The sequence below is a fragment of the Microtus oregoni genome, unplaced genomic scaffold (genome assembly GCF_018167655.1).
Source record: "Microtus oregoni isolate MIOR12 unplaced genomic scaffold, Mior012 000018F_ref0000195, whole genome shotgun sequence".
Taxonomy (NCBI): domain Eukaryota; kingdom Metazoa; phylum Chordata; class Mammalia; order Rodentia; family Cricetidae; genus Microtus; species Microtus oregoni.
In genome coordinates this window covers 28,923,489-29,067,667 of record NW_024543077.1, presented here as the reverse complement: position 1 = coordinate 29,067,667, position 144,179 = coordinate 28,923,489, and the positions used below count along the sequence as shown (strand labels likewise).

The 144,179-nt window shown below is 39.3% G+C and overlaps 2 protein-coding genes and 5 pseudogenes across 2 annotated transcripts; 2 read left to right on the top strand and 5 right to left on the bottom strand.

Moving 5' to 3' along the window:
• Window positions 1–6,158: 6,158 nt before the first annotated feature.
• Window positions 6,159–7,594, bottom strand: LOC121458798 (zinc finger protein 436-like). Its single transcript, XM_041668147.1, has 2 exons — window positions 7,240–7,594; window positions 6,159–6,760 (listed from the first exon to the last, which is right to left on the bottom strand). The coding sequence occupies exons 1-2, from the start codon at window positions 7,592–7,594 to the stop codon at window positions 6,159–6,161; spliced, it is 957 nt and encodes a 318-aa protein (XP_041524081.1).
• Window positions 7,595–50,411: 42,817 nt separating this feature from the next.
• LOC121458797 lies at window positions 50,412–52,393 on the bottom strand (annotated as a pseudogene).
• A 578-nt stretch (window positions 52,394–52,971) lies between these two features.
• LOC121458610 lies at window positions 52,972–53,407 on the bottom strand (annotated as a pseudogene).
• Window positions 53,408–94,572: 41,165 nt separating this feature from the next.
• Window positions 94,573–99,033, bottom strand: LOC121458796 (annotated as a pseudogene).
• Window positions 99,034–99,108: 75 nt separating this feature from the next.
• On the bottom strand, window positions 99,109–104,621 carry LOC121458795 (zinc finger protein 431-like). Its single transcript, XM_041668146.1, has 4 exons — window positions 104,610–104,621; window positions 102,234–102,357; window positions 101,983–102,043; window positions 99,109–100,828 (listed from the first exon to the last, which is right to left on the bottom strand). Exons 1-4 carry the CDS (start codon window positions 104,619–104,621, stop codon window positions 99,109–99,111), a joined length of 1,917 nt encoding a protein of 638 aa, XP_041524080.1.
• A 6,688-nt stretch (window positions 104,622–111,309) lies between these two features.
• Window positions 111,310–121,939, top strand: LOC121458794 (annotated as a pseudogene).
• Window positions 121,940–131,092: 9,153 nt separating this feature from the next.
• Window positions 131,093–140,330, top strand: LOC121458793 (annotated as a pseudogene).
• The last annotated feature ends 3,849 nt before the right edge of the window (window positions 140,331–144,179 follow it).

Here is a 144,179-nt window from a genome sequence, read left to right as displayed (position 1 = left end):
TTCAACAGAATTTGACAGTATTCACATTAAAATGACTGATAAAATAAATAATAAGAAATGTTAAATACCTTATGTGTATTTAAAGAAGTATTTTCATTCATGTTTTATAGATGTAATAACGTAGTCTAATCAGCAATCATCTGTTTATCTGACACCATAACTTAATGTTCTTTTCTTGTAAATTTTTTTGATCTTTATTGAGCTCTACATTTTTTTGCTGCTCCCCTCCTGCCTCTTCCCTTCCCTTCAGTACTCTCACAAGGTCCCATCCTCCCAATTTACTCGGGAGATCTTGTCTTTTTCTAATTCACATGTATATTAGAACTTTGTATGTCTCTTTAGTGTCCTCATGTTGTCTAAGTTCTCTGGGACTGTGATTTGTAGGCTGGGTTTCTTTGCTTTATGACTAAAATCCACTTAATGACTGACTACATGTGATAATTGTCTTCTGTGTCTGGGTTAGCTCTCTCAAAATGATGTTTTCTCGCTCCATCCATTTTCCTGAAAAATTCAACATGTAATCGAGGTTGGGATTCTAGTCTTGCCCATAAGAGTCCTTTCCCACTGAGTCATCTCATTGGTGCTCAAATTCAATTAGAAGAAATATTACAACAGTAGAGTCTTATTTTCTTTTCAAATTGTAAATGCAATTTCATACAACAAGAGAGGACCATGGGACAATTTGAATAGTCAATCTGCTATGCATGTGAAAATATTCTTACCAGCACAGATTTTTTTAATTTCTTCATTCTGAGAACAAGACATGTATTTATACTTTCTCAAAACCAAAATTACATGCCAGAAAATTGCATAATTTATTAAAGTTCATTGCCTCTAAGTCTGATAACCTGGCTTCTATATCTTGTTTACCCTAATACTCTTACGAATTTTTTCATATTTGTTGACTTCATCAGTTACTTATACACACTCCTACATCATCTCATTCACAAATAATTTTTAAACCAAAAGAAGTTTCTTTCAGTGTATTTGCAGTCAAATGACTCCCAAGGTTTAAGGACTAAAACTCACAACGTGGACGTAGATCATAGACCCCTGTTAGTTTTCCTATCTGTGCTACATGCACATCATGTCGCAGGTGTAGTCACAAAAGCACACTTCAAACATTTTTAAATGGATGGAATTGACAATGCAATAACAATGACTCATTATTTTGAACATATGAAATTATTTGGCCATTTAAATAATACAATTTGAAGAAATATTGTTATTTATCAAAACAATGATGTTCCCTTTTAAGTCTTTCATTATGTTTTTTTTTTTTTACTCAATAAGTCCTTTACAAACATTTCAGCTCAACATAGAGGTGCATGGCTCTAATCACAGAACACAGGAGTGTGGGTGGGTCCAATCTCAGTGAGTTTGATGCCAGCTTGTTCCACATAATGCATACCTGGCATCAATGGCTATGTGGACATATCCTATCTCAAAAACATCACAAAAGACAAAGACTCCCAAATTATGGAAGTTTTCCTAATAAAATCTGCCTGGAGTCAGACTGATTTCAACCAACATTTTAAATATTCCCTCACATAAAGAGAAGTCTCTTAACAATGAAAATAAGAAGCAATATACAAATTCCATTCACATTCCTTCCATTGAATCTTTGACAACCATCTATAGTGGACTTTATCCTTCAAGTGATAAGAGACAGAAGGAACAATGTGACTCCTCTACCTTAAGAATTATAATGACACATGTGGGACCTGGAGAGTTGTCTCAGGAGTACTGCTCCTCTTGGGTACCCAGGTTTGACTCATAGCACCATATCTGATTGGATAGAACTCCCTGTAATTGGAGGTCCTGGAGATCGGGTGCATTCTTCTGGCCTCTTAGGGTACAAAATGGGCAAATACTGAAAAGACAGATGTGTATTTGATTCTATATTTTAAATAGGTTTTCTTTATGTGCCTGTTACCTTAAAAAGGAATGAAATTCAACTTAGATGTAGGAGTTTGACCAGTGAGTGTAGCAAGTGTATCTCAGGTACTAGTGATGACCAGAAGACAGTGTCTACTCTCCTGTGACTGGAGGAACAGACAGTTGTGAGCTGTCTTATGGGTGCTGGGTATCAAAGATTCTCTGGATGAGTCACCAATGTTCTAAGAGCTGAGCCTTCTTTTCAGCCTCATGAACATGTCATTTATAACAGTAAGGTATAAAAGGCTGATCGAAGTTCATCTTAACTCATCCTTTGCCCAAAAGAAATAAAGGACTGATAGTATTGGAAACTAATTTAGTCTTTGTTCTTTTTTTTGGTTTTTTTTTGAGACAGGGTTTCCCTGTGGTGTTGGAGCCTGTCCTGGAACTAGCTCTTGTAGACCAGGCTGGTCTCGAACTCACCTCTGCCTCCCGAGTGCTGGGATGAAAGGCGTGCGCCACCATCGCCTGGCAGTCTTTCTTCTTAAAGAATTTCTGAGCCCAAATATTCCTCAACTGAGGGAAAAGTACAAAACAAAACAAATAATCAGGAAACAAGCTGAAAATGTAAGTCTTTAAAAGATAGTTGGCGGCCGGACGATGGTGGTGCATGCCTTTAATCCCAGCACTCGGGAGGCAGAGGCAGGCGGATCTCTGTGAGTTCGAGACCAGCTTGGTCTACAGAGCTAGTTCCAGGACAGGCTTCAAAGCCAAAGAGAAACACTGTCTCGAAAAACAAACAAACAAACAAACAAATAAATAAATAAATATAAATAAAAGATAGTTGGCTATTTAACCAAAGCAATTGGCCACAATTGGAACATAAATACTTACTATTCAGGTGTACCCATGCTTAAGTTCATTCTACGAGGTTGTAGATCATTCTTGGCTGGCCAGAAAGAGCAATCATGTTGTTATCATTTATTGGTGGCACCAATTAATGACAGTAAACACATCACTTTTATATTCAAAGTTTAAAATTTTCTCTTATCCTGACTTTTGTTTATAGACCATAATCAATCATCATGCATTTAAATAACTCAAAATTCTGAACTATCAAGAAATTGGACACAGAATTAAAAATGGGGAAAATACCATTCTGCAGTAGAAGTCAGCAATCATATCTTTGAACACAGAACTGTATGGTAAATTTCTGTATGATATAGTGCACAGTAGCAAAGAAGATCAGTGCAGTGACTAAGAAAGGACATTTCTGTGAAGGTGTTGAAGGTAATTCCCAATAATGCTATCTAGAAACTATTCAAGATGCAGTCATGTTGAATAAAAGACTAAAGGTGGGCTTCAGCCACAAACACATGACCTTAACTCCTGAGCATGTCTGTCCTGGAGAATCAAGTCAGGGATCCACACATTCTTTGATTTGCAGAAATACAGGGGTGTGGCCAGCAGGTTCATAACCTAGGCTCTCAGGTCAGAAAGAGAAAGAAGACACCATATGAGTAAACTTGATGTCTCTTTAAAGAACTGCCTATTTTCTGCAAATGCTGATTTAGAAAGCCATCTGTAATAGGAGGCGAGCCTCTGATCACAGATCTCCAGCATAGCCCACCAAATAAAGGCAGTTACCGAGAAGCTGCATTTGTCTATGTAGTTTTGTGTTTAGATTCCTTTTCCAAGGTATTTCAGATTTTATCTGAAATTTTTGGCCACACATTGGAATGCCATTTTTATTTTTTTTACTTTAAAAATTATACCTTTAATTATAGAATATTGTTAGGATAATACAGCCATAGACAAGACACTAGGATAACTGACCAATACCAACGGGATCCGCTCTCCACAACCACAGAACACAGGCACAGAGTGTCTGGATATGTGCAGGAGCAGCCAGGGGCCTGCAAACAGCAGGCATGCAAACAGCATTGGTGAAGTGTGACAGAGGCATGACTTCCACAGAGCTCAGCACTGGGAGTGGGCAGCGGATGACTGCAGGAGGGAGGGCACTCAGCTGGTGCAGACAGGTATGGGGAGATGGGAAGGCAATCAGAGACCCTCCCTGAGCCTTTCATCTACAAGGCAAAAGCAGCAAATGGCACACTAGCAAAACCTTTAGGCTGGAGGTGGTGTTGCAGGGCTGGGGGGATGGGGACCGGGTAGAGAAAGGGGTAAAATGAAGTTGGATCAGAGGTGCTGTCTTCTAAAAGCTACTCCCAAGCAGACACTTACAATGACTCAACCAAGTCATTGGCTACATACAGATGCCATATCTGAGTTTAGTTACCAAGAATACATAAGTCACCTAACGGTTAAAATGTGAATACCCACAGCAGGCTAGATGTCGTACAGAATAGAAACCACGTGCCTGCCCCAAGTTCATGCTCAAATGGGAGGGGCCAATCGGAGTGCTTTTCATTTGGTTGCTTTTGAGGCTGTCACTAGTGAATGACACGGTAGGTGTCACCCAGCTTCACTCACAATGACTCTGTAGTGAAAGCACTAAATGCCAAATCCCAAAGAACTTCAACAAAAAATTTTTTTGTTTTTTCCAAGACAAGGACTCTCTGTGTAGCCCTGGCTGTCCTGGAACTCTATCCTGTAAACCAGGCTGGCCTTGAACTCACAGAGATCTGCCAGCCTCTGCCTTCCAAGTGCTGGGATTAAAGGCATGTGCCACCCCCAATCCCCACCCCTGCAAAAAAAAAGGTTTCTTGAAAAAAAAAAAAACATGTTAACATTTGCAAGTCTGCACTAAGCACCATAAAATGCACTGGGCCCCATCCCCTTCCATCCCCAGGGGACGGAGTAAGCACCAATATCCGGGCTACTCATAATTCCTGCCTGGGCTGAGATAAAGAGAACTGAGGTACTGGGCGACACTGGGCAACTCTCACTGTAACTCTTTGTACCTGGAGGCGGGAAACACACTCCTCTTTAGGCTTATTCATTTCTTCTGATGAGGCCAAAGAGGTTTCATCACAGGAGAAGATAACTCAGTCTGAGAAAGGGCAAAGGACCTAACTGTCCAGTCATTGTCTCACAACTGATGGACACATACGAGCAAGAGTTTAGTTCTGTACAAAACCAAGCCTTACAGGAGAGTGCACGCCTGCGCACCAGTGTTCAAATTCTTTCCCATAACACAAGAAAAGTAAAGGAATTCTCTCACATGGAGTATGCCTACAGTTCTATCTTATGGTCTACATCACGTAAGAACATGCTGATTCTTAGGAATTCGGTCTCTGCTATTAGAATACACACTTCACTATACATACACATTCCTTTAAGCGAGCTATGATAAAGACTGGGGCGTGGCCCTATCAAACCCTAGAGTTAGCAGTACAAGGGCGAGTGACCTAACTGTTAAAGGTAGATGGCAAAGGACACAGAAAGGACTGTCGCTCCCTGGGAAGGGCTCGGTGCTCCCTTCCCTGAAGGAGTCAACCCACTTCTACTCCTTCCATCATCACCTGCGGTCCTGTCCTTTCGTAAAGGCAGTTTCCACACTGCGATCTCTAAAGTGATTTCTGAAGACAATTCATAAACCTGATTAATGACAGCATCAATGGGTATCTCTTGCTAAGGTCACCACCATCCAAGGGCCCTTGGTCCTCAACCTTGTACCCTTCTCCTTTCACACTGTGTCTTCGGGTAGCTTTCAAAAGCGTGCAAGCTATATACAAGTGAGAAACAAGGGAAGTGATTCAGTCACTGCTTTCAGCGTGCAGAATCCTGTGCACAAGAAGGCAAGGTACCAATATGAGCTACTCAAGGAAAAAGCCCTTTGGAAGGGAAGTGCATGAGCCCGGCCACTGCGGTGTGTGAACAGTGGCTACCCAGGACAAGTCCGCATGCCTTCTTCCAGAGCAGCTGCGGCCACCCTAGTCCAGTTCTACATTCCCACTACAGTCTTTTGGGGCCAAAGATACGAGAGGAAAAAACAACTTTTTAAAAACCTACTCCATTTCCAGGACTAAGCATCCACCAGCATCTTGTCCTATGGTCTTCAGCTTTCAAGTTACTAGGAACGGGGGCTGCTTCTGATGAAGCGATTCTTGTAATAAAACCAGTGAAGAAAACTAACTATTTTGGAGAAGGGGAAAACTTCCCCAACGCTGTGGGTCGGAATTTCAAAGGGGTCGTATTCTACCATGTTTGAAAACGTGGCCAACAATAAGGAAAGTCAATCTAAAGGAAGCTCACTGATATCAAATCAAATATAACTACCTCCACGAGTCATTTCTTACTCAGGAATATAGGACTTAGTCGGTATGGACTCTGTTGTGTTTAATAAGAGCTGAGCTCCGGCTGAAACTCTTGTCACACTTGGTACATTCGTAAGGCTTCACTCCCCTGTGAATTCTTTGATGGGTGATGAGGTTGGAGCTTTGTGTAAACCCCTTTCCACACTGCACACACTCGTAGGGCTTTTCTCCCGCGTGAGTCCTCTGGTGCTTAATCAGATCTGACCTCTCCCCGAAGCTTCGCCAGCACTCGTTACACTCATAGGGCTTCTCCCCGGTGTGAATTTTCTGGTGTGTGATCAGATGGGAGCTGTGGCTGAAGCTTTTCCCACAGGCCATGCACTCGTAGGGCTTCTCTCCCCTGTGCCTCTGCTGGTGCTGGACCAAGTGCGAGATGCGGCTGAAGTTCTCCCCGCACTCGTTGCAGTGGTACGGCTTTTCCCCGGTGTGGATTGTCTGGTGCTGAATGAGGTGAGAGCTCCTTCCAAAGCTCTTCCCCCACTCGTTGCCGTCATAGGGTGGCTCGCCCGTGTGTGTTCTCTGATGCTGGATAAGGTGGGAGCTGCGGCTGAAGCCCTTGCCGCATTTGTAACACTTGTAGGGTCTGTGTCCCGTGTGCGCTTTTGGTGTCGATTGAGGTCTGAAATCTGACTGAAGGCCTCCCCACACTGAGAACTGTAGTAAAAAGAGCAGCGGGGCTGCGTTCCCAGCACCCCGGCAGCCTGATTGGTTAGCTTATGCCCCGAAATAATTACACGGACACTGTATTCTTTTAATCACTGCTTGGCCCATTTCTATCTAGCCTCTTCTAGGCTAACTCTCGCACCTGGACTAGCCCATTTCTAATATTCTATGTAGCACAGCTAGGTGCGCTTACCGGGAAGATTCTAGCCTACGTCCATCCTGGGTCTGAGCTTCATCACATCCATCTTCCCGGGAGCTGGGAGCATGGCGTCTCTCTGAGGCGTCTGCTCTTGAGAGGAGAGCTGTGGAGTCTGAGCTCACTTCCTCTTACTCCCTGCGTTCTGTTATGTTTACTCCTCTCACCTATCTTCTAACCAATGAGAGCCAAGCAGTTTCTTTTTATTTAACCAATGACCTTCCTCCATCAGAGAACATATGTGATAGCGGATGCCTGTGTGAACTTCTTTGTGGGCCAGCAGGTCAGTGACCTGCTGGAGAGGGTAGCTGACCCACTCCTCTGCGGTCAGCTCTCCCCACTGTCTTTCGGACCTGTCCCCACTTTCAAAGACTTCTTCGCTTTCCAGGTTCTTCTCAGCATCCCCAATAGGCTCTTCGGACATGGTCACAAACTCCACATCTTCACTAAGCTCTTCTTTCGGGTTGTTTCGTTCTCGTTCCTGATCTGACAGTCCAGTGAGACAACATTTCCTTAATTCTCCTGCATCACGTCCCTGTAAAGGTCTCTTTGTGTAGGATCCAGAGGTCTCCATTCTTCCTGAGTGAAGTACATGGCCATATCTTCAAATGTCACAGGGGCCTGAAATCACACAATGCTTCCTCACTACTTAGCATCTAGGAATTTAGTCCCAGCCTTTCTTCTTGAAATTAGAGACATGGTTAGAAATGTCGAGAAGGCATTGGCATTAAGTCTGATCTGGGACCCAGCCATGAGCAGGGTGGCTGCCATCTCAGGCTCAAACGTTCGTCTCCTGGGACAGAGAGCAGGAAAAGTAGCTAGTAGACAACGCTGAAGGAGAGGAAAAGCAGGGAGCGAGGCGTGGCTAGAGGTCCTGCCCACTCCCCAGGGCTGGAGTTCAGGTCGCCACCAGGTATGCAGGAAGGGCCCAGGACTGGTCACTCTCCTCCTTCTCTGACCCCCGAGCGAGACCCGCTCTCTGCGTCTAGGTTAATACCAAGTACATGCAAGGCTAGAGTAAGGGAGGACAGCCCCTGGCTAGGTGCCCCCCAACTGGGGGTAAGGCGGATGCTATTAGACAGAGGCTTTCAACCCAGCCCTGCAGAACGCCTCTGCTCTTCCCGAATGCCATTTTTAAACAGTCTTGTTGCGGGAGGTCCTCCCACTCCTCCAGCCTATCACCGCTGAGGTACCAGCCCACTGGGGCGTGGTTTCTCTCCCTTTAAAAAAGCGGCCACTTCCCTCTCCTCTCTCTCTTCACTTCCTGCTCCGCCTGTGACTAGACTCCTTTCCTGGTTGCGTAGAGGGCTGTTGCCTGGGACAGTGATCTGTAAGTTTTTTCCCCTTTAAATAAATACCACCCTAATAATCATAACCCCGAATTGGTGTGGCATTGTTTGTGACTTACGCCTTCACAGTCTTTTCTTTCCTACATACCAGTTCAAAGTAACTACATTAAGGCTTTTAATAATTGAAAATTCTTGACCAATATATCAGGCTTATTACTAACTACCTGTCACATTTTTAAGTTAACACATATTCTCCACATAGTAAAACATTTATTAGCATGACACAATCTAGACATGCTCCCTCTGTCTCATGCCTATCTGCTGGCCAGTCATTGCTTTATTTAAGCAAATTGAGTGACAATTCTTCAGAGTATACAACAGAATAATCACCCCACCACAGATGTTCCTTGTACATGAGATTTGCTTTGCAAAATATTCAAAACCTGTCATGAAGCTGATATCATTTTTACATCAGACCTACTCAAAGCTGAGCATGTGTGTTACAAATATAAACCAGCATAAATAACCATAGAAAGACACAGTCAGAGCTAGCAATGAATTGTATGTACTATTGTATGAATTTGTATGTGCTATTGTACAACTGTGTGTGTATGTTTGGGCATTCTGTGTGTATATACTTGTGGAAATATAAGTATGTGATTGTATATATGTGTGTGTATATATTTGGAAGACAGAAGTGAATCTCTGGTTTCAGGCCTTTGATTTGATCAAACTTTTATTTTCTATTTCTTTTCAGATAGGGTCTCTGATTGCTTTGTAACTTTCCAAGTAGACTAGGCTAGCTGACCAACAAGCCCCAGGTACTCATTTGTCTCCATGTCCCTTTCCCATTACTAGTGTTAAAAGTCCTTGTGACTTTTTTCGTTTTCTCTTCAGCATGGATTCTTGGGCTCAAACTGAGTTCCTTCTTCTTACAAGAAAATCTCACCTGTCTTCTCAGGCCTCTCAACTACAGATATTCTGTCAGCATTGTTTAGTTTTGGTTTAGTTTGTCAGATAGTTCCATGTAGCCGTGAGATTGGACTCCAAGTGCTTTATCTCCCTACCTATCTATGTACCTATCAATCTGTCTTTCTAATTTTTTTGAGACAGTATCTCAAAGTGGAGCGCTCAAATTCTCCTACTCTAATTAATCAATAAATTCCAGGAATCTTCTTGTCTGCTTCTTCCCCTGACCTGGAATTACAGGCATAGGCATCCAGAACCTGACATTTTATTTGGGTGCTGGGAACCCAAAATCAGGTATCTAATTCTTGCACTACGGACTTTAACATCCCCCATGCCCCACTGCCCTCTCCTAGAAAGCAGATTATGAAAACAATGTGAACAGATGGATAGATGTTAGATAAACTGATGACACAGAATGGCTAGCAATTGTGAAGTCTAGCTTTAGTGCTTAGGAGTTCATTGCCATGGTTAGAGTTTGAAATTGAATTGAGCCCATAGTTCACATGCTTATTGACTTGTTTTTCCCAGATGGTGGTACCATTTGGGGTTAGTGTGATCTTTAGAGTATAGTTGGAGGAAGTAGGTCACTGGAGATGTGCCGTGCAAGTTATATATTTCCCTGGCCTTTCGTGTATTCCTTCTCTCTGCTTTCTAGTCCCCATGACATAAAGAAACTTCTCGGTAACCTTTCCAGTCATTGTGAATTTCTGCCTAATGGCACAGGACTAAACAACTGTGAACAGTTGTTCCCAGAAGAATGCCACACCTACACTGGGCCTTCTGCAAGAATAATCAATTGATTAGAACTTTTGTGATTCTGGAGAGGTTTGGATGATGTAGGTTTAGAGCATAATTATAGTTTATCTTAGATTATCTTTAGTCCCTTTAATAGTTATTTGTCTTAGTGTTCTATTTTCTGTACTAAGGGAATTTAAAGGACTTCTCAACAAAGTTATTGATTTGCAATATGCAGAAAAAGTAACTTTGGATATTGAAACCACATAATTAATACCAGATGATGTAGAATTGACTCCATTGTTTTTTCAGGTTCAAGATATAATCAGGAATAGGCTTTGTCTATATCTCACACATTAGATCCCATATGGGTCTGTCAGGTCCTCTAGCATAAGGAAATGTAGAAACTGAATAATATTTTTGGAAATGTGATGATGACATCAGAATTCATAAAAATATCATGTCAATAGCAGGATTGAAAAAGTTCTTTTCTATTATGTGGGAACAAGCTGTATAAACAACCACAACTGTGTTTGAGCACTAACAGAAGTCATGATTTTGTCTTTTTCTACTTCCCATGTATACTAGATTCATGTATGCCTCTTTTAATGTCCTCATGTTGTCTAGGTTCTCTGGAATTGTGAATTTTAGGCTGGTGTTTCTTCACTTTATGTCTACATGTTACTTATGAATTAATACATACAATTTTTCTTTCAGGGTCTGGGTTGCCTCAATCAATATAGTGTTTTCTAGATCCATCCATTTGCCTGCAAATTTCAAGATGTCATTATTTTACTGTGTAGTACTCAGTTATGTAAATGTAGCCCACTTTCCTTGTTCATTCTTGGGTCAAGGGACATATAAGTATTTTTCACTACCTGCTGCCTGGTGATTTGGAGGTAGCGCTCTCAGCTCTTTCTTTAGTACCAAGTCTGCGTGCACACCACCATGCTTCCTATTAAAGTGAGAACCCACAAAAGTGTATTTAACAATTTATTCAGGGTTCAAAGGAAAAATAAACTCAGAAATAGAGAACTAGGTAGATGCCACTGTTCTAGATGCTCCTGTCATGTAATTCTCCCAAGAGCTATGATGACCAACAGCCAGGATTGCACCAGCTCTGACTAACAAAGAGAGAACATAAACTTCTACTCCCTTTTTTTGGTCCCATTTACAGAGAAAAACATACCCATGGTAAGTCATGCCTAATTGTCATGGACTATCTAAAATATATCTCAGCTTGACCATGAAAATATACCTAATATAACTACAAGATGGATTATAATTGAAGACTACTAATTTATATTTCATGATATTCTAATTAGTTGATATAATAACTTTAAAGGCCTACACATTTGCATTGAATTGTTATATAAGGTATATAGGTACAATACTTTGATTGAGATTAAAAACCAATAATTTTCTAACAAAACAACTGTGAATTTGTATCAATTTACAAAAATCCATATCAATATAAACTGAGATTACCCAAGCACCACCCAAATAGACCATCCAAAGGAAATGCCTAGCATTCCAACCATTTTAGATAGGATCATCTGCCAGCACACACTCACCAGGACACCCCTAGGCAAATGTCAGCCAATCAGGGGTCCTGAATTTTAGAATCCCCTCATCCCCACATTTACTACTATAAAAACCAAACTCTAACTCAGCTCAGGGCTCTCCAGTTATTCCAATACACAGGACATGCAGAGAGACCGAGTTTGCAAACTTGCATAAAATAAAGGCTCTTTGCCTTTATGTATAGGATGTGATCTCCTTGTTGGCTTTTTGGAGACTTTGCAGATTTGGGTATAACATATTTATGTATTTCAGCATACATATTTACCCACACTTAACAAGGGTGAAGTTGGAAGGGAATTGTGGCAGGGATGGAATAAAGAAATAAAAAAGTGATGTATTTTCTTTTGATTAACAATTTTTAAAGATTAATTTTAAATTAAAAAGAGGGCCTAGATAGATGGCTCATCACTGGGTGTTTTCACAGAAGACCCTGATTCCATTCCTAGCACCTGCATGCTAGCTCACCATTTGTTCTGATTCAAGTCCCAGGTATCTCATCCCTTCTTCTGCCCTCTGTAGGTACTGTGCATAGGCACATGCAAGCAAAACACTATATAACTAAAGATTTTTTTTTTTTTTTGGTTTTTCGAGACAGGGTTTCTCTGTGGTTTTGGAGCCTGTCCTGGATCTAGCTATTGTAGACCAGGCTGGTCTCGAACTCACAGAGATCCGCCTGCCTCTGCCTCCCGAGTGCTGGGATTAAAGGCGTGCGCCACCACCGCCCGGCTTAACTAAAGATTTTTTAAGGTTAGAAAAAAGAAAAAATGAAATTCTCTACAGTGATGTCCTGACCTCGAGACAGACAGCAAGCCAGGTCTAGTTAAAATGGACTCCTTCTTACCTTGCATGGAAGCAGCTGTGGCCTTCTGTCTTGCCACCCTGCTCAGAGCAAAACCAGCTTTGCTCTGAGAGTAACAGAGATCATCATAACCGTTCATCCAGGAGCACTGTATAGAGGGCTTTAGGTGACTTTTCCTTGAAGTTTTCTGGTTTAGTGTTCTCTATCTTTTGTGTCTGTGAGATATATGGTGTTGGTACAGTTATCTTTTAGATTGATCATCAAGATTGACAATCAACTTTTCACAATGTCATCTACTTGAATTTCAAGTAAGACCTTATGGTAAAATATGAACATGCCAAAGACATTTCTTTCCGTTATTTGTCTAATTTAAATATGTTCCTAAAAGACTTCGTGGTAAGAATGTCCCTAAATATCAGTTTTTACATTGGAATCATGTTCACTAGTGGATTTGTTAATTTAGCATGCTTAAGAAAAGGAAGAACATATCATGAGTGTGTTCAGACATCCTAAGGAAAATCCCCATTCTTCCTTTGTTGAGGAAAAACACTGTTTTGAAAATAACTCCCTTGCACTTTGTGCCTCCAGCAAGAATAATTTTGTTTTCATTTCTTTTGTCTTGGCTGTAGAAATGGCTATTTTTGGTGGTCAAACTGACTACCTCTGGAATTAATCAATACACAAAGAATTAATTATACCTGAGAGAGATTTTACTTAAAGATTTTGGAATGGGAAAATCCTCCACTAATCTGGATAGCTTGAAATAATAGGACCCACCTTTAGCTGCTTGGTGGGCATGCACACCTTTAACACCTTGACACAGGAGCAAGAGGTGTGGGACCCTCACCCCTTCTTATCAAAGGGAAGAGAAGAAATTTCCTAGCAGAATGTTTTCTCAGGAAGATAGTGGAATTCCCCTCTCCCACCTGCAAGATTCCAAGCAGAAGGTCACCTAGGTCAGCCCAGCCAGCCACCTGGTACAGGCTGTTAAAGATGGCCTAACTCAAGGACAGTGGCCTTGCTCTAAGAACAAGGAGTAAGCTGACTTTACAGAATGGGAGGGAGCAAAAGTCCTTGTACCCTTGCCAAGGCAACATCAAAGATTCTCTTTGTAGTTAAGGCTTTAAAAGCTTACCCCACAGAGGAGATACAACTCCTCTCTACCTTGCTGTAATGGGGGTGGAGATGAGTTCCAAACATGTTTGCATTATGCTGATTAAACCTTGCTTATTACAGTCTGGACCTATCTGGTGGTCTCTCTCTGGTGGTCATAATCTGGGTACAACAAGAGGCACTGGGATTTTCTGAGTTTGAGACCAGTCTGGCCTACCGAATGAGTTCCACACCTACAAAGAAAAATCCTGTCTTGAAATCACAAAAGCAAGAAAATCTGAATCAAACAAGATTATGATCTAATTTTAACCTTCTCACCTTCTGGTAGCAGCAATTGCATATAAAGTACATTGAAGTAGAAAAGTCTCTTTTTTATCAACTTGCTCTGGCTACCAAGCTCATTCCTTTACTAGTACTAGAGACTACTTCTTTGAAATTTCGGTGAATACTTAAGATCAGTTGAGACATCAAGCCTCATGGGCTGAACAACTACTGGATTCTTCACTTGATCTTTGGGAAAAGGCTGAGAAGCAATCTACGGAATTCTTTAATTGTCATTTTTAAGTAGCTATTTTTAGACAACCTGAAACACAGCTTGTGAAACATTATACTAAGCCCACTTTTTACATACATGTTGAGATTCATTCTACCAATCCTGTTCATGTAGAGAATCTTGAATACTGCAGTTCCTTCTAGCGCCATTATTCTCTACATATTCCCATTTCCATGAACACTACTCTTTTTATTATTATTCATTTTCCTGAAGTTTGCTTCAAATTCCAGTAATAAAACCCATAAAGCAATGGAGCCATCATCCAGCCTTCTGATGGGGGAAAGATCAGTCATCTTGTTTGAGATCTGGTTCCTCCTTTTCTCTTTTCCGTTGTGTGAATCCCTGTGAAAACCATGTAAAAAATATCTTCAGTTCATCTGACCTCAGCATGAAGCCACAGAACTAACATCTCCTTTTGTGACCTTAAAACTCTCTTTAGCTGTTAATGTTCTGGGCATCTTTCCCCTGTGGGACAGGGAACCCCTACACCCACCTAGCACAGCACAGTGCACTGTACAAGCTAACTGGCCAGGTCGTATTCTGGAGGTAAAAGGGAAAGTTCCTGTGGAGTGCAAGATTATGATGGTGTCGGCTTTTATAACCGGGGCAAGTGCTATTGAAATGCATATCTCGGCCAATCAAGAAAAGATCTTTGACTCAGGTGGCTGGAGAGGCCCAAAGTCTCTGTGCTGTCTTGTGAAGCGCACTTCAGTCCTGTGGGAGGTGTTCTTGTCACTCAGGCCTCCCTCACTAGCCAATCAGGCCCTCCAGGTGACCTGCCAGTCAGATGTTGTGCAGGGCTCTTCCGGGCACCGCATTCAGTCTCGATTTTGCAGAGGAGCTGGCGCCATTTGTTTTCTGTGTTCCGGTGAAGTTACTGCTGCAGGAAGTTGATAAACTGAGAGCTTTGGCGAGCTGAGAAACCACAACATGGTGAGCAGGGGAACGCTGTCTCCAGATGGGGAGGAGCAGAGGGTGAGGTGCGGGAGACAGCATGGTGCATCCTCCCAGGATACGCGTGGGAACCTGCCGCCAGATTCTCTGCATTGTGAAGTCCCACGTGGTCCTGTTAATTCCTAGACCTAGGGACAGACCTCTGAATAACTTTACGCTTTGGGTTTAATCCGCTTAAAGAATTGGGAGCAGGGTGCTGTGTGTACAAACATCTTGTCAACTTCAATATGCCAAAGTCAGTGAAGCCTAGGTTCTTCAGAATCTTCTCGATATTGCGCACTTTGCATTTAACTTTACATACAATCTCCATTTAAGTTTAACTATGTGGATGGTATCAAGGCATCTCACCAGTTGGGTAGCGCAGCACTTTTAGCTGCAACGTAGAAGAGGAGAATTGGTGATATAAAGGATTTGCCAATGCCTTGGAAATAGTTCAGTCTCACAAAGTAGAATTAGCTGAGGGAGGACTGCCTCTTAATAACCCAAAAGATAAATGTGTTTTATTCAGGGCTGTTAGAGTTTAGGATGCTAGGGTACACTTTGCTCAACTGGGTTGTCCAGATATTTGGCTCCAAACTATTACAAAGAATCCACTGTTGATTCCAGATATCAAAGAACAACCTTTATCAAGCCTTTCAAGGAGGCATTACAGTTTGCCACTGTCAGTGTGTGAAGTGATTTCTCAATGAAAGTTATATTAATTCTAGAACAGCTGCATTTCCACCCTGTTAGAAAAATAGTTTCTGAAACAAGTTCTCTTATGTTGATGCAGGTGGCCTTGGTCTGCTGCTGTCCAGGGCAATGACCTTGCTGTCCTGTACACTAGACTTTCAAAACTCCTTTAAAAATGATTGCACCACCTCACAGTTTTAAAATTATAAATGAGAGTCATGTAGTTGACTATGCATTGCAGTTGCAGGGAAAGGATTTGCATGTGGAGCATTCCTTCTGTCCTCAGACTACAGTAGGAGGAAGAGTTTATTGAAGCTGGTGGAGACACAGTGCAGAAAAGGAGAGGCTGGACTGAGGGTGAAAACTTTCCTCCTTCATAAGTAGTTGAGGTTAGCTATGTGAAATCAGGTAGTCAACTGTAGATGCTCTATGAATGTCCTGATTGACCATTGTTTGCAGTCCACAGACCAGTGCCAAAAGGAAACTGGGAAAGGGAGTGACCTTATCTTTAAACCTAATTGCTATACTTACAGTAGTTCATCTACAATAGAAGATCTGGGCAAAATGTTGTGGCTCTACTTAACAGGACTTTTCTCTATTAAGACATTGATCTTTAGAGAAAATACATGAAAAATTTTTACTGTGCTCTAATACAAATCCCTAGTCTCTGCAGTATATGACCATAAAGTCTGTCCCAAGATTTCAAAATAGCTGGGCGATGGTGGCGCACGCCTTTAATCCCAGCACTCGGGAGGCAGAGGCAGGCGGATCTCTGTGAGTTCGAGACCAGCCTGGTCTACAGAGCGAGTTCCAGGACAGGCTCCAAAGCCACAGAGAAACCCTGTCTCAAAAAAAAAAAAAAAAAAAAAAAAAAACCAAGATTTCAAAATAGTTTTTGAGATGACAACTACATCATATTTACATTCTCCTTGCTGCCTCCAAGCCCTAAGATCCCTGGATTGTTTTTTAATTCCTGGTCTGTTCTATTTTAACAACAGTTATAGAGTAACCACAGTTACACTCTAACAGTAGTTACGTTATGAATGTGACCTGTTTGTCTGTAGGATTTTCCATCTCTGAGCCAATGGGATGCTGAACTGGAAAGTGGATATGTAATGGAATGTGCACACAAAGGACCCTGTGCTTTAGATGAGAAAGAGGATGTGCTCTAGTAGAGTGGAAAAATGTGTACTTAATACAAACTGTCTAAACTGGGGCCCTGTCTGCTGGGCTGGGAGGGCAGAACTGGATGGAAGGATTGTGCTGTCTGAGTCATTTGATCTCTGATCCTCCTGTAGAGGAGCTGCTAATAGTGAGAGGCTAGGCTAGGTGGCCCTATCCAGTGAGGAATTCTGAGCAGGGTTAGACATCAAGAGTACTAGTGGGCAGACAGTTTGTCAGTTCTTTCCATGATTCTCTTCTGTCTCTGCTGTAGGGGGTGGTAAGGAAGACCATAAGCAATCCTGTAATGAGTGGGGCATGTTCAGAGCAGTTCTGTTGAAATGTCATTTCTGCTGAGACTGGGAAGTACCATGAGATAGACTGCAGTTATGTTGGTCCATGTGGTTCATGTAGGCAGTGGTGCTTGTTCTCTGAGCCTCTTTGTGTATAGAAATACTGCAGCCCTGGAATGGAAGGAAATGATGCTGGTTGTATCTCTGTCCAGAGTACACACATGGGCACTGCTTTTGCTGTGCAGTGGGAAGAGAGATTAGAAAACTGAAGGTTTAGTTTCTAGAAGTTCTGAATATTGCATTCCAGTTTCAGGTTTGTGTTATAAAGATTACAAATTGTTTAGGACCTGGTAGAGCAATAGTAGAGTAGAGTGCTTTTAACATGGTGTTACCACTAGCTGCAATGGTGGGATCCAGTGAAGCTTAGTTCCAGGGGACAAAAGGAGTTTCTGATGTGCAGAGATTTCTCAGGTGTGCAGTGTGGTAGACAGGTAGATAGGGCACAATCCACATATTCTGCTCTATGCCATGTAGCAGAAAGCAGATTTTAAACAATTTTTAGGTTGTTTTGGGATTGAAAAGATTAATTAGATTAACACTTCATCAGGCATCTTAAAATATATGCTCAGTTAGCAGAAAGGAGGAATTAAGGCCATAAAGATAGGTTACAGAATAGATTATTAATTTTTACAGTTTTAAATGCTAGTAAAAAGGAAACAACAGCTGTGGGGAGACATTAGATAATAAAAAAGCCCTGCTAAATTAAACCAACCTGTATGGTTTAAAGATACATTGCATTCAGAATAAAAACCAAGATATGTATTAAATTGGGGAATAAAGTTATAGATACCACTTCAATCCTTAAAGATTAGCTTCAAACAAAAAGATCTCTTGAGACTGCTCTTCGGGCTGATGATGGAGGGGGAGTTGACTGGGGGAAGGGGGAGGGAAATGGGAGGTGGTGGCAGGGAGGAGACAGAAATCTTTAATAAATAAGTAAATAAATAAATAAATAAATAAATAAAAAATCCCTTGAGTAAAAGAAACAGTAGTTCATCAGAGAGCATTACCATTCAATCTTAACTAATTCGTAAGATTAACAGATGTCTTCCTTTTGATTAAATATAATTTCCAATAATAAATCTTCATAAAGGTAGGGTTCCGGCAGAGTTTTGTTTTGTCTTTACAAAAGTATGAAAACATTGAACTAAGGAATCTAAAAACCACTAGACAACTGAGGTATCTAAAAAATAACACATCATCCAAATAAAATATCCTCTTCAAAAGAATAAATTGGCCTAACAGTCACTTATTATAATCATGTTAGGTGTGTTTTCAAGGTGAAACAAAAAGACATTTTGTTTCCTTTTTTTTTTTTAAAGACACATTCCTCTGGCTTTCCTGGAATTCACTTTGTAGAACAGGCTGGCCTCTAACTTAGTGAGATATATCTGCCTCTGCTGTGAAAGTGCTGGAATTAAAGGCATGCACCACTATAGCCTGACAAAAATTTATTTTACAAACACAGGTGGTGTTGTTTCTTCATTTTAAATGTTGTTTGCTTTATACTTCCTGTTTACTCAGGGAATATTATATCCCTCTGAGTTCTCTGATGGAGCTAAAAGCTCAATAATTGTAATTATGCATGTTAACAAATTGAAAAAAAAGAATTAAAAAATGTATAATGCATATAAGGCTAAGAGGCAGAAACATTATTTAAGGTTAGTAATACCAGTTAGGATAAAAAGTACTTTAGGATAGGATAGATGATCAAACATTTTCTCTAAATTTACCAAATGCAAATGGATTGGACATTGTTAGTATAATTCTCCCCTTTATATCTTATATATAGTTAATGTATTTAGTGTATATAGCTTTACTGTGTTAGTTAAAACCTTCATTTTTAATTAGACAAATAGGGAAATGCGTGATATTTTGATTATATTCTGATAATAAAGCTTGCTTAGCATTACAGCAGAGCTAATCACTACCTGACCAAAATTTACCATAGAGGTTTGGAGGACTCTGGACAGATAGGAGTCAGGATTCCTAAGGCAGGCCTAAGAGAATATTAGCACTTTACTAACATGGAGAGACTGAAGAGGTGGTAGTCACAAGTTGCTGGTTAACTGCTTCTCTGATCTTTCAGTTTCTTACCCTGCTCTCTGACTCCTGATTTCTTATTGTTAAATGTCAATTAGACTAATGCTTCAGCAGGTACAGAACTTTCTAAACCCTTTGGAAATAAAGCCCATATACCTGAGATAGAGCCACAAGATTTGTCATTTGCCCTGCTAAGTTTTCATCTTTCCTTGACCCAATCTTCCCTCAGTTTTCCTCATTCCTCTCTTTCATTTGTCTTTTATTTATTCTTCTTTCATCTTGATTGCAGTGTTTCCTCCCACCATTGCTCTCTGTCCCAACCTTCCCCCAAATCTCTCTTCTTTGTTTAACTTTAGAGAAGAGCAGGTCTCTCATACATATCAACCGAATGTGGTGTCTTAATTAGGGTTTCTGTTGTGATGAAACACGATGACCAAAATGCAAGATTGGGAGAAAAGAGATAATTTGGCTTATACTGCCATATTGTTGTTCACTATTAAAGGATGTCATGGTAGGAACTTAAAGAGGGCAGGACCCTGAATAGATTTTTGTATGTTGAACCATCCTTGCATCTGTGAGATGAAGGATGACTTCATCATGGTAGACGATTTTTTTGATGTGTCCTTGGATTTGATTTGCTAGTATTTTATTGAGTAGTTTTGCATGTATGTTCATCAGTGAGATGGGTCTGGAATTCTCCTTGTTTGAATCTTTGTGTGGTTTGGTATAAGGGTAACTGTAGCTTCATAAAAAGGGTTTGGCAATCTTATTTCTGTTTCTATTATGTGGAACCCTTTGAGGAGTATAGTTATTACTTCTTGGTTCTGACAGAATTCTGAACTGAAACTGTCTTTCCATGGGCTCTTTTTGGTTGGAAGGCTTTTGATGACTTCTTCTCTTTCCTTGCAGGTTATAAGCTACCTTGAATTGTTCATCTGGTCTTGATTTAATTTTGGTATTTTATTGACTTCAGCCCTCAATTTGATTATTTCCTATCTCCTACTCCTCCTGGGTGAGTCTGCTTCTTTTTGTTCTAGAGCTTTCAGGTGTGCTGGTAAGTAACTGGTGTGAGTTTTCTCCACCTTCTTTATGTAGGCACTTAGCGCTATGATATTTCATCTTAGCACTGCTTTCATAGTGTCCCATAGATTTGGGTATTCTGTCCCATCATTTTTGTTGAATTCTACAAAGTATTTAATTTCTTTATTTCTTCCTTGACCTAGGGGTGGTTTAATAGAGCACTGTTCAATTTCCATGAGTTTTTAGGCTTTCTGTGATTAGTGTTGTTAAATCCTAAATTTAAAAATGGTAATCTGATAAGACTCAGGGGGTTATTCCATTTTTTTTGTGTGTCGAGGTTTGCTTTGTTAACATGTTTGTGGTCCATGTTAGAAAGGTTCTGTGAGGTACTGAGAAGAAGGTATATTCTTTTGTGTTTGGGTGGAATGTTCTGTAGATGTCTGTTGAGTCCATTTATGTCAAGACATCTGTTAGTTGTCTCATTTCTCTGTTAAGTTTCTGTTTGGATGACCTGACCACTGCGGAGAGTGGAGTGTTGAAGTCTCCTACTATTCTTGTAAAGCAATTTAAGCTTTAGTGATGCTTCTTATACATGCGTGGGTGTTCTTCTATTTGGGGCATAGATGTTCAGGATTGAGTCTTCATCTTGATGGATTTTTCCTGTTACGAGTATCAAGTGTCCTTCTTCATCCATTCTGATTGTCTTTACTTTGAAGTCTATTTTGTTCACTATTAGGATACCTATACATGTGTGCTGTTTAGGTCCATTTGATAGGAAAATCTTTTTCCAACACTTTACTCTTTGGCAATGTTTGTCTTTGAGGTTTAAGTGTGTTTCTTTTATAAAGCAAAAGGATGGATCCTGCTTTTGTATCCATTTTCTTAGTCTGTTCCATTTTATAGGTTAATCGAGTCTATTGATATTAAAAGATGTAAATAATGAGTGATTGCTAGTTCCTGTTATTTTTTATTGGTAGACAGTTATTTTTAAGATGACCTGTACCACAGCTTGTGAGACCTTGTCATAAGCCCAATTTCTACTAAAATGGTGAGTTCATTCTACACATCTTGTTCATGTAGTAATGTAGCTGTATGTTTTATTCACCAGTCCATGGAGGGAAATGTGCTGGCTAACAGCAGTGCTCATAAAGACATTCTTCCTGGCTCCATTATTCTCTGTGTATTCAAATTTTCATGAACACTACACTGTTTAATAATTTTCATTTGCCTGGAATTTGCTCTGAATTTCAGGAATAAACTTGTAAAGCCATGGAGCTATCACCCAGACTTCTGACGGGGGAAAGACCTTGTTTAAGATCTGGTTCCTGCTTTTTTCTCATGATTGTCTGAAATCCCTGTACTAGGTAAACTGTACCTTCAGTTCATCTGACCTCAGCATGAAATCACACAAGAAACATTTCCTTTGTAATGTAAAAATTCTCTTTAGTTGTTAATATTCTGGGCTGCCTTCTACCTGTAGGACAGGAAATCACTGCACCCACCTAGCACAGTTCCCTGTACAAGCTAGCTAGCTAGCCACGTTGTGCCCTGCAGGCAAAAGGCAAGATTCCTATGGTGTGCAGGATTGTGGCAGTGTCTGCTATTGGAGGCTCGGGCAAGTGTTATTGAAATGCCTATTTTTGCAGATCTAGAAAAGACTTTTGATGGGAGCAGAAAGGAATGGCCAGGAACCACTGTGCTCTCTCTTTAAGCAAACTATAGCCCTTTGGGAAGGTTCATCCCACTCAATCATCACTAGTCAATCAGGCCCTCCAGTTGACCTTCCAGTCTGAAGTGGTGCCGGTGCTCTTCCTGCTACCGGCCTCCATGTTAGGGTTTCCAGAGGAGCTGGCGCCAGCCATTTCCTGTGCTGTTGTGCCTTTGCTGCTGCAGGGAGATGATGAACTGATAGCTATGGTGAGCTGGGGAACCACAACATGGTGAGTGTAGGAATGTTGTCTCCAGATGGGGAGGAGCAGAGGGTGAGGTGAGGGAGACTCTAAGGTGCATTCTCCCTGGATCTGGGTGGGAACCTGTCACCAGTTTTCCTGTGTTGTGAAGTTCCATGCAGTCCTTGCTAATTCATGGACCTGTGGGCAGGCCTCTGAATAACTCTGCTGTGTGGGCTTAATTTGCTTAGAGAGTTGGGAGCAGAGAACTGTGTGTACAACGTCTTTCTAGTCAATTTCTGGAGGCATGATACATTCATGGAAACCAGTTGGCCAACTTGGAGAAGCCTAGTTTCTCCAGTATCTTCCTGACTTTCAGTAGTTTTCATTTAACCTTTGCATATAGTCATCATTAATTTCAAATTTGTGGAGGTCATCCACGGCGTCTCATGTGTTTGTAGCACTCCACTGCCAATGCTTAATGCATAGGCTAACAAACGCAGCTAAGGGAGGACTGCATGTAAAACATTCAAAACCTAAGGATGTGTTACCCAGGGCTGTTAGAGATGGAATGCTTGTGTACACATTTTTCAACAGGAATGTTCAGATATTTGACTTCAAACCATTTCAAAGAAGCCATTTAAACTTCTTGGCCCTTCCCCCATGTCAAAAAACAGGCCTCTAACAAGCTGTTCAAGGAGGCATTAGAGGGTCACAACCAACCTTAAGGCCTGGTGTGCCTTAAAAGTTCCCCTTTCTTTGTAAGAAAAGCATAGTTCTGCCAGATGGGCAAAATGACATCAGGTGACAAATATTTGAAAAGCAAAATACTGATTTGGTAAGGACTGACCTGGTCAATCAAGGTTTTCATTTAGGACCTCAGGCAGGGAGAAAGAACATTCTTGGAAGCCTTCCCTAAGGGCCCAATGTATTGATAATAAAACAGAGCTCCTTATTTAAAACCAGGAATATGTTTGGAAGCGCTGGTAATGCTCTGGCGATAAGCCCTTTGTGGAGAACTTTCTTCGGGTTCTTAGAAACCAACTCTTCCTAGCATATGGAGCTATGATTTTCAGTCCCAAAGCCAACTCTGCACGTAGGAAAGTTCTTGAGATGCCCTGTGTTCCCGTTGTGTAGAATTGTTTGACTAGCCTCCTCCTAAATTTTTTCCCATTGTGTAATAGTTTCTACTGACTTCATAAAATTCTTCCATTTCTTTCCATTTACTCCCTGGAAGTATACGAGATACAGGATGCTTTTCTTCTTCTCTCTTTTTTAGTTTTTGTTTTCTGGGACAGAGTTTCTCTGTAGGACTGACCTGACTATCCTAGACTGTCTTGACTATTCTAGAACAATCTCTGTAGACCAGGCTTGCTTTAAAGTCACAGAGATTACTTGGTTCTGCCTCCTGAGTCTTGGGATTAAAAGCCTGTGCCACCATTGCCTGGGAAGATACTACTTTTCTTAAGAAGCTTACAAAGCATAGGCCATATCTTCTCCAAGACATCCTCACCATAGCTTCTATCCTTTTTACATTGTACTTGTCCTGTCTTTCTCATCCCCTGTGACTTCACCTCAGAACCCTGTCAGTGAAGAATGCCCTGCTGTCTCAGGTCACCCTTGTACTTAAGAAATTATTCTGAGAATAACTTTGACGTGTAACTCTCCTGTCTGCCTAAATGTCTAGCCTGGCAAGTTGTCTGTTTTTATTTCAATTGTTCAAGGTGTAACCTCAAGCCTGGACCTAAAGGACACTCAAGGATAATAGCATATGTGGAACTCAAAATCTCTCTTAGTTTGCTCCTCTTTGAGTATTAGCCAGAGATGGATACATGCCATCATTAAACAGATTTTTCTTTATTAATTCCCTAAGTGAGTGAAGTGGTTTCTCAGTAGAAAGGCATATCAGTTCTAGAACAGCTGCATTTCCATCTTGTTAGAAAAATTGTTTCTGAGACAACTTCTGTTATATTGACTTAGGTGGCCTTGGTCTGTTGCTGTCCAGGGCAATGAACTTGCTGTTCTCTATATTACACTTTCAAAATTCTTAAATAAAAAGACTGTTCCACCTCACAGTTTTAAAGTTATCCATTTGAGTCATGTAGTTGACTATGCCATGCAGTCACAGAAAAATGATTTGTATATGGAGCATTCCTTCTGTCTTCAGACCACAATAGGAGGAATGGATTATTGTGTACACTGCAGAGGACACAGCATAGGCAATCAGGTGTTGGTGCCACCATTATGAGAAAGGACTGGACTGTGGTAGGGGGAGTGACTTTGTAATTTCTCAGTATGGTTTATTTTAATTAATGCCATGTTAATGTATACAGAGTAGATGGTGAGTGGTGAACACTTTGGGAAGGTTATCGTGAGCCAATAAACATTGAATTTGCAATTAGGAAACAATCCTATGAGGATATGAATGATCTTACTTGGCACAGTTATGTCAGTTCAGAATTTTGGGAAACAGGCCACTGATTGTAACTCTACTTGTCAGATTATATATCTCAGCAGCCATCATATGCATAGGAGCAACATCAATCTATCTCTTATTAATGATGTCCTCTCTCTTAGGGAAGGGCCTATTCTTTTTCACAGTCAGTATGGCAAAGTTTTTATTTAATCTTAAAAGTGTAATATTTTTTTATCACTTTTGAAATCACTTATTGGAATCATTTTCAAATATTTAATTTCAGTGTATTGCTGCTCTTATCTCTATTTGTTTCTGTTCTCCAATGTTCCTAAGTCATTAGTAATTGCATTTCATTTCTCTCACATGTTGTTGACTGTTGATTTCTGTGTAGAGCAATGTCTCCTATAGTTTAGGCTTGCCCCATGCTATATAATTGAGAACCATTTTGAACACCTAATCTCGCCTCTGATGCCTGGTGCTGGGAAAACAAACCTGCAACTTCTTCCAGGTTTGGCCTTGGCTAGCAATGAGAAAGAAAAATAGAACAGTTAATGAGTGTCTGCTGATCTTTCTGGATTTTATTGGGGACTAAGAAGAAGAGGGACCTGTGCAAGGATTGAGCTCATTGACTAACTGTGAAGCTGTGGAGACACAGTGCAGAAAGGGAGAGGATGGATGGAGGGCGAGAGCTTTCCTCCTTCAACAGTAGTTGAGATTACCTATGTGGAATCAGGCAGTCTGTAGGCCCATATTTCTGTATGGCACAAGAGCCATAAGCCTGGTCTGAGGTGGTCACGAACTCTGCAGTCTTGCGACTCCATTCCAGTCTAGGTAGGGAATCTATGTTGGACCCACACGGCCATCAACAGCAGTCCATTGTAGATGTGGTATGATTATCCTGATTGACCATTGCTTGCCATGCACAGACCATGGCAATCATGAATCTGGGTAAGTTACAGACCTTATCTTTAAACCTAATTGCAATATTTATAGTAGCTCATCCAAAATAGATCTGGGTAAAATGTTTTGGTGCTACCGAACAGAACTGTTACATTTCTGGATTAAGATTTTCATCTTTAGAGAAAATATATAGGACATCTTTAATGGGCTGTAATAAAAATCCCTAGTCTCTGGAAAACACAGCCAAAATGTCGGTTTCAACTTTTCAAAATGAGTTTTGAGATTAAACCTCTAACATATTCACATTGTCTTTCCTCCCTCCAAGCCCTAACATGACGCCTGTAGTAATTAGGGTGGCAGCGGGGCTGCGTCCCCAACACCCCAGCCACCTGCTGGGCTAGCTTATGCCCCGAAATAATTACACGGACACTGTATTCTTTTAAACACTGCTTGGCCCATTCTTTTCTAGGCTAATTCTCACATATTAATTTAGCCCATTTCTAATCATCTGTGTATGGCACCCCAAGGTGCGCTTACCAGGAAGATTCTAGCCTATGTCCATCCTGGGTCGGAGCTTCATCCCGGGAGCAGGGCATGGTGTCTCTCTCAGGCGTCTGCTCCCGGAGAGGAGAGCTGTCGAGACTGAGCTCACTTCCTCTTCCTCCCAGCGTTCTGTTTTGTTTACTCCTCCCACCTATCCTCTAACCAATAAAATGGGCCAAGGCAGTTCCTTTATTAGCCAATGACCTTCCTCCATCAGACACCAATTATTTTCTAATTCATGGTCTGCTTTTCTTTAACAACACTTACACAGTAATAGTAGTTATTATTTTATGACTGTTACCTGTGCTTGTCTGCAGGATTTCCCATCTCTGAGGCTGTGGGATGGCTGCACTGGAAAGCGAGTGTGTAATGGAATGTGCACACAAAGGACCCTGTACTTTGGATGAGGAACAGAATGTGCTCTAGGAGAGGGGAATAATGTGTACTAAATACAAAGTGAACTAGGGAACTGTCTGTAGGACTGGGAGGGCAGAACTCAAAAATCTCTGCTGAGTCATTTAATCTCTAGTCACCTTGTAGGGGAGCTGCTAATATCCTGAGGTCCAGCTAGGTGACCATAGTCAATTAGGGATTCTGGGAAGGGTTAACAATCAGGAATACTAGTGGCAGGTGGTGGATTCTTTCCATGTTTCTCTTCTGCCTCTGTTGTAGGAAGACCAAAAGCTATACCATGTTGAGTGGAAGGTGTTCAGAGCAGGTCTGTTGAACTGTCATTTCTGCTGTGACTTGACTGGACCATGAGACAGACTGTAGTCATGTTGGTCCATGTGGTTCATGTTGGCAGGAGCCCTTGTTCTCTGAGCCTCCTTTTTTAGAGATTTACAGGGTAAAGTGAGACTCTGGAGCCCTGGAAATGAAGAATATGATGCAGGTTGTATCACTCTTCAGAGTATCCACATGGGCACTGTTTATGTTGTGTGGTGGGAAGTGAGATTAGAAAACTGTCTAGATTTCAGAAGTTTTGAATATCTAATTCTAATTTCAGTTACCTACCTGGCAACTGGTAGGAAAATGATGATATTAAACATTTTACAGCAATACTTGTTTAGAAGGCTTTTAACATGTTTCTGCTCACCACAATGATGTAATTCAGTGAAGCTTAGTTCCAGCGGACAAAATGAATTTCTGATGTGCAGAATTCTCAGGTGTGCATCGTGTTAGACAGGTAGATAGGGTACAATCCACATCTTCTGCCATATTCCATGTAGCAAGAATCCATTTTAAATCATTTTATGCTTGTTTTGGGATTGGCCATCAGTGGGGCTGCCTTTCCCAGAAACCAGAAGAAAGCATGATGGGCAGGAGAGCCATTGAAAGAAATCTCCCCCACTGGAAATACAGCATCTATATCATGAGGCTTCTTTCTTTGGAAGACATTAGTAGCTTGGGGGGGTCAGAAATAACAGTTTAAGGATCACTTTGAAAAACCTTTGTGAAAGTTGTGAAGTTTGTGATTATTTAATTTCTGTTCACTTCTTATCAAAGGCAGCTGGGTAACATTGGTCAAGTTCACATTTTTCCTTACCTAAGTTTTCCTTGGTCTTTTGATTTAAACTTGACAATATTTCACTGCTTCTGTTCTTTGTTTCTCTCCAACCCTCAGATTCTTTCACAAATTCTATAAACATTCTTGATTGATGTGCATTTGTGGAAAGTAAAGAAGTCATATGAACCTGTTTTTTTTTTCTGTAATGTATGACTGTAATTTAACTATATTATTCATTTTCTTTAAAATGGTAGACCTTCACCAATTTTATTCAGAAAGTATTTTCTGTGATCAGTTTCTTAAGTTTTGGTTTTTGGTGCAGTTTACCTGGAGAGATTCATTTTTTTTTATATTAGATGCTTGCCTCTTTCCATTTCCTGGTGTATCTGTGTTTTATAGATGTTGCTATCTTCATATTTGAGTCTTTGCTATCTAAGTGTTGGTATGAACAATACATAATCTCCTTGAGTGTTCTTTTTTTTTTTTTTTTTTTTTGGTATTTCAAGACAGGGTTTCTCTGTGGTTTTGGAGCCTGTCCTGGAACTAGCTCTGTAGACCAGGCTGGTCTCGAACTCACAGACATCTGCCTGTCTCTGCCTCCCAAGTGCTGGGATTAAAGGCATGCATCACCACCGCCCAGATCCTTGAGTGTTCTTTGTGTTTCCACTGTGAATGTAGCTTTGTATTCAGCTTTCCTGTTGTAAATTGTTGGACAAACTCATTGGATTCCATTCATTTAATTGTGAAAATTTACCAGACGCAAAAACTTAATTTTGATGCATCATCTTCCTAAGGATCATTTATTTCTTTATTTCTTTATGATTTGTTTTTCTTGTTTTTATCAATATTAGATAGACTTGACTTATTGGATATAAGATTTCATGTGTCTTGGCAAGTGGCTCAGCACATATTCTTTTTGTGAGTAACCTGAGTTCAGATAGTTACACTCAAGATGGGAGGTTAATAAATCTCTACTATTCCCAATCCAGCAGATCTGACAACCTCCTTTTCTGTATGTCACCTGTATACATATGCAAGACATTCTCTCCCATACACAAACATACACAAGAAATAGCAATAACCTTGTTTGCAAAGGTGCTTGTGTCTTAAAGTCAGAGCAAAGGAATTTGCTTTACATGTACCCTGATTCTTCAAAAATCTGTTCTCTTGAAATTTCTTTTAAAAAGTTTTTATTTCCTCACTGGGAAGCAGACTTAGATTCATTCACCAATAGTAGGTAACAAAATGTTATCTAAGTTATCCTGAGACACATTATTTTTTATCATAAGAGAATGAAATGTTTTAATAAACAAAACTATTTTCTACAAAGTAAAACCATCAGAAGACTTCAAGTGAAGCTTCTGACTTTTTTAGAACAGCCCTTCTCACCCAACCCATTTTCTATCATTGCTAAAGGAGAGAACTGGAGTCTATAGGATGCCAGTGATTTCTTGGAGTTTGATTTTGATGAATATCTTGTAGTTCATGTTTAATGGACATAATATATATGTATATATATATATATTTGTCGATCTGTGCTTATATTGTATTTTATAATGGTGCCATCTATATTTTTTTTATTTTTTTGAACCGTAAATTTATTACATCATTCATTTTCTTGAAAATTATAGACCTTCACCAATTTGTATTCAGAATATTGCTTATGCTATTTGATCCTTAATTGTTCATTTATAATAGTTTCTGGGATAAACAGTTTTAGTTTTCACTTGTTGATCTTAGATGCTTACCCCTTTCCATTTCCTGGCATGTCTGTGCTTTCTAGTTGTTGCTATCTTCATGTTTGAGTCTTTGCTGTTTAGCTCATTGACCAGACTAATACATTGTCTTTGCTTCTTTAAAACCTTCTCATATATTATTGTGTCTGTGTGCTTATTAGCCTCAGCTGTCAACATGACAACATTCATTTTCTTGAAAATTATAGACCTTCACCAATTTTTATTCAGACAATTGCTTATGCTATTTGATCCTTCATTGTTCATTTATAATAGTTTCTGGGATAAACAGTTTTAGTTTTCACTTGTTGATCTTAGATGCTTACCCCTTTCCATTTCCTGGCATGTCTGTGCTTTCTAGTTGTTGCTATCTTCATGTTTGAGTCTTTGCTGTTTAGCTCATTGACTAGACTAATACATTGTCTTTGCTTCTCTAAAACCTTCTCATATATTATTGTGTCTGTGTGCTTATTAGCCTCAGCTGTCAACATGACAAAGCCAAGGTTCATCTGAGGGCACAACAATTAACCATGTGCTCAGATCAGAATGTCTGATCTGTGTCTGAAATACATTGTGTCGATTGACAATTGATGTTGGAAGATCTTCCACTGAGTTGTCAATGTCTCTAAGCAAGTGGGCTTGGGCTGATTAAGAGAGCTAGCTGAGCACAAGACAGTGACAAGGCAAAAGAGAAAATTAGGCAACAATGGTTCTGCATGTTTTGCCTTCAGTGATTAACTTGAGTTTCGATCCTAAGCTCCCACAGTGGTGTACTCTGACTTAGGCATAACAACCCAATAAACCCATTCATTTCCAGAGTTCTTTTGGTTAGATAATTTAATTACAGCAACAGAGATGAAAGTAACAACAAAAAATGGTGCCTCAAAAGGGATTTTGTTGCTGCAATGGACTTGGAAATATAGACTTTGGAAGAATTTTGAAGATATCGAGACTTTAGATGGCAAAAATCCAAAAGTCAAGGAAAGCTCTACACAGAGCGTAACTGACTGTTCTTGTAGGACCTGAAAGCCTGGAACGTTGACAGTGCTGGCAGGCAGTGGAGGGCAGGGTCATAGGATTTTAATGGGCAAAAAGGAGTTGATCTGGACTATCAGTCCTGAGAGATCTGTGTCTCAGGGATTTCAGGTTAAGTCAATGGCTACTGGGGCACAGCGTGACTTCCAGTTCCTGACAGATTGATGGACTCACTCACAGAGGCATTCAGGCTAATTTGTGTTTCTCTTTATAATCCCTTAGTAGTCAAGGAAGCTCAGAAGCTTTATAGGGCAACTGGTCTGAGACAATGAACTTGTATTCCCTGTATAGCTTACAATCTTCATGGCATCCAGGGAACCACAAATGTCTTGAGACCAGAAATTGCCATTAACTTCAGTTCTTGATAAATATATAAAAATTCTGATTGCTGTCAATAAGCTTCTTAGCATCATCTAGCTCTGGTCCCTCCAGCCCAAGTCTGTCCTCTTTCCTTGTGGGTTTATTAGGTGATATTGGTCTGGTAAGTAACTGCAGGTGCTTAGAAGACTTTATAAATTTTTTCCTAGAGATTATTTTTGTAATTCTTTGGCCCCAAATCTTTCTTAACATTTCCATATGCCAAGAAGGTTATTAAGGCACAATTATAGAGTAATAGACTGATATCTTCGAAAAATATTATTTCCGTTGGATAGTTATTACTGCTGACTGCATTAGGTCAACAGTGAAAAAGAAACACATAGAAAGGAATGAAAAGAAAGAAAAGCATTAGGTAATTTCAGATGACAGTCCAGTGGTGAAAAAAGAGGAACTTTCAAGGATTTTGCCCCATTAAAGGGAAGACCCTTGCTCTGCATTGAAAGCCAAGCAATGTACCTTACAGTGTAGAATGTATTCAGCTAATCTCTTAATTTATAGAAGGCATATGCAACAAAATTCCTTATCTCAGGGCAACATCATACAGAACCTGTAGTCAATTTTGTTCAACCTTGGTAGAATACCCCATATGGTCTGTCCAGCAGAATTCAGTTAGGGTTCCCTGGGAAAGGACACTGAGACTGAGGAAAATTTAGATCAAGCGAAGTGAAGACACAAACATAGGTTAAACCACTGAAGGCCATAGGACTGAAGGCCAGTACCAAACAGCTCCGAGTTTATTTCTCGGACAGCATATATACTGTTTTCAAGTAATGTTCAGTCTCTGAATCTGTTAAATATCTCCCTACAGTTGTCATCAATTGAGAAACAAAATCTTGAAACAATTCATCAGGTTTCTGTTTTATCTTAGACAATTCTTGTGTTTTCTTTCCAGTGCCAGGTAATTTATACAAGGCCTTTTTTTGATGGAATATTAAGTTGAGCATATACTGCCATGACAATTTCAACTGATGATTTAAGTCTTTACAATCACCATCTCCTGTTTGCATGTCAAACTTAATAGACATTTAAAAAAAATTTATGGTTTATTTAACTTTATTTTATGTGCATTGGTGTGAAGGCGTCAGATACCCTGCAACTGGATCTTCAGACAGTTTTGAGCTGCCACATGAATGCTGGGAATTGAACCCGGGTCCTCTGGAAGAGCAGTCAGTGCTCCAAATTACTGAGCCATCTCTCCAGAAGTAGACTGGCATATTTTGAGCTTCATTAATATTATCTCTAAGTTCACATACTCAGGGACATTCCTAGGCGATCTGGTAACAGCCTTGGGGTTAAGCCTTGTGAGTTTCGCTAAGGACCTGATGTATTGATAATAAAACAGAGCTCCTTCTTTAAAACCAGGAATATGCTTGGGAGAGCTGGTAATGGTCTGGTGCCAAGGCCTTTGTGAAGAGGTTCCTTCAGGCCCAAGAACTCAGCCCTTTCACCTTATGGAGCTATGGTTATCAGTTCCCAGGCCACTGTGCTCTTAGTAAAGTTCTTGAGATAACCTGTGTTCCAATTAAGTAGAATTGTCTGACTAACCTCCTTCCAAATTCACATAATATTCTTTACTGACTTCTTATACTTCTCCAATTTCTTTCCATTTCCCCTCTGGCTGTATCCAAGATGCTATTCTTCTTTTACTCCTTTTTTTTTTTAAATTTTTTGAAACAGTGTTTCTCTGTAGGACTGTCCTGACTATCCTGGAACTCACTGGGCAGACCAGGCTGTCCTTGAACTCATAGAGGTTTCTTGGCTCAGCAAGGGTATGTGCCATCAATGCCCAGCAAGTTGCTGTTTTTCTAGGGAAGCTTACTAGGCATCTGCAAGACCTCCCCACCCTAAATTTTAAACTTTTCCCATTTTACTTTTCCTAACTTTGTCATCCCCTGTGACCTTCAACTCAGGACCCTGTCACTGAAGCATGATCTGCTGATTCAGGTCACCAGTGTACATAAGAAATTATCCTGGAAATATACTTGCTCTGTAACTCTCCTATCTGTCTAAATGTCTAGCCTGGCAAGTTGTCTGTTTCTATTTCAATTGTTCAAAGTGTAACCTAGAGCCTATCCCCAAAGGAGGCTTAAGGACAACAGCAAATGTGGAATCTGTCTAGCTGGCTCCTCTTTGAGCATTAGCCAGAGATTGATGTATACCAACATTAAAGAGATCTTTCTTTATTAATCCGCTAAGTGTATGAAGTAATTTCTCAATGGAAAGGCATATTAATTCTAGAACAGCTGCATTTCCATTATGTTAGAAAAATAGTTTCTGAGACAAATTCTTATTTTGACTCAGGTGTCCTTGGTATACTACACTTTCAAAATTCCCCTAAAGAATGACTGTAAAACCTCACAGTTTTGGACTTAAGCATTTGAGTCATGTAGTTGACTATCCAATGCAGCCACAGTAAAGGATTTGCATATGGAGCATTCCTTCTGTCTTCAGACCATAATAGGATGAATAGTTTATTGTGTATACTGCAGGGGAAACAGTGGAGGCAATCAACTATTGAAGCCACCATTATGAAAAACGGTCTGATTGTTGTAGGTTCAGTGAATTTGTAATTTCCCAGCATGTGTTATTAAATTAATGCCATGTGAATGAATGCAGATCATTTGTGTGGGTGTACAGATTAGGAAGGTCATCTTGAGCCAATGAACATTGAATTTGCAATTAGGCCACTATCCTCTGCAGATGTGGTTGATCTTGTTTGACACAGTTATGTCAACTCAGAGATTTGAGAAACAGCCATTGACTTACTCTTATGCGTCAGGTTACAGATCTCAGCAGCCAGCATATGTATATGGGCATCATCAATCTATCTCTAATTAACGACATCTCCTTTCTTATAGAAAAAGAAGACTCTTTCAAAGTCAATATAGAAAATTTTATTTAATCTTAAAAGTGCAGTATTTTTGTCATTTAAAAATCACTTATTGGTGTCATTTTCAGATGTTTTCTTTGAGTATATTGCTGCTCTTGTTTCTGTTTCTGTTCTCCAACATTTCAAAGTTATTAATAGTGGGATTTTATTTTTTTCAAGTGATGTTGACTATTGATTTCTGTGTAGAACAATGTACCCAATAGTTTAGGCTTTCTTCATGCTCTGTAATTGAGAATCATGTTGAACTCCTAATTAATCTTTCCTCTGCTGCCTAGTGCTGGGAAAACAGTCCTGTAACTCCTTACAGGTTGGACCTTGATTCGTCAATGAGAAAGAAAAATAGAGTAGTTAATGAGTGTCTCCTGATATTTCTGGCTTTTATTGGGGACTTAGAAGCAGAGGGACCTCTGCAAAAGTTGAGCTCACTGACCAACTTGAAGCTGGTGGAGACACAGGGCAGAAAGAAAAAGGTTGGACTGAGGGTGAGAGAAGCTTTCATCCTTCATGGAATGAGCACCCAAAAGACCCTGCACTCTGGCTTTTTTTTTTTTCGAGACAGGGTTTCTCTGTGGCTTTGGAGCCTGTCCTAGAACTAGCTCTCTAGACCAGGCTGGTCTCGAACTCACAGAGATCTGCCTGCCTCTGCTTCCCGAGTGCTGGGATTAAAGGCGTGCATCACCATCACCCGGCGACCCTGCACTTTGCATGAGGAACAGGATGTGCTCAAGGAGAGTGGAATAATGTGTGCTAAATACAAAGTTTTTAAACTGGGGCCCTGTCTGCTGGGCTGGGAGGGCAGAACAGGAAGGGCTGTGCTGTCTGAATCATTTGATCTCTGATCCTCCAGTAGAGGAGCTGCTAATATTGTGAGTCCCACTGGGAGGTCCTAGCCAATGAGGGAATTCTGGGAAGCATTGGCAATCAAGCGTACCAGGGCCAGATAATTTGTGAGTTCTTTCCATGACTCTCCTCTGCCTCTGTAGTAGGTAGCTTTAAGGTGGACCACAAGCTATCCCATACTGAGTGGAGCTGGTGTATAGACCAGGTCTGTTGAACTGTTATTTCTTCTGTGACTTGGAAGGATCATGAGCCAGACTGTAGTTATGTTGGTCCATGTGGTTCATGCTGGCAGTGGCCCTTGTTCTCTGATCCCTCTTCTGTGTAGATTTAGTGGGAAAGGGGCGATTCTGCAGCCCTGAAATGGAAGGATATAATGCTGGTTGTATCTATGTCCAGAGCATATACATGGGAACTGCTTTTGTTGTGAAGTGGGAAGAGAGATTAGAAAACTGAAGTTCTAATTTCTAGAATATTGAATATCTGAATACTGCTTTCCAATTTCAGGTTTCTGTTCTAAAGATTACAAACTGTTTAGGAACTGCTAGAGCAATACTTGAGTAGAATTCTGTTAATGTGATTCTGCCACATGCCACAATGGTGTGATCCAGTGAAGCTTAAAAGGGGGACCAAAAGGAGTTTCTGATGTGCAGAGATTTCTCAGGTGTGCATTGTGATAGTCAGGTAGATAGGGCACAATCCACCAATTCTGCCATAATGCATGTAGCAGGAAGCAGATTTTAAATAATCTTTTAGGTTATTTTGGGATTGGACATCAGTGGGACTGTGTTTCCCTTCGACCAGAAGATAGATAGCACATGGATCTGGAGAGCTGTAACAAGAGATCTTCTCTATTTGCAAAGAGAACATCTATATCATGTGGCTGCATCTCAGAAGACAGATCTGTACCTGGGGTCAGAAACAACAGGTTAGGATCACTTTGAGATATCTTAGTGAAAGTTGAACAGTTTATGTTTATTTAATTTCTGTACACATAAAATCAAAGATAGCTGGTAGCATTGACCAATATCACACTTTTCCTTGCCTAAGATTACATTGGTCTTAGGATTAAAAATTGACTACTTATTCCTGCTTTTGTTCACAGTTCTTTCTCTTTAACACCTTTATTCTTTCACAAATATTGTACCCATTCTTGATTGATGGATCTTTGTTAAAAAATGCAGAAAGCATATTATGTGAATCTGTATAAGATTTTTTGTAATATACATCTGAAATCTAATATATTATTCACTTTCTTGAAAATGATGGACCTTCACCAATTTTATTCAGAAAATTTCTTGCATCATCAATTTCTTAAGTTTGAGTTTTGGGGGATGTTTCTGTGCAGATAATTTTTTTTTATCTTAGATGCCTGCCTTATTTCTTTACTTTTTTTTTTTGGTATTTCAGACAGGGTTTCATTGTGGTTTTGGAGCCTGTCCTGGAACTAGCTCTTGTAGACCAGGCTGGTCTCAAATTTACTGAGATCTGCCTGCCTCTGACTCCCGAATGCTGGGATTAAAGGCGTAGGCCACCACTGCCTGGCTTTACCTCTTTATTTACGTTTTGTTTATCTTGTTTTTGATTAATCTGAGACAGACTTGGATTATTTGATAAAATTTATTATGCATCTTGGCAGGTGGCTCAGCACATATTTTTTTCCTTGTGGATAACCCAAATTTAAACCTACATTCAAGTTTGCATGTTAATAAATGTCTACTATTCCCAATCCAAGAGATCTGACAATCATTGTTTTGTATATCACAGGTATTTTGTCTCATGCACAAACATACTCAAAAATAGGAATAACCTTGTTTTCAAAATTATGATTTATAAAGCAGTCACAGTAAAGCAGGTTACTTCACATGTACAGTGATTCTTTAAAAATCTGTTCTCTTGAAATTTCACTTAAAAAGTTTATGCTTCCTCACTCTGATACAGACTTAGAGGCAATCACCAATTGTAGGAATTGAAATGGTGTCTAAGTGATCCTAACAGACATCATTTTCTTTATCATAAGAAAATGAGATCCTTTTAGTAATCAAAACTATTTCCACAAAGCAAAAATATCAGAAGGTGTCAAGTGAATTTTGTGAATTTTGGTGGAACAGCCCTCCTTACCCAACCCTTTTTCTGTTATTAGTAAAAAAGAGAACTGGAGTGTACAGGATGAGTGATGGCCAGTGATTTTCTGGAATTTGATTTTGACTAGAATCCTGTAGTTCTTGTTTAAGGGACCATAATATATATTTGTAGGTCTGTCTTTGAGTCTTGTTTTGATATTGGTGCCATCTATGTTGATTTTATGGACCATTATCTAATTATATCATTAAAATTTCAAAAATAATGGACCTTCATCAATTTGTATTCAGAATATTTCCTCTGCTATCAGTTCCTTAAGTTTTTGTTTTGAATAGTTTCTGTGGAGTAACAGTTTTAGTTTTCTCTTCTTGATCTTAGATCCTTCTCTCTTTCCATTTTCTGGCAATCTGTTTTCCATTTGTTGTTATCCTCATGGTTAGGTGCTGCTTAAGTGGTTGACAGGAATAATACATTATATTTTTGGTTCTTTACAAACATTCTCATACAAGACTTTCTCTGTGTGATAATTAGCCTCAGCTGTCAATAAGACAAAGGCTAGGGTCACCTGAGGAATTTTCAATTGAGTGTGTGCTTAGATCAGAATGTCTGATTTCAGTCTGAAAGTGATTATGTTGATTGATGATTGGTGTTGGAAGAGGATTCTTTCACTGAGTTGGCAATGTCTCTAAGCAAGTGGGCCTGGGCTGATTAAGGGGGCTAGCTGAGCACAAAACAGTGACAAAGCATAAGAGAAAACCAGGAAACAATGGTTCCAAATGTTTTGCCTTCAGTGATTAACTTGAGTTCCTACCCTAAGCTCCCACAGTGGTGGATTCTGACTTAGGGGTAACAAATAAATCAAACTGTCCATTACCAGAGTTGCTTTAGGTTAGATACTTTAATCACAGGAACAAAGAAGCAAGTTCGAATAAAAATGGTACCATAAAAGTGGTTTTGTTGCTGCAATGGACTTAGGAATATTGACTTGGAAGACTTTTCAAGCTAACAGGACTTTAGATGGCAAAAGTCATAGAAAACTCTACACAGCTTAACTGACTGTCATTGTAGGACCTGAAAGACAGGAGCGTTGAGAGTAGTGGCAGGCAGTGGAGGTCAAGGTTATAGGATTTTAGTGGGCAAAGAACTCTGCAGGGAACAAAGGAGTTGAATTGGCCCATCTACTGTGAGAGACATATGTCTTAGTTATTTCACATTAATATCAATGGCTCCTTGGGCACAGTGTGCTTTTTTAAGTTGCTGACATGGTGATGCACTCCCTCAAGCAATGAGTCATTCAGGCTAATCTGTGTTTCTCTGAGTAATCCCTTAGTGGTCAAGGAAGTATCAAGTTCAACAGTACACTTCGCCACCATTGCCTAGCTTAATAGTGGATATTTTATGAGTTATTCTATTTTATTTTATATGTGTTGGTATGTAGGTATCAGATCTTGGGAAACTGGATTTACTTATATTTAGGAGTTGTCACGTGGGTACTGGGAATTGAACCCAGGTCCTCTCAAAGAGCAGTCAATGCTGTTAACAGCTGAGCCATCTCTCCAGCCCAAATCTATTCCTCTTAGGAAATTTACTTGACATGAGACATAGCTTGTGCAAGACTTCCCTAACCTGTTTTTGTCTTTTCTGCCTTATATTTTTCCTATCCTTCACATCCCCTGCAATCTCCATCTTGTAACTCTGGATAGAAATGTACCAAAATCAGGGTCATCAACTCTTTTAAGAGGCTAATGAAAAGCTTGTAAAAATGGAAGAAAAGTCTGACATCTCATGAAACTGTCACTGAAGATGGTCTTACTGTTTAAGGTCATTGGTTTATGTAAGAAATAATGTTAGAGCCGGGCAATGGTGGCGCATGCCTTTAATCCCAGCACTCGGGAGGCAGAAGCATTCGGATCTCTGTGAGTTCGAGACCAGCCTGGTCTACAGAGCTAGTTCCAGGACAGGCTCCAAAAAGCCACAGAGAAACCCTGTCTCGAAAAAACCAAATAAATTAAAAATGAAAAAAGAAATAATGCTGGGAAGACTTTGCTGTGTAAGTTTTCCATCTGTCCAGGTGGGTAGACTTTTAGCTTTCAACCCCTATTTAAATTGTTCAGAGTGTGGAGCCTGAACCTGAAAGACATAAGGATAAGAAAATAAGTGAAATGCAAAAAAAATATATTCTTGCTTGGGTCCTCTTTGAGCATTAGTCAGAGATGTATGTGAATATTTTTAAATGATTTTTTCTTTATTAATCTCTCAAACATGTAGAGTGACTTCTCCCTAGGAAGTCATATTAATTCTAGAACCGCTGTACTTCTAGTATTTCAGAAATTTTTTTGACACTGTCTATCTTATCTTGGCATAAGAGGATTTGGTCCCTGTCTTCTCCTCGCCTGAGCAATGACCTTGTCCTACGTTACACCTTTAAAATCTTAAATTAAATGATTCTATCACCAGTTTCAAAGTAATAAATTTGAGTCATGAGACTGTATATCCATTGCAGGTAAAGGAAAAGGATTTGCATGTGGAGAGTGTTTTCTACCTCAGTCCAGAATAGAAGCAACAGTTTTGAGTGTGCACTGCACAGGAAATTAGGACTGTGGAGTCCCAATTATGAAAAAGGACCTGATTGTAGCTGGAGAGCAATTTCATTACTTTCCAGCATTTGTTACTTTTTTTTTAATGAAGAAAGACCCGACTGTTCGGTGTACTATTTGGGAAGATCAAAGAGATGCCACGTATTCACTGAAGGTGATAGAAATATCCCAAAACATTACATATAAGACACAACCTCATGGTGATACATACATAAATAGAAATGGATGAATTGAACATGTAAAATCTAACTAGGAATATGCCTTAAGTAGTTTAAAAATGCTGATGTAATTATATAGTTTGTGTGTGATTATTTGGGTCTAGGCAGCCAGAAGATGAAAGTGTAGTCCCCATTTACATTAGGACACCAAATGTTTGGCAACTAAGTCCACATAAACCCTAAAAAGTTAAAAATGAGGGGTTGTAAAAGCACAAAAATGAAAGTCAATTGAAGCTTTCAATTACAAAAACACTCCTCATCAGAAAAGGATTACAGATACACAGTAAAAACATTCAGATAAAAAGGCCTTTGAGTGGGTGATGCTTTATTTGATAAATGTCCATGGGCTTAAGACAGAGAGGATAAATATAGACAGAGTCATAGATTAAAAATAGGTTTTTAAGGAATATACACTGAACTTAAAGAAAAAGTAAGTAAAACAATTAATGGGCTTCAGAAGATCGAAAATACACACAGAGTCTGGGTTACACATTGTGCTTTCTTTGAATTTTGGACTGCAAAGAAAGACACTTGATTTGGGGGCTGCCATGGTAACCCCACACATACTTTAAAGGTATTTTGACTTCAAAATTTGTTACTTTGGAAAAGAGGCTCTGCTTTTGCTGCCACAGAACTTCCAGGCTAATGTTATGTCCTTGGTTTTTTGATTGAGTTGGAAACGATTATATCGTTAACATTTTCCTTAGTTATGGTGTGTGTAAATTTTATATAAAAGTTTAGACTCACAAAGATAGGATAGACTTCATGTTAATTTGCCAGGTTTTTTTTTTCATTTATCTAGTTTTTTATCTCCAGAATCCTTCAGCTTGCATTTTTTACATGCTTCTATTTCAATTTTCAATTCTTGAACTGATATATTCATTTATGTCAACTGTTTGCTTGCTTGACTTTCTTTAAGGATTTTATTGTCATTCTCCAAGATTTCATTTATCTTTTCCCTGCTCTTTTAAAGAATTCATTCACTTCCTTCTTAAGGACATAAAACATCTTCATAGTTGATCTAACTTAATTGTACTTTGACTGTGTTTGAATATTCAGGGTGTACTGTAGTAGGAGAGTTGGAATATGGTAGTGACATATTGTTCTGTCTGTTGTAGATCATGTTATTATGGGTATCTAGGTCTGAGGTGACTGCAGGTGTAGGTGCCAATATCTCTGTTTATCTTTGTTGGATGCACGTTTGGTTCCTTGGTTTCTATCTGCTCTTTGGTATTCTGGTCTGTGTTGCCTGTGATAGAAGTAGATTTTTTTCCCTCATTTTAGGGTCTGGAAGTCATTCAGTAGGCATGAGATTAGTACTGCCTAAGCATTCAGAGTCATTGAATTGTAGGTTCATGAACTTCTTCCTGCTTGTTATGCTTACATTACATTTTTTAAATTAATAACACTATTTGATGCATCAGCATGGCTATGGACCACATGGGTACCTGGTTCTCAACATGATCAAAGGATCTCAGAGTTTGTGAACTTGGAATAATGGATAGTTATGAACCGAAAATAAGTACTGGAAATTCTGCCTTTTCTTCACAAGACCATCAAAAGCTAGGTACTACTTAGTCATCCCTCTCCCAGCTTGTGTTTATTATTTATGCCCAAGATTTATATTGCTAATGTTTTCATCTGTCCATTTGTAACTGTTTAAACATAAAGCTCTGTTTGTAAAATGTTATTGGTATTACACTTTAAATAGGGCACTTCGGATGTTTGGAAGATAAATAGAGAAGTGGAGTGAATGCATGCTTCTTTGTAGGAACTACATTTAAAACATGTAAGTTCTTCTATTCTTGCTTGATTCAGTGATTTTTGCAATAGAGACAGTGCAGTTTTGTTTCTTTGTTGTTTATTTATTTGATTTTTGAGACAGGGCTTCTCTGTAGCTTTGGAGCCTGTCCTGGAACTAGCTCTCATAGAACAGGCTGGCCTCAAACTCAGAGAGATCCACCTGCCTCTGCCTCCTGATTGCTGGGATTAAAGGCATGCATCACCACTTCCTGGATGATAGGGTCTTACTATGTACTTCCACCTGTCCTGGACCTCATTGCATAGACATGTCTGGCATTTAACTCAGAGAAAAATATACCTGCCTCTGCTTTTGAAGGTCTGAGCTTAAAGGCATGAGTCAATACACCCAGTGTGTCCAACTTATTTTTCTATTTGTAGTTAGTTAATCTCCATAAAAATTTCTCATTTGTACTATGATGTGCTTATCAATTTCACTAAGGAAGAGTGGGATTTGCTGGATCCTTCCCAGAAGAATCTCTACAAAGTTGTGATGCTGGGGGCTGGAGAGATGGCTCAGTGGTTAAGAGCATTGCCTGCTCTTCCAAAGGTCCTGAGTTCAATTCCCAGCAACCACATGGTGGCTCACAACCATCTGTAATGAGATCTGGTGCCCTCTTCTGGCCTGCAGGCATACATACAGACGGAATATTGTATACATAATAAAGAAATAAATATTTAAAAAAAAGTTGTGATGCTGGAGACCTACAGGAACCTCACTACTATTGGTAAAAATGAATTTCCTTCATGTTTCAAAATAAAGGGACAACTTTTCCTTGGATAATGATGTTCTTCAATAATTTGATTTAGAAAAGATAAGAAGAATGAGGTGAATAACGCAGGCATGGTTCTAAGGTTTACTTAAAATAGCTACTTAAATGTTGCAGAGTATTCAATATTATAACATACATTTTCTGGTACTGCATTTTAGGATACATTTGGGAAGAACATAATAGTAAAGAACATTGTCAACATTCTAGAACACATGGAAGGTAATTTTCTTGTGCATGATGAAAACAATGAGCCTCTGATGAAATGATGTGTCCTAGAAGATTTAAATAAAGACAACAGTGTGAATAAGCACAGCTTTAAGTACATTTATAATTATTAACTTCTGAAAAATCCATATACAATTTCATGTAGGTGAATTGCATTTTTAGGCATTCTTTTAATTAAAAAGACAAGTGAGAAATGGCTAAACAGATATCACCATTTGAATCATAGCACCATGAGAGCTATGCTGTAGATCTGCCAATCCATTTATTTCTTGCTACTCATAATACAAAATGTGTACACATTGAAGTGATGATAAGTTTATCTGTAAGACTTTCTACTAAACCGAGAGCACATAGTAAATCTTGTATTACTCATACACATTTTTTAATTTTTTTTATTTTATTGAGAAAAGGAAAAAAAAGTTTCAGCTTTCTCCCAGCCTCCCATTTCTTTCCCCCTCCTCCCACCCTTTTTGCCCACCCCCCACTCATCTCCCCCTCCCTCTCCAGACCAAAGAGCAGTCAGGGTTCCCTGCCCTGTGGAAAGTCCAAGGTCCTCCCCCCTCCGTCCATGTCTAGGAAGGTGAACGTCCAAACTGGCTAGGCTCCCACAAAGCCAGAACATGAGGTAGGATCAAAACCCCATGCCATTGTCCTCATCAGCCCTCATCGCTCGCCATGTTCAGAGAGTCTGGTTTTATCCCATACTTTTTCAGTCATAGTCCAGCTGGCCTTGGTGAGCTCCCAATAGATCAGCCCCACTGTCTCAGTGGGTGAGTGCACCCCTCAGGGTCCTGACTTACTTGCTCATCTTCTCCCTCCTTCCGCTCCTCATTGGGACCTTGGGAGCTCAGTCCAGTGCTCCAGTGTGGGCCTCTGTCTCTATCTCCATCCATCACCAGATGAAGGTTCTATGGTGATATGCAAGATATTCTTCAATATTGCTATAGGATAGGGTCATTTCAGGTTCCCTATCCTCAGCTGCCCAAGGAACTAACTGGCAACATCGCCTTGGGCTCCTGGGAGCCACTCTAGGTTCAAGCCTCTTGCCAACCCTAAGGTGGCTCCCTTAACTAAGAATTGTGCTTCTGTGCTCCCCTATCCAACCTTCCTTTATCCCAATCATCCTTTTTCCCCAAGTTCCCCCTATCCTCCCCTTCTCACTTTTCTCTCCCCATCTCCCCTTACCCCCATCGCATCCCACCCCCAATATCCCAATTTTCTCCCCAGCAATTTTGTCTACTTCCCATAGCCAAGAGGATAACTATATGTTTTTCCTTGGGTTCGCCTTCTTACTTAGCTTCTTTAGGTTCACCAATTGTAGACTCCATGACCCTTATTTATTGCTAGAAACCAATTATGAGTGAGTACATCCCCTGTTCATCTTTTTGAGTCTGGGTTACCTCACTCAGGATAGTGTTTTCTATTTCCATCCTTTTGCATGCAAAATTCGAGAAGTCATTGTTTTTTACCGCAGCGTAGTACTCTAATGTGTAGATAGTAGATATTCCAAACTTTCTTCATCCATTCTTCCATTGAAGGACATCTAGGTTGTTTCCAGGTTCTGGCTATTACAAATAATACTGCTATGAACATAGTTGAACAAATGCTTTTGACATATGATAGGGCATCTCTTGGGTATATTCCCAAGAGTGAGTGGTATTGCTGGGTCTAGGGGTAGGTTGATCCCTAATTTCCTGAGAAACCAAAATCCTGATTTCCAAAGTGGTTGCACAAGATTGCATTCCCAGCAGCAATGGATGAGGGTTCCCCTTCCTCCACAGCCTCTCCAGCAAAGGCTATCATTGGTGTTTTTGATTTTAGCCATTCTGTCAGGTGTAAGATGATATCTCAAAGTTGTTTTGATCACTGTTAATACATAAACAAACTCACAGTGCAGAGAAGCCACATGAATTCTAGAATTGTGCAAATACTTCTGATTGTCCTAGTTCAGTTAGCAAATGTAGTATGATTCATAGTATAGGACTGATTATGAATGTAATAAAGTTGTTCTGAGGTTATCCAGTTCTCTTCAAATATGAGAAATATGTCAAATAGAAAAATGTTTCTGTAAATGTGAAAAGTTAAACCACATAATAAAGGAAATTACCATGACAGGTGTCTTAAAAATGCAAAACAACCCTTAATAAGAGAAGAAAGCATGAGTTTAAACAGTTATAAAACCTTAATATCTAATTTCTATTTACAATTGGACTAAATTATAAAAGTAATACATAGAGATATGTAGGTTCAAGAGTGTATTGAATGTGGTTGGTAACACTTTTATATGTTCCAATTATGCTTGCAGGATTGAAAGAAATAATTCTGGAAAAAAACTTTCAGTGCATCCTCAATGTGTTAATGCCTTGGCATATGACAGTCAGCTTCAGAGGAATAAAAGAACACATGATATTGAGAATGAATCTAATCTGTGTCATAAAGCCTTTGTTCATCACAATGCTCTTCAGTTGCGCAAAAGAACACACACTGAAGAGAAACCCCGTGAATGTAATCAGTGTGGTAAAGCCTTTGCACAGCCCTGTAATATTCAATTTCATAAAATAACACATACTGGAGAGAAACCCTTTGTATGTAATCAGTGTGGTAAGGCCTTTGCTCACCACAGTGCTCTTCAAATACATGAAAGAACACATACTGGAGAGAAACCATATGCATGTAATCAGTGGGGTAATGCCTTTGCCCATCATGATCACCTTCAATTGCATAAAAGAACACATACTGGAGAGAAACCCTATGAATGTATTCAGTGTGGTAAGGCTTTTGCTTACCACTGTGCTCTTCAATTGCATAAAAAATCACATACTAGAGAGAAACTCTATGAATGTCATCAGTGTGGAAAGGTCTTTGCATATCATAGTCATCTTCAATTGCATAAAAGAACACATACTGGAGAGAAACCCTATGCCTGTAGTCAGTGTGGTAAGGCCTTTGCTCAACACAGTGCTCTTCAAAACCATAAAAGAACACATACTGGATAGAAACCCTATGAATGTAATCAGTGTGGAAAGGCCTGTGCTCAACACAGTGCTCTTCAATTGCATAAAAGAACACACACGGGTGTGAAACAGTATGCATGAAATGAGTTTGGAAAGGTCTTTTCATGTCTTATTCATCTTCAAAAGCAGAAAAGAACACAGATTGGAGAGAAACTTGTGAATGGAATTTGTTTTTCCAAATCCTTTGGCACAATAATCTCCACATACATAAAACAAACCATTCTGGAGAGAAACTGTAAACTTAAGGAGTGTACTCTTCAAAAACATGAGAATAATCATACTGTAGTGAAAAAAATAAACTTAGTGCCGGGCGTTGGTGGCGCACGCCTTTAATCCCAGCACTCGGGAGGCAGAGGCAGGCGGATCTCTGTGAGTTCGAAACCAGCCTGGTCTACAGAGCTAGTTCCAGGACAGGCTCCAAAGCCACAGAGAAACCCTCTCTCGAAAAACCAAAATAAATAAATAAATAAATAAATAAATAAACTTAGTGTGGTATATGTTTTGCAGTTTATACAGCAGTAAATCTTTTTGCGTGTAATCAATCTGATAGTTTTAGGTACCTGAAGCCATCACACTTACAGTCTATTAACCAACAGTATTCATTCTGTAAAAAAACGATAGTGTCAAAAATCTGTTCAAGCATTATGGTACCAGCTTTTATTTTATTTGCACCAGGAAACTGATGGACTAAACCTACTTTGTGATTTTATGAAGTTTTATGGGAAGGACATAGAGCCAGGAGAAGAATCACAACCTGGTACTGAAATGAGATACAAAGGAAACCACTTTGCCCCTAAATCCAGAACTAGTGAAAGATACAACATCACCCTGAAAACACAGTCAAACATCAAAAATGGACAGTGAAAGAAACCTGCTTTGGCTTTCAAACCAGTTCCAAAGAAATACAATCTTCCCTTTTCTCTCTGAGCTCAAAACCAATCCCAGAGCACAAAATCCAGCCCATCTCTGAGCTTGTTCAAACCCAGGCATTTAAATCTCACCAATTCCTGCATCCTAAATCTCCTTAGAAGTGCTCTGGCTCCAAGAAGCCCTATATGAGTCATATGCTCCTTCAGTTGGCAGCGGCCCCTTTCCAGCCTTGCAAAAGAAGTCACACTCTGGATTCTTCCCTCCCAAATAAATCTCTTGACCGAGATTTATATGAACACCTTCTTTCACTGGAATGGATCAGGAAATCCCTAGTGGAGTTGATATCACTGTTTGGAAACTCACTTTGCCCAGAAGAGCACAGAAGCAATGGACACCTCTTATGGGAGACTCCCTTAGGAGAGTGGAGCAGATCAGCAACAGACATTTCTGCTGGGAAGCTTTCACAGAAGAATGGAGCAGAGCCCAGCTGTAATGACTGTCTCTCAGAGAGGAACAGAATTGCTACATCGAGTGGGACAAACTTCTTTTCACAGCTGTTGGTATTGCCTAATTTTTGGTAGTCAGTATATCCTTCCTTTCAGAGTTTTAAGACTTGCAGGATGAATTTGAACAATAATGTAACCCTTAGATTTTATACTTCTCTTCAACAGCATGGAATATGTAATTCAGGTGCAAATATTTATGGATGTGTACTGCCTCCTTTTCGGTTGTGATATGATGTCTATTTCACAATATAAAAGCATCTTATTGAGGCCATGGTTCTAGAGGGTAACAGGATCACCATGAAAGAGCCATGACAAAAAGTGTCAGACATGGCACTAAAGCTGGAACTTAAGAATTCACATCTGTAATCTTCCACATAAAGCAGAGTATTGGAACTGGAACTGTGTATGGATGTAAATTCTCATAACCTAAATCTTCCCAAATGATACCATCATTTTACAAGGATTAGTTTCTCTTACTTCTAGTTTTAATTTGATTTCTCTTTACATGAACCAATACTTCATGAAGAAAAAATCTGTAAGTGACCTGTAAGATGCCTGGTCTCCTATTTTACATTAGTAAATGCTTACGGAAGATAAATTTTCATGAGTGAAAAATTGTTTAAAAAAATGCTTTTATTGTAATGATGTGATGTGTGTGTGGTGGGAAATGTAAATGTTCATTCTGCATCCTGGAAAAGTTAAACACCTTAGATCTTCTTGTAGCAGAAATTACAGATATCTGTTAAAAAATCTGACCTCAGTCCATGGAATGAAGATTTCTTAGTCACCTAGCCATAACTCTAGTGCTATAAATATTTTAATGTCCATTTATATCTCATTGAATTTTGGAAATAGGAACAAACTCATAAAGGAGAAAGCCCTATTCATGAAAACAATTTTTAGTGACTTTAGCCATCAAAGTTGTCTTCAGCTTGAAGAAAAATTATTTTTCATCATAGCCTTGGAGGAAGTAAATTATGTAACTTGTTCACTCAAGATTGATGCTGGAAATCATTGCATTTTGGTTTCTATTTTGAGAATAACATTTGAGGTAGGTACTAAAGTTTTATATTGTGGCAACTCCATTTACTAAAATTTATTTTGTAGTCATTTTATTCCTTCTATGGCTTTTGCTCAGCTTCTATTGTGCCTAGTAATATGTATTTTTCTGATGTAATATATAGAATGGCCTTCCCATCATTGAAGTGTCCCATTGGTTATTAAAATATTAGAACATGTCTGATCATACTTTTCAAGTAAGGGTGTCAGTGAAAGGGTGGTCAGTTGTTGTTCGTGGTTTTGATTTTCATCGTTTCACAAAATCCCTTGTTGTTTTGTTTATTATTCATCTTGGCTTGGATGTCAGTAATGATTCAGAGATACATTTGAACTCATGATGCTCATATGTCTGCCACCTGAGCACAAGTTCAAGAGTAGATGATGAACTCCCAATGTGTTCTGTTTTCTCAACACAATTTAACAATGTTAATGTTAAAATGACTGAAAATGTAATTATAAGAAACATTAAATACCTTGTGTGTTAATTCAAAAAATATTTTCATTTATGTGATATTAATATAATAAAGATAATCAGCAATCAGTTGTATATTTCATACCATAACTTGATGTTCTACTGGGATTAAGGTTAGGATTCTTGCCTAGTATACAACAGTTTATTCCCACAGAACTCTATCAGTGATGATCAAATTTGATTTGAAGAAATAGTACATCAGTAAATTATTGTCTTTTTTCAGATTGTAAATGTAAATTTTTTCAAAGTATAAGGACCCAGGACATCTTGAATAATAATTCTTCTTTACATAGAAACATATTTACACCATCATACATATCTAATTAGTTCATTCTGCGGGCTAAATATTTATTTCTAACACTTTCTTAAAATATAAGAATTGTGGGCTGGAGAGATGGGTCAGTGGTTAAGAGCATTGCCTGCTCTTCCAGAGGTCCTGAGTTCAATTCCTGGCAACCACTTGGTGGCTCACAACCATCTGTAATGAGGTCTGTTGCCCTCTTCTGGCCTGCAGACATACTCACAGACAGAATATTCTATCCATAATAAATACATATTTAAAAAAAAAACATAAGACTTGAATTCTTCAGAGACTTGCCTCATTTAGTAATGTTCGTGGCTGTTAATTCTGAGAACCTGAGTTCTATATCTGGGTTACCGATAAGACTTCTACAGGTGTTTCTCATATTTTCACTTGGGTGGTTCCATGTGCACACTTCTAGGTGAGCTCATTGGTGAATAATTTTGAAATACAAAGAAGTGCCAATGAGGTCACTTGCAGCCAAATGGTTCCCCAGGTATCATCACTAGAACTCACAAAGTGGAAGTAGATCATAGACCCCTGTTAGTTTTCCTGTCAGTGCTACAAACACATCATGGCACAGGTGTATTCACACAGTCACACTTTATTTTTAAATGGATGGAATTAACAATGCAAAGAAAATAACCCATTATTGAGAACATATGAAATGATTTGGCTATTCAAACTATAGAATTTCAAGAAAACCTTGCTATTCATGAAAACAATGGTGCTCCCTCTAAATCTTATTTTATTTCTTTCTCTGATTCAATGATAAGTCCTTTAAAAACACCTATTTCAGCTGGACTTAGAGGTGCATGGCTTTATCATAGCACACAGGAGTTTGCGTGGGGCCCACTTCAGTAAGTTTGAGGTCAACTTGTTCCCCATCATGAATTCTTGAAATTCCTGGCTATGTGGAATTTTCCTAATAAAATGCCCATTAGAACATGGGGATACTGTGATTGGTGGAGGACAATGTCCATAGTCGTCTCTGAGGCTGCACAACTTCAAGGGCATGACACCAGGAAGTGTTGGCTTAGGTAAACACTCTTCCAAGTTTTCTATTCTTACTAATGTTTTCTGTCAAAGGCAGTCTAGATAACATAAAGCTCAAACTCATGTTGCTCAATAAAGATAAGAATTCTATGGCAAGTGGATGATTTAGCCACATGCATGGATGACCTCTCTTTTTGTGTATTCAAAACAGGCTGTTGAGTCTTGAAACTATAACACACAGCCAACAGAAATGGTCCCAGCAGATTTTACTCACTTTTTTAAACCTACTATTCGCTCACACTTAACAAGGAAGAAATTGAAAGAAGAATTTGGAAAGGCATGTAGATAGGACAAGGAAGGGATAAAGAAATTGAATATATTTTACTTAAAATGTATAAGAATAATTTTTTAATAAAAATGTGGCTTGAGATAGCTTAGCAGTTATGAGCAATGGGTGTTTTTTGAAGAAGACAGAGGTTGTAATTGTATAACTTTAGAAACTTTGTCAAAAATCCGGTGTCCATTCTCTTTGGATGGATGCCTAGCTCAGCCTTGATATAGTAGGGAGGGCCTTAGATCTGCTACAACAAAGCAATGTGCCCACTCTCTCTGTGGAATGGATATGGGATTGGGTGGGAGGCTAACTGGAGAAAATGAGAGTAGGAGAGGGAGTGGAAACTTTTATTGATATGTATAATGGATAAAGATAGTTTTTCTTTTTAAAAAATAAAAATAAAGAAATCATTATTCAAATAAAATGATGATTGTTTGGAGTGTGATTTTAATTAGTATTATTAATAAAATTCCAGAGTCAGAATTTGGGGTAAACATGACAGAACACATAAGCAACACAGCAGCTACATTTTCTTCTTACCTCCCCAAATCCTCAAACCAAATGGGGGCTTAAATTCTTTTTTTCATTTCCCAAATGCTGAGATTAAAGTCATGATCCACTTCTTGCCGGATCCTGTGGTCCACTAGTGATTGTTAGCTCTGCCCTCTAATATCCAGGCAAGAATTTATTTCTCCGAACAAGAACAAAATGTCATATTAAAAATTGGTAAGCCTAGTGAGTGAACATTTGTAGCATCAACAGACTAGGGACTCAAGAACTGGGAAAAAAGAACTTATTATGGAACCAAAATAGGACTGTGGAGACCATGTTACAGATATAGCCCTTTGTGTTCATGGATTTCATGTACATGAACATGATCATGCTATAAAAAAATAGGACCACAGCAAGGTGCTCCAAGCAGGTGAAAAAGCATTTGCAGGGCCTGCTGGCTGAGGGCACCTTTAGGAATGTGACCAGGATTGGCATGTTGGAAAGGCAAATGAGGTACTTGAGTAGAGGCAGCAGAAGCATGGCGCAAACAAGGACAAAGTCATTGCTGACTGATATGTCACCACAGGCCAGCTTCAGCACATCCAGGACCTTACAGGTGAAGTGTCTGAATACTTTTTGGCCATACAAGGGCAGTCTCATGGCAATGACTGTTTCTGTCAACAACCCAAAAAGGTAGAGTACCCAGAAGTCTCTTGGAGGCATGAAGAAAAAGCTGTGGCTCATGTGCACGGGTACCTGAGTTGCTGACAAATAGCAAGGTAGTGATCACAGGCCATGATGACAAGCAGCAGGCATTCTGTGGAGCCTGTGGAATGTCTCAGATGCATCTGGATGTCACAGCCATTAGAGAAGATGGTCTTCTGGGATGCGAGAAGGTGGAACAGCATCAGAGGTACAAAGGAGATGTGTAGCAGATTCTCTAAATGGAAATATTACTCAGAAATTGTATATGAGTGTGTAGGCAGAGATCCAACATGCACATGGCCGTGAAGGCAGTCTTCCGAGCAGGGTCACCAGGTACATAACTGAGCACAGAAGAAAGAGTAGGTGCTCCAGGGATGAGTAGTCAGAAAATTCCTTCAAGATAAATGCAGAGACTTTTGTACTGCTTCTGAGCTACATAACACAGAGTTATGCCTGGATACATAGTAGAGTAAAAGGACAGAGTATGCAGGGTATAGAGAACACAAAAATTGTTAAGGTCTTTTCCAACATAAAAACATGTTCTGTGACTTGGGACAATCTCCTAATTTTCTGTAGGTTACAGCGCATCCATGTGAATAGTGAGGATGATATCCCTAAGAGGGTTTATATGGAAGTATGAATAGGCAGACGGAAGAATCAGAGAGCCAATGCTGAATGAGAAATAAAGGTCTTTACTGTAGGACTTCTTGAAACCTTTAAATGGCTAATGTTTATTGGTGGCATTCCAAAAGCAATGTAGATTATGCACTTCCAATCTTATCTGAACTTACATCCACTTCACCTCTGGTCCTACCCCCAAGAAGAGTCCTGCAAACAGCATCTGAGAGTTGATAGCCTGGATCAGAGGTCCTAAAACTTACACACATACTGGAATTATTTGGAAGACTGTCAAAACACAGTGTGTTTCCCTTCCAGAGTTTCTGGCTTTGGGCAGATATGTGCTGTTGCTGCTCTCTTAGCACAGGAATGAATCTGTAAACGTCCTTCTGACTCTGCTGCAGCCTCTAAGCCATGGCTTGTCCTGTTCTCACTGTCTGGAATATTTTTCATTTTCCCGTCACCTGTAGTAGCTGATCTGTCTCTTGGTTCTGTTTGTCACACTGTGTGCTTTGTATCTCAGGAAGTGGGCAGCTACTGACCTGTAAACCTGTGAGGAGGCAAACCCCAGTGAGATAATCTGTTAGGTGCTTTGTATGGGCTACAGCTTTAGAAGATGTCTCCTTTGTGTTTACATCTCTACTTCAGAATCAGAAATGGTTTTAGATTTAGGGAATGACTATCCTTCTCTAAATCCAAGCATGATGTTAAAAGAAAAATTTAGAATTTCTCTCTCATGTCAACAGCTTTCTGTTTTGGGACAGAAAGAAGATCAATTTTAAAGGAATATTTTACATTCCTTCATGCCCATTTTTTCTATATCTTATCTTTCACTGAAAATATGTCTACATGAACAATGTTTACATTTTCAACAAAGAACAGATTCCAAGAAGACATTGGGGCCCCACAATGTCTCTACCTGGTTGATATGACGGCATGATGCTGATAGCACTATGGGAATGATTTATGGGTACAAGCTGCAGAAATGAGGCACCTTCTTACAACATTCTGGCCAGGACTCCAAATAAGAACTTCAGAATAACCCTATCGAATACTCAGAAACCATCTGCAATTATCCAAAACAGCAATCTTGAAATTTAACCATCATTTTACTTTTATAAAATTCTGTAGAAAGAACATCGCCCCCATGACATCTGGAAGCAATTCTAGAAGATGCCATCCTCTCTCCCAACAAAGTTTGTCTTCACGGTCAGGGACAACATTTAAGAGTTAAAATTTGAAAGTGGTCTCTTTTGCCATTGTGTTCAAGTATACTTCCTATGTCTTTTATGTGGTTTAGTGTATTTGGCTTTCTGTTATGGTCTTTGATCCATTTGGACTTGTGTTTTTTTCCTGATGATAGATGTGGATCTACTTTCATTCTTCCCCACCTTGATATTCAGTTATGCCAGCAAAATTTGTTGAATATCATTTCTTTTTCCATTATATTAATACATATATATATATATATATATATATATGAATGAGGCAATTTATTAACCCAGCACCCTTTGTTCTAATGCTTCTTGTTGGCAGCTGCCACCTGTCCGGCAATTCTGTCCAGATCTCTCTGTCCCTGAGGTGTTAGCTTGCGGCCCCCATCTTTGTCCTTTTCCACCATTTTCAGTCCCTCCAGGGCTTGGAGAATGTGGCAGGCCACACTCTTGGAGCCTCTGCTGAAGTGGCTGGGCCTGACACAGTTTCTCTGCCGTCCTCCATAGATCTTGGTCATGGAGCCAACCCCAGCTCCACCACACAAGTACAGGTGCGGTGCTGTAGAGGCAGCTCCTGTGTAGACCAGTTCTCATCATCGGGGCAAGCTCTTTATGCTGTGCCAGCTTGACTGTGTCCACCCACTCGGAGACTTTCAGCTTCCTGGACATTTTGAGGAAGGCTGCCAGAGCTGTGACGAACTCCTGCTGGTTAACGTCTTTTACAGTAACTCCAGGCATTGTGCAGCCAGGGGAAAGGGCTCATCTTATATATTTTGGTTCTTTGGCAAAATTCAGATGTAGTAGGTGAGTGGATTGATATCAAATTCTTAGAATCAGTTCCATTGGTCCTCCTGTCTCTTTTTGTGCCAGTACCAGGCTCTTTTCAGTACTGTAGCTCTGTAGTAGACTGAAGTCAGGGAATGTGATGACTCCAGAAATTATTTTTTGTGTACAATTGTTTTGGTTATACTGCAAATTTTTTTTGCTTTTTTATATGAAGTTGAGTATTTTTTCCTTTTATTTATTTATTAAAGATTTCTGTCTCTTCCCTGTCACCGCCTCCCATTTCCCTCCCCCTCCCCCAATCAAGCTCCCCTCCCTTGTCAGCCCATCGAGCTATCAGGGTTCCCTGACCTGTGGGAAGTCCAAGAATCACACACCTCCATCCAGGTCTAGTAAGGTGAGCATCCAAACTGCCTAGGCTCCCACAAAGCCAGTACGTGCAGTAGGATCAAAAACCCATTGCCATTGTTCTTGAGTTCTCAGTAGGCCTCGTTGTCTGCTACGTTCAGCGAGTCTGGGTTTATCCCAGATTTTTTCAGACCCAGGCCAGCTGGCCTTGGTGAGTTCCCAATAGTACATCCCCATTATCTCAGTGTGTGGGTATACCCCTCGCGGTCCTGAGTTCCATGCTTGTACTCTCTCTCCTTCTGCTCCTGATTTGGACCTTGAGATTTCTGTATGGTGCTCCAAAGTGGGTCTCTGCCTCTGTCTCCATTCATCGCCTGATGAAGGTTAATATTCAGGAGGATGCCTATATGTTTTTCTTTGGGTTCTCCTTATTTATTTTCTCTAGGATCATTAATTATAGGCTCAATGTCCTTTGTTTATGGCTAGAAACCAAATATGAGTGAGGACATCCCATGTTTCTCTTTTTGGGTCTGGCTTACCTCAGAAGTTGAGTATTTTTATTTTGAGGTCTGTGAAAATTTTTTTCTGATATTTTACATGGGAATGGTATTGAACCTGTAGGTTGCTTTTGGAAAGGTTTTCATTTTTACTATCTTGATTTCTACCTAACAAGGGAAAGGGACATCTTCCCATACTGTGGTGTCTTCTTCAGTTGTTTTCTTCAAAGTTTTAATGTTCATTTCCTGCAGTCCTTTCACTTCTTTAGTAAGTTATTCCATAATATTTTATATTATTTCTGGCTATTGTTAACGGTGATGTTTCCATAAGATATTAATTCTAGCCATCTTTTTCAAAAAATATTCCTTGTAACCACCTTCTATCTACCTTCCTGATGACCACTCCCAATCTTCTGATAACCATAATTATACCCCAACTTCTAAGGGAACTTTTAAAGAAAACATACAAGTAAACATATGAGAGATTTGACTCTTCAAGCCTCTTGTATTTCAGTTAATGGTATGCTTTGGGCTTAAAAACATCATTGAATTTTATGATTTTATGGTTCTGGTTTGAGAGCCAAATTGTGTTTCTTTCACAGGCTTTTTTTTAATGTTTTGGCTGTTTTCAGGGAGATTTTTTTTTTTTACCTAGTTCTAGATTCAGAGATAAAGTGCTTCTCTTTGGCTCTGGTTTCAGGCCCAATGTTAGAATACCCTTGCTGTAACCCATAATACTTCATAAAAGGTTTTATCAAATACAATCCTGGTTCAAACTAAAATAAAAAGAGGTATCATGATGCTTAAACAGATTGTGGACCCTATCACATTTTTATCTACACAATAGCTGCTTTTGGTTAACTGACTGTAAGTGGCTTAAGATTTTAAAGAATAATTTAAAATGAGCCCCTAGTTTTTTTCCTCAGGTCCAAAAGATTATGATAATATGCACAAGGTTTATCAGATTGATTACACACAAAGTCTTACTCTCATATGAAGCACAAAACAATATGACACTTAATTAATTTATAGAGTTTTACTACAGTATGATGCTTTCTCATGTTTTTGAAGAATAAAGACATTAACTTCAGAGTTTCTCTACAGGTAGGCTCATATTATGTGTTTGGAGATGATTGAAGGAGCTTCCGGCCACATCGTGCCACCCAGCTTCCGGCTGCCTTGCTAGCTTATGCCCTGAAATAACAACACACAAATTGTATTCAACAAAACACGGCTTGGCCCATTATATCTAGCCTCTTCTAGGCTAATTATCACATATTAATTTAGCCCATTTCCAATAATCTCTGTAGCACCAAGAGGTGTGTTTACCAGGAAAGATTCAGCATCTGTGACCTGGTTGCTGGCTGCATTGCATCTGCCCAAGACAGGAGAGGAAATGACGTCTGCCTCACTTTCCTCTGGCTCCAAGCATTCTGTTCTGTATACTCCACCCACCTAAGGGCTGGCCTCAAATGGGCCAAGGAAGTTTCTTTACTAATCAATGACCATCCTCCATCATTTCCCCTTTTTCTGTTTAAACAAGAAGGAAAAGCTTTCACTTTAACATGGTAAAATTACATATAACAAAACAGTTACAATTAAGAATTACAATATTTACATCTATTTTATCTTTATCATAACTAAGGAAAACTATAACTATTCTTCAACTCCATCAAAGACTCCAGACTCCAGAAAAATATAATATTAGCCAGGCGGTGGTGGCTCATGCCTTTAATCCGAGCACTTGGGAGGCAGAGGCAGGCGGATCTCTGTGAGTTCGAGGCCAGCCTGGTCTAGAAGAGATAGTTCCAGGACAGGCCCCAAAACCACAGAGAAACCCTGTCTTGAAAAAGTAAAAAAAAAAAAAAAAAAAGATATAATATTACCTAAGTAAATGAGAAGTAAGCAACTTACAAAACTCTAGAAATCACAGAGACATCTCACTTCCTGGACAGTCACCCAAAGTTCCTCTGAAATACTGGGGCATCCATCTTCGGCCTACAGGGCCATAGTTTCCAGCAGACATTTCTATGAAGCAGGAAATTTCAAAGGCAGTTCAGTCTCCGTCTGCTGTGTCCTGCAGAATGTCTCACAGACCCTTTCATGAATCAGGAACCGCCAAAAGATCATCTCACCTTTAGGCAAGTTCAGCAGTCCTCTCTCTGAGGGTTTTCTGTGTCCAGTTCATGCAGTAGTCCAGGCAAGAGCAATTTCTTACCTAAATGGCTATCAAACTCCATAAGGAACCTCTTCAATGCCCATCTTCCTTTTGAAGTAGCTGGTGTTGCCAGGAGCAGATGTGTCTCATTGTCATGCAAAACCCTAAGTTATTAAAATATTTACATGCCATATTCTGCAGTCTTTGAAGAATATGAAGAATGCCTATCTAAAATATATCTATGCACATCTAAAAAATCTAACATGACAACAATCTTGACTATTATAGATGATTATCTATTAATAACCTATATACATTACAGTTTTAAATAAACTACACTATCATAATACCTTAATCAATATCAGAAATATATATACACATAACAAAATTGACCTTAAATTAGTATCAGTAAAGCAAGATCCATTTCAATCCAAATTACTTACATCTATATTATATCACCCTTTAAATGTATAAGAACATTTATAAACAATATTTGGGAATATGAACGTAGTTATTTCTCTCCAAACTGCTTCCTGCTGTATAGGGGCATTGTTAATCAGGTCTTTGAGGGTATAACCTGTGTGCTAGATTTGTCTCAGTTAGCAGATAAGTCATTTTCTGAAGGTGTTCACAGCAACCTTTCAAGAGGGCGTAGTCTATCATACCATATTAGAATAGAAGCAATCCATAGGGTCTTATCCTGTGAAAACAAAAGAAGAATCTCTTTTCCAAAGTATCATATCCATAGATCCAAATTCTGAAGTCAAGGTATTTTCAATAAATCTATCTTGGATTAGTTCAGCAGCATTTATAAACAAATATCTTTTAGCAGATGTTGCTCTTTCCTTACCATTAAAACAATTCAAAGAGACCACAATAGCATACAATATCAAGATTCTCTGTGTATTTTCCATCTTTGTGCGGTTTTACTTTAACCTCTATTTCGTTTATTTTTACTTTTATTTTATATTCTCTGTATATCTTTGTCCTGGAATAACTCTGTAGACCAGGCCGTCCTTGAACTCTCAGAGATCTGCCTGTCTCTGCCTCCCAGGCATTGGGATTAAAGGCGTGTGCAACCACACCTTGAAGTCACAGAAGTCAATCTCCCTCTGCCTCCCAAGTGTTGGGATTAAAGTTGTGTACAACAAGACCCAACTGCTCTCTTTCTTTCCTTTTTGTTTTTTACTTTAAAAACTTTAACTTTTAGCCTGCATATATTCTTAACACAATATAAATCATTTAAAGGTTTTCTTTGTTTTTGAATCTCTCTTTACTATATATCTCCCACTTTTTTTTCTGCCCACATGAGCTTTTAAACTACTGAGCACTATGGGCAGGATTAAAGACGAGGCTTTGGCGGCTAGATCCAGCCTTAGCTTTCAGCTTCATGGTAGGGGTACCAGCTGAAGCCATGTTTATTGCCACAAGTCTATGGCGTTTCAAGGTCCCTGCCAGCAAGCAAGCTGAAGCATTCTGCTCCCAGACCACACTCAGTCAACTGCCAGCCTTGAAGAATCAGAGTTTGCCCTGAAAGGACAGCCCAGTAGGGGGCATTTTAAAATGGCACTTTTTTCCTGCTACTGGTGAAAACAAACAAGCATTCAGTTGGCTTTTATCAACACCATATAAGTGTTTCTTGGCACGTCTTAAGAGCTGCAGGGTTTTGCAGCTAAAGCTCAGTCAGGAAGCCTCTCTTAGATCAGAGTGCTTGCTTGCCTCTAGCAAGCAGAGCAGAAGGAGAAATTGCTGCTACCAAGAAAATATGCTTTACTGTATTCTTTCCCAAGCTTTCCAAGGCATTATGTGGAAGCAGTTGTCCACATGGGCACCATTCTGTTGATGGAGCTGTGGGCTGCTTCCTGACACCCAGCTCCTGGCTGCCTGGCTAGCTTATGCCCCAAAATAACAACACACAAATTGTATAAATTAAAACACTGCTTGGCCCATTACATCTAGCCTCTTCTAGGCTAATTCTCATGTATTAATTTAGCCCATTTCTAATCTGTGTAGCACCATGAGGTGCGCTTACCGGGAAAGATTCAGACTGTCTGCCCTGGTGGCAGGCTACATCGCATCTTCCCCGGACAGGAGAGGAAATGACGTCTGCTTCACTTCCCTCTTCCTCCCGGCATTCTGTTCTCTCTACTTCACCCAGCTAAGTGCTGGCCTATCAAATGGGCCAAGGCAGTTTCTTGATTAACCAATGACCTTCCTCCACCTACCACAAATTCCATTCATCAATATCTCTACAATAGGTGTTATTTCATGCCTTTCAAGAGTACAGGGGTTCTGTAAAGGCCTTACCACACTGATTTCACTCATAAGGTTTCTTTCTAGTGTGCATTCTTTTATGAATGTGAAGACTAGTTTCTTAATGAAAGGTCTAAACACACTGATTGGATTCATAGGGTTTCTATCAAGTATGTGATCTTTTAGGCCTTTGAAGTTGACTATGATGTGCAAAGGCCTTGCCAGACTAATTGCATTCATAGGGTTTCTATCCAGTGTGTATTGTTTTATGTATTTGAAGACCACTAAGTTGGGTAAATGCCTTACCACACTGATTACATTCATAGGGTTTCTCTCCAGTATGTGTTCTTTTATGCAATTGAAGACGATAATGATGTGCAAAGGCCTTACCATACTGATTACATTCATAGGATTTCTCTCCAGTATGTGTTCTTTTATGTCTTTGAAGAGCACTGTTTTCAGCAAAGGCCTTAGAACACTGATTACATTCATAGGGTTTCTCTCCAGTATGTGTCCTTTTATGCAAATGAAGATGATAATGACGTGCAAAGGCCTTACCACACTGATTACATTCATAGGGTTTCTCTCCAGTATGTGTTCTTTTATGTGCTTGAAGAGCACTGTTGTCAGCAAGGCCTTAGCACACTGATTACATTCATAGGGTTTCTCTCCAGTATGTGTTCCTTTATGAGTTTGAAGAACACTGTATTAAGTAAAGTCTTTAACACACTGATTATATTGATAGGGTTTCTCTCCAGTATGTGATCTTTTATGACTTTGAAGATGATTGTGATAAAGAAAGGTTTTATCACATTGCGTAATTTTATAGCAATTTTCTCCGGTATGTGTTTTTTCATTCCTTAGAAGATGAGTGTTATAAGACAAGGCTTTAGCACAGTGAGAATATACAGAAAACTTCGCTCCAGTTTGATTTCTTTCAATCCTGCAAGGATAATTTACGCATGTAAAAGTTTCACCACATTCAATGCACTGTTAAACCTCATCTCTATATGAATTAACTTCATATTTTTTTAATTATAGAAAGGAATCAAACATTATGGTTCTATAACTTTATTTTAAATCATGTTTTGTTCACCCTTTAGGGGTCATTTTACATCTCAAAAAATATTTGTGATGATAATTTTCTTTGTGCCATGGTTTACCTTTTCATTTATACATATATTTTTCTGTTATATTTTTTACAAATTTGAAGAGAACTGCATACACTGAGTGCTTTACCAACTTTACTACATTTATAAATTTTACTATATTGTGAATCATTATACATTTGCTAAGTGAACTAAGACACCTAAAAGTATTTGCACAGACCTAGAACTCATCGTTGGTTTTTTCGTAATGTGAGTCTATGTATTAACAATGATGGTAGAAATTGAATTAACTTTGTATTCTTGTATCAAATTCAACAAGTATACTCTACATAGGAACTACATTTTATCTTCTTAATTGTTCTTAAGGAGAGGTATGCTAAATATTTCCATATCTCTATGCTCATACTCTTGTGTCAAGAGTAACATATGATATATATACGAAAGGAAGAATAGTCAATAAATGATTTCCACATTGAATCCTCATGATTTGACTTTCTGTTCCTCACAGACTTGTGGTATAGATTTTATGGTTTCTCCACAACATCTGCCCCTTGATCCTTGACTCCAACAGCTGCTTTCATTAAAGTTAACACAGTCACAAAAACTATATGAGGAATACAAGACTTACCATGGGCTATTGATTTATTAGAAAGTTTTGTAGCTATATTCATCATCACTAAAATGTGTATACATTTTTTGTCATGAGTAACAAGAAACAAATGGACAGGCAGATATATAATATAGGTCTCATGGTTAATGGTAAAATCTGTTTAGTCATTGCTTCCCTGACTTTTTCTTAAATGAATGCCATGCAAATGCAATTCACATACAGGAAATTGAGCTATAAGGATTTGTGAGAATTTAATAACCATCAATGCATTCAAAGCTGTGCTTATTTACACTATTGTTTTATTTAAACATGTCATAACACATTACAAACTCATCAGAGGCACATTGTTATAAACTTGCATAAGAAAATTACCTTGCATGCCTTCTACACCATTGACAATGTTCTTCAGTGTTATGGTCTTCCCAAATGTATCCTAAAATATAGTACCAGAATATGTATATTATTTAACATTGTGAAATAATTAGCTTATTATCCTAAGAACTATGACTGTGTTTTCACCTCATTCTCCTTCTTTCTAAATCAAATTACAGAACAATAACATAAACCAAGGAAAAGTTGTCTCCATATTGTGAAACATGAAAGAAATTTATTTGTACCTATAGTAGTGAGGTTCATGTAGGTCTCCAGCATCACATCTTTGTAGAGATTCTTCTGGGAAGCATCCAGCAAATCCCACTCTTCCTTAGTGAAGTTGATATGCACATCATCATTGGTCACTGCCTACAAAAATATACCACATGTGTATACAATGTAAGCATGACAGTAGCAACATTGGAATGCATACTTCTTTGAAAGTACAGTTGTATGATTCTGGTGTTACCCACTCTTATTCCATGACATAGACAGTCACTTTAGAATGAAACTTAAAAGGAGAGTCAAGTCTTTTATTTCTGTTCCCTTTGTACCACCTTATAAGAGAAATATCTATTCATAGGGAGAGAAAAACAGAAAAGATCAACAGTACATTGTATGCATGAGAACATTGTATAAAAAACTTACTGACTACGGAAAGGAAAAAAAAGATGGACAAACTGGGTGTATTGAAGTATTATGCCTTTATCCACAACAGTCAGAAAACAGAGGTGGGAATGTTTGTCTCTGAATTGAATGCCAGTCAAGTCTAAGCAATCAGGTCTAGGAGAGGTGGAAATACACATTGAGACCCTGTTTAATTGCAAACCGGAATGAAACAAACAATGGGATAGAAAGAACTGACAGACTTTTATTGAACTTCCCACAAAGAATTGTTTTCACTCCAGTTAATGACTCAGAATACTCAGGCAGTATTAATGTTATGAATACATGGCATCTTTGCAATCAGAGTGATGCCCTCTGTCAATTGTTAAAATTCAAGAAATTATGAAGCTCAGCACAGCAGCATATACTTGACATAAAAAATACCTACATTCTAGCACCATCATCCAATAACATAAAAACAAATAGAGCCAGGAATGATGCCTCCCATTAGTTACAGGAATTGAGAGCCACACAGTTACTCTGGTAAGCAAATGAAACAATTAAAACAGCAGGTTACCAAACTCCTGAGGACTGAATAACAACTGTTTCTGCTATATTTTATGTGATTTAGAGATCAAGCCTATAATGATGTTGAAAGCATTTCAGTATAAGTAAGAAGCTGGCTGATTAATATCAAGCACAACACAGTAGATTTTAATGTCAGGAAATTACTTGAGGGTATTGAGATTCATTGGATACAATGAGGAATTTCATATAGAAGAGCTTCTTCTCCTACTAAAGATCTACAGAAAATTGAAAGAAAACCACTATGGAGAGAAACTTGTTCAAATACATGATCTTTTCTGGGAGGTTGTTCATTCAGTCAAGTACATTGTGAACCCGGTTACTATTAGTTCATGGTCAACAATGGAAAAAATGCATTTAGTCATTTCAATGATTCCCATTTAATGTTGCTTCAAGAAGGATGCTTTAAAGAAATACAACACCAGCGCAATATTGAGAAATAAATGTATACTTATTTAGGGATGGACTCTTAAATCAGAATCTTATGCTTGAACAGAGATCAGAATCTGAATCACACAGCCACAAAAGAGGCCAAACTCATGCTCTACATTGACAAGTATAGTATAAGATGCCATGCCCCAATGGGCGGGAAACCACTGGCTGTAATTCTTTCTACAGCATCTCCCCCTTTTGTATAAATAAGAGAGTTGTTTTTTTTTTTTTTGGTTTTTTTCGAAATAAGAGAGTTCTAGGCCCAATACAAAATTATATACAATAAGAACAATATATTCATCAATTTTCCCATCCTAACCAGTTTAAATCTTGTTTAATAAATCATTTGGACAAGTTATGAAAGGAAAGTAACTACAACAATCTAATTTTCAACCCCATTGAATCTGAGAAGGGAAATATTACTTGAGTAAGCAGGAAGTGCAATCAAGCAACTTTTCAAAATGTGCAACAGGGCTGGAGAGATGGCTCAGAGGTTAAGAGCACTGACAGCTCTTCCAGAGGTCCTGAGTTCAATTCCCAGCAACCACATGGTGGCTCAGAGTCATCTATGGTGAGATCTGGTGCCCTCTTCTGGCAAGCATACATGGAAGGAATGTTGTATACATAATAAATAAATAAAGCTTAAAAAAAACAAAATGTGCAACAAATTACAGAGATAACTGGCCACCTGGGCAATCATGCAAAGTCTCATTTGCAACGTTGAAGGGACCAACTTTTGCTAAGACCTAGAAAAACTGACAGATCATTTTCAGAGGTAGGAAATTTTTCAAAACCATCTTACCCTGTCTTGTCAAGATTTAACAGACCTGTTTATCCATATTCAGATACCATCTATCTTTTCAGCAGTTGAGGCATGAGGATGGTTTTGCCCAAAAGACAGTTTTGCCAAGAAAAAAACAAGCTCCAAGTGGAGTGCTTTCGGGGCTCAACATTCTCTGGGGGAATAGATCAATTCTACAAGTAGCAATAGTGCCTCACTTCAACAGAAGTCTAAGTTAGTTAAATGCCATATTCTACAGTTCTTTGAAGTGGTTGAGGATTACCTAACTATGCAGAATATAATCTCTACTTACCTAAAGAACCTGATTATTCTAACTATAAATATGACAAACATAGACGACTATTGATCTATATTTTTTTAATACCTATATAACTTAAAGACTAAGATTTCATATGAGAACATTATACAATATTGCAAAAAATGAGGACGATGACCTCAATATGTAAACAATGTATAGGTATCTTGATCAGTGGTAGAAATGTATATTGCAATATGATAAATATGTATCAATATATAAAATATTTTAAGGAGCGGTAGAAGCATTAATGCATATAATATTCAATATGACTTAAAATTATATCAATATATAAGAATCTATACAAATGCAATTACCTATAAACTATAACTCACAAGCATTCACTCTATTACTCACTATTATTAGTGTGTGTACGCTCACATTAATCTATTATTTCAACCAATTTCAATTTTTTTTTTTCAAGAGATCCCGAGCCTTTAAAATTTCCCCTCCACCCAGGCGGTGGTCACGCATGCCTTTAATCCCAGCACTTGGGAGGCAGAGGCAGGAGGATCTCTGTGAGTTTGAGACCAGCCTGGTCTACAAGAGCTAGTTCCAGGACAGGCTCCAAAACCACAGAGAAACCCTGTCTCGAAAACAAAAAAAATAAAAAATAAAATTTCCCATCCAACCCACAATCCTATACCAATTATAACCAACCCCTAAATGATGTCCCTAACCCTGAGTACAAACTTTGTTGGGAGAGGAGAGGAAATCTTTTAGAATTACTTCCAGCCGCCTGATGATGGCATATGCCTTTAATCCCAGCACTCGGGAGGCAGAGGCAGGCGGATCTCTGTGAGTATGGGATCAGCCTGGTCTACAGATCAAGTTCCAGGACAGGTTCCAAAGCCACAGAGAAACCCTGTCTCGAAAAACCAAAAAAGAATTACTTCCAGCTGTCATGGGGGCGATGTTCTTTCTTTGGGATCCTGTAAAAGTAAAATGATGGTTAAGTTCCAAGATTACTGTCTGGTATAATTGCAAATAGTCTGACTATTTGGTAAGGTTTTTCTGAGCTTCCTATAAGAAGGTCAATCCAGAACACTATAAAAAGTGTACCATTTCAGCTAACTAAGATGGAACCATCTTTAGCATCTGGTACTCAAAACAGATCTTATAGTAGTGCTATTATCATCCTGATGTAATGATATCAACCAGGTTGACTTGTTGTGGGGCCCCATCTTCTTCCTGGAAATTTAAAAATTACTGCAGGAAAATCCATTGTTCATCATGGAAAACTTAAACATTATATAGACATATACAGACATACATATTCAATGGCATGTACAATAGAGACAAAAATAGATATGAAGAGAAGTGAAAAATTTTCCTAATTTTAAAAGTAACTACTTATTTATACATTTTACATTGATATCGATGCTTCCTTTTGATACAAACTTGACATTATTTTTGTTTGTTTGTTTGTTTTTTTGGTTTTTCGAGACAGGGTTTCTCTGTGGTTTTGGAGCCTGTCCTGGAACTAGCTCTTGTAGACCAGGCTGGTCTCGAACTCACGGAGATCCACCTGCCTCTGCCTCCCGAGTGCTGGGATTAAAGGCGTGCACCACCACCGCCCGGCTTGACATTATTTTTGTTAAAACATACTGTCTATGATGTTATATTCTTACTCAAGATATTTTACCTAATACAGCTCACTTAAACATGCAATGAAGATTTCTAGTCCTCAAAAGTTGTATCATAAGCGAATTAGGATATAAAGTACTGCAGGTTAGTAGTTTGTTACTTATTATAATTGAAATTATACTCAAATTAGGTATTTTTTCAACATTATACAGAATTTTATTAGATGATTCAAGTGAACATACTTTAGAGAAAATGTTTGCTGAAGTAAAGCAAACTTTGTCTCCTTGGGGATTAAAAATATACAGAATATTCTGAAAATATACAAAAAGGAGATTCTATTAATTATTCAGCATGTAAAATACTTTTACAAAAATTTGAGGCCTAAATTTAAAATTTAGGAGAGATTATTTGTGGAATCTTAATAATTTTCTGAAATTGCTGCAAGGCATTTGCCATCTATAGTCCACTATTTGGGTAAAAAATTCAAAACAGTAATTAGAACCAAACTATAAAAGGTGACAAAGATTTAAATAGTCAAAGAGAATTATCATCTAAAGCAGAGAAAAAAATTGGTTTAGTGGAAATAAAAATAGGACGCACATACGGATGGTTTGGATCTGAAGTTTGGTTACATTCAAGACATTTTTCTTGATACAGGGTTTCTCTGTAGCCTTTGAACGTGTACTGGAAGTAGCTCTGGTAGACCAGGCTGGCCTCAAACTCCACCTGCCTCTGCCATCCAAGTGCTGGGATTAAAGGCCTGCTCCACCACCACCTGGCTTAGAGGAAGTCTTATAGAGATGCTAATTCATGGCCTGCTAGACAGCTAGCATACACTTAGGTGAGGATCTGACTAAAAGCCCATTCACCTGGTTGCCTAGGAGACAGCCTAATGTGTTTTCCCACTCAATAAGGTATTTGGATAATAAACAAAAAGAGATCTTCCAGAGATCTTGCCCTACAAGGATGACCTTGTAAATTGCATCTGATCATTCCTCGTGACTCCATTCCAGTCCAGTTAGGGAAAATAATTATCTGTGTTGGACCCACACAGGCTTCAACAATTAACCTATCAACTAGCATGTAGGTATCTGAATTCAGGTCATCCACAAAAAGAATATGTGCTGAGCCACCTGCCCAGACACAAAAAAGCTTTTATCCAGTAAGTCAAGTCTTTCTCAGATTAATAAAAACAAGAGAAACAAAACATAAAAATGAAAAAGAAGACCCTTATGAAGACACTATAAAAATTTGATTTTGTGTATGATATGTTTTTACCATTAAATGAATACAAATAGCTTTGCCCAACAATTTATAACTGGACAACTGATAACAAACCAATATTCACAGTGGAAACACTCAAAAAGCTCAAGGGATTATGTATTGATTATACCAATATTAAGTAGCAAAGATTCAAACATGAAGATAGCAACAACTGGAAAACATAGAAATGCCAGGAAATGGAAAGAAGCAGGCATCAAAGATGAATAAAAGCAGTCTTTTAACATAAACTTTCCAAAAACAATAATGACCTGATAAAATTAGAAATTTTCTAAATAAAATTGATGAAGGTCCATTATTTTAAAGATAACCAATAATATATTTAGATTACAGTCAGATTACAGAAAAGGTAGTATAAAAAATCATGTATAATGACTTCTATACTTTCCACAATTATACATAGATAAAAAATGTGCACAATTTTTGTGAAAGAATTAAGGGGAAGGATATAAAAAGGCAAAAGCAGATGCAGAAATATATAGTCAACTTTTAATCAAAAGACCAAAGAAAACTTAGGCAAGGAAAAGTGTGATCTTGACCAATGTTATCCAGCTACCTTTGCTTATATGTGTACAGAAATTAAATAAACACAAACTGCACAACTTTCACAGAGTTATCTCAAAGTAACACTTAAACTGTTGTTTCTGGCTGGGCGGTGGTGGCATATGCCTTTAAGCCCAGCACTCTGGAGGCAGAGACAGGCGGATCTCTGTGAGTTTAGACCAGCCTGGTCTACAAGAGCTAGTTCCAGGACAGGCTCCAAAACCAGAGAAACCCTGTCTCGAAAAACCAAGAAAAAAAAAAAGGGATGGGGTTTTTTAAAAAACTGTGTCATGAATAAACTTGTTTATGGAAAGAAATATGATTTAAAATTTATATTCTCCTACATGGATTATGGTCCAAGATGTGAATTATGCTCTATCTACCTGCCCAACACAATGCACTCCTTAGAAATGTCTGCAGATCACAAACTCCTTTGTCCCCTGGAACTAAGCTTCACTGGATCACACCTTTGCAGCTAGTGGCAGGATTACAATAAAAGCATTCTAATCATGCATCTCTAGAAGATCGATATCATCATTTCCTACCAGTTCCTAAACTATTTGTAATCTATATAACACAAATCCAAAATTGGAATGCAATACTGACAACTTCTGGAATCTAGATCTTCAGTTTTCTAATCTCTCTTCCCACTGCACACCAAGAGCAGTGTCCATGTGTGTACTCTGGACAATCAGCATCATATCCTGAATTTCCAGAGTCTCCCCTGCCCCAATAAATTCATATACAGGGAGGCTCAGAGGATAAGGGCCACTGCCAACATGAACCACATGGACCAACATGACTACAGTCTTGTTCATGATCAGTCCAAGTCATAGCAGAAATGACAGCTCAACAGATGTGAACACCCAACACTCACCATGGTATAGCTTGTGATCTTCCTTACTACTCCTTACAGCAGAGGCAGAATAGAATCATGGAAAGAACCCACAAACTGTCTGCCACTAGTACTCCTGATTTCTAACCCTCCCCAGAATTCCTCACAGGCTAGGGCCACCCAACTGGGCCTCACAATATGAGCAGCTCCTCTATCAGAGATCAAATGACTCAGACAGAACAGTCCTTCCAGTTCTACCCTCCCAGCCCAGCAGACAGGGACCTAGTTTAGAAAGACTGTATTTAGTACACCTTATTCCACTCTCCTACAGCACATCCTGTTTCTCATCCAAAGCACAGGGTCCTTTCTGTGCACATTCCATTGTACACTCACTTTCCAGTGCAGCCATCCCACTGCCTCAGAGATGGGAAATCCTGCAGACAAGCACAGGTCACATTCATAATCACTGTTCCTGTGTAACAGTGTTTATTTTGTAACTGTTCTTAAACAAAAACAGACCATGAATTAGAAAACAATCAGGATCATGTTAGGGCTTGGAGGGAGCAAAGACAATGTGAATATGTTGTACTTTTAATCTCAAAAATTATTTTGAAAAGTTGAAACAGGCTTTATGACCCTGTGCTCCAGAGACTAGGGATTTGTATTAGAGCACAATATATATTTCTCATGTATTTTCCCTAAAGATGAAGATCTCATTCCAGAAAAGTGATGGTCCTGTCAAGCAGGGACACAACATTTTACCCAGATCATCTATTTTGGATAAACTACTGTAAATATCACACATTAGGTTTCAAGATAAGGCCAGTCCATACCCAGATTGCCATTGTCTGTGGACTGCAAACAATGGTCAATCAGGACAATCACACAGCATGACAATTGATTACCTGATTCCACATTAGTAATCTCAGTTGAAAGAGGAAAGCTCTCACCCTCAGGCTAACCTCTCACTTCCTGAACTGTGTCTCCACCAGCTTCAAAGTTGGTCAATGAGTTCAATTCTTATAACAATCCCTCTATATTTCTATATTCCCAGTAAAAGTCAGAAAGATCAACAGACACTCATTAACTGCTCTATTTTTCTTTCTAACTGACTAGTGAAGGACAAACCTGGAAGGAGTTGCAGGACTGTCATCCCAGAACTGGGCAGCAGAGGCAGAATTAGGTGTTCAAAATAATTCTCAATTTTTTTTTTCGAGACAGGGTTTCTCTGTAGATTTGGTGACTGTCCTGGAACTAGCTCTTGTAGATCAGGCTGGCCTCGAACTCCCAGAGATCCACCTGCTTCTGCCTCGCGAGGGCTGGGATTAAAGGCGTGCGCCACCACCGCCTGGCAAAATAATTTTCAATTACACAGCATGAGGCAAGCCTAAAGTATAGGAGACATTGATCTACATAGAAATCAACATAACTTGAAAGAAATGAAATGAAACTATTAATGACTTAGAAATATTGGATAACAGAAACAAATATAGACAAGAGCAGCAATACACTTAAAGAAAGTATTTGAGCCGGGCAGTGGTGGCACACGCCTTTAATCCCAGCACTCGGGAGGCAGAGGCAAGCGGATCTCTGTGAGTCTGAGGCTAGCCTGGTCTACAAGAGCTAGTACCAGGACAAGCACCAAAAGCTATGGAGAAACCCAGTCTCGAAAATTCAAAAAAAAAAAAAGAAAAGAAAAAGAAAAAAAGAAAGTATTTGAAACGGATACCAAAAAGTGATTTTTAAAGTGATGATAATAATGCACTTTTAGATGGGCAGTGTGACTCAGGCCTTTAATCCCAGCACTCAGGAAGCAGAAGCAGGCAGATCATTGTTAGTTTGAGGCCAACCTGGTCTACAAGAGCTAGTTCTAGGACAGGCTCCAAAACTACATAGAAATCCTTTCTCAAAAGACCAAAAAAAGGTGCACTTTTAAGATTAAATAAAATTTTCTATATTGGCTTTAAAAAAGAGTAGGCTCGTCCCTAGGAGAGGGGATGTCATTTACAAGAGATAGATTGATGGTGCCCATATACATATGTTGAATTCTGAGATCTGTAACCTGACACATAGAGTTAGGAAATGGCCTGTTTTGCAAATCTCCAAGTCAACATAACTCTGTCAAGCAAGATTAATCCTATTTCTTACCAAATTGAATTTCTTACCAAATTACAGATTGAATACAATGCTCATCAAAATCCAAGAAAAATTCTTCAAAGACTTCTAAAGAATGATATTCAAATTCATATGAAAAAACAAAAAAACCCAGGAAAGCCAAAACAATCCTATACAATAAAAGAACTTCTGGAAGCATCACAATCCCTGACTTCAATCTTTACTACAGAGCTACAATACTGAAAACAGCATGGTATTGGCTTAAGAACAGACAGGAGGAACAATGGAATTGAATAGAAGACACAGATAAAAATCCACACATCTTCAAACACCTGATTTTTGACAGGGAACCAAAAAAATATCAAATGGAAAAAAAAAGAAAGCATATTTAACAAGTGGTGCTGGCATAACTGGATATCAAGATGTAGAAAAATGAAAATAGACCCATATCTATCACCATGCACAAAACTTAAGTCCAAATGGATCAAAGAACTCAACATGAAGCCAGCCACACTGAAACTTATAGAACAGAAAGTGGGAAGTACACTTGAAGGCATTGGCACAGGGAACCACTTCCTAAATATAACCCCAGCAGCACAGACAATGAGAGAAACAATTAAATGGGACCTCTTGAAACTAAAAAGCTTCTGTAAAGCAAAGGACATCGTCCACAAGACAAAATGACAGCCTACAGAATAGGAAAAAATCATCACTAACCCCACATCAGTCAGAGGTCTAATCTTTAAAATATACAAAGAACTCAAGAAATTGGACACCAAAAGAACACATAATTCAATAAAAAATGGAGTAAAGACCTAAACAGAGAACTCAACAGAGGAATCTAAAATGGCTGAAAGACACTTAAGGAAATATTCAATATCCTTCATCATCAGAGAAATGCAAATCAAAACAACTCTGAGATTATAACTGACACCTGAATATATGGCCAAATCAAAAATACTGATGACAACTTATGCTGGAGAGGTTGTGGGGAAAAGGGAACATTTCTGCATTGCTGGTATGAATGCAAGCTGGTACAGCCCCTTTAGATGTCAGTGTGGCAATTTCTCAGAAAATTAGGAAACTACCTTTCTAAGATCCAGTAACACCACTTTGGGGTATATATCCAAAGGATGCTCAATCGTGCCACAAGGACGTGTGCTCAACTATGGTCATAGCAGCTTTGTTTGTCCTAGCCAGAACCTGGAAACAACCTAAATGCTGCTCAACTGAAGAATGGATAAGAAAAATGTGGTACATTTACACCATGGAGTGCTACACAGCAGAAAAAATAATGACATCTTGAATTTTGCAGGGAAATGGATAGAACTTGCAAACATTATTTTGCATGAGGTAACCCAGACCCAAAAAGACAATTATCACATGTACTCACTCATAAGTGGTTTTAAAGCACAGAGCAAAGAAAGCCATCCTACAGACCACAAGTCCCAGATCTTAGACAAAAATGAGGATGCTAAGAGAGACTTACAGAGCTCTAACCTACATGGGAAGTATAAAGTATAAAAAGACAAGATCTCCTGAGTAAACTGGGTGCATGCGGACCTTGGGAGAGGGTTGAATAGGGGAGTGGAGGGAAGGGAGTGAAGCAAAGAAAATTGTAGAGCTCAATAAATACCAATAAAAAAAAGGTCAATCATATCTGCAGAGATAGTTGTCTAATTGCAAATTCAATGTTCCTTCACTCAAGATAACCTTCCTAATCTGGACACCCACACAATCTGGTCTGTGTTCATTCACATGACATTAATTTACACATGCTGGGCAATTACAAACCACTCCTGCTACCACAGTCAGGCCCTTTTTCATAGTGGTGGCTCCAACAGCTGATTGCCTATGCTGTGCCTCCTGCAGTGCACACAATAATCTATTCTTCCTATTGTGGTCTGAGGAGAGAAGAAATGCTCCATATTCAAATCCTTTTCCTGTGACTGCATTGGGCAGTCAACTACATGCCTCAAATGCATTATTGTATTTTATTTTATTGGGTTTTTTTTTGAGGGAAGGAATCTCTGTAGCTTTGGTGACTGTATTGAAACTAGCTCTTGTAGACCAGCCTGGCTTAAACTCACAGAGATCTGCATGCATCTGCCTCCTGAGTGCTTGGATTAAAGTCATGCATCACCACTGCCCAGCAAATACATAATTTTAATACTGTGAATTGGTACAGTCACTTAAGAACTTTGAGGGTGTAATATACAGGACACTCAAGGTTGCCTAGGAAAGCAACAAACAGGGACCAAGGCCACCTGAGTCAACATAACAGAAGTTGTCTCAGAAGCAATATTTCTATCAGGACGGAAATGCAGCTCTTCTAGAATTAATATGCCTTCCCTCTGAGAAATCACATCACACACTTAGGAGATTAATAAAAAATAGTATCTTTAATGATGTTATGCATTGATCTCTGTCCAATGCTCAAGGGATCAAGGTTAGATAGATTTTTGCAATCAATATATGCTGTTAGTCATAAGTATCCCTTAGGATAATAGTCCAGATTATACTCTGAACAATTGAAATAGAAACAGGCAACTTGCCAGTCTAAATATATAGGCAAAAATATTCTCAGAATATTTTCTTAAGTATGCCCGTGACCTGTTACAGCAGGTCATTCTTCACTGACAGGGTTCTAAGGTGAAGATCACAAGGGAGGAGAAAGACTGGACTGGACAAGTAAAAGATAAAAAAGATAGGGTGGGGAGGTGTTGCAGAAGATATGTCCCAGCCTAGTAAGCTTCTCAAGAAAAATAGCATCTTAGTTGAGCAGTGGTGGGGCATGCCTTTAATTCATGCCAGCAGATCTCTGTGAGTTCAAGGCCAGCCTAGTCTATAAAAGCTTGTTCCAGGACGGGCTCCAAAGCTACGGAGAAACTTGAAAAACCAAAAAAATAAAAAATAAAAAAAGAAAAATAGCATCTTGCCAGGTGGTGGTGGCCTATACCTTTAATCCCAAGACACAGGGAGAAGAACCCTGTGCCTCTCTGTGAGTTCAAAGCCAGCCTGGTCTATTACTTCCTAGGGGGAAATGAAAGAATTACATGAAGTCAGCAGAAACTATGATACAATGAGACAAATTTAGGAAGAGGCTAGTCCAACAATTCTACACAAAGGGTATACAGGGTATTTAGAAATCTTTGCTATGTCCAGAATGGCCTTGGTACTGAGAACCATAGCTCCATATGGTGGGAAAGGTTGAGTTGTCAAGATCTGAAGCAACCCCTCCACAAAGGCCTGGACACCAGACCATTATGGGCCCTCCATTGCACAGTCCTGGTTTTAGAGAATGAGCTCTGTTTTAGTATCAATACATCAGGTCCTTAGGGAAACTCACAGGCTTATGTCCCAGGCTGTTACTAGGTCAGCAAGAATGTCCCTCCTCCCTGCCTGAGGTCCTAAAGGAAAGCCTTGATTGATCAGGCGAGTCATTCACACAATAGTGTTTTACATTTCAAATATATGTCACCCAGTTATATTAGTCTTCTGACAGAACTAAGCCTCTCTCAAAAAGAAAAATGGAACTGTATGGCATGCCAGGTCTTAAGGTTGGTTGTGACCTGTAATGTCTCCTAGAGCAGCTAGTTATCAGGTCTATTCTTTGATATTTGGTTGGGTCTAGTGATTTTTTTTTTTTTGGTGTTTCGAGACAGGGTTTCTCTGTGGCTTTGGAGCCTGTCCTGGAACTAGCTCTTGTAGGTCAGGCTGGCCTTGAACTCACAGAAATCCACCTTCCTCTGCCTCAAGAGTATTGGAATTAAAGGTGTGCACCACCACCACCCAGCAGTGACATTTTATTTTTAACTCAGTGATGGCTTCTTTGAAATGGTTTGGAGTCAAATATCTGGACACTCCTGATAAACAATGTATACCTGGGCATTCTAATCTCTACCAGCCCTCATTAGCATAGACTCACAGTTTGGCTGATTTAGACACATTTCTCCCTCTGATAAATTCTACTTTGTGAGACTTAATTATTTCAGAAGCATTGGTCAATCTATTGTATCACCAATTTTACTCTTCTCCATTTTGACACAGTAGTGGAGAGCTACACGACATGTGAGATGCCTTTGATAACGTCCACAAATTTAAATATAAATTCAGATTATATTTAAAGCTTAAATGCAAAGTGCTCGATATCGAGAAGATACTGGAGAAACGAGGCTTCTCTGAGTTTGGCAACTTGTTTTCATGAATGCAGGAACCCTGTTGAAGTTGACTAGGAAGGTGTTTGTGCACGCAGCTTTCTGCTCCCAATACTCTTAGGAGATGAAGCTACAGAGCAAAGTTATTCAGAGGCCTGCCCCTAGGTCCAGGAGTTACCAGGGACCATGAGGGACTTCACAATACAGGGAATATGGCGGCGGGTTCCCACCCAGGCCCATGGAGGTAACAACATAGTGTTTTCCGCACCCCGCCCTCTGCTCCTCCCCTTCAGGAGACAGCATTACCTCACTCACCATGTTGTGCTTCTCCATTTTGCCAAAGTTCTCAGCTCATCATCTCCCTGCAACAGCAACTGCACCCAAGAACAGGAATCCACTGGAGCCAGCTCCTCTTCAAAGCCTAGACTGAAGGCAGCTGCCCGGAAGAGACCTGCACTGCTTCTGACTGGCAGGTCACCTGGAGTGCTGATTGGCTAGTGAGTCCTGCCTGTCTAGTGCACCGCCCATAGGGGTACAGTGTGCTTAAAGAGACAGAATACTCGTTCCTGTCCAATCCATTCACCCCAACAGAGAACTTCTCCAGATCTGAGAATACATGCATTTCAATAGCACTTGTCCCTGGCTACTAAAGCAATCAATGTCATCTTCTTGCACTCCTTGTAACTTTCCCTTTTTCTTCCAGCACACTGTGTGACTTTTACGGTACACTGTGCTAGGCGGGTGGAGCAATTTCCTGTCCCACAGTTGTAAGGATGCCTAGAATACTAACAACTAAAGAGAGTTTTAAAGTTACAAAATGAAATATTTGTTCTGTGGTCAGGACCTCTCCCACAGCATATTTAGGTGGGATCCTAGAGGAGAAACACTTGGTTCCCAGTTTGCATGGCTCCCGCGTCCTGATTCCCAACATGAGATGAGCCACTAGAGGGCGTTTTACTTAATAAAATGATGGATATTTTGATTTGTTTTCATTTCACCTAATTAAACTTCTATGTGCTATTAGAGCTGCGCAATCTTAGGATTTTTTCTTACCAAGAAAGAAGCACAGAACACACAACAAACACTCTTAGGAGTTTTTTTATAGAGGGCATGCAGAGGCCTGGGAAGTTAGTGTTCAGAGACAGGGAGGAGGATGGCTCATCCAGATTTTAAAAGCTGCCTGGTGCATGCACACAGGGGTTGACATGGCTCCATCATATGCAGATGATGTGGCTCATGGAAGCAGGAAAGGGTTTAGCTGAGTCATACGTGGATCATGCAGGAGGGAACCTTTAACATCCCCAGGTGACTGAGGGCTTGTGTGCCCCTGCATGACACCTAGAACCTAGAAGTACCAACCATATGTGGCTTAATCCATTGCAGTCACCACCTTACCAAGTGAAGTGAAATGCCCATCATGAGCTGAATATTACTGGATCTATCAAGTTATAAAGTAGGACACTTACAGCTACAACCTGTTATCAAATGGGAGTGGTATATTAGAGATCAGGACCACGTAGGTCCTGAAGACACAAGGAAGATACATGAAGAAATGGCCAACTTCCAATGGTTTCTACTCCTGTTACAATGCCTTCTGCTGTCAAGCATACACCTATAGTCTATTCCCTATGATTGGTTGAATGAGGAAGAGATGACTAAGTAGTGGGGTTTTCTGAATTTGAGACCAGTCTGGCATACAGAATCAGTTCCACAATTACACAGAAAAATCCAGTCTTGATATCACCAAAAAAAAAAAAATGAATCAAACAATAACTATGACCCAACTTCAATCATCATCTTACATTCTAGCAGCAGCAGTCACATATAAAGTATTTTGAAGAAGAAAAGTCTCTTTTTGCCTCTGTGCTTTGGCTCTGGCTACCAAGCTCATTCCTGTACTAGCATAAGCGCCTACGTCATTGTAATTTTGGTGAATACTTAAAATGAGCTGAGAAGTCAAGCTTTGTGGGCTGAACAACTACTGCATTCTTCACTTGATCTTAGACAAAAGGCTGAGAAACAATCTATTGGATTCTTCAATTGCCATTGGTAAGCAGCTGTTCTTAAGTTACCTGGACTACAGCTTGTAAGACATTCTAATAAGCTCACTTTTTACATCCATGGTGAGAATCATTCTACCTGTCCTGTTCATGTAGAGAATCTTGAATACTGCAGCTGTATATTTTATTCACCTGACTGTAGAGGAAGATGTGCTGGCTGACAATAGTGCTCATGAAGACATTCTTTCTAGCTCCATTATTCTCTACATATTCAAATTTCCATGAACACTACCCTTTTTATTATTATTCATTCTCCTGGAGTTTGCTTCGAATTTAAGGAATAAAACCCATAAACAATGGAGTCATCATCCAGCTTTCCGATGGGGGAAAGACCAATCATCTTGATTGAGACCTGGTTCCTGCTTTTCTACTTCCTGTTGTGTAAAATCCCTGTTAAAACCACGTAAAAAGTACCTTCAGTTCATCTGACCTCAGAGTGAAGCCACAGAACAAATATTTCATTTTGTAACTATATTTTTTATTTATTTATTTTTTGTTTTTTCGAGACAGGGTTTCTCTGTGGTTTTGGAGCCTGTCCTGGAACTGGCTCTTGTAGACCAGGCTGGTCTCGAACTCCCAGAGATCCCCCTGCTGAGTGCTGGAATTAAAGGCGTACACCACCACTGCCCAGCTCATTTTGTAACTTAAAAACTCTCTTCTTGAGGGGCGGGGTGGAGCCGCGGCAGGAAGGCGAGGGGCGGGACCTGCTGGGAGCGCGGCGGCGGCAGCGTGCGCGGGCACGAGCGACGGGCCTGCTTCGTGCTCAGGCGCGGCGGGCGCGCGCTGCGGCGGGTGTGCGGGACGCGGTCTGTTGTGCTCCCGGTTCTGCTCGGTCTCCTCGGCGGCTGGCGGAGGCCCCGAGCGCTGCGCTGCGGGGCGCGTCCCTTCGCTGCTCGTCCTGCCTGGCTCCTCTGGCGCTGCGTGGTCTCTTGGAGGCCAGACCGGCCCGGTTCGGATATCGGTCGTGGACAGCAGAAGATTCAGTCTCAGCAGAAAAATGCCAAGCAGCAGACTGGACAAAAGAAGAAACAAGGACACGACCAAAAGGCTGCTACCAAAGCTGCCTTAATATACACCTGCACAGTCTGTAGGACACAAATGCCAGACCTGACTCTTCTACTGTCTCAGACCTAGGTAACAATCCTGCAGCTACTTTTTCTTTCTTTTTTTTTATTTTTGGAAACAGGGGTTCTCTGCAGCTTTTTTTTTTTGGGGGGGGGGGGTTCCTGTCCTGGAACTAGCTTTTGTAGACCAGGCTGGCCTCGAACTCACAGAGATCTCCTGAGTGCTGGGATTAAAGGCGTGCGCCACCATCGCCCGGCTGCAGCTGCTTTTTTAAACAAACTGGTTGATCAACAAAAATAAAGGGGCTACAGAAACATTCATTTTTATGCTGTTCCCTTTGAGCTTCATGCAAAGACAATTCTGTGTAAGTGTATAGTCAACTTTGATTTGGAAATCTGAAAAATCACTCCATTCTTGTCATAAAATTTTTTTACAATTGTAATTATATTGATGTTCATATTGTGTAAAATAACTCATTTAATAAAGTAGTGCTTTGATTTTACAACATCACAAGAAAAAAAAAACTCTCTTTAGTTGTTAGTGTTCTAGGCATCCTTACCCCTGCTGGACAGGAAATTGCTGGATCCACCTAGTACAGTGCACAGTACAAGCTAGCTAGTCACCATTGCATCCAACAGGAAGAAAGGAAAGTTCCTCTGGAGAACATGAAGAAGACATTGATTGCTTTAATAGCCAGGGGCAAGTGCTATTGAAATGCATGTATTCTCAGATCTGGAGAAGTTCTCTGTTGGGGTGAATGGATTGGACAGGAACCAGTATTCTGTCTCTTTAAGCACACTGTACCCCCTATGGGCAGTGCTCTAGCCACTCAGGACTCACTAGCCAATCAGCACTCCAGATGACCTGCCAGTCAGAAGCAGTGCAGGTCTCTTCCTGGCAGCCGCCTTCAGTGTTGGCTTTGAAGAGGAGCTGGTGCCAGTGGATTCCTGTTCTTGGGTGCAGTTGCTGTTGCAGGGAGATGATGAGCTGAGAACTTTGGCAAAATGGAGAAGCACAACATGGTGAGTGAGGGAATGCCGTGTCCTGATGGGGAGGAGTAGAGGGCGAGGTGTGGGAAACACTATGGTGTGTCCTTCCGTCATCTGCATGGAAACCTGCCGCCATAGTCTCTGTACTGTGAAGTCCCTCATGGTCCCTGCTAAACTCATGGGTCTAGGGGCAGGCCTGTGTATAATTTTGCTCTGACTCAATCTGCTTAAAGTATTGGGAGCAGGAAGCTGTATTTAAAAACACTTTTGGCCGGGCGGTGGTGGCGCACGCCTTTAATCCCAGCACTTGGGAGGCAGAGGCAGGCGGATCTCTTTGAGTTCGAGACCAGCCTGGTCTACAGAGCTAGTTCCAGTACAGGCTCCAAAAACCACAGAGAAACCCTGTCTCGAAAAACAAAAAAACAAAAACAACAACAACAAAAATACACTTTTGTAGTCAACTTCAACAGGGTTGATGCATTCACAGAAACAAGTTGCCAAGCTCAGAGAGGCCTAGTTTCTTCAACATAGTCTCAATATTGAGCACTTTGCATTTAACCTTTAAATGTAATCTCCATTTATATTTAAATTTGTGGAGGTTATCTAATGCATCTTACGTGTTGGGTAGGTCTCCACTACTATACGATAATGTAGAAGAGTAGAATTGGAAATACAAAGGATTTACCAATGCTTATGAAATAAGTCTCACAAAGTAGAATTTAGCAGAGGGAGGACTGTGTCTAAAACACCCAAAAGCTAAGTATATGCTAAGCAGGGCTGGTAGAGATTAGAATGCCCAGGTATACATTGTTTACCAGGATTGTCCAGATATTTGACTCCAAACCATTTCAAAGAAGCCATCACTGATATTTTTTAAAAAATTTGCTGGTGGGCAGCGGTGGTGCACACCTTTAATCCCTGTAATCCTGAGGAAGAGGCAGGTGGATCTCTGTGAGTCTACAAGAGCAAGTTCTAGGACAGGCTCCAAAGCTACAGAGAAATCCTGTCTCGAAAAATCAAAAGTAAATAAATAAAAATCACTAGGCTCATCCAAATATCAAAGAACAGACCTCTTATGAAGCTGCTCAAAGAGGCATTACAGAGTCACAGCCAACCATAAGGCCTGGTCTGATTTCAAGTTCCTGTTTTCCTTTTGAGAAAAGCATAGTTCTACCAGATGGGCAATATGATGCCAGGTGACACATATTTGAAATGTAAAACACTGTTGTGTGAAGGACTGGCCTGAACAATCAAGGACCTGAACATTTAGGACCTCAGGCAGGGAGGAGGGACATTCTTGGGAGATCTAGAAACAGCCTGGGACATAAGCCTTGTGAGTTTCCCTAAGGACCTGATGTATTGATAATAAAACAGAGCTCCTTCTCTAAAACCAGGAATATGCATTGGAGCTGGTAATGGTCTGGTGCCCAGGCCTTTGTGGAGGGGTTGCTTCAGATCTTGACAACCCAACCCTTCCCAGTAGATGGAGCTCTGCGCTTAGCCAAGATTTCAAAATACCCTGTATACCCTTTGTGTAGAATTGTTGGACTAGCTTCTTCCTAAATTTGTCTCATTGCATGATAGTTTCTGCTGACTTCATATAATTCTTTCATTTCTCCTCAGGAATTAGTATACAGAATGCTAGACATCATCTTCTCTCTCTCTCTCCCTCTATTTTTTTCTTAATACAGTGTTTCTCTGGCTTGAACTCACAGAGAAGCACAGGGCCCTTCTCCCTGTGTCTTGGGATTAAAGGCATATGCTACCACCACCTGGCTATTTTTCATAAGAAGTTTATTAGCATGGGACGTATCTTCTGCAACACCTCCCCACCCACGTCTTTTTTTTATTTTTTACTTGTCCAGTATTTCTCATCCCTTGTGACCTTCACCTTACAACCCTGTCAGTGAAGAATGACCTGCTGTAACAGGTCACTGGCGTACTTAAGAAAATATTCTGGGAATATTTCTTGTCTAAATATCTAGACAGTCATGTTGCCTGTTGCTATCTCAATTGTTCAAAGTATAATCTGGACACAGTGGTGGCGCATGCCTTTAATCCCAGCATTCAGGAGGCAGAGGCAGGCGGATCTCTGTGAGTTCAAGACCAGCCTGGTCTACAAGACCTGGTTCCAGGACATGCTCCAAAAACCACAGAGAAACCCTGTCTCGAAAAACCAAAAAAAAAAAAAAAGGGCTGGAGAGATGGCTCAGTGGTTGAGAGCAGCTGCTGCTCTTCCAGAGGTTCTGAGTTCAATTCCCAGCAACCACATGGTGGCTCACAACCATCTGTCATGAGATCTGGCACCCTCTGGCGTGTGGACATACATGGAGGTAGAATGTTGTATACATAATAAATAAATCTTTAAAAAAAAACAAAGTATAATCTGGACAAAGTGCCTAAGAGATACTTAAAAGATAACAGCATATATTGAATGCAAAATCTGTCTAACCTGGTTCCACTTGAGCATTGGACAGAGATTTATGCATACTGTCATTAAAGAGACTTTTTTTCATTAATCTCCTAAGTGTGTGATGTGATTTCTCAGTGAAAAGGCATATTAATTCTAGAAGACTTTCGTTTCCGTCCTGATAGAAATATTGTTTCTGAGACAAGTTGTGTTATGTTGACTCAGGTGGCCTTGGTCCCTGTCTGCTGCCTTACAAAGCAGTGACCTTGAGTGTCCTCTATATTACACCTTCAAAATTCTTTTTTTTTAATATTTACTTTTATTATTTTATTGAGAAAAGGAGAAAAAAAACAAGTTTCCACCTCCTCCCAGCCTCCCATTTCGCTCCCCCTCCTCCCACCCCTCTCCCTCTCCTCCCACCCTTCTCCCCCTCCGCTCACTCCTCTCCCCCTCCCTCTCCAGTCCAAAGAGCAGTCATGGTTCCCTGCCCTGTGGTAAGTCCTATGTCCTCTCCCCTCTGTCCATAACTAGGAAGGTGAACATCCAAACTGGCTAGGCTCCCACAAAGCCAGCACATTACATAGGATCAAAACCCTGTGCCATTGTCCTTGGCTTCTCATCAGCCCTCATTTTTCGTCATGTTCAGAGAGTCCAGTTTTATCCCATGCTTTTTCAGTCACAGTCCAGCTGGCCTTGGTGAGCTCCCAATAGATCAGCTCCACTGTCTCAGTGGGTGGGTGCACCCCTCGTGGTCCCGACTTCTTTGCTCATGTTCTCCCTCCTTCTGCTCCTCATTGGGACCTTGGAAGCTCAGTCAAGTGCTCCAGTGTAGGTCTCTGTCTCTCTCTCCATCCATCACCAGATGAAGGTTCTATGATGATATGCAAGATATTCGTCAGTATTGCTATAGGATAGGGTCATTTCAGGTTCCCTATCCTCTGCTGCCCAAGGAACTAACTGGGGACCTCGGCTTGGGCACCTGGGAGCCACTCTAGGTTCAAGTCTCTTGCCAACCCTAAGGTGGCTCCCTTAACTAAGAATTGTGCTTCCGTGCTCCCCTATCCAACCTTCCTTTATCCCAATCATCCTTTTTCCCCAAGTTCCCCACATCCTCCCCTTCTCCCTTTTCTCTCCCCATCACAACTTACCCCCATCCCACCCCACCCCCAAGATCCCAATTTTCTCCCTGGCAATTTTGTCTACTTCCCATAGCCAAGATGATAACTATATGTTTTTCCTTTGGTTCACCTTCTTACTTAGCTTCTTTAGGATCACCAATTGTAGACTCCATGACCCTGATTTATGGCTAGAAACCAATTATGAGTGAGTACACCCCATGTTCATCTTTTTGGGTCTGGGTTACCTCACTCAGGATAGTGTTTTCTCTTTCCATCCATTTGCATGCAAAATTCGAGAAGTCATTGTTTTTTACCGCAGCGTAGTACTCTAATGTGTAGAAATTCTACAGTTTCTTCATCCATTCTTCCATTGAAGGGCATCTAGGTTGTTTCCAGGTTCTGGCTATTACAAATAATACTGCTATGAACATAGTTGAACAAATGCTCTTGTCATATGATAGGGCATCTCTTGGGTATATTCCCAGGAGTGGTATTGCTGGGTCCAGAGGTAGGTTGATCCCAAATTTCCTGAGAAACCGAAACACTGACTTCCAAAGTGGTTGCACAAGATTGCATTCCCACCAGCAATGGATGAGGGTACCCCTTCCTCCACAGCCTCTCCAGCAAAGGCTATCATTGAAGTTTTTTTTTTTATTTTAGCCATTCTGACAGGTGTAAGATGATATCTCAAAGTTGTTTTGATTTGCATTTCCCTGATCGCTAAGGAGGTTGAGCATGACCTTAAGTGTCTTTTGGCCATTTGAACTTCCTCTGATGAGAATTCTCTGTTCAGTTCAGTGCCCCATTTTGATTTATTTATTTATTTACTTAACTTTATTATGTTTGTTGGTGTGAAGGTGTCAGATCTCATGGAACTGCATTTTCAGACAGTTGTGAGCTGCCATGTGGGTGCTGGGAATCGAACCCGGGAACTCTGGAAAAGCAGTCAGTGCTCTTAACTGCTGGGCCATCTCTCCAGCCCATCAGTGCCCCATTTTTTAATTGGGTTAATTAGCATTTTAAAGTCTAGTTTCCTGAGTTCTCTATATATTTTGGCGATCAGACCTTTGTCTGTTGTGGGGTTGGTGAAGATCTTCTCCCAGTCAGTAGGTTGCCTTTTTGTCTTGTTGACAGTGTCCTTTGCTTTACAGAAGCTTCTCAGTTTTAATAGGTCCCATTTATTCAATGTTGCCCTTAATGTCTGTGCTGTTGGGGTTACACATAGGAAGGGATCTCCTGTGCCCATCTGTTGTAGGGTACTTCCCACTTTCTCTGCTATCAGGTTCAATGTGTTCTGACTGATATTGAGGTCTTTAATCCATTTGGACTTGAGTTTTGTGCATGGTGATAGACATGGGTCTATTTTCATTCTTCTACACGTTGACATCCAGTTATCCCAGCACCGTTTGTTGAAGATGCTTTCTTTCTTCCATTGTATACCTTAAGCTCCTTTATCAAAAATCAGGTGTTCATAGGTTTGTGGGTTAAAATACGGGTCTTCTATACGATTCCATTGGTCGACTTCTCTGTTTTTATGCCAGTACCACACTGTTTTCATCACTGTAGCTCTGTAATAGAGTTTGAAGTCAGGGATGGTAATGCCTCCAGACAATCCTTTATTGTATAGGATTCTTTTGGCTATCCTGGGTTTTTTGTTTTTCCGTATAAAGTTGATTATTGTCCTCTCAAGATCTGTGAAGAATTTTGATGGGACCTTGATGGGGATTGCATTGAATCTATAAATTGCCTTTGGTAGAATTGCCATTTTTACTATGTTGATCCTCCCAATCCAAGAGCAAGGGAGGTCCTTCCATTTTCTGGTATACTCCTCAGTTTCTTTCTTCAATGCCTTAAAGTTCTTGTCAAATAGATCTTTCACTTCCTTGGTTAGAGTTACCCCCAAGATATTTTATGCTGTTTGTGGCTATCGTGAAAGGTGAAGCTTCTCTAATTTCCCTCTCTGCTTCCATATCCTTTGTTTATAAGAGGGCGACTGATTTTTTTGGAGTTGATCTTGTATTCTGCCACATTACTAAAGCTGTTTATCAGCTGTAAAAGTTCTTTGGTGGAGTTTTGGGGGTCGTTTATGTACACTATCATAACATCTGCAAATAACAAAAGTTTCACTTCTTCCTTTCCAATTCGAATCCTGTTGATCCCCTTATGTTGTCTTATTGCTATTGCTAGAACTTCAAGCACTATATTGAAGAGGTATGGTGAGAGTGGACAGCCTTGTCGTGTTCCTGAGTTTAGTGGGATGGCTTTGAGTTTCTCTCCATTTAATTTGATGTTAGCTGTTGGCTTGCTGCATATAGCTTTTATTATATTTAGGTGTGACCCTTGTATCCCTAATCTCTCCAATACTTTTTTTTTTTTTGGTTTTTCGAGACAGGGTATCTCTGTGGTTTTGGAGCCTGTCCTGGAACTAGCTCTTGTAGACCAGGCTGGTCTCTCCAATTCTTTTATCATAAAGGGACATTGAATTTTGTCAAATGCTTTTTCAGCATCTAATGAAATGATCATATGTATTTTTTTCTTTCAGTTTATTTATATGATGGATTACGTTGATAGATTTTCGTATGTTGAACCAGCCCTGCCTCCCTGGGATGAAGCCTACTTGATCATAATGGATAATTTTTCTTATGTGTTCTTGGATTCGGTTTGCCAGTATTTTGTTGAGGATTTTTGCATCGATGTTCATGAGTGAGATTGGTCTATAATTCTCTTTCTTGGTTGAGTCTTTGTGCGGTTTTGGTATCAGAGTAACTGTAGCTTCATAAAAGGAATTTGGCAATGCCTCTTCTGTTTCTATATTGTGAAATACATTAAGGAGTATAGGTATTAGGTCTTCTTGGAAGTTCTGGTAGAATTCCGCATTGAAACAATCTGGTCATGGGCTTTTTTGTAGGGAGGTTTTTATAACCTCTTCCAATTCTTCGCGACTAACAGGTCTATTTAGATTGTTCACCTGGTCCTGGTTTAACTTTGGTATATGGTATTTATCTAAAAAAGTGTCCATTTCCCTTACATTTTCCAGTTTTGTGGCATATAGGCTTTTATAGTAAGATCTAATGATTCTCTGAATTTCCTCTGTGTCTGTGGTTATGTCCCGCTTTTCATTTCTGATCTTATTAATTTGCAAATTCTCTCTCTGCCATTTGATTAGTTTGGATAAGGGTTTGTCAATCTTGTTGATTTTTTTTACTTGTCCAGTATTTCTCATCCATTGTGACCTTCACCTTACAACCCTGTCAGTGAAGAATGACCTGCTGTAACAGGTCACTGGCGTACTTAAGAAAATATTCTGGGAATATTTCTTGTCTAAATATCTAGACAGTCATGTTGCCTGTTGCTATCTCAATTGTTCAAAGTATTATCTGGACACAGTGGTGGCGCATGCCTTTAATCCCAGCATTCAGGAGGCAGAGGCAGGCGGATCTCTGTGAGTTCAAGACCAGCCTGGTCTACAAGACCTGGTTCCAGGACATGCTCCAAAAACCACAGAGAAACCCTGTCTCGAAAAACCAAAAAAAAAAAAAAAAGGGCTGGAAAGATGAGAGATGGCTCAGTGGTTGAGAGCAGCTGCTGCTCTTCCAGAGGTTCTGAGTTCAATTCCCAGCAACCACATGGTGGCTCACAACCATCTGTAATGAGATCTGGCACCCTCTGGTGTGTGGACATACATGAAGGTAGAATGTTGTATACATAATAAATAAATCTTTAAAAAAAAAACAAAGTATAATCTGGACAAAGTGCCTAAGAGATACTTAAAAGATAACAGCATATATTGAATGCAAAATCTGTCTAACCTGGTTCCACTTGAGCATTGGACAGACATTTATGCATACTGTCATTAAAGAGACTTTTTTTCATTAATCTCCTAAGTGTGTGATGTGATTTCTCAGTGAAAAGGCATATTAATTCTAGAAGACTTTCGTTTCCATCCTGATAGAAATATTGTTTCTGAGACAAATTGTGTTATGTTGACTCAGGTGGCCTTGGTCCCTGTCTGCTGCCTTACAAAGCAGTGACCTTGAGTGTCCTATATATTACACCTTCAAAATTCTTTTTTTTAATATTTACTTTTATTTTTTTATTGAGAAAAGGAGAAAAAAAAACAAGTTTCCACCTCCTAATGAACAAAAGCTAATTCTTGAATTTATGAAATCCTATGGGTAGGAGAAAAGGCTAGTCAAACACATCCTGATCCAGAAATGAGATCTAAAGTAAAACACTTTATCTCTGAATCTAGAACTGGTTATCGAAACAATATCACCCTGAAAACAGAACCAAAAAGATAAAAAGGGCCAGTGAAGAAAACACACTTTTGCTCTCAATCCAGAGCCAAAGAAACACTCTTCCCTTGTTCAACTGAGCACCAAAGCAACCAATCTCTGAGCACAGAATTCTGCCCATGTCTCAGCTTGTTCAAACTCAGGGACTGAAATCTGACAAATTTCCACCTTCAAAATCTCCTTAGATCTGGTTGTAAGAAGCCCTATATGATTCATATTGCTCATTCAGTTAGCAGCTGTTTTTTCCACCTTGGCAGAGGCAGTCACTCTCTTCCCTCCCAAATAAATCTCCTGACTGAGGTTTCTGTGAAGAACTTCTTTCACTGGAATGGATCAGAAAGTCCCTTGTGGAGTTGAATTGAGACATAATTGATACTTCTACTTGAAAGTTATTTAACCCAGAGGAGCACAGCAGCAATGGACACCTCTTTTGAGGCACTACGTTAGGGGAGTGGAGCAGATCAGCAACAGGCATTTCTGCTGGGAAACTCTCTTAGAAGAATGGAGTGGATCCCAGCTGTGATGGCTGTCTCTCAGAGAGGAACATCATTGCCTCATCTAGTGTGGTGCCCTTCTCTTCACAACTGTAGGTGTTTCCTTACTCCAGGCAGTAAGGGTACCTTTCCCTTCAGAACTGTAACTCTTGAGTTGTGAATTTGAATGATAATGTAACTCTTTTAGATTTTATACTTCTTCAATTGCAAGACCTAAGTAATTAAGGTATAAGGGTTTATGGATGGGTACTTGGGTCTTTTGTTTTGTTTATCAAGACAGGGTTTCTTTGTAGCTTTGAGCCTATCCTGGAACTAACTAGTGTTGTAAATGTTTTAAATTCTATTTAGCTCACTTTTAAGTCTGAGGTAGGAACAAACTCATAATGAAGAAGTTCATATTCATGAAAAGAAAATGTTAATGGCTTTAAACATCACAGATTTCTTTAGCTTCAAGAAAAATAATTTTAGCCGGGCGATGGTGGCACACGCCTTTAATCGCAGCACTTGGGAGGCAGAGGCAGGCGGATCTCTGTGAGTTCAAGACCAGCCTGGTCTACAGAGCTAGTTCCAGGACAGGCTCCAAAGCCACAGAGAAATACTGTCTTGAAAAACCAAAAAAAAAAAAAGAAAAAAAAAAAAGAAAGAAAAAGAATTTTTTATCATAGCCTTGCAAGAAGTAAATTACATACCATGTTCATTCAAAACTGATGAGGAGATAATTGCATTGTGGTTTCCATTTTTAAGCATTTGAGGTAGTCACTAGATTGTGCTGTACGTGTGGCAAATCCATTTAGTGAAGTTTAATTTGTAGACTTTATATTCCTTCTATGAATTTTTTCATCTTCTGTTGTGCCTGTACCTTGTGATAGGTATTTCTGCTGTAATGTATGTAATGGAGCCCTTATTATATAATTTTTCTCAATGGTTATTGAAATATCAGGCCATGTTTAAGCATACTTTCATAAAACAGTGGTGATTTATCTTTCTGGTTTTGATTTTTTTCATTTCACAAGTATTTCATTGAAATTTTGTTATTTGATATCCATCTTATCTTGGATATCAGTAATGATTCAGGGATACATTTGAACTCATGAGTACAAGTCCAAGGGTAGATGATGAACTACCAATGTGCTGTTTTTTCAAGAGAATTTAACAATGTTAATTTTAAAATGACTGATAAAAATTATAAGAAACATTAAATACCCCATGTGTGTATTCAAAGAAGTATTTTCATTTATCTGATATGAATGTAATAATTTATGAGAATCAGCAAACATCTGTGTATGTAATTCCATAGCTTGAGGTTCTATAGGAATTGAGGTAAGATTTCTAGTCTTGCTCCCAACAGTGCTTTCCCACTGAACCATTTCAGTGGTGCTCAAATTCAATTTGAATAAATATTACACTAGTAAAATATGTTCATTTTGAGGAGTAGACATTTATTTATAACACTTTTTCAGAACCAAAATTATACACCAGGAAATTGCCTCATTTAGTAAAGATCATTGCTGCTAAGTCTGATGACCTGGGATGTATCTCTGGGTTATGCACAATATCTTTACAAGTTTTCTCATATTTATTTACATTAGCAGTTACCCATAGACATGCCTCAAAGAACTCATTCATTCATGAATAATTTTTAAACCCAAAGAAGTGTCATTAAGGTCATTTGTAGGCAAATATCTCCATAGGTTTAATCACTAGAACGCACCAAGTGGAAGTAGATTATTGATCCCTGCTAGATTTCCTGTCAGTGCTACATACACATCATGGCACAGGTGTATTCACACAAACACACTCCAAACAATTTTAAACAGATGGAACTAACAATGCAAAGAAAGTAACAAATTACTGAGACCATATGAAATAATTTGGCCATTTAAGTTATAGAACAGCAAGAAACATTGCTTATTTTATTATTTCTTTCTCTGATTCAAATCAATTAAAATTAAAATTCAGTACATTTAAAAACACATATTTCAACTGGACATAGAATTTTATGGCCATAATTACAACACACAGGAGTGTGGGCTGGGCTGATCTCAGTGAGGCCAGCATATTCCCCAAAATAAATTCCTGGTATCCACGGCTATGTGAAGGTAACCTGTCTTAGAAATAAGAAAAAAACTTAAATTATGGATCTTTTTTTTTTTTTTTTGGTTTTTCGAGACAGGGTTTCTCTGTGGTTTTGGAGCCTGTCCTGGAACTAGCTCTTTTAGACCAGGCTGGTCTCGAACTCACAGAGATCCGCCTGCCTCTGCCTCCCGAGTGCTGGGATTAAAGGCGTGCGCCACCACCGCCCGGCCTAAATTATGGATCTTATGTTCATAAAATATGAGTGGTTCTTGGTTGGTCAGTACAACCACCTTGTTTTCATTTATTGGTGGCACCAACTATTGGTGACAGTAAAAATAAAATCACTTTTGTATGCTTACACATAACAAATTTCTCTTATCCCGACTTTTGTTTATAGACCACAATTAACCATCATGCATTTAACTAATTCATCATTCTGAACTATCAATTAATCAGATACAATTAAAAACAGGAGATGGAGCAATCCACAGTAGAAGTCAGCAAACATGTCTTTAACTCCAGAACTTTGTGGTAAATTTTTATAGGGTCTAGTGTGTGGTAATCAAGTAGATCAGTGGTACTGACTAAGAAAGTACATTTCCGGGAAGGAGTTGGAGGTAATTCCCAGTAATGCTGCCCAGAAATTATTCAAGATGCGGTCATGTTGAATAACAGACCAGACATGGGCTGGAGCCACAAACAAATGCATGACCTTGATACCTGTGGGTGTCTGTCATAGAGAATTAAGTCAGGGCTCCACACATTTTTTGATTTACTGAAATACAGAGAAAGTGGCCAGCAGGTGCGTGACCTGAGCCCTCAGGTCAGATAGAGAAAGAAGACACACAAACAGTAAACTTAGGATCTCTTAAGAGAGCTGCTTGATTTGTTGCTAATGCTGAGTCATGAAGCCCTTGGTTGAAGGAGGCAAGCCTCTGGTCACTGCTAATAAGCATAGCCCACCAAAGAAAAGGCAATTACAAAGACATTGCATTTGACTATGTTTTTGGGTGTTCAGAATTTTTTCAAGTTATTTCAGATTTTTTGTGAAAGTTTTGGCTACACATTGGAATGCCATTTGTGAACAGACTTTTTTTTTCCTAACTGCCAGCTCAAGATTACCAAACAGAGGCTTTTAAGATTTTAAGAATTGAAAATGTTTACCCAAAAATCATAGTTATTACTAGCCTGCTCTTACATTTTAAATTAACCCATATTCCCCATTTAGTGTCTTCCACTGGTAGAACATTTATCAGCATGGCACATTCATGTCTTCCTCCCTCTGCCTCATTCCCAGCTTCTGGCCTATCAGTGTTTTATTAAACCCATTTGAGTGACAAATCATTGGAGTATACAAGAGAATTATTCCAACATAGATGTTACTTAGAAATGGGATTTAGTTTACCAAAAACCTTAGTACTCATGGAACTGTGACTTCATTTTTATGTAAAACCTACTCAATGGCTGGGAATGTTCATGTTACAAATATAAATAAGCATACGTAAACATTTAGAAAGCTACACAAAGTTAGTATTGATTTGTATGTATATTTGTAGGTGCAAGTGTATATCTGTGTGGAGATGTATGTATGTGTATGATTCTGTATGTGTTTATGATGGGGACGCTCTATTAACCAATCATGCCTAGTTAAGACATGGCTACCTGGAACCCAGGAAGAAAACTGGGACTTACCAGGTGCTCACTCCAAAGCTACAGAGAAACCCTGTCCCGAAAAACCAAAAACAATAAAAAAAGAAAAATATGGTACAGTTGATGATTAATATGTACAAATTTTACTTATAGCACAAAATACATTAATCCAAGTTAAAAAAATTTGCAAACTTGATGATCAAGTAGAACAGAAATGTTTAAATAAATTTCTGTAGAGTACAATGGTGAAATGCAACAGATAGAAATCATTTTTAAAGAATTATTGGATTATAGGAAATTATCATGATGTAATCAATGGGAGGGGAAATATGCAGACCATAAAACATTGTATTAACTTCTGTCCTAATCATATTTTTTTTAATTATTGTCCTATGGATATATGTTTAGGTCTAGAAAGTTCTGGAAAATTGTGGTGAGATAGTAATAGTTGCTTCCTTTCTGGGCAATGTGGTTACAGATAACTACTCTTCTTTTCACCTTTTTAGTAATGTTAGGTATTTCTAAAAAAATATGGCCTTGGACCAAAGAAATGATGGAATTCTTTTTAAGAAAGCAGGGGACACCTTGTTCCAAACAGATGGGCTCCATGAGGGTGTAAGTGATGGAGATGGTGATGCAAGCTCAGCCATGTGGAAAGATAGACAGAGAGGGTCAAAAATAAAAGTAGGAAATATTGACATGGATGAATAAAATAGTTGGGAGAAGGACATATGTGGGATAGAATATGTGATTTACCTATACTATTTGCCATCCTAGAAAAGGGTGAGGAAGAGGGAAGACTGTGGGCTTCAGGAGATTTCTTGGATGGGTAGAGATGCTACTGCCATCTACTGTGGTGCAAAAAACATGTGCAACACAGGTAGCCTGTGCTGGGGAACTCCTGCAGTCAATAGCCTTTAAAATACCTGCCCACCTTGGGCATCATCTCATGTATGATAAATACAGACAAAGCCTCTTGGCTGTTGGATTTGGTTCCCATTCCCATTGCTCACAGAAGGCTCTGGACTAGTATTCTTTCTGTTAGTTTATTTCCAGATTAGTAAACCTTTGTTATCTCTATTCTGGACTATTTAGGAACTCTTTGTACAACAACAAATTGGTGACCAAATGGCCAGAATCCTCACTATTGCTGGGTCTCTCCTGCAGCCTTCTCCCACCACACACAGCTGAACTACCTCTCTGCAACTTAACCACCTCCCCTCTGGCACACAGCTGTGCACCATTATGTTGGCCTCCTGAGTCAGAGCTGGGGCATGGCGTCCCCCTGAGGCGTCTGCTCTGGAGAGGAGAGCTGTGGAGTCTGAGCTCACTTCCTCTTCCTCCCAGCATTCTGTCCTGTTTATTCCTCCCATCTATCTTCTAACCAATGAGGACCAAGCAGTTTCTTTTTATTTAACCAATGACCTTCCTCCATCATTTCCCCTTTTTCGGTTTAAACAGAAAAAAAAAAAAGGCTTTAACTTTAACATAGCAAAATTACATATAACGAAACAGTTATCAAGTAAAAGTTACAATAATCTTTATCATAACTAAGGAAAACTATAAATATAACTTACTATTCTTAACTCCATCAAAGACACCAGAAAGATACAATACTACCTAAGCAAACAAGAAAAAGGCAACTTTTAAAACTCTAGAAATGACAGAGACATCTTGCTGCCTGGACAGTCACCCAAACAACAACAAAAACAAAAAACAAAAAAACCAGACACTAAAATTCTAACTAACCCAATTTATTTATTTATTTATTTGTTTGTTTGTTTATTTATTTGGTTTTTTCTTTTTTTTTCTTTTTTTTTTTTTTTTTTTTTTTTTGGTTTTACGAGACAGGGTTTCCCTGTGGCTTTGGAGCCTGTCCTGGAACTAGCTCTGTAGACCAGGCTGGTCTCGAACTCACAGAGATCTGCCTGCCTCTTCCTCCCGAGTACTGGGATTAAAGGCGTGCGCCACCACCGCCCGGCCCCCTAATTAACCCAATTTAAAAATGGATGGGGAGCTGAACTGAACAGAGAATTCTTAACAGAAGAAGTTCAAATGGCCAAAAGACACTGAAGGTCATGTTCAACTTCCTTAGTGATCACAGAAATGCAAATCAAAACAACTTTGAGATACCATCTTACACCTGTCAGAATGTCTAAAATCAAAAACACCAATGATAGCCTTTGCTTGAAAGGGTGTGGAGTAAGGGGAATGCTCACTCATCCACTGCTGGTGGGAATGCACACTTGTGCAACCATTTTGGAAATCAGTGTGGTGGTTTCTCAGGAAATTCAGAATCAACCTACCTCAGGATCCAGCAATACCACTCTTGGGAATATACCCAAGAGATGCCCAATCATACTACAAAAGCATTTGTTCAACTATGTTCATAGCAGCACTATTTGTAATAGCCAGAACCTGGAAATAACCTAGTGGCACCTCAATGGAAGAATGGACAAAGAAAGTGTGAAATATATATACATTAGAGTACTACTCAGTAGTAAAAAAAATATATATGACATGTTGAATTTTGCATGCAAATGGATGGAAATAGAAAACACTATCCTGAGTGAGATAACCCAGACCCAAAAAAATGAATTTAATATGTACTCACTCATTTGTGGACACTAGCCATAAACCAAGGACATTAAGGCTATAGTTCACAAGCCTAGAGAAGCCAAATAGCAAGGTGAACCCAAAGAAAATCATATATAGATCCTCCTGGAAATTGGAAGTAAACAAGGTTTCTGGGCAAAAGTTGTGAGCATAGGGGTGGGGGTGAATTGGGGGGAAGGGGAGAGGGGTAGAGGAAAGGGAGAAAGAAAGGTCTGACAAGTGCTTGCGGGAGGGGAAGGGTGGAGATGGAGGAAGGGCAGATATAGGAGCCTGGAAGAAGATACCTACATTAAGGAATCCATTTTAGGGTTCGCAAGAGACTGGGCTCTAGAGGGGATCCCATGTGACCACCGGGATATCGCCAGCTAGGTCCTTGGACAGCAGAGGAGACGATGCCTGAACTATCCTTGCCTCACTATCACACTGACGATTATCTCGAATATCACCATAGAATCTTCATCCAGCGATGGATGGAGATAGAGACAGAGACCCTCATCAGAACAATGGACTGAGCTCCTAAGGTTCAGTTGAAGGGCAGAAGGAGGGAGAACATGAGGAAAGAAGTCAGGACCGCGAGGGGTTGGTCCACCCACTGAGACAGTGTGCCTGTTCTAATGGGAGCTCACCAAATCCAGCTGGACTGGGTCTGAATGAGCACGTGATCAAACAGGACTCTCTGAATGTGGCTGACAATGGGGGCTGACTGAGAAGCCATTGCTAAAGACACTGGGACTTGTTTTATGGCATGTTCTGGCATTTTGGGACCTTAAGTCTATTTGGATGCACAGCTCCCTAGGCCTGGATATAGGGGGGACGGCCTTGGACTTCCCATATGGCAGGATTCCCTGCCCTCTCTCAAGCAGGAGAGGGAGGGAGGAGGTAGATTGGGGAGTGGGAGGGGATTGGGAGGAGGGAAGGAAGTGTAAATATTTGAATGGAAAAATAAAAAAAAGAAGGAAATAAAGAAGGAATGAGCAAAACAAAATATTAGAAACCAAGGACACAGGAGGGAGATAATGAGAGGAGAAAATAGCTTTGAGCCTAAAGGAAAAGAGGGTTCAACTGCTCTCGAATGAGTGCTGATAATAACTGCCTCACAAGAAGAACACATGGTAGGGAGTTCAGGGAAGATTTAAACACACATTTGTCAATTGTGTGTGACTGTGAAAGTCTGGGAGAAGACTGGGATCTAGGCAGGCAGGCAGGCAGCTGTGAGGTCCTGCTGATGAGCATCTTTTTCATCTTGAGGGTAGTAAGGAGCCATTTGTGACTGTCAGTCAGGAAATGATGCACCCTTAAATAGTAATTAAAATGGTACTCCCAGCGACCCACTGGTACTGGTACTGGTCATACTATGTAGCACAAGATGACATTAATTTAACCATCAATCTGCCTTAACTTCACAAATGCTGGTATTATAGTTGTGAATGAAGGGACCTAACCAAGGCTGAAGTCTTTTTTTTTTTATTTTCCGAGACAGGGTTTCTCTGTAGCTTTGGTGCCTGTCCCGGAACTAGCTCTGTAGACCAGGCTGGCCTCGAACTCCCAGAGATCTGCCTTCCTCTGCCTCCCGAGTGCTGGGATTAAAGGTATGCACCACCACTGCCTGGCCAAGGCTGAAGTCTCAAGATTAGATCAGATTAAGGTGCTGGGTACTAGCTCAGGCAAGTTCAGGACAGGAGAAAAATTGGGGAGTCACACTGACAATTTTAGTGAGACTTAGTCTGTGTCTCTGCAGTGGAGGTTCCCAGAGTTCTATAATCTACTCTGCATTGGTATTGGCATTTGATGACATACAGAGAAAGTCAAGATCCCTATCTTTGCAGATCACTGCCTGCTTTATGGGTGTGAGCACAATGCTGAGGACTGTGAAGACCATGTTAGAGATACAGTCCTTTATGTTTAAAGGCTTCAAGTACATGAACATGATGATGCTATAGAAAAATAGGACCACAGCAAGGTACTCCAAGCAAGTGAAAAAGCATTTGCAAGGCCTGCTGGCTGAGGACACCTTCAGGAAGGTGACCAGGATTGGCATGTTGGAAAGGCAAATGAGGTACTTGAGTAGAGGCAGCAGAAGAATGGCACCCACAGGGACAAAGTCATTGCTGACTGATGTGTCACCACAGGCCAGCTTCAGCACACCCAGGACCTTGCAGGTGAAGTGTCTGAATACTTGGTGGCAATTCAATGGCACTCTCATGGCAATGACTGTTTCTGTCTCCAACCTGAAGAGGTAGAGTACCCAGAAGACTCTTGGAGGCATGAAGAAATACCTGTGGCTCATGTGCACGGGTACCTGAGTTGCTGACAAATAGCAAGGTAGTGATCACAGGCCATGATGACAAGCAGCAGGCATTCTGTGGAGCCTGTGGAATGTCTCAGATGCATCTGGATGTCACAGCCATTAGAGAAGATGGTCTTCTGGGATGAGAGAAGGTGGAACAGCATCAGAGGCACAAAGGAGATGTGTAGCAGATTCTCTAAATGGAAATATTACTCAGAAATTGTATATGAGTGTGTGTAGGCAGAGATCCAACATGCACACGACCATGAAGGCAGTGTTCCAAGCAGGGTTACCAGATACATAACTGAGCACAGAAGAAAGAGTAGAGGCTCCAGGGATGAGTAGTCAGAAAATTCCTTCAAGATAAACTCAGACTTTTGTCCTGCTTCTCAGCTACATTGTTGGGAGCAGTGAGACCCCAGATCCTAAATTTCTTATAATCTTCTGATCTGAGTGCCTACAGCTGCTCTGAGCATGAGACCTTCAGGAGTTCCTGATGGTTTTTGGTGGGTTTGGCTGTGGTGTGGCTATCTGTATATAATCTGTCCCTAGACACAATAAAGGGGGCATTCTTGGGGAATTCAAGGATGACCATGTTGCTGTCTCTCTGTCTGTGTATATTAACCTCCAGCCCCTTGCCCGAAGCTCAGTTACTGGGTGCGCGGCAATTGGAGGTCTTCCACCGAGATTTGATCAATTGGAGGTCCTAGCAGAGATATCGGGAACAAGGGAATGCTGAGAGGTCACCCTCAGAAGGTGAGGGTGGATTGGGGTATATGTGTTAATCTTGACATCCTTCGCTCAGTTTGGCAGCATGTGGACCCAACCAAGAAAGAGAGGTAAGCAAACAGACTTTTCCCCAGCCGGAGGGGACGTATATATTGGGAATAGATAATGTATATAGCTTAAAAAGATAAATGTGTACAGATGTATGATATGTTGATTCTGTTGTCTTTTGTGTTCTGGACTGGAGAAAGACATTTGATTCTAGGAACTACTAAGAAAGTATCTTGACTTTAAAATATGGGCTTAAGAATTTGATGTTTTCCCGGGCGGCGGTGGCACACGCCTTTAATCCCAGCACTCAGGAGGCAGAGGCAGGTGCATCTCTGTGAGTTCAAGACCAGCCTGGTCTACAAGAGCTAGTTCCAGGACAGGCTCCAAAACCACAGAGAAATGCTGTCTCGAAAAAGTAAAAAAAAAAAGGGGGGGGGGATATATTACCTAAGTAAATGAGAAATAAGCAACTTACAAAACTCTAAAAATCACAGAGACATCTCACTTCCTGGACAGTCACCCAAAGTTTCTCTGTACAGTTGGGGCATCCATCTTCGGCCTACAGGGCCATAGTTTCCAGCAGACATTTCAATGAAGCAGGAAATTTCAAAGGCAGTTCAGTCTCTATCTGCTGTGTCCTGCAGAATGTCTCGCAGACTCTTATATGAATCAGGAACCCCAAAGGATCATCTCACCTTTAGGCAAGTTCAGCAGTCCTCTCTCTGAGGGTCTTCTGTGTCCAGTTTATACAGTACTCCAGGCAAGAGCAGTTTCTACCCAAATGGCTATCAAACTCCATAAGGAGGCTCTTCAATGCCCATCTTCCTCTTGAAGTAGCTGATGTTGCCAGGAGCAGATGTGTCTCATTGCCATGCAAAACCCTAAGTTATTAAAATGTTTTACATGCCATATTCTGCAGTCTTTGTAGATATGTAGAATGCCTATCTAAAATATATCTATGCACATATAAAGAATCTAATATGACTACAAACTTGACTATTATAGATGAATATCTATTAATAACCTATATACATTACAGTTTTAAATAAACTACACAATCACAATACCTTAATCAATATCAGAAATATATACACACAGAACAAAATTGACCTTAAATTAGTATCAGTAAACCAAGATTCATATCAATCCAAATTATTTATGTCTATATCACCCTTGAAATGTAAAAGAACATTTATAAACAATATTTGGTAATATGGACATAGATATTTCTCCAAACTGCTTCCTGCTGTATAGGGGCACTGTTAAGCAGGTCTTTGAGAGTATAACCTGTGTGCTAGATTTGTCTCAGTCAGCAGCTGAGTTAAGCAATTTTCTGAAGGTGGTCACAGCAACCTTTGAGGAGGGCGTGGTCTATCATACCATATTAGAATAGAAGCAATCCATAGGGTCTTATCCTGTGAAAACAAAAGAAGAATCTCTCTTCCAAAGTTTCATATCCTTAGATCCAAATTCTGAAGTCAAGGTATTTTCAAAATATCTATCTTGGATTAGTTCAGCAGCATTTATAAACAAATATCTTTTGGCAGATGTTGCTCTTTCCTCACCATTAAAACAATTCAAAGAGAGCACAATAGCATACAGTATCAAGATTCTCTGTGTAGTTTCCATCTTTGTGGGGCTTTACTTTAACCTCTATATCTTTTATAATTTTATTTTATATTCTCTGTATATCTTTTTTTTAAATATTTATTTATTTATTATGTACACAATATTCTGTCTGTATGGATGCCTGAAGGCCAGAAGAGGGCACCGGACCTCATTATAGATGGTTGTGAGCCACCATGTGGTTGCTGGGAATTGAACTCAGGACCTTTGGAAGAGCAGGCAATGCTCTTAACCTCTGAGCCATCTCTCCAGCCCTTCTCTGTATATCTTTGTCCTGGAATAACTCTGTAGACCAGGCTGTCCTTGAACTCTCAGAGATCTGCCTGTCTCTGCCTCCCAGGCACTGGGATTAAAGGCATGTGCTACCACACCTCGAAGTCACAGAAGTCAATCTCCCTCTGCCTCCCCAGTTTTGGGATTAAAGGTGTGTACTACCACACCCAACTACTCTTTCTTCCCTTTTTTTGTTTTTTACTTTAAGAACTTTAACTTTTAGCCTGCATATATTTTTAACACACTGTAAATCATTTAAAGGTTTTCTTTGTTTTTGAATCTCTCTTTACTATATATCTCCCTCTCTTTTTCTGACCACATGAGCTTTTAAACTACTGAGCAATATGGGCAGGATTAAAGCCGTGGCTTTGGTGGCTAGATCCAGTGCGTTCCTTAGCTTTCAGCCTCATGGTGGAGGTACCAGCTGTAGCAAAGTTTATTGCCACAAGTCTATTGCGTTTCAAGGTCCCTGCCAGCAAGCAAACTGCAGCATTCTACTCCCAGACCACACTCAGTTAACTGCCTGCCTGACTGAAAGAGTCAGAATCTGCCCTGGCAGGACAGCCCAGAAGGGGGCATTTTAAAATGTCACTTGTTTCCTGCTACTGCAGAAAACAAACAAGCATTCAGTTGGCTTTTATCAAGACCATTTAAGTGTTTCTTGGCAGCACCTCTTAAGAGCTGCAGGGTTTTGCAGCTAAAGCTCAGTCAGGAAGCCTCTCTTAGATGAGAGTGCTTGCTTGCCTCTAGCAAGCAGAGCACAATGAGAAATTGCTACTACCAAGAAAACATGCTTTATTCTTTCCCAAGCTTTCTCAGTCTTTATGTGGAAGTAGTTGTCCACATGGGCACCATTCTGTTAAAGGAGCTGCTGTCCACTTCCAGCCACCCAGTTCCCAGCTGCATGGCTAGCTTATGCCCCAAAATAACAACACACAAATTGTATTAATTAAACACTTCTTGGCCCATTATATCTAACCTCTTCTAGCCTAATTCTCATGTATAAATTTAGCCCATTTCTAATCTGTGTAGCACCACAAGGTGCGCTTACCAGGAAAGATTCAGCATAGTGGACCTGGTGGCTGACTGCTTGGCATCTTCCTCGGACAAGAGAGGAAATGATGTCTGCTTCACTTCCCTCTTCAGCCCAGCATTCTGTTCTGTCTACTTCACCCACCTAAGGGCTGGCCTATCAAATGGGCCAAGGCAGTTTCTTGATTAAACAATGACCTTCCTCCACCTACCACAAATTTCATTCATCATTATCTCTACAGTAGGTGTTATTTTATGCCTTTCAACAGTACAGGGGTCAGTAAAGGTCTTACCACACTGATTTCACTCAGAAGGTTTTTTTCTTGTGTGCATTCTTTTATGAATGTGAAGACTAGTTTCATATTCAAAGGTGTTAACACACTGATTGCATTCATAGGGTTTCTCTCCAGTATGTGTTCTTTTATGTTTTTGAAGAGCACTGTTGTCAGCAAAGGCCTTAGCACACTGATTACATTCATAGGGTTTCTCTCCAGTATGTGTTCTTTTATGCACTTGAAGATGACTACTATGTGCAAAGGCCTTACCACACTGATTACATTCATAGGGTTTCTCTCCAGTATGTGTTCTTTTATGTTTTTGAAGAGCACTGTTGTCAGCAAAGGCCTTAGCACACTGATTACATTCATAGGGTTTCTCTCCAGAATGTGTTCTTTTATGCACTTGAAGATGACTACTATGTGCAAAGGCCTTACCACACTGATTACATTCATAGGGTTTCTCTCCAGTATGTGTTCTTTTATGCAATTTAAGCGAACTATGATGTGCAAAGGCCTTAGCACACTGATTACATTCATAGGGTTTCTCTCCAGTATGTGTTCCTATATGCAACTGAAGATGACTATGACGTGCAAAGGCCTTGCCACACTGATTACATTCATAGGGTTTCTCTCCAGTATGTGTTCTTTTATGCAATTGAAGATGACTATGACGTGCAAAGGCCTTGCCACACTGATTACATTCATAGGGTTTCTCTCCAGTATGTGTTCTTTTATGTTTTTGAAGAGCACTGTTGTCAGCAAAGGCCTTAGCACACTGATTACATTCATAGGGTTTCTCTCCAGTATGTGTTCTTTTATGACTTTGAAGATGACTGTGCTGGGCAAAGGCCTTACCACACTGATTACATTCATAGGGTTTCTCTCCAGTATGTGTTCCTATATGCAACTGAAGATGACTATGACGTGCAAAGGCCTTGCCACACTGATTACATTCATAGGGTTTCTCTCCAGTATGTGTTCTTTTATGCAATTGAAGATGACTACTATGTGCAAAGGCCTTAGCACACTGATTACATTCATAGGGTTTCTCTCCAGTATGTGTTCTTTTATGACTTTGAAGATGACTGTGCTGGGCAAAGGCCTTACCACACTGATTACATTCATAGGGTTTTTCTCCAGTATGTGTTCTTTTATGACTTTGAAGATGACTGTGCTTGGCAAAGGCCTTACCACAGTGATTACATTCATAGGGTTTCTCTCCAGTATGTGTTCTTTTATGCAATTTAAGCGAACTATGATGTGCAAAGGCCTTACCACAGTGATTACATTCATAGGGTTTCTCTCCAGTATGTGTTCTTTTATGACTTTGAAGATGACTGTGCTGGGCAAAGGCCTTACCACAGTGATTACATTCATAGGGTTTCTCTCCAGTATGTGTTCTTTTAAGTTTTTGATGAGCACTGTTGTCAGGAAAGGCCTTAGAACACTGATTACACTCATAGGTTTTCTCTCCAGTATGTGTTCCTTTATGAGTTTGAAGAACACTGTATTGAGTAAAGTCTTTACCACACTGATTATATTCATCGGGTTTCTCTCCAGTATGTGTTCTTTTATGCCTTTGAAGATGATTGTGATGAACAAAGGTTTTATCACATTGCTTAATTTTAGAGCATTTTTCTCCGGTATGTATTTTTTCATTCCTTAGAAGATGAGCGTTATAAGAGGAAGCTTTAGCACAGTGAGAATATACGGAAAATGTCGCTCCAGTTTGATTTCTTTCAATCCTGCAAGGATAATTTACGCATGTAAAAGTTTCACCACATACAATGCACTGTTAAACCTCATATCTATAGGAATTAACTTCATATTTTTTCCAATTGTAAAAAGGAATCAAACATTATGGTTTTATAACTTTGTTTTAAATCATGTTTTGTTCACCCATTAGGGGTCATTTTGCATCTCAAAAAATATCTCTGATGATAATTTCCTCTGTACCATGGTTTACCTTTTCATCTATACCTATATTTTTCTATTATATTTTTTACATTTTTGAAGAGAACTGTATACACTGAGTGCTTTACCAACTTTACTACATTTATAAATTTTACTATATTGTGAATCATTATACATTTGCTAAGTGAACTAAGACATCTAAAAGTATTTGCACAGACCTAGAACTCATCGTGGCTTTTTCGTAATGTGAGTTTATGTATTAACAATGATGGTAGAAAATGAATTAACTTTGTATTCTTGGATCAAATTCAACAAGTATACTCTACATAGGAACTATATTTTATCTTCTTAATTGTTCTTAAGGAGAGGTATGCTAAATCTTTCCATATCCCTATGCTCATACTCTTATGTCAAGAGTAACATATGATATATATATATATAGGAAAGGAAGAATAGTCATTAAAAGATTTCCACATTGAATCCTCACGGTTTGAATTTCTGCTCTTTACAGACGTGTGGTGTAGATATTAAGGTTTCTCCACAACATCTGCCCCTTGATCCTTGACTCCAACAGCTGCTTTCATTAAACTTAACACAGTCACAAAAACTATATGAGTAATACAAGACTTACCATGGGCTATTGATTTAGTAGAAAGTTTTGCAGCTATATTCATCATCACTGAAATGTTTATACATTTTCTGTCATAAGTAACAAGAAACAAACAGACTGGCAGATGTATAATATAGCTCTCATGGTTAATGGTAAAATCTGTTTAGTCATTGCTTCCTTGACTTTTTCTTAAATGAATGCCTTGCAAATGCAATTCACATACAGGAAATTGAGCTATATGGATTTGTGAGAATTTAATAACCCTCAATGCATTTAAAACTATGCTTATTTACACTGTTGCTTTGTTTAAAAGTGTCATAAGACATTACAAACTCATCAGAGGCACATTGTTATAAACTTGCATAAGAAAATTACCTTGCATGCCTTCTACACCATTGACAATGTTCTTCAGTGTTATGGTCTTCCCAAATGTATCCTAAAATACAGTACCAGAATATGTATGTTATATTATTTAACATTGTGAAATAATTAGCCTATTATTCTAAGAACTATGACTGTGTTATTCACCTCATTCTCCTTCTTTCTAAATCAAATTACAGAACAACAACATAAACCAAGGAAGAGTTTTCTCCATATTTTGAAACATGAAAGAAATTTATTTTTACCGATAGTAGTGAGGTTCCTGTAGGTCTCCAGCATCACATCTTTGTAGAGATTCTTCTGGGAAGCATCCAGCAAATCCCACTCTTCCTTAGTGAAGTTGATATGCACATCATCATAGGTCACTGCCTTCAAAAATATACCACACATGTGTACAATGTAAGCATGAAGTGGCAACATTGGAATGCATACTTCTTTGAAAATACAGTTGTATGATTCTGGTGTTATCCACTCTTATTCCATGACATAGACAGTCACTTTAGAAGGAAATTTAAAAGGAGAGTCAATTCTTTTATTTCTGTTCCCTTTGTACCACCTAATAAGAGAAATATCTATTCATAGGGAGAGAAAAACAGAAAAGATCAACAGTACATTGTATGCATGAGAATATTGAAAAAAAATTACTGACTACAGAAAGGAAAAGAAGATGGACAAACTAGGTGTATTGAAGTATTGTGCCTTTAACCACAACACTCAGAAAACAGAGGTGGGAATGTTTGTCTCTGAATTGAATGCCAGTCAAGTCTAAGCAATCAGGTCCAGGAGAGGTGGAAATACACATTGAGACCCTGTTTCCATTGCAAACCGGAATGAAACAAACAATGGGATAGAAAGAACTGACAGACTTTTATTGAACTTCCCACAAAGAATTGTTTTCACTCCCGTTAATGACTCAGAATACTCAGGCAGTATTAATGTCATGAATACATGGCATCTTGGCAATCAGAGTGATGCCCTCTGTCTATTTTTAAAATTCAAGAAATTATGTAGCTCAGCATAGCAGCATATACTTGACATAAAAAATACCTATATTCTATCACCATCATCCAATAACATAATAACAAATAGAGCCAGGAATGATGCCTCCCTTTAGTTACAGGAATTGAGAGCCACACAGTTACTCAGATACGCAAACGAAACAATTAAAACAGCAGGTTACCAAACTCCTGAGGACTGAATAACAACTGTTTCTGCTATATCTTATGTGATTTAGAAATCGAGCCCATAATGATGTTAAAAGCATTTTAGTATAAGTAGGAAGCTGGCGGATTAATGTCAAGCATAACACAGTAGATTTAAAAATCAGGAAATTACTTGAGGGTATTGAGATTCATTGGATACAATGAAGAATTTTATATAGAAGGGCTTCATCTACTAAAGATCCACAGAAAATTGAAAGAAAACCACTATGGAGAGAAACTTGTTCAAATACATGATCTTTTCTGGGAGGTTGTTCATTCAGTCAAGTACATTGTGAACCCAGTTACTATTAGTTCATGGTCAACAATGGAAAAAATGCATTTAGTCATTTCAATGATTCCCATTTAATGTTGCTTCAAGAAGGATGCTTTAAAGAAATACAACACCAGCGCAATATTGAGAAATAAATGTATACTTATTTAGGGATGGACTCTTAAATCAGAATCTTATGCTTGAACAGAGATCAGAATCTGAATCACACAGCCACAAAAGAGGCCAAACTCATGCTCTACATTGGCAAGTATAGTGTAAGATGCCATGCCCCAATGGGCGGGAAACCACTGGCTGTAATTCTTTCTACAGCATCTTTCCCTTTTGTATAAATAAGAGAGTTCTTTTTTTTTGGTTTTTTTGTAATAAGAGAGTTCTAAGCCCAATAAAAAATTATACACAATAAGAATAATATATTCAACAATTTGAGCATCCTAAGTAGTTTAATTCTTGTTTAATAAATAATTTGGACATGTTATGAGAGGAAAGTAACTACAAGTATCTAGTTTTCAACCCCATTGAATCTGAGAAGGGAAATATTACTTGGGTAAGCAGGAAGTGCAATCAAGCAACTTTTCAAAATGGGCAACAGGGCTGGAGAGATGGCTCGGAGGTTAAGAGCACTGACAGCTCTTCCAGAGGTCCTGAGGTCAATTACCAGCAACCACATGGTGGATCAGAGTCATCTATGGTGAGATCTGGTGTCCTCTTCTGGCAAGCATACATGGAAGAATGTTGTATACATAATAAATAAATAAATCTTTAAAAAAAAACCAAATGAGCAACAAATTACAGAGACAACTGGCTACCTGGGCAATAATGCAAAGTCTCATTTGCAGCGTTGAAGGGACCAACTTTTGCTAAGACCTAGAATAACTGACAGATCATTTTCAGAGGGAGGAAATTTTTCAAAACCATCTTACCCTGGCTTGTCAAGATTTTTTTTTTTTTTTTTTTTTTTGGTTTTTCGAGACAGGGTTTCTCTGTGGTTTTGGAGCCTGTCCTGGAACTAGCTCTTGTAGACCAGGCTGGTCTCGAACTCACAGAGATCCGCCTGCCTCTGCCTCCCAAGTGCTGGGATTAAAGGCGTGCGCCACCACCACCCGGGTTCTTGTCAAGATTTAACAGACCTGTTTATCCATATTCAGACACAATCTATCTTTTCAGTAGTTGAGGCATGAGCATGTTTTTGTCCAAAAGACAGTTTTGTCAAGAAAAAAACAAGCTCCAAGTGGAGTGCTTTTGGTGCTCAACATTCTCTCTGGAATAGATCATTGCTACCAGGAGCAATAATGCCTCACTTCAACAGAACTCTAAGTTAGTTAAATGCCATATTCTACAGTTCTTTGAAGTGGTTGAAGATTACCTATCTATGCAGAATATAATCTCTACTTATCTAAAGAACCTGATTATTCTAAGTATGACAAATATAGATGACTATTGTTCTAGATTTCATATGAGAATATTATACAATATTGCAACAAATGAGGACAATGACCTCAAAATGTAAACAATGTATAGGTATCTGGATCAGTGGTAGAAATGTGCATTGCAATATGATAAATATGTATCAATATATAAAATATTTTAAAGAGAGGTAGTAGCATGAATGCATATAATATTCAATATGACTTAACATTATATCAATATAAGAATCTATACAAATGGTTGGGCGGTGGTGGCAAACTCCTTTAATCCCAGCACTCGGGAGGCACAGTCAGGAGGATCTCTGTGAGTTTAAGGACAGCCTGGTCTACAAGAGCTAGTTCCAGGACAGGAACCAAAAGCCACTGAAAAACCCTGTCTCGAAAAGTCAAAAAAAAAAATCTATACAAATGCAATTGCCTATAAATTATACCTCACAAGCATTCACTCTATTACTCACTATTATTAGTGTGTGGATGCTCAGACTAATCTATTATTTCATCCAATTTTCCCATTTTTTTTGAAAGAGATCCCCGAGCCTTTAAAATTTCCCTTCCTGCCGGGCGGTGGTGGTGCATGCCTTTATTCCCAGCACTTGGGAGGCGGAGGCAGGCGGATCTCTGTGAGTTTGAGACCAGCCTGGTCTACAAGAGTTAATTCCAGGACAGGCTCCATAACCAGAGAAACCCTGTCTTGAAAAACCAAAAAAATAAATAATAAAAAATAAAATTTCCCCTCCAACCCAAAATCCTATACCAATTATAACCAACCCCTAAATGATGTCCCTAACCCTGAGGACAAACTTTGTTGGGAGAGGAGAGGAAGTCTTTTAGAATTACTTCCAGCTGTCATGGGGGTGATGTTCTTTCTTTAGGATCCTGTGAAAGTAAAATGATGGTTAAGTTCCAAGATTACTGTCTGGTATAATTGCAAATAGTCTGACTATTTGGTAAGGTTTTTCTGAGCTTCCTATAAGAAGGTCAATCCAGAACATTGTAAAAAGTGTACCATTTCAGCTAACTAAGATGGAACCATCTTGAGCATCTGGTACTCAAAACAGATCTTATAGTAGTGCTATTATCATCCTGATGTAATGATATCAACCAGGTTGACTTGTTGTGGGGCCCCATCTTCTTCCTGGAAATTTAAAAAGTACTGCAGGATAATCCATTGTTCATTGTGGAAAACTTATTATTTATATAGACATATACAGACATATATATATATTCAATGGCATGTACAATAGAGACAAAAATAGATATGAAGAGAAGTGAAAATTTTTCTTAATTTTAAAAGAAACTACTTATTTATACATTTTACATTGATATAGATATGGATGCTTCCTTTTGATACAAACTTGACATTATTTTTGTTAAAACATACTGTCTATGATGTTATATTCTTACTCAAGATATTTTACCTAATACAACTCACTTAAACATGCAATGAAAATTTCTAGTCCTCAAAAGTTTTATCATAAACAAATTAGGATATAAAGTACTGAAGGTGAGTAGTTTGTTACTTATTATAATTGAAATTATACTCAAGTCAGGTATGTTTTCAACATTATACAGAATTTTATTAGATGATTCAACTGAACATACTTTAGAGAAAATGTTTGCTGAAGTAAAGCAAACTTTGTCTCCTTGGGGATTAAAAATATACAGAATATTCTGAAAATATACAAAAGGGAGATTCTATTATTTATTCAGCATGTAAAATACTTTTACAAAAATTTGAGCCCTAAATTTAAAAATTAGGAGAGATTATTTGAGGAATCTTAATAATTTTCTGAAATTGCTGCAAGGCATTTACCATCTATAGTCCAATATTTGGGTAAAAAATTCAAAACAGTAATTAGAACCAAACTATAAAAGGTGACAAAGATTTAAATAGTCAAAGAGAATTATCATTTAAGCAGTGAAAAAAATTGGTTTAGTGGAAATAAAATTATAGGACGCACATACGGATGGTTTGGATCTGAAGTTTGGTTATATTCAAGACATTTTCTTAATACAGGGTTTCTCTGTAGCCTTGGAACATGTACTGGAAGTAGCTCTTGTAGACCAGGCTGGCCTCAAACTCCACCTGCCTCTGCCTTCCAAGTGCTGGGATTAAAGGCATGAGCCACCACCTCATGGTCTTCATTCTAGGCATTTTAACCTCTATGCATTCCCCTATAGGAATTTTACTGCAGAGGAAAGATATTATTTTAAAATCAATATTTTTCCCACATAAACAGACAAAAAGCTATAAATTTATGTGGAAAAACATCTGAGTTGATATTAAAAAGAAAATTGAAACTTCATCTATTAGCAAGAATTGAACAAGGTTAAATTATAGACTGTTTTACTAATGTTAAAATTGAAACATAGTGGACAGCAAGTAAACACTGGCAAAGTGCTTGCAGTAATTTCTTGGGAGAGATTAACAACAAATATCTCTTTTGCCATAATATTAATAATCATAATGATCATCCTGAGTAATTTCAGACTTAAGGAAGCCTTTTGAGTTCAAGCATACCTGCTGTACTTCTTCCAGTAACCTTGAGGGCTGTGAATAACTTCTGCGTTAGCCAACAGAAAAAAGCATTTTGCCCAGCTGAAAGAGTCCATTTTTTCTATTAAGATTTGTGCTAGTGTTGGCCAGCCAGGGGCACTCCTTGTTAGTGATTAGAAGCTGCTTAGCTGAATCAGATAATGCACAGGTTTGAGCTGCCTCCAAGCACAGTGCAGGGAGGTTGGGAGCTGGCTGTACTGCTTTTTGATCTGCCTTTTGGCTATATTTAGTATATATGCTGGCTGAGAAATATACTCAGGCTGTTTTCTATTGACCTTTCATCCTCTAGGTCTAACCTATGATTCTGTCTTCATTTCTCTTAATCTAACTTTTCCTTAGCCTCAGCATCCCCTCCAAGGGAACCCCTAGGTGAATTTTGCTAGACTGATTAAATGGGGTATCCTGTCTCTGTAAGTCCTCAGACTGAATGTTGTTTCTACAAAACACTCAACCCTCAGCTCCTCTCTCATACCACCTTATATTCCTCTCTGTGTCCAGACATGTCACTTCCTATCTGCAACTCCTTAGAGATAGGATTAAAGATATGAGACACCAGCATTTGACGCTACAACAAACTAGTGTGACTACTGGGATTAAAGCTATGTGTCAGCCTTGCCTGTGGTGTAAGGCTGGCCATGGCATCTGTTTTACTTCATGATCTTCAGGCAAGCTTTATTATTAAAATATAAATGAAAAAATAAAGTTAAATAATGAGAAGCAAGCATCTGAGATCAAGAAGAGAAATGTAGAACTGTTTATCACCAAAGAGTATAAGAAATATTCTGAGTACAAATTGGTGAAGGTCCATCATTTTCAAAGACAATGAATGATATGATTAAATTATAATTCACAAAATCAGCAATACAGATGACACTATTGACAAAACAAGAGACAAACACAAATATATACATATATATGTTTCTTAAAGAAGAACTGTAAGATTCTAATCAAAATCAATTCCAGAGAAATCACTGGCCATCATGCATCCTGTACTCTTCCTTTTTTTTTTTTTTTTTTCTTTTTGGTTTTTCGAGACAGGGTTTCTCTGTGGTTTTGGAGCCTGTCCTGGAACTAGCTCTTGTAGACCAGGCTGGTCTCGAACTCACAGAGATCTGCCTGCCTCTGCCTCCCGAGTGTTGGGATTAAAGGCGTGTGCCACCACTGCCTGGCTCTTGTTCTCTCCTTTACCAATAATAGAAAATGGGTTGAGTATTTCACCAAAATTTATAATATTCTCTTGAAGTCTTCTGATGTTTTTACTTTACAGAAAATAGTTTTGATTACTGAAAGCATCTCATTCTCTTTTGATAAGGAAAATGATGTCTGTTAGGATCACTACCATGTTGTTTCCTACAATTGGTGATTGAAACCAAGTCTGCACCACAGTGAGGAAATGAAATCATTTTAAATGGAATTTCAAGAGAACAGATTTTTAAAGAATCAGTGTACATGTAAAGCAACTTGCTTTACTCCAACTGCTCTATAAGTTCCAAGCACTTTTGAAAATAAGGTTACTGATATTTTTGTGTGTTTGTGCATGACAGAGAATATCACATACACACAGACACACACACACACATACAAAGACATATAGAAAGGAAGGTTGCTCAATTGGGAATATTAGAGATTTGTTAACTGTAGGCCCATATTTCTGTATGGTGTAGCAGTCAAGCATAAAAGCCATAGGCCTGGTATGAGCTAATCATGTAGCTCATCAGACAAGCTGTCTGTGCATAACAATAGCAAGAATGTATAGTTCCTTTCTTCTTTTATTAGAAATGTAGATCTCCTGAGGAGAGGTGTTGGCTGAAACTGGTCAGGATGTTTGGTGCCTATTTCTTGGTAATTTGGAAGAAGTCTTATACAGATGCTAATTGATGGCCTGCTAGACTGCTAGCATACACTTAGGTGAGGACCTGACTAAAAGCTCATTCACCTGGTTGCCTAGGAGACAGCCTAATGTGTTTTCCCACTCAATAATAAACGAAAAGAGATCTTCGAGAGATCTTGCCCTACAAGGATGACCCTGTAAATTGCATCTGATCATTCCTCGTGACTCCATTCCAGTCCAGTTAGGGAAAATAATTATCTGTGTTGGACCCACACGGGCTTCAACAATTAACCGATCAACTAGCATGTAGGTATCTGAATTCAGGTCATACACAAAAAGAATATGTGCTGAGCCACCTGCCCAGACACATAAAAGTCCAGTAAGTCAAGTCTTTCTCAGATTAATAAAACAAGAAAAACAAAACATAAAAAAAGAAAAAGATGACCCTTATGAAGACGATCTATAAAAATTATGATTATGTGTATGATAAGTTTTTACCATTAAATGAATACAAATAGCTTTGCCCAACAATTTATAACTGGACAATTGATAATAACTCAATATTCACAGTGGAAACACTCAGAAAGCTCAAGGGATTATGTATTGATTATACCAACACTTAAGTAGCAAAGATTCAAACATGAAGAAAGCAACAACTGGAAAACATAGAAATGCCAGGAAATAGAAAGAAGCAGGCATCAAAGATGAATAAAAGCAGTCTTTTAACATAAACTTTCCAAAAAACAATAATGACCTGATGAAATTAGAAATTTTCTGAATAAAATTGATGAAGGTCCATTATTTTAAAGATAACTAATAATATATTTAGATTACAGTCAGATTACAGAAAAAGTAGTATAAAAATCATGTATAATGACTTCTATACTTTCCACAATTAAATATAAATTAAAAAATGTGCACAATTTTTCTGAAAGCATTAAGGGGAAGGATATAAAAAGGCAAAAGCAGATGCAGAAATATATAGTCAACTTTTAATCAAAAGACCAAAGCAAACTCAGGCAAGGAAAAGTGTGATCTTGACCAATGTTACTCAGCTACCTTTGATTATATGTGTACAGAAATTAAATAAACACTGGGCTGGAGAGATGGCTCAGAGGTTAAGAGCATTGGCTGCTCTTCCATGAGTTCAATTCCCAGCAAGACTTGGTGGCTCACAAACATCTATAATGAGATCTGGCACCCTCCTTTGGCATGTGGGCATACATGGAGGCAGAATGTTGTATGCATAATAAATAAATAAATCTTTAAAAAAAAGAAAATAATAAACACAAACTGCACAACTTTCAAAAAGTTATATCAAAGTAACACTTAAACTGTTGTTTCTGGCTGGGCGGTGGTGGCACACGCCTTTAATCCCAGCTCTCTGGAGGCAGAGACAGGCGGATCTCTGTGAGTTTGAGGCCAGCCTGGTCTAAAAAGCTTGTTCCAGAACAGGCTCCAAAGCCACAGAGAAACCGTATCTCGAAAAAAAAAAAAAAAAAAAAAAAACTTGTTTCTGCGCTGGAGAGATGGCTCAGAGGTTAAGAACACTGTTCTTCCAGAGGTTCTGAGTTTAATTCCCAGCAACCACATGGTGGCTCCCAACCATCTATAATGAGATCTGGTGCCCTCTTCTGGCCCGCAGGGATATGTGCAGGAAGAACCCTGTATACCTAATAAATAAATAAATAAACCTTTAAAAAAAAAACAAAAAACAAAAAACAAAAAACTGTTGTTCCTGACCTCCAATTACTCATATGTCTTCCAAAGACAGAAACCTCATGATATAGTTGCTCTCTTTGCAAACAGAGGCGATCTCTTGTGATGGCTCTCTAGCCCTTTGTGCTTTCTTCTGATTTCAGATATATGCTGCTCCACTGATGCCCAATCCCAAACAACCTAGAAAAATGATTTAAGGAGTAGTGGGGAAAGCAGGTGGTTGGAGATTCGTGCCTGAGCATTGGGCCGGGGGCCTATGGGGAGCCTGAGAGGGAGAGCCAGGGGTGCAGGGGACCATGGGAACAGCCTTCCCAAAGAGCACTGGTCCTGTGCCCCCCTCTACAGTTTCTGGGCACACCTGGGGAGTCCCTGGCAGGCAGGAGAAGGAGGAAGAGCCAGGACTACTTAAGGTGAACCCCAGGGATAGCATCATTGAGGGCCCAGAGCTAGAAGTGGTCAAAGCTTCAGGGAGTCAGGGAGATAGAGGAAGAGGATGAGAAGTTAAAGGAGCTACAAAATGAAGTAGAGAAGCAGATTAATAAAAGTACAACCCCAGGTAATGCTGGCTCAGTGATCTCATCTCTTGAGGAGAAGATGGAGGCTGATGCCAGTTCCATCTATGTTAGCAATGTGGACTATGGTGCAACAGCAGAAGAGCTGGAAGCTCACTTTCATGGCTGTGGTTCAGTCAACCCTGTTACTACAGTCTGTGCCAAATTCAGTGGTCCTGCCAAAGGATTTGCCTATGTAGAATTCTTAGACAAAGAGTCAGTGAGGACTTCTCTGGCTTTAGATGATTCCCTGTTTAGAGGGAGACAGATTAAGGTGATTCCCATTAGCACAACAGATGGGTTTCCAATGTGCCCAATACCGTGCATGAACTGCCAATTACAACAGCTCCCAGTCTTGATTCTGGGATCAAAAAAAAAAAAGAGTTAAAAGAAAAGAAAGAAAAACAGAAGATGGAAAAATATTTTTTAAAAAAGATATACTATGGAAAGGGGAGAATCCCATAACTAACTGAGGAGGGACCTACTCTGTGTAGTAGGTCAGGCGCAGGGACTGGGGCAGTGGTGACATGTTCCCTCTGGAGATTCAATATAGACACTTTTCAAATGTGCAACCTGCTCACTGTTTGCCTGCTCTACTTCACTCTTTTGGGCCTGCTCAAGGGTAGGTGGGCATGGGTGGTAGGAGGGCATTTTTTCAACCAGAGCTCTGGAAGGGCACCAATCTGTTCAGCTTGTTTCCTTCCCTCATCTTCTCCCTGCCTTTTGCAGACGCTGCCTGCCTTCTCCTGTCCTTTCAGTTCTAGGCAAAGTCTGCCTTTCTTTCCTAGGGGCTCCTGCTCCTCAAGATTGTCTGGTGAACTATTGTTTGCTTTTTTTTTTCTTTTTCTGTCTTGAGTGTCTTTCTTTGCAGGTTTTTGTACAGAAAAAAACTCATTCCCAGTGGATTCAGAGTGAATTACACTTACCCTTGAGGAAATACACTACTTTGTTTTGGGAAGTTTTGCAGTGTATTTTTGTTGTCGTTGTTGTTCAAGGAGGAGGAAGCTGGATTTTGTTTATTTTTTTAAACTCATTTAAAAGAAATGGGGTTTAGGCTGGGCGGTGGTGGTGCACGCCTTAAATCCCAGCATTCGGGAGGCAGAGGCAGGCGGATCTCTGTGAGTTTGAGACCGGCCTGTTCTACAAGAGTTAGTTCCAGGATAGGGTCCAAATCCACAGAGAAACCGTCTCAAAAAACAAACAAACAAAAAAAAAAGCATGGGGTTTTTTAAAAACTGTGTCATAAATAAACTTGTCTATGGAAAGAAAGAAATATGATTTAAAATTTATTTTCTCGCATGGCAATGGTGGTGCACGCCTTTAATCCCAGCACTCGGGAGGCAGAGGCAGGTGGATCTCTGTGAGTTCGAGAACAGCCTGGTCTACAGAGCTAGTTCCAGGATAGGCTCCAAAGCCACAGAGAAACCCTGTCTCAACCCCCCCCCCAAATAATAATAAAATAAAAATAAAATAAAATAAAAATAAATAAATAAAAAAATTAAAATTTATTTTCTCCTACATGGATTATGGTCCAAGATGTGAATTATGCTCTATCTACCTGCCCAACACTATGCACTCCTGAGAAAAGTCTGCAGATTAGAAAGTCTTTTGTCCTCTGGAAATAAGCTTCACTGGATCACACCTTTGCAGCTAGTGGCAGGATTACATTAAAAGCATTCTAATCATGCATCGCTAGAAGATCAATATCATCCCTTCCTTCCAGTTCCTAAACTATTTGTAATCTTTATAACACAAATCTGAAATTGGAATGCAATACTGACAACTTCTGGAATCTAGATCTTCAGTTTTCTTATCTCTCTTCCCACTGCACACCAAGAGCAGTGTCCACGTGTATACTCTGGACAATCAGCATCATATCCTGAATTTCCAGAGTCTCCCCTTCCCCAATAAATTCATATACAGGGAGGCTCAGAGGATAAGGGCCACTGCCAACATGAACCACATGGACCAACATGACTACAGTCTTGTTCATGATCAGTCCAAGTCATAGCAGAAATGACAGTTCAACAGATCTGAACACCCAACACTCACCACGGTATAGCTTGTGATCTTCCTTACTACTCCTTACAGCAGAGGCAGAATAGAATTATGGAAAGAACCCACAACCTGTCTGCCACTAGTACTCCTGATTTCGAACCCTTCCCAGAATTCCTCACAGGCTAGGGCCACCCAGCTGAGCCTCACAATATGAGCAGCTCCTCTATCAAAGATCAAATGACTCAGACAGCACAGTCCTTCCAGTTCTGCCCTCCCAGCCCAGCAGACAGGGACCTAGTTTAGAAAGACTGTATTTAGTACACCTTATTCTACTCTCCTACAGCACATCCTGTTTCTCATCCAAAGCACAGGGTCCTTTCTGTGCACATTCCATTGTACACTCACTTTCCAGTGCAGCCATCCCACTGCCTCAGAGATGGGAAATCCTGCAGACAAACACAGGTCACATTCATAAAGTAATCACTCTTCCTGTGTGACTGTGTTTATTTTGTAACTGTTGTTAGACAAAAACAGACCATGAATTAGAAAACAATCAGGATCATGTTAGGGCTTGGAGGGAGCAAAGACAATGTGAATATGTTGTACTTTTAATCTCAAAAATTATTTTGAAAAGTTGAAACAGGCTTTATGACCCTGTGCTCCAGAGATTAGGGATTTGTATTAGAGCACAATATATATTTCTCATGTATTTTCCCTAAAGATGAAGATCTTATTCCACAAAAGTAATGGTCCTGTTAAGCAGGGACACAACATTTTACCCAGATCATCTATTTTGGATAAACTACTGTAAATATCACACATTAGGTTTCAAGATAAGGTCAGTCCATACCCAGATTGCCATTGTCTGTGGATTGCAAACAATGGTCAATCAGGATAATAATACAGCATCACAACTGACTAACTGATTCCACATAAGTAATCTCAGTTGAAAGAGGAAAGCTCTCACCCTCAGGCTAACCTCTCACTTCCTGTACCATGTCTCCACCAGTTTCAAAGTTGGTCAATGAGTTCAATTCTTATAACAATCCCTCTATATTTCTATGTCCCCAGTAAAAGTCAGAAAGATCAACAGACACTCATTAACTGCTCTATTTTTCTTTCTAACTGACTAGTGAAGGACAAACCTGGGAAGAGTTGCAGGACTGTCCTCCCAGAACTGGGCAGGAGAGGCAGAATTAGGTGTTCAAAATAATTCTCAATTTTTTTTTTCGAGACAGGGTTTCGCTGTAGATTTGGTGACTGTCCTGGAACTAGCTCTTGTAGACCAGGCTAGTCTCGAACTCCCAGAGATCTGCCTGCCTCTGCCTTTTGAGTGCAGGGATTAAAGGTATGTGCCACGACCGCCCAGCAAAATAATTCTCAATTACACAGCATGAGGCAAGCCTAAAGTATAGGAGACGTTGATCGACATAGAAATCAACATAACTTGAAAGAAATGAAATGAAACTATTAATGACTTAGAAACATTGGATAACAGAAACACATAGAGATAAGAGGAGCAATACAATAAAAGAAAGTATTTGAGCCGGGCTGTGGTGTCGCACGCCTTTAATCCCAGCACTCGGGAGGCAGAGGCAAGCGGATCTCTGTGAGTCTGAGGCTAGCCTGGTCTACAAGAGCTAGTACCAGGACAAGCACCAAAAGCTATGGAGAAACCCAGTCTCGAAAATTCAAAAAAAAAAAAGAAAGTATTTGAAACTGATACCAAAAAGTGTTTTTTTTTTTCTTTTTCTTTTTTTCTTTTTTTTTTTTTTTCGAGACAGGGTTTCTCTGTGGTTTTAGAGCCTGTCCTGGAACTAGCTCTTGTAGACCAGGCTGGTCTCAAACTCACAGAGATCCACCTGCCTCTGCGTCCCGAGTGCTGGGTTTAAAGGCGTGCCATACCACCGACAGGCCCCAAAAAGTGTTTTTTAAAGTGATGATAATAATGCACTTTTAGATGGGCAGTGTGGCTCATCCCTAGGAGAGGGGATGTCATTAACAAGAGATAGATTGATGGTGCCCATATACATATGTTGACTTCTGAGATCTGTAACCTGACACATAGAGTTAGGAAATGGCCTGTTTTGCAAATCTCCAAGTCGACATAACTCTGTCAAGCAAGATTGATCATATTTCTTACCAAATTGAATTTCTTACCAAATTACAGATTGAATACAATGCTCATCAAAATCCCAGAAAATTTCTTCAAAGATTTCAAAAGAATGGTATTCAAATTCATATGAAAAAAAAACAAAAAAAACCCAGGAAAACCAAAACAATCGTGTACAATAAAAGAACTTCTGGAAGCATCACAATCCCTGACTTCAATCTTTACTACAGAGCTACAATACTGAAAACAGCCTGGTATTGGCATAAGAACAGACAGGAGGAACAATGGAACCGAACAGAAGACCCAGATATCAACCCACACATCTTTGAACACCTGATTTTTGACAGGGAACCAAAAAAATATCAAATGGAAAAAAAAGAAAGCATAGTTAACAAGTGGTGCTGGCATAACTGGATATCAACATGTAGAAAAATGAAAATAGACCCATATCTATCACCATGCACAAAACTCAAGTCCAAATAGATCAAAGACCTCAACATGAAGCCAGCCATACTGAAACTTATAGAAGAGAAAGTGGGAAGTACTCTTGAAGGCATTGGCACAGGGAACCACTTCCTAAATATAACCCCAGCAGCACAGACACTGAGAGAAACAATTAAATGGGACCTCTTGAAACTGAAAAGCTTCTGTAAAGCAAAGGACATCGTCAACAAGACAAAGTGACAGCCTACAGAATAGTAAAAGATCATCACTATCCCCACATCAGTCAGAGGTCTGATCTTTAGAATATACAAAGAACTCAACAAATTGGACACCAAAAGAACACATCATTCAATAAAAAATGGAGTAAAGACCTAAACAGAGAACTCAACAGAGGAATCTAAAATGGCTGAAAGACACTTAAGGAAATATTCAATATCCTTAGTCATCAGAGAAATGCAAATCAAAACAACTCTGAGATTATAACTGACACCTGAATATATGGCTAAGATCAAAAATACTGATGACAACTTATGCTGGAGAGGTTTTGGGGAAAAGGGAACACTTCTACATTGCTGGAATGAATGCAAGCTGATGCAGCCCCTTTAGATGTCAGGGTGGCAATTTCTCAGAAAATTAGGAAACTACCTTTCTCAAGACCCAGTAACAGGCTCCAAAGCTACACAGAGAAACTGCGTCTCAAAAAACCAAAACAAACAAAAAAAAACAGAACAAAACAAAAAACTACAATAAGAAAATTGTAGAGCTCAATAAATACCAATTTAAAAAAGCTTTTTTTTTTCTCCAAAAGCTATGGAGAAACCCTCTCTCGAAAATCAAAAAAAAAAAAAAAAAAAAAAAAAGGAAAAAGAAAGAAGGTATTTGAAACTGATACCAAAAAGTGATTTTTAAAGTGGTGATAATAATGCACTTTTAGATGGGCAGTGTGACTCAGGCCTTTAATCCCAGCACTCAGGAAGCAGAAGCAGGCAGATCATTGTTAGTTGGAGGCCAACCAGGTCTACAAGAGCTAGTTCTAGGACAGGCTCCAAAACTACAAAAAAATCCTTTCTCAAAATACCAAAAAAAAGTGCACTTTTAAGATTAAATAAAATTTTCTATATTGACTTTAAAAAAGAGTAGTCTCTTCCCTAGGAGAGGGGATGTCATTAACAAGAGATAGATTGATGGTGCCCATATACATATGTTGATTTCTGAGATCTGTAACCAGACACATAGAGTTAGGAAATGGCCTGTTTTGCAAATCTCCAAGTCGACATAACTCTGTCAAGCAAGATTGATCATATTTCTTTTTTTTTTTTTTTTTGGTTTTTTGAGACAGGGTTTCTCTGTGGGTTTGGACCCCATCCTGGAACTAGCTCTTGTAGACCAGGCTGGTCTCGAACTCACAGAGATCCGCCTGCCTCTGCCTCATATTTCTTACCAAATTAAATTTCTTACCAAATTACAGACTGAATACAATGCTCATCAAAATCCTAGAAAAATTCTTCAAAGACTTCAATAGAATGGTATTCAAATTCATATGAAAAAAAAAACAAAAAAAACCAGGAAAGCCAAAACAATCGTATACAATAAAAGAACTTCTGGAAGCATCACAATCTCTGACTTCAATTTTTACTACAGAGCTACAATACTGAAAACAGCCTGGTATTGGCATAAGAACAGACAGGAGGAACAATGGAACCGAACAGAAGACCCAGATATCAACCCACACATCTTTGAACACCTGATTTTTGACAGGGAACCAAAAAAATATCAAATGGAAAAAAAAGAAATCATAGTTAACAAGTGGTGCTGGCATAACTGGATATCAAGATGTAGAAAAATGAAAATAGACCCATATCTATCACCATGCACAAAACTCAAGTCCAAATGGATCAAAGACCTCAATATGAAGCCAGCCATACTGAAACTTATAGAAGAGAAAGTGGGAAGTACTCTTGAAGGCATTGGCACAGGGAAGCACTTCCTAAATATAACCCCAGCAGCACAGACACTGAGAGAAACAATTAAATGGGACCTGTGAAACTGAAAAGCTATTGTAAAGCAAAGGACACGGTCAACAAGACAAAATGACAGCCTACAGAATAGAAAAAGATCATCACTAACCCCACATCAGTCAGAGTTCTGATCTTTAAAATATACAAGGAACTCAAGAAATTGGACATCAGGGCTGGAGAGATGGCTCAGTGGTTAAGAGCATTGCCTGCTCTTCCAAAGGTCCTGAGTTCAATTCCCAGCAACCACAGGGTGGCTCACAACCGTCTGTAAAGAGGTCTGGCGCCCTCTTCTGGCCTTCAGGCATACACACAGACTATTGTATACATAATAAATAAATAAATATAAAAAAAGTTTAAAAAAAAAAAAGAAATTGGACATCAAAAGAACACATAATTCAATATAAAAGGGAGTAAAGACCAAAACAGAGAACTCAACAGAGGAATCTAAAATTGCTGAAAGACACTTAAGGAAATATTCAATATCCTTAGTCATCAGAGATATGCAAATCAAAACAACTCTGAGATTATAACTGACACCTGAATATATGGCTAAGATCAAAAATACTGATGACAACTTATGCTGGAGAGGTTGTGGGGAAAAGGGAACATTTCTGCATTGCTGGTATGAATGCAAGCTGGTGCAGCCCTTTAGATGTCAGTGTGGCAATTTCTCAGAAAATTAGGAAACTACCTTTCTCAAGACCAAGTAATACCACTTTGGGGTATATATCCAAAGGATGCTCAATCGTGCCACAAGGACATGTGCTCAACTATGTTCATAGCAGCTTTGTCCTAGCCAGAACCTGGAAACAACCTAAATGCTGCTCAACTGAAGAATGGATAAGAAAAATGTGGTACATTTACACCATGGAGTGCTACACAGCAGAAAAAATAATGACATCTTGAAACTTGCAGGGAAATGGATAGAACTTGCAAACATTATTTTGCATGAGGTAACCCAGACCCAAAAAGACAATTATCACATGTACTCACTCATAAGTGGTTTTAAATCACAAAGCAAAGAAAGCCAGCCTACAGACCACAAGTCCTAGATCTTAGACAAAAACGAGGATGCTAAGAGAGACTTACAGAGCTCTAATCTACATGGGAAGTATAAAGTATAAAAAGACAAGATCTCCTGAGTAAACTGGGTGCATGTGGACCTTGGGAGAGAGTTGAAGTGGGGAATGGAGAGGCAGGGAGTGAAGCAAAGAAAATTGTAGAGCTCAATAAATATCAATAAAAAAAGATCGATCATATTTGCAGAGGATGGTTGTCTAATTGCAAAATCAATGTTTCTTGACTCAAGATAACCTTCCTATTCTGAACACCCACACAATGTGGTCTGTATACATTCAAATGACATTAATTTACACATGCTGGGCAATTACAAACCTCTCCTGCTACCACAGTCAGGCCCTTTTCCACAGCGGTTGCTCCAACAGCTGATTGCCTATGCTTTGCCCCTGCAGTGCACACAATAGTCGATTCTTCCTATTGTGGTCTGAGGAGAGAAGAAATGCTCCATATGCAAATCCTTTTCCTGCAACTGCATTGGGCAGTCAACTATATGCCTCAAATGCATTATTTTATTTTATTGGTTTTTTTTTTTTTTGAGACAGGATATCTCTGTAGCTTTGCTGACTGTCCTGGAACTAGCTCTTGTATACCAGCCTGGCTTCAAACTCACAGAGATCTGCATGCATCTGCCTCCCGAGTGCTTGGATTAAAGGCATGCATAACCACTACCCAGCAAATACATAATTTTATTACTGTGAGTTGGTACAGTCACGTAAGAACTTTGAAGGTGTAAAATAGAGGACACTCAAGGTTGCCCAGGAAAGCAACAAAGAGGGACCAAAGCCACCTGAGTCAACATAACAGAAGTTGTCTCAGAAGCAATATTTCTATCGGGACAGAAATGCAGCTCTTCTAGAATTAATATGCCTTCCCACTGAGAAATCACATCACACACTTAGGAGATTAATAAAAAATAGTATCTTTAATGATGTTATGCAATGATCTCTGTCCAAAGCTCAAGGGACAGAGGTTAAATAGATATTTGCATTAAATATATGATGTTAGTCATAAGTATCCCTTAGGATAATGGTCCAGATTATACTCTGAACAATTGAAATAGGAACAGGCAATATGCCAGTCTAAATATATAGGCAAAAATATTCTCAGAATATTTTCTTAAGTATGCCCGTGACCTGTTACAGCAGGTCATTCTTCACTGACAGGGTTCTAAGGTGAAGATCACAAGGGAGGAGAAAGACTGGACTGGACAAGTAAAAGATAAAAAAGATAGGGTGGGGAGGTGTTGCAGAAGATAAGTCCCAGCCTAGTAAGCTTCTTAAGAAAAATAGCATCTTAGTTGAGCAGTGGTGGGGCACGCCTTTAATTCCTGCCAGCAGATCTCTGTGAGTTCAAGGCCAGCCTAGTCTATAAAAGCTTGTTCCGGGAAGGGCTCCAAAGCTACAGAGAAACTTGAAAAACCAATAAAAAAAAAAAAAGGAAAAAAGAAAAATAGCATCTTGCCAGGTGGTGGTGGCTTATACCTTTAATCCCAAGACACAGGGAGAAGAACCCTGTGCCTCTCTGTGAGTTCAAAGCCAGCCTGGTCTATTACTTCCTAGGGGGAAATGAAAGAATTACATGAAGTCAGCAGAAACTATGATACAATGAGACAAATTTAGGGAGAGGCTAGTCCAACAATTCTACACAAAGGGTATACAGGGTATTTCAAAATCTTTGCTACATCCAGAATGGCCTCGATACTGAGAACCATAGCTCCATATGGTGGGAAAGGTTGAGTTGTCAAGATCTGAAGCAACCCCTCCACAAAGGCCTGGGCACCAAACCATTATGGGCTCTCCAATACACATTCCTGGTTTTCGAAAAGGAGCTCTGTTTTAGTATCAATACATCAGTTCCTTAGGGAAACTCACAGGCTTATGTCCCAGGCTGTTACTAGGTCAGCAATAATGTCCCTCCTCCCTGCGTGAGGTCCTAAAGGAAAGCCTTGATTGATCAGGCCAGTCATTCACACAACAGTGTTTTACATTTCAAATATATGTCACCCGGTAATATTGCTCTTCTGACAGAACTATGCCTCTCTCAAAAAGAAAACTGGAACTTTATGGCATGCCAGGTCTTAAGGTTGGTTGTGACCTGTAATGTCTCCTAGAGCAGCTTGTTAACAGGTCTATTTTTTGATATTTGGTTGGGTCTAGTGATTTTTTTTTGTTTCAAGACAGGGTTTCTTTGTAGCTTTGGAGCCTGTCCTGGAACTCACTCTTGTAGATCAGGCTGGCCTTGAACTCACAGAAATCCACCTTCCTCTGCCTCAAGAGTATTGGAATTAAAGGTGTGCACCGCCAGCACCCAGCAGTGACTTTTTATTTTTAACTCAGTGATGGCTTCTTTGAAATGGTTTGGAGTCAAATATATGGACAATCCTGATAAACAATGTATACCTGGGCATTCTAAACTCTACCAGCCCTCATTAGCATAGACTCACAGTTTGGGTGTTTTAGACGCATTTCTCCCTCTGATAAATTCTACTTTGTGAGACTGAGTTATTTTTTAAGCATTGGTCAATCTATTGTATCACCAATTCTACTCTTCTACATTATGACACAGTAGTGGAGAGCTACACGACATGTGAGATGCCTTTGATAACGTCCACAAATTTAAATATAAATTCAGATTATATTTAAAGCTTAAATGCAAAGTGCTCAATATCGAGAAGGTACTGGAGAAACGAGGCTTCTCTGAGTTTGGCAACTTGTTTCCATGAATGCAGGAACCCTGTTGAAATTGACTAGGAAGGTGTTTGTACACGCAGCTTCCTGCTCCCAATACTCTAAGCAGATGAAGCCACAGAGCAAAGTTATTCAGAAGCCTTCCCCTAGGCCCATGAGTTACCAGGGACCATGAGGGACTTCACAATACAGGGAATGTGGCGGCAGGTTCCCACCCAGACCCGTGGAGGTAACAACATAGTGTTTTCCGCACCTCGCCCTCTGCTCCTCCCCATCAGGAGACAGCTTTCCCTCACTCACCATGTTGTGCTTCTCCATTTTCCCAAAGTTCTCAGCTCATCGTCTCCCTGCAACAGCAACTGCACCCGAGAACGGGAATCCACTGGCGCCAGCTCCTCTTCAAACCAAGACTGAAGGCGGCTGCCAGGAAGAGACCTGCACTGCTTCTGACTGGCAGGTCACCTGGAGTGCTGATTGGCTAGTGAGTCCTGAGTGGCTAGAGCACCACCCATAGGGGGGTACAGTGTGCTTAAAGAGACAGAATACTCGTTCCTGTCCAATCCATTCACCCCAACAGAGAACTTCTCCAGATCTGAGAATACATGCATTTAATAGCACTGGCCGCTGGCTACTAAAGCAATCAATGTCGTCTTCTTGCACTCCTAGGAACTTTCCCTTTTTCTTCCAGCACACTGTGTGACTTGTACGGTGCACTGTGCTAGGCGGGTGGAGCAATTTCCTGTCCCACAGATGTAAGGATGCCTAGAATACTAACAACTAGAGAGTTTTAAAGTTACAAAATGAAATATTTGTTCTGTGGCTTCACTCTGAGGTCAGATGAACTGGAGGTACTTTTTACATGGTTTTCACAGGGATTTCACACAACAGAAAAAAGCAGGAACCAGGTCTCAATCAAGATGATTGGTCTTTTCCCCATCGGAAAGCTGTATGATGACTCCATTGTTTATGGGTTTTATTCCTGAAATTCGAAGCAAACTCCAGGCAAATGAATAATAATAAAAAGGGTAGTGTTCATGGAAATTTGAATATGTAGAGAATAATGGAGCTAGAAAGAATGTCTTCATGAGCACTATTGTTAGCCAGCACTTCTTCCTCTATAGTCAGGTGAATAAAATATACAGCTGCAGTATTTAAGATTCTCTACATGACCAAGACAGGTAGAATGATTCTCACCATGGATGTAAAAAGTAGGCTTCTTAGAATGTCTCACAAGCTGGGGTCCACTTAACTTAAGAACAGCTGCATACCAATGGCAATTGAGGAATCCAATAGCTTGCTTCTCAGCCTTTTGTCTAAGATCAAGAGAAGGATCCAGTAGTTGTTCTGCCCACAAGGATCTGTGACTCAGCTGATTTTAAGTATTAACCAAAATTACAATGACTAATGCTAGTAAAGGGATGAATTTGGTAGCCAGTGCCACTGCACAGAAGCAAAAAAAAAAGATTTTTCTTCTTCAAAATACTTTATACGTGACTGCTGCTGCCAGAAATTAAGATGCTGATTAAAGTTGGGTCATAGTCTTTGTTTGATTCAGTTTTTTGGTTTTTTGTTTGTTTGTTTTGTTCTGTTTTGTTTTTTGTGATTTCAAGACAGGATTTTTCTGTGTATTTGTAGAACTCATTCTGTAGTCCAGACTGGTCTCAAATGTAGGGAATCCCACAACCTCTGCTCATGAGTGATGGTGTTAAAACTGTTCACAGACATGGGTGGGAGAGATGGCTCACTGGTTAAGTGTGCAGAAACACCAAGCAGCTTAAGGTGGGTCCTATCATCTCAAATTATACAGATTAATGGAGGATTTTCTCATTTCAAAAACCTTTAAGTAAAATGTCCCAGGTTTAATCAATTCTTTGTGTATTGGATGATCCCAGAGGTAGTCAGTTTTACTACCAAAAATAGCCAGACATTTCAACAGCCAAGACAGACGAAATGATAAAAAAAAAAAAAAAAAAAAAACCTTGCCTGAGGTAGGCACAAAGAGCTTGGGAGTTGTTATCAAAACAGTGTTTTTCCTCAACAAATAAAACATGGAGATTTTACTTAGGGAGTCTGAATATGCTCATGCAATGTTCTCCCTTTCCTTAAGCATGCTCAGTTAACAAATCCACTTGTCACAGTGTAATAGCAGAGACATTTAGGGATATTCTTACCTCAATATTATGTAGGAACAAATGTATATTAGACAAATGATGGAAAGAAATGTGTCTGGTATGTTCATATTGTGCCATTAAGGTCTTGCTTGAAAATCAAGAGGATGACACTGTGAAAAGTCGACTATCAATCTTGATGCTTATTCTAAAAGATAACTTTATCAACACCATAATTTTCACAAACACAAAAGAAGGGGACACAAAACCAGAAAACTTCAAGGAAAAGTTACCTAACAGCCCTATATACAATGCTTCTGGAGGAACAGTTATGATGATCTCTATTAATCTCAGAGAAAACTGCTTTTGCTCTGAGCAGTCTGACTAGGCAGAAGGCCACAGCTGCTATATAGTCTACAAACAAAAAAATTACACAACCCAGGAAAAGAAGAAACCTGAATAACATACCCCGGTACAGGAAGACAATTATCACATGTACTAACTCATATGTGATTTTCAAACATAAAGCAAAGAAAGCCAGCCTACAAACCACAAATTCAGAGAACTTAGACAACAATATGGATACTAAGAGTGCCTTACATAGATCTAATCTACATGGGAATTAGAAAGTAGAAAAAGACAAGATCTCCTGAGTAAATTAGGAGCATGAGGATCATAGGGGACGACTGAAGGGGGAAGGGGAGAGACAGGAAGAGGAGCAGAGAAAAATGTAGAGCTCAATAAATATCAATCAAAAATATGCAAGCACATGCCATTAATTCAATTCACTGAGAAAAACTGAACATTTGACAGTGGGTCACAGAAATTACTTGGTACAAGTGAGAAGTGTTAAGTCTGGACCTTAGCCTCCAGCCCCTGGCATCCATCCCAGCCCCTCTGGTCTGGGAATTGCATTATCCTGGACTCTAAATCCCAGCATTCCAGGTCCTGACCTGTCCCTGGGGAGGGGTTGGGACCACTCCCACAGTGCCTTTAGGTGGGTTCCTAGAGGAGAAACACGTGGTTCTGGGTTTGCATGGGCTCCCCGTTGTCCTGTCTCCCCCACATGTGCTCAGTCACCGGAGAGCACTGTATTTAATAAAATAATGGGCATTTTGATTTGGTTTCATTTCACTTAATTGGACTTCTTTGTGCTGGCAGAGCTGCGCCTTCTTGGGTTTTTTTCTTAACAAGAAAGAAACACAGAACACACAGCGAACACTCTTCGGAGTTTATTAGAAGGGGTGTGCACAGGCCTCGGAAGTCAGTGTGTAGAGAGAGGGAGGAAGATGGCTCATCCAGCTTTTAAAATCTGCCTAGAGCCGGGCAGTGGTGGCACACGCCTTTAATCCCAGCACTCGGAAGGCAGAGACAGGCGATCTCTGTGAGTTCGAGGCCAGCCTGGTCTACAAGAGCTAGTTCCAGGACAGGAACAAAATAGCTATGGAGAAACGCTGTCTCGAAACCCCCCCTCCCAACAAAAAAGCTGCCTAGTGTATGCACACAGGAGTTTGATATGGATACTACATATGCAAAAGAAAACTAAAGAAGATCATGGGAATCCAAACTGCAAAGGAAGACGTTGAGCTTTTGCTATTCACAGATGATATGATAGTATACATAAGTGATGCCACAAACTCTATCAGGGAATTCCTACAACCCATAAATAACTTAAGTAAGGTGACAGGAAACAAGATGAGCTCAAAAAATGAGTAGCCCTCCTATATACAAATAATATAGAAGAGCAGGGCGATGGTGGCGCACGCCTTTAATCCCAGCACTCAGGAGGGTGAGGCAGCTGGATCGCTGTGAGTTCAAGACCAGCCTGGTCTACAGAGCTAGTTCCAGGACAGGCTCCAAAGCCACAGAGAAACCATGTCTCAAAAAAAAAAAAACCCAAAAGCAAAAAACAACAACAACAACAACCAAAATAGCCATTTCTACAGCCAAGACAAAAGAAATGAGAAAAAATTACTCTTGCAGGAGGCACAAAGTGCACGGGAGTTATTTTCAAAACGGTGTTTTTCCTCAACAAAGAAAGAATAGGGATTTTCCTTAGGATGTCTGAACACACTCATGTAATGTTCTCCCTTTTCTTAAGCATACTAAATTAACAAATCCACGAGTGAACATGATTCCAATGTAAAAACAGATATTTAGGGAATTCTTACCACGAAGTCTTGTAGGAACATATCTAAATTAGACAAATGATGGAAAGAAATGTCTCTGGCATGTTCATATTTTACCATAAGGTCTTAGCTGAAAATCAAGTAGATGACATTGTGAAAAGTTGATTGTCAATCTTGATGATCAATCTAAAAGATAACTGTACCAACACCATATATCTCACAGACACAAAAGATAGAGAACACAAAACCAGAAAACTTCAGGAAAAGTCACCTAACAGCCCTCTATACAGTGCTTCTGGATGAACGGTTATGATGATCTCTGTTACTCTCAGAGCAAAGCTGGTTTTGCTCTGAGCAGGGTGACAAGACAGAAGGCCACAGCTGCTTCCATGCAAGGTAAGAAGGAGTCCATTTTAACTAGACCTGGCTTGCTGTCTGTCTCGGGGTCAGGACATCACTGTAGAGAATTTCATTCTTTCTTTTTCCTAACCTTAAAAAATCTGTGTATAGGCTTGCATGTGCCTATACACAGTACCTACAGAGGGCAGAAGAAGGGATGAGATACCTGGGACTTTAATCAGAACAAATGGTGAGCTAGCATGCAGGGTCCAGGAATGGAATCAGGGTCCTCTGTGAAAACACCCAGTGATGAGCCATCTATCTAGGCCCTCTTTTTAATTTAAAATTAATCTTTAAAATTTGTTAATCAAAAGACAATATATCATTTTTTATCTCTTCCATCTCTGCCACAATTCCCTTCCAACTTCATCCTTGTTAAGTGTGGGTAAATATGTATGCTGAAATACATAAATATGTCATGCCCAAATATGCAGTCTCCAAAAAGCCAACAAGGAGATCAAGTCCTATATATAAAAGCAAAGAGCCTTTATTTTATGCAAGTTTGCAAACTCAGTCTCTCTGCATGTCCTGTGTATTGGAATAACTGGAGAGCCTTAAGCAGAGGTAGAGTTTGGTTTTTATAGTATTCAAGGTGGGGATGAGTGGTTTCTAAGGTTCAGGACCCCTGATTGGTTGACATTTGCCTAGGGGTGTCCTGGTGAGTGTGTGCTGGCAGATAATCCTATCTAAAATGGTTGGAATGTTAGGCATTTCCTTTGGATGGTCTATTTTTGGGTGGTGCTTGGGTAATCTCAGTTTATATTGATATGGATTTTTGTAAATTGATTCAAATTTACAGTTGTTTTGTTAGAAAATTATATATATATATACACATATATTTGTTTCTAATCTCAAAGTATTGTACCTATATACCTTATTTAACAATTCAATGCAAATTTGTAGGCCTTGAAAGTTATTACATCAACTAATTAGAATATTATGAAATATAAATTAGTAGTCATCAATTATAATCCATCTTGTAGTTATATTAGGCATATTTTCAAGGTCAAGCTGAGATATATTTTAGATAGTCTATGACAATTGGGCATGACTTACCATGGGTATGTTTTTTTTTTTTTTTTTGGTTTTTCGAGACAGGGTTTCTCTGTGGTTTTGGAGCCTGTCCTGGAACTAGCTCTTGTAGACCAGGCTGGTCTCAAACTCACAGAGATCCGCCTGCCTCTGCCTCCCGAGTGCTGGGATTAAAGGCGTGCGCCACCACCACCCGGCCCCATGGGTATGTTTTTCTCTGTAAATGGGACCAAAAAAAGGGAGTAGAAGTTTATGTTCTGTCTTTATTAGTCAGAGCTGGTACAATCATGCCTGTTGGTCATCATAGCTCTTGGGAAATTTACAGAACAGGATCATCTAGAACAGTGGCATCTACCTAGTTCTCTATTTCTGAGTTTATTTTTCCTTTGAACCCTGAATAAATTGTTAAATACACTTTTGTGGGTTCTCACTTCAATAGGAAGCATGGTGGTGTGCACGCAGACTTGGTACTAAAGAAAGAGCTGAGAGCGCTACATCCAAATCACCAGGCAGCAGGTAGTGAAAAATACTTATATGTCCCTTGACCCAAGAATGAACAAGGAAAGTGGGCTACATTTACATAACTGAGTACTACACAGTAAAATAATGACATCTTGAAATTTGCAGGCAAATGGATGGATCTAGAAAACACTATATTGACTGAGGTAACCCAGACCCAGAAAGAAATATTGTACGTACTCACTCATAAGTAACATTTAGACATAAAGCGAAGAAAAACCAGCCTAAAATTCACAATTCCAGACAACCTAGACAACAAGAGGACCCTAAAAAAGGCATACATAAATCTAATATACATGGGAAGTAGAAAAAGACAAAGTCATGACATCTGTTAGTTCTCAAACACAGTGGTGTTTGTTTATACAGCTTGTTCCCATGTAATAGAAAAGAACTTTTCCATTCCTGCTATTGACATGATATTTTTATGAATTCTGATGTCATCATCACATTTCCAAACAATAATTATTCACTTTCTACATTTCCTTATGCTAGAGGACCTGACAGACACATATGGGACCTAACATGTGATATATACATATGACAAAGCCTATTCCTGATTATATCTTGAACCTGAAGAAACAATGGAGTCAATTCTACATCATCTGGTATAAATTCTGTGGTTTCAATATGCAAAGTTACTTTTTCTGCATATTGCAAATCAATAACTATGTTGAGAAGTCCTTTAAAATCCCTTAGTACAGAAAATAGAACACTAAGACAAATAACTATTAAAGGGACTAAAGATAATCTAAGATAAACTATAATTATGCTCTAAACCTACATCATCCAAACCTCTCCAGAATCACAAAAGTTCTAATCAATTGATTGTTCTTGCAGACGGCCCAGTATAGGTGTGGCGTTCTTCTGGGAACAACTGTTCACAGTTGTTTAGTCCTGTGCCATTAGGCAGAAATTCACAATCACTGGAAAGGTTACTGAGAAGTTCCTTTATGACATAGGACCTAGAAAACAGAGAGAAGGAATACACGAAAGGCCAGAGAAATATATAACTTGCACGGCACATCTCCAGTGACCTACTTCCTCCAACTATACTCTAAAGATCACAATAACCCCAAATGGTGCCACCATCTGGGAAACAAGTCAATAAGCATGTGAACTATGGGCTCATTTCATTTTCAAACTCTAACCATGGCAATGAAGTCCTAAACACCAAAGCTAGACTTCACAATTGCTAGCCATTCTGTGTCATCGGTTTATCTAACATCTATCCATCTGTTCACACTGTTTTCATAACCTGCTTTCTAGGAGAGGGCAGTGGGGCACGGGGGGATGTTAAAGTCCTTAGTGCAAGAATTAGATACCTGATTTTGGGTTCCCAGCACCCAAATAAAATGTCAGGTTCTGGATGCCTATGCCTGTAATTCCAGGTCAGGGGAAGAAGCAGACAAGAAGATTCCTGGGATTTATTGATTAGTTAGAGTAGGAGAATTTGAGCGCTCCACTTTGAGATACTGTCTCAAAAAAAATTAGAAAGACAGATTGATAGGTACATAGATAGGTAGGGAGATAAAGCACTTGGAGTCCGATCTCAAGGCTACCTGGAATTATCTGACAAACTAAACCAAAACTAAACAATGCTGACAGAATATCTGTAGTTGAGAGGGCCTGAGAAGACAGGTGAGATTTTCTTGTAAGAAGAAGGAACTCAGTTTGAGCCCAAGAATCCATGCTGAAGAGAAAACGAAAAAAGTCACAAGGACTTTTAACACTAGTAATGGGAAAGGGACATGGAGACAAATGAGTACCTGGGGCTTGTTGGTCAGCTAGCCTAGTCTACTTGGAAAGTTACAAAGCAATCAGACACCCTATCTGAAAAGAAATAGAAAATAAAAGTTTGGTCAAATCAAAGGCCTGAAACCAGAGATTCACTTCTGTCTTCCAAATATATACACACACATATACACAATCACATACTTATATTTCCACAAGTATATACACACAGAATGCCCAAACATACACACACAGTTGTACAATAGCACATACAAATACATACAATAGTACATACAATTCATTGCTAGCTTTGATTGTGTCTTTCTATGGTTATTTATGCTGGTTTATATTTGTAACACACATTCTCAGCTATTGAGTAGGTTTGATGTAAAAAAGATATCAACTTCGTGACAGGTTTTGAATATTTTGCAAAGCAAATCCCATGTACAAGGAACATCTGTGGTGGGGTGATTATTCTGTTGTATCCTCTGAAGATTTGTCACTCAACTTGCTTTAATAAAACAATGACTGTCCAGCAAGATAGGCATGAGACAGAGGGAGCATGTCTAGATTGTTTCATGCTAATAAATGTTCTACTATGTGGAGAATATGTGTTAACTTAAAAATGTCACAGGTAGTTAGTAATAAGCCTGATATATTGGGCAAGTATTTTCAATTATTAAAATCCTCTATGTAGTTACTTTGAACTGGTATGTAGGAAAGAAATGACTGTTTAAAAATGGCATTCTGGAAGAGCAGAGGCGTTCTGTAGGGCTGGGTTGAAAGTCTCTGTCTAATAGCATCGGCCTGACCCCCAGTTCGGGGGGCACCTAGCCAGGGGCTGTCCTCTCTTAATCTAGCCTTTCATGTACTTGGTATTAACCAAGACACAGAGAGCTGGTCTCGCTCCGGGATCAGAGAAGGAGGAGAGTGACAGGTCCTGGGCCCTTCCTGCATACCCTGAGGCGACCAGAACTCCAGCCCTAGGGAGTGAGCAGGGCCTTTAGCTGCCTCGCTCCCTGCTTTTCCTCTCCTTCAGCATTGTCTACTAGCTACTTTTCCTGCTCTCTCTCCCAGGAGATGAACATTTGAGCCTGAGATGGCAGCCACCCTGCTCATGGCTGGGTCCCAGATCAGACTTAATGCCAATGCCTTCTCGACATTTCTAACCATGTCTCTAATTTCAAGAAGAAAGGCTGGGAATAAGCTCCTAGATGCTAAGTAGTGAGGAAGCATTGTGTGATTTCAGGCCCCTGTGACATTTGAAGATATGGCCATGTACCTCACTCGGGAAGAATGGAGACCTCTGGATCCTACACAAAGAGACCTTTACAGGGAAGTGATGCAGGAGAATTATGGAAATGTTGTCTCACTGGACTTTGAGATCAGGAGCGAGAACGAACAAAACCCGAAAGAAGAGCTTAGTGAAGATGTGGAGTTTGTGACCATGTCCGAAGAGCCTATTGGGGATGCTGAGAAGAACCCGGAAAGCGAAGAAGTCTTTGAAAGTGGGGACAGGTCCGAAAAACAGTGGGGAGAGCTGACCGCAGAGGAGTGGGTCAGCTACCCTCTCCAACAGGTCACTGACCTGCTGGCCCACAAAGAAGTTCACACAGGCATCCGCTATCACATATGTTCTCAGTGTGGGAAGGCCTTGCTTTTCTGCTTAGTGGACAAGGATAGAGTTTGTTTTTATGGATCTGACTTGAGAGGCAAATTGTGTGTCTTTACTGGCCCCTTTTAATGTTGGCTCTTTTCAGAGAGATGTTATTTCTTTAACTACTTCTAGAATCAGAGAAAAGGTACTTTCTTTTGCCTCTGGTTTCAGGACCAATGTATGTTTCTTTGAATACCCTTTCACAAACCAATAATGCTTCATAAAATGTTTGTCCATTAGTTTGCTACTTCAAACTAAAATAATAAGAGGTATCATGATGCTTGAACAAATTGTTGACACTATAAAATTCTTTTCTATACAATAACTGTTTTTGTTTAAAGAATAATTTACAATAAGCCCTCAGTTTTTTCCCTCAGGTCCAAAGATTATGGTAATATGCACCACAAACTTAATCAGATTGATGACAAACAAAAAGTCTTACTCCTATATGAAGCACAAAACATTCTGACACTGATTTTCATAGAGTATCACTACAGTAAGATTTTTCTCATGTTTTTAAAGAACACACATATTAAACTCAGAGTTTCTCTATAGGATGTCTTATTTTAAATATTTGGAGATGATTGGGAAAAAAGATACAGGACAGATTCCGTTTACATGTATCTCTCCAGTACGTGTTCTCTTATGCAACTGAAGATGATTGTGACATGCAAAGTCCTTACCACATTGATGGCATTCATAGGGTTTCTTGCCAGTATGTGTTCTTTTATGATTTTGAAGAGAACAGTTGTGAGCTTACCTCATTGATTACATTCAAAGGGTTTCTCTCCAGTATGTGTTCTTTTATGCCTTTGAAGATGACTGTGTTGAGCAAAGGCCTTACCAGACTGATTACATTCATAGGGTTTCTCTCCAGTATGTGTTCTTTTATGGTACTGAAGGTGACTATGACGTGCAAAGGCCTTACCACACTGATTACATTCATAGGGTTTCTCTCCAGTATGTGTTCTTTTATGTCTTTGAAGATTATCCTGACGTGCAAAGCATTTACCACATTGATGATATTCATAGGGTTTCTCTCTAGTATGTGTTCTTTTATTCTTTTGAAGATGACTGTGATCAGCAAAGGCCTTACCAAGCAGATTAAATTTATATGATTTTTCTTCATTATGTATTCTTTTATGACTTTGATGAGTTTCATAAAGAACAAAGTCTTTATCATCTTCACTATACTCATAGAGTTTCTCTCCAGTGTTTGTTCTTTCATGCATTTGATGATGACTGTGATAGTCAAAGGCTTTACCACATTGCTTAATTTCACAGCATTTTTCTCTGGTGTGTGTTTTTTCATTCCTTTGAAGGTGAGTGTCATAAGACAAGGCTTTACCACAGTGAGAACATCCTGAAAATTTCTCTCCAATTTGATTTCTTTTAATCCTGCAAGGATAATTTACACATGTAAAAGCTTTACCACATTCAATACACTGTTGAACCTCAGATCTGTATGAATTAATTTCATAATTTGTTCCAATTGTAAAAATGAATCAAATATTAATGTCTTATACCTTCATTTAAAATCATGTTTTCTTCTTTCATTAGGAAAAATATTTGTGATGATAAATTCCTTTGTGTCATGGTTTACCATTTCATCTATAACTATCCCTATGTTTTTTCTATGATATTTTTCACATTTTTTAAAAAAAACTGCATACACTGAATGCCTTACAAACTTTACTGCATTCATAAATTTTACTATGAATCATTATACATTGGCTAAGTGAACAAAGACACCAAGAAGTATAGGCAGACTTAGAACTCTTGGGGCTTTTTTGTAATGTGAAGTTGTTTATGTATTAACAATGATGGTAGAAAACCAATTACTGTATACTTGGTCTTAATTGAACAAGTATACTCTCCATGGGAACTACAGTTTATCTTCTAATTGTTCTTAATGAGTCGTATGCTATATCTTTCCATATCCATATTCCCATATGCTTGTATCAAGAGTTAACATATGATATACATATTCAAGGAAGAATAGTAAATAAAAGATTTCCACATTGAATCCTCATGGTTTGACTTGCTGTTCCTCATAGACTTGTGGTATAGATATTAAGGTTTCTCCATAACAACTGCCCCTTGACCCTTGACTCTAACTGCCACTTTCACTAAACTTAGCAAGTCACAAAAACTTAATGAGTAATCCAAGTCTTACCATGAGCTATTGATTGAGGAGAAAGTTTGCAGCTACACTCATCACTGAAATGTGTATAAAGTTATTGTCATAAGTAGCAAGAAAGAAATGGACTGACAGATCTACTACATAGCTCTCACGTTGCTATGATTCAAATGGTGATTTCTGTTTAGTCATTGCTTCCTTGACTTTTTCTTTTTCTTTTTTTTGGGTTTTTTTGAGACAGGGTTTCTCTGTGGCTTTGGAGACTGTCCTGGAACTAGCTCTGTAGACCAGGCTGGTCTCAAACTCCCAGAGATCCGCCTGCCTCTGCCTCCCGAGTGCTGTTGACTTTTTCTTTAACGAATGCCTTGCAAATGCAATTCACATATGAGAAATTGAGGAATATGGATTTGTGAGAATTTAATAACCATCAATGCATTTAAATCTGTGATTATTTACACTGCTACTTTTGATTCGTTGTTCCTGGACATATTACAAATTCATCAGAGGCACATTGTTATAAACTTGCACAGGAAAATTACCTTGCAGGTCTTCTAGAGCATTGACTATGTTCTTCAGTGTTACAGTCCTCCAAAATGTACCCTGAAATACAGTACCAGAATATGTATGTTATATTATTAAATATTGTACAACAATTAGTTCATTATCTTTTTTTTTATTTTTTTAAATTTATTTATTTATTTTTTTTGGTTTTTCGAGACAGGGTTTCTCTGTGGTTTTGGAGCCTGTCCTGAAACTAGCTCTTGTAGACCAGGCTGGTCTCAAACTCACAGAGATCCGCCTGCCTCTGCCTCCCGAGTGCTGGGATTAAAGGCGTGCGCCACCACCGCCCGGCTAGCTCATTATCTTAAGTGCACCTCAGAACTATGATTGTGTTATTCATCTCATTTTCTTCTTTCTAAATCAAATTACAGAACAACATTATAAGGCAAGGAAAGGTTGTCTCCATATTTTGAAACATGAAGGAAATTCATTTTTACCTATAGTAGAGAGGTTCCTGAAGGTCTCCAGCATCACATCTTTATAGAGATTTTTCTGGGAAGGACTCAGCAAATGCCACTCTTCCTGAGTGAAGTTGATATGTAGATCATCATAGGTCACTGCCTTCAAAAATATACCATACGTGTGTATATACCATAAGCATGACAGTGACATCATTGGAAATGCATACTTCTTTGAAAGTACAGTTGTATGATTCTGGTGTTCCCCATTCTTATTCTGTGATATAGTCAGTTACTTTAGAAATAAATTGAAAAGGAGAGTCAATTCTGTCATTTCTATACAATTTGAATGGGATTTCACCTTATAAGAATAATATCTATTAACAGGGTGAGACAAGAAAAAAAGATCAACAGTAAATTGTATGCATGAGAAAATTGTATGAAAAATTCCTCATTACAGAAAGAAAAAATGATACACAAATGGGTGTATTGGTTTATTGTGTCTTTAACCACAACACTGAGAAAACAGAGGTGGGTATATTTGTCTCTGAGTTGAATGTCATGCAAGTCAATATAATCAGGTCCAGGAGAGGTGGCAGTACACATTAAATCTCTGTCTCCATTGCAAACCTCAATAACATAAACAATGGGATAGAAAAACTAACAGGCTTTTATTGAAGTTTCTACAAAGAGTTGTTTTCACTCCAGTTCTGTAGTCTTCTTCCAGACCCTGAAGTACCCTAATATAAACTGCAATACCAATAACATTTTGTAGAAAAAGAACTTCCTGTATAAAACAGTTAAAAGTGGACAGATGAAAACAGTAGAAATATAAATGTTGGTCATAAATAATCAACACAGACCTGGAGAGAGGGCAGATTAATTCAGCACTCTTGCTGATCTTGAATGGAGATGGACAAATTTGCCTGTACTTACATGGGGATTATAACTATCCATTTTCCAGGGTAAGGATTTCTGATATCCTTTGATCACTTTCATGGTACATATCCATGCAGGCATATAAAACAGTCATATTGATTTAAAAAAATCATAGCAAGCATAACAAGCAAGTAGATGTTCATACAACTGTAATTTAATGACTCAAAATACTCAGGCAGTATTAACGCTATCAATCCATGGGATGGCATCCTGGGAATCAGAGAGATACCCTCTGTCAAATTTTAAAATTCCAGATAAGCATGAAGCTCAGCACAGCAGCTTATACTTGACATAAAAAATACCTGCATTCCAGGGCCATCATCCAATAAGATAACAACAAATAGAGCCAGGAATAATGCCTCCCTTTACTTTCAGGAATTTAGAGCCACACAATGACTCAGATGAGCAAACAAAACAATTAAAACAGCAGGATACCAAACTCTTGAGCACTGAATAACAACTGTTTCTGCTATATCTTCTGTGATTTAGAGATTGAGCCTATAATGATTATACATTTCAGTATTAATACGAATTTGGCTGATTAACGTCAAGCACAACACAGTAGATATAAATGTCAGGAAATTATTTATGGTATTGAAACTCATAGCATACAATGAGGAATTTCATCTAGAAAGGCTTCTCCTACTAAGGATCCACAGAAAATTGAAATAAAACCAATAAGGAGAGAAAGTTCTTCAAATACATGATATTTTCTGGTGGGTTGTTTATTTAATCAAGTACATTCTGAACCCAGTCACTATTGGTCCATGGTCAACAAATGAAAGAAATCATTTCATCACTTAAAAGATTCACATTTAGCCGGGCAGTGGTGGCGAACGCCAGTAATCCCAGCACTCGGGAGGCAGAGGCAGGTGGATTTCTGTGATTTCGAGACCAGCCTGGTCTACAGAGCTAGTTCCAGGACAGGATCCAAAACCACAGAGAAACCTTGTCTCGAAAAAACCAAAAAAAAAAAAAAAAGATTCACATTTAATGACCCTTAAAGAAGGACTCTTAGAAGAAATGCAATACTAGCTCAGAATTGAGAAATAGATGTTTATTTATTAGGGATAGACTCACAAATCAGAATCCTATCAAATCAGAACTGAGATCAGAAACCGAATCATGCAGCCAGAAAGAGGCTGGACTCATGCTCTATACTGGTATATATAATATAAGAGGCCATGCCTTAGTGGTCAGGAAATCACTGGCTGTAAGGTTTCCTGCAGCACCTTCTCCTTTTGTTTAAATAAGAGAGTTCTAAGCCCAATACACAATACTATACTATGAATAAGAACAATATATTCATTAATTATCCTATCCTAACTATTTTATGTCTTGTATAATAACTTAGCCAAGTCATGAGAGGAAAGGAACTTCAACTATCTAGTCTTCAACCTCATCGAAGATCCAAGAAGGGAAAATAATATTACTTGAGTAAGAAGGAAGTGCAATCAAGCAACTTTCAAAATGTGTAACAAATTACAGAGACAACTGGCTCCCTGGGCAATCATCCAAAGTCTCATTTGCAATGTTGAAACAACCAACTTTGGCAAAGACCTAGAATAAGTGACCGGCCACTTAAGGAGGTAGGAAAATTTTAAAAACCATCTTATCCTATCTTGGCAAGATTTAACAATCCTGCTTATCCATTTTTGGATATCATGTATCTTGTCAGTAGTTGAGACACGAACATGTCTTTGCCTAAAGGCCAGTTTTGCCAAGAAGAAAACAAGCTACAAGTGAAGTGACCAGTGTTCAACATTCTATTGGAAATAGAATGATGCTACTAGGAGCAATTGTGTCTCACTTAAACATAACTCAAAGTTATTTAAATGCCATAATCTACAGCTCTTTGAAGTGGTTGAAGATTACCTATATGTGAAGAATATAATCTCTACGTATCTAAAGAACCTGATTATTCCAACTATAAAAACCATAAATGACTATTGATCTATAATTCTTAATACCTATAAACTTAAAAATTAAGGCTCATATTAGAATATTATACAAGGGGGCTGGAGAGATGGCTCGGTGGTTAAGAGCATTGCCTGTTCTTCCAAAGGTCCTGAGTTCAATTCCCGGCAACCACATGGTGGTTCATAACCATCAGTAAAGAGGTCTGGTGCCCTCTTCTGGCCTGCAGGCATACACACAGACAGAATATTGTATACATAATAAATAAATAAATATTGGAATATTATACAATGAACAACTGAAACAAATGAGGACAATGACTTCAAAATGTAAACAATGTATAAGTATCTTGAACAGAGGTAGAAATGTATGTTGCAATATGATAAATATATATCAATCCATAAAGAGGTTTTAAGCAGAGGTAGAAGCATGAATGCATACAATATTCAATATAATTTCACATTATATTAATATACAATAATCTACAGGAAATAATAATTTCCTATAAATAATAACTCACAATATTCACTCTATTTACTCACTATTATTATTAGTGTGAGTAAGCTCACACTAATCTATTATCCCATCCAATTTTCCCATTTTTTTTCAAAGTGATCCCTCAGCCTCTAAAATTTTCTCTCCATCTTGCAACCCTATAGCAATTATAATCAACCCCTAAATGATATCCCTAATTCTGAGAACAACCTTTGTTGGGAGAGGAGACATTGTCTTTTAGAATTACTTCCAGCTGTCATGGGGGGGGGGGATTTTCTTTCTATGGGATCCTGTGAAAGTAAAATGATGGTTAAGTTCCAAGATTACTGTCTGGTACAATTGCAAATAGTCTCTGCATATTTGGTAAGGTTTTTCTAAGCTTCCTATTAGGAGGTCTGTCCAGAACATTGTAAAAAGTGTACCATTTCAGCTAACCAAGTTGGAACCATCTTGACTAGCTGGTACTCAAAACAGATCTTGTAGTAGCGCTATCATCATCATGACGTAATATCAACCAGGTTGAGTTGATGTTCTGGGGCCACATCTTCTTCCTGGAAATTTCAAAATTCACTGCAGGAAAATTTATTGTTCATTGTGCAAACCTTCAACATTAATTATATAGACATATACAAACAAATATATTCAGTGACATGTACAATAGAGACAAAAATAGATATAAAGAAAAGTAAATTTTTTTCTAAATTCTTTTTTCTTTCTGTCCCATGCTCCTGACATGAGACAGAAACTCTGAATTTTTCTTTTAACATGTTTGGATTTATAGAGGGACAGAGCCAGTGTCCAACTCCAAAGCCAACTTGATATATTCATAAACATTTATCCACCTAGAAAAAGCACCCAAAGTAATGATAGGATAAAAGTGTAGATTATTGAATCTACTCTTAAAAAAAATCAAAAGGCATATATATGTATGATGAGATAAAAGGGTAGATCATTAAAATTAATTTAAAAAGTAACTACTTATTTAAATATTTTACATTGATATAGATATGTATGCTTCCTTTTGATAGTAATTTGATATTATTTTTGTTAAAACATACTGTCTATGATGTTATATTTTTACTCAAGATATTTTACCTAAAACAACTAACTTAAACATGTAGTGAAAATAGTTGCCAGGCAGTGGTGGCGCACACCTTTAATCCCAACACTCGGGAGGCAGAGGCAAGGAGATCTCTGTGAGTTCGAGACCAGCCTGGTCTACAAGAGCTAGTTTCAGGACAGGCTCCAAAACCACAGAGAAACCCTGTCTCGAAAAAGCAAAAAAAAAAAAAAAAAAAAGAAAAGAAAAAAAAATATTTAGTCCTTGAAAGTTATTATTATTAAAGTACTGCATATTAGTAGTTTGTTACTTATTAAAGTTGAAAGTATAATCATGTTAGGTATATTTTAACATTATACAGAATTTTATTATGCCTGCTGTTCTTCTTCCAGGAACCTTGATGTTGGTGAATAACATCTGTGTTAGCCAACAGAAAAAGCAGTGATCTCAAAGTGACCCTTAAACTATTGTTTCTGACCTCTAATTACTGATCTATCTTCCAACGACAGAAGTCTCATGATATGGATATTCTCTTAGCAAACAAAAGAGGTCTCTTGTGATGTCTCTCCCGGCCCTAGTACTTTCTTCTGGTTTAGATAAATGCTGCTTCACTGATACCCAATCCCAAACAACCTAGAGAAATGATTTGAAGAACAGTGGGGGAAGCAGGTGGTTGGGGATCCCTGCCTGAGAAGTGGGCCTTTGGGGAGACTGGGAATGAGGATCCTTCAGCTACAGGTTCTGGGACCAGCTGGGGAGTCCCCAGAAGCCAGAAGGAGCACTTCAAGGACAGCATCATTGAGGACCCAGAGCTAGAAGGTGATCAAAGCTTCAGGGAGTCAGGGAGATAGAGAAAGAGGATGAGAAATTAAAGGAGCTACAAAATGAGGTAGAGAAGCAGATGAATAAGAATACAACCCCAAAATAAGAGTACAACCCCAGACAATGCTGGCTCAGTGATCACCTCTTGAGGAGAAGATGGAGGCTGATGCCAGTTCCATCTATGTTGGCAATGTGGACTATGGTGCAACAGCAGAAGAGCTGGAAGCTCACTTTCGTGGCTGTGGTTCAGTCAACCGTGTTACTAATTTGTCAGTCTGTAACAAATTCAGTGGCCTTGGCAAAGGATTTGAAGATGTAGACTTCTTAGACAAAGAGTCAGTGAGGACTCCCCTGGCTTTAGGTGAGTCCCTGTTTAGAGTGAGAAAAATCCAATACCATGCCCAGACTACTAATTACAACATCTCCCTGTCTTGATTCTACAGTGGTTTTAACAGCAGGCCCTGGGATCAAGTCTACAGGGGCCAGGCTAGAGTGACATCATGGTATTCCCCTTACTAAAAAAAGTATTAGAAGGAGAGAGGGGGGAAAAAAGAGGAAAGAAGGGAAAAAAGAATTTAAAAAGATAGAAAACAAACGATGACCTCGATGGGAAAAAATGTTTTTTAAAAAAGATATACTGGGGGGCTGAGAGATGGCTCAGAGGTTAAGAGTAATGACTGTTCTTCCAGCGATCCTGAGTTCAATTCCCAGCAACCACATGGTGACTCACAACCAATTATAATGAGATCTGGTGCCCTCTGCTGGCCTGCAGGGATAAATAAATAAATAAATAAATAAATAAATCTTTATAAAAAGTTATTCTGTGGAAGGAGGAGAATCCCAAAATTAACTGTAGGGACCTGCTCTGGGCAGTAGGGGAGGCCCAGGGAATGGGGCAGGTGTGACATATTTCCTATGGAGATTCAACATGGACACTTCTCAAATGTGCAAACTGTTTCCTGTTTCTCTGCTCCACTTCACTCTCTTTGGGACTGCTCAATGGTAGGTCGGTACGGGTGGTAGAAGAACATTTTTTACACAGAGTTCTGGAAGGGCACCAATTTGTTCAGCTTATTTTCTTCCCTCATCTTCTCTCTGTCTTTTGCAGTCCCTGCCTGCTTCTGATTTACCACATCTAGGCACACGCTACCCTTCTTTCCTCAGGGCTCCAGCCTCTCCAGTTTTTTTGGTGAACTATTTTGTTTGCTTTTTTGTTTATTTTTCTGTCTTGAGTGTCTTTCTTTGCAGGTTTTTGTACCAGAAAGAACTCACTCCCAGTAGATTCAGTGTAAATTAACTTACCTTAGAGAAATACAGTACTTTGTTTTGGGAAGTTTTGCAGTGTTTTTTTTTTTATTTATTTATCAGGTGTTCTTGTTTTGTTTTATTTTATCTTTACATTTTTCCCTTTTATTTAAAAGGAATGGGAAGAAGTGGGAATAAGGAGGTGGGAGCTGGATTTTGTTTATTTTCTTAAACTCATTTAAAAGGGATGGGTTTTTTTTTAAATAATGTGTCATGGAGAATGTTGTTTATGGAAAACAAAGAAAAATGATTTAAATTTATTTTCTGCTACATGGATGATGGTCCGAGATGTGGATTATGCTCTATCTACCTGTCCAATACAATGCACACCGGAGAAATGTCTGCAGATCAGAAACTCCTTTTTCCCCTGGAAGTAAGCTTCACTGGATCACACCATTGCAGCAAGTGGCAGGATCACATTAAAAGCATTCTGGTGATGCATTGCTAGAAGGTCAATATCATCAATTCCTACCACTTCCTAAACTGTTTTTAATCCTTATAACACAAACATGAAATTGGAATGCAATATTGAGAAATTCTGGAATCTAGACCTTCAGTTTTCTAATCTCTCTTCCCACTGCACACCAAGAGCAGTGCCCATGTGTGTACTCTGGACAATCACAATCACATCCTGAATTTCCAGAGACTCTCCTGCCCCAATAAATTCATATACAGGGAGGCTCAGAGAACAAGGGCCACTGTCATCATGAACCACATGGACCAACATGCTGGCTCATGATCAGTCCAAGTCACAGCAGAAATGACAGTTCAACAGACTTGAACACCCAATACTCGCCATGGTATAGCTTGTGATCTTCCTTCCAACTCCTACTGCAGAGGCAGAATAGAATCATGGAAAGAACCCACAAACTGTCTGCTACTAGTACTCCCCATTTCTTACCCTTCCCAGAATTCCTTAATGGTTAGGGCCACATCGCTGGGCCTCAAAATATTAGCTGCTCATCTATAGAAGGATCAGATATCAAAAGACTCGGACAGCATAGTCCTTCCAGTCCGCCCTCGCAGCCCAGAAGACAGGGGCCTAGATTAGAACGTTTGTCTTTAGTACACATGATTCCACTCCCCTATAGCACATCCTATTCTTCATCCAAAGCACAGGGTCCTTTGTGTGCACATTGCATTGCACACTCATTTTCCAGTGCAGCCATCCCATTCCCTCAGAGATGGGAAATCCTGAAGACAAACACAGGTCACAGTCATAAAGGAATCACTGTTCCTGTGTAATTGTGGTTATTTTGTAACTGTTGTTAAACAAAAACAGACCATGAATTAGAAAACAATCAGGATATGTTACGGCTTGGAGGGAGCAAAGACAATGTGGACATGATGAAGTTTTAATCTCAAAAATTATTTTGAAAACTTGAAACACACTATATGGTCATGTGCTCCAGAGACTAAGGATTTGTATTAGAGCACAATAAATATTTCTCATGTATTTTCCCTAAAGATGAAGATCTTATCCAGAAAAGTAACAGTCCTGTTAAGCAGGGACACAACATTTTACCCAGATCATCTATTTTTGATGAAATATTGTATATATCGCAATTAGATTTCAAGATAAGGTCAGTCCCATACCCAGATTGCCATTGTCTGGGGACTGCAAACAATGGTCAATCAGGACAATCATACAGCATCACAATTGACTAACTGATTCCACATAAGTAATCTCAGTTGAAGGAGGAAAGCCCTTAACCACAGTGCAACCTCTCACTTCCTGCACTGTGTCTCCACCAGCGTCAAAGTTGATCATTGAATTCAATTCTTATACCAATCCCTCTTCATTTCTAAGTCCCTAATAAAAGCCAGAATGACTAGCAGACACTCATTAACTGCTCTATTTTCCTTTCTCACTGACTAGTGAAGGACAAACCTGGAAGGAGTTGCAGGACTGTCTTCCCAGAACTGGGCAGCAGAGGCGGGATTAGGTAGGTGTTCAAAACAATTCTCAATTACATAGCATGAGGCAAGCCTAATGTATAGGAGACATTGCTCTCTCTACATAGAAATCAACATAACTTGAAAGAAATGAAATGAAACTATCAATGACTTAGAAACACTGGAGAACAGAAACATAGATTACAGCACTCAGGAGGCAGAAGAAGGCAGATATTTGTGAGTTTGAGGCCAGCCTTGTCTACAAGAGCTATTTCCAGGACAGGCTCCAAAGATACAGAGAAACCCTGTCTCAATACACCAAAAAATGCACTTTTAAGATTAAATACAATTTTCTATATGGACTTTAAAAAAGAGTAGGCCCTTTCTTAGGAGAGGGGATGTCATTAACAAGAGACAGATTGATTTTGCCCTTACATATGTTGACTGCTGAGCTCTATAACCTGACACATAGAGTTAGTCAATGGCCTGTTTTTCAAATCTTTGAGCCGACATTACTCTGTAAAGCAAGATCCATCATATTTCCTACCAAAATCAATCTACAGATTGAATACAATGCCCATCAAAATCCCAGCAAATTTCTTCAAAGACTTTGAAAGAACACCACTCAAATTCATATGAAAAACAAAAAACCCAGGATAGCCAAAAAAATTCTATACAATAAAAGAACTTCTGAAAGCCTCACAATCCCTGACTTCAATCAGTACTGAAAACAGCCTGGTATTGTCGTCATAAGAACAGACAGGAAGACCAATGGAGCTGAATAGAAGACACGGATATCAATCCACATATTTCTGAACACCTGATATTTGACCAAAAAGCAAAAAATATCAAGTGGAGAAAAGAAAGCATATTTAACTAGTGGTGCTGGCATAACTGGTTATCAACATGTAGAAAAATGAAAATAGACCCATATCTATCACCATGCACAAACCTCAAGTACAAATGGATCAAAGACCTCAACATAAAGCCAGCTACACTGAAAATTATAGAAGAAAAATTGAGAAGTACACTTGAAGGCATTGGCACAGGGAACCACTTCCTAAATATAACCGCAGTAGCACAGACACTGAGAGAAACAATTAAATGGGACGTCCTGAAACTAAAAAGGTTCGGTAAAGCAAAGGACATGATTAACAAGGCAAAACG

Excerpts from the sequence above, each read along its gene's own strand:
- LOC121458795 (XM_041668146.1), bottom strand. Across the intron at positions 102,044-102,233 it reads CAGGAACCTCACTACTATCG|GATACATTTGGGAAGACCAT; the intron begins GTAAAAATAAAT and ends ACTGTATTTTAG. Across the intron at positions 100,829-101,982 it reads TGGTGTAGAAGGCATGCAAG|GATTGAAAGAAATCAAACTG; the intron begins GTAATTTTCTTA and ends TTATCCTTGCAG.
- LOC121458798 (XM_041668147.1), bottom strand. The coding sequence starts at position 7,594 with ATGGAGACCTCTGGATCCTACACAAAGAGACCTTTACAGGGACGTGAT. Across the intron at positions 6,761-7,239 it reads ATGTTCTCTGATGGAGGAAG|CGCACACGGGACACAGACCC; the intron begins GTCATTGGTTAA and ends CGACACCAAAAG.